The following is a 121,896-nucleotide window of genomic DNA, read 5'->3' as shown; positions in this document are numbered from 1 at the left end:
AAGGCGGACGGAGGAGGAGAGAAGAGGAGGCAGAGAGGGGAGTGAAGCGGAGGGAAAAGAGAGGCAGAGGGAGGAGGAGGAGAGAAGAGGAGGCAGAGACAGGGGAGTGAAGAGAGAGGCAGAGGGAGGAGGAGAGAAGAAGAGGCAGAGAGAGGGGAGGGAAAAGAGAGGCGGAGGGAGGAGGAGGCAGAGGGAGGGGACGAGAGGAGGAGGGAAGGGAGAGGAGGGGGAGGCAGAGGGAGGGGATAGGGGAGGGAAAAGGGAGGAGGAAGAGGGTGGAGGAGGCGAGAGAAGGAGGGAGGAGGAGGGGAGAGAAAAAGGGAGGGGAAAGGAGGGGGTGAGAAGGAGGGAGGAGAGAGGCGTGGCGGTGGTTGGCAGAGTCGTGTGTGTGCGGGGCTCGGGGCTGGTGCCGGCGGAGGCGGAGGCCTCGTCCGGTCCTGAGCGTCCCGGCCGTCCGGCCCGCCCTGCCCTGCCCTGCCCTGCCCGCCCCCGGCCGCCCCAAGGAGCCCCGGCCGAGCAGGGCGGACCCCGCCCGGGGGACCAGCAGCAGGAGGAGGAGGAGGAGGAGGCCGCCGCGGGACCGGGCTCGGGCGCGGCTCCCGGACTCGTCCTCCGGGGCAAGCCGGCGGCGGCGGCCCCGGCCCGTGCCCTCCCTCCCTCCCTCCGTCTGTCCGTCCGTCCCGGCTGCGCCATGGCGGCGGCAGCGGCGGCCCAACAACCCGGCGGCGGCAGCGGCGGCGGAGAGCTTGGCGGTTATCAGCAGGTGAGCGCCGGGCTCGGGAGGGCGGCCTGGGGCGGAGCGGGGCGGGGCGGCCTGGCCGGGTCCCGGGGGTCCCGGAGCCCCCGCAGCGGGCCGGGACGTCGCTCCGTCTGGGTCTCTGGGGTGGGGGGTGGGGGGTTGGTTTTGGGGAGGAGGGTGTCGCCGGAGTAAAGGGGAAGAGGCTAACCGCCCGGCTGATCCCATCGATTGATTGATTACTCATGGTTTCCAGCCCGGCTCGGGGCTTGCCCTTCTCCTGTCCTCCGCCTTCCCCGTCCCCCTTTCCTTTCTTCTTCCCTTTTCTCTCCCGTTCCCCCTTTCTCCTTCCCCTTCCCTTTCTCCTTCCCCTTCCCCGTTTCCTTTCTCCTTCCCCTTCCCCCCTTTTCTTTCCCCTTCCCCCCCTTTTCTTTCCCCTTCCCCCCCTTTTCTTTCCCCTTCTCCCCCTTTTCTTTCCCCTTCCCCCCTTTTCTTTCCCCTTCCCCCCTTTTCTTTCCCCTTCCCCCCCTTTTCTTTCCCCTTCCCCCCCTTTTCTTTCCCCTTCCCCCCCTTTTCTTTCCCCTTCCCCCCTTTTCTTTCCCCTTCCCCCCTTTTCTTTCCCCTTCCCCCCTTTTCTTTCCCCTTCCCCCCCTTTCCTTTCCCCTTCCCCCCCCTTTCCTTTCCTTTCTCTCCCCTTTCCCTTTCTTTCCCCTTTCCCTCTGTCCCCTTTCCTTCTTTCCTTTCCCTTTCCTCTTCCCGTCCCCTTCCCTCTTTCCCCTTTCCCTTCAATTTTCCTCTTCCGCTTCCTTTCCTCTTTCCCTTCCCTTCCCCTTCCCTTTTCCTTCATTCATTTCCCTTCCCTTTCCCTTTTCCTCCATTCATTTCCCTTCCCTTTCCCTTTTCCTCCATTCATTTCCCTTCCCTTTCCCTTTTCCTCCATTCATTTCCCTTCCCTTTCCCTTTTCCTCCATTCATTTCCCTTCCCTTTCCCTTTTCCTCCATTCATTTCCCTTCCCTTTCCCTTTTCCTCCATTCATTTCCCTTCCCTTTCCCTTTTCCTCCATTCATTTCCCTTCTCTTTCCCTTTTCCTCCATTCATTTCCCTTCCCTTTCCCTTTTCCTCCATTCATTTCCCTTCCCTTTCCCTTTTCCTCCATTCATTTCCCTTCCCTTTCCCTCTTTCCCCTTTTCTTTTCCATCCCCCCTTATCCCCTTTCCATTCCCATCCCCCCTTTATCTTCTTTCCCCCCTCCCCCTTCCTTTCCTCCCCTCCCCCGGGGACTTTGGCACTTTTCCGGGCATAGGCCAACCAAAACAGGGACGTGCCTGGAGGCCAGCGGGGTGCCAGTACAGCCCAACCGGGGATGTGCTCCTGGAAGTAGAGCAGCGTGGCTCAGTGGAAAGAGCCCGGGCTTTGGAGTTAGAGGTCATGGGTTCAAATCCCGGATCTGCCAATTGTCAGCCGTATGCCTTTGGGCAAGTCACTTAACTTCTCTGTGCCTTAGTTATCTCATCTGTAAAATGGGGATGAAGACTGTGAGCCCCCCCCCCCCCCCCCATGGGACAACCTGATCACCTTGTAAGCTCCCCAGCACTTAGAACGGTGCTTTCCACATAGTAAGTGCTTAATAAATGCCATCATTATTATTATTATTAAGTAGAGGGCCATCAGGGCACTTGAAGGGTAAGAAGAAACCCTTCCCCAGTGGACAGCCAGCCCAGGGCTTTGGAGGAAAGAAATGCACAAATGGGATGGTGGCAGCTTGGGATCATCACTTTCTGAAGCCAGTGGGTCAGTAATGACCTGATTCTTAAGGGTGGGTTGTGCCTTGTCTCCCCCCACCCCCCACCCCCCACACACTTTGCAGCAAACTTTGAAGGACCTGAAACTGTTTAGAATTTCCCACCCCAACAGATCTTAAACCGATGGTGTGTGGTCAAGTATACACTTAAGGGTTATTTCAGATGCTTGCCTAAATTTTTGTTCACAGCTCTTAATAGAAACCCGAATGATACTCTAAATAATGTTTATGTAGGCCCTCTAGCCACCCCAGTGCCTCATACATACACCTTGCAGTATAACGCCTTCATTTACTCTTAAAACAAATGAACGATTATGTCAAGGGTACAAATCAGGGATGTTTGTTTTAGTTGCCATCATCTGAATGTTGTCGCTTTCTCTATTCTATCATTTAGGCAACATGATCTATCTCAGGCTACTAGAAATTGGGATGCTGTCATTTTTTTTGTAGCGCTTGCTCAGTCACTTTAATTTGCAGCAAAGTGGTGTTGATAGAGGGCAGATCTCTGGCCTGGAAGTGAGTAGATTAAGATTCTGTTCCTGGCTCTGGCCCTCACTTCATTAGTGACTACTCCAAGGTCACATTGCTTTTCTGTACCTTAGTGCTTCCATAAAGTAGGGATTCATTCAGTCATATTTATTGAGCGCGTACTGTGTTCAGAGCACTGTACCAAGTACTTGGAGAGTACAATTCGGCAACAAATAGAGACGATTCCCTACCCAACAAGAATGTACCATTTGATTGACCCAGGATCCAAATCTGGGCAAGATCCGAAAAGAGCCCCAAATTTTTCGATTCATCGTTGGCTGCCCAGTCATGTAGAATTTGTGTATGGAAGCATCTGTGTATGAGGAGGTCAAAAGAGAAATGGGCAGGGATGCTTTTTGTCTTTATTTCCGAACAGATTGCTTCCAATTATCCGGGAACTGGAGAGAACATTTAACAGAGTGGCACACGACCTGCAGAGTGGTCTTGTGTAACAGATTTTGTAGACACCTTCCCTGCCCAGAAGGAGCTTACAGTCTATAGGATGGGAGATAGACATTAAATTACAGATATTGCCACAAGTTCTATGGGGCTGAGGGTGGGGTGATAAAAGGTACAAATCCAAGTGCAAGCATCTAGCAACTCATGTGTCTTACTTTCCTAAGAGCTTAGTACAGTCAGTCAGTTGTATTTAAGTGCTTACTGTGTGCAGTGCACTGTACTAAGCGCTTGGGAGAGCTTAGAATAACATAAGACACTGCACATAATAAGCGCTCAAGAAATACCTTCGTTTCAGTGCTTACACAGTGCTTTTGGCAAGCTGGGAGTCTTCCTCTTTTTTATTTATTAATTTTTTATGGTATTAAGTGCTTTCTATGTGCTAGGCACTGTACTAAGCGCTGGGATAGAGACAAGCTAATCAGGTTGGTCGCGGTCTATCTCCTATACAGGGTTCACAGTCTTCCTCCCCGTTTTACGGATTAGGTCATCGAGGCCCAGAGAAGTCAAGTGCCTTGCCCAAGGTCACACAGCAGACAAGCGGCAGAGATTCTAATCCCAATTAGAACCCAGGTCCTTCAGACTCCCAGGCCTGTGCTCTGTCTATTAGGCCACATTGCTTTGTTTCCCTTCCCTTCCTCAAAACAAAAGGGGATTGCCCGTGTATTAGAACCGTAGAAGAGCAGGCTGGGAGTTGGCTAGGGGAGTGTGTTGTGATTGAGACTCCTTTACTGCTCTTTGAGGACTGTGAGGCAGGGAGGAGGGTCTTACTAGATAATCATCAAAGCCCTTCTCTGGTTGCAACTTGGATTGGGGGGGATCGCTGCTGATTGACCCTCTACAATTGCCTCCCCTGCCCCCTTATTCAGGCAGTGTTGACTGACATGTTGGCAATTAGAAAATATATTTCTAGTTGGTGTGCTGTGAAGTGTCACGTTTTCCTGGGTAATTTTCTGAGCAAAGAGGTGGCACTCTAAGGCACAAATCGTCTCTGGCTGTCACCACCATTTGCCTCTGTAGTATTTACAACAAAGACTCATCTTTCTCTTTAACTTCCCTTAATCTAGTCTTCTCTATCCAAATAAACCCCGGTATGCACGTATTCACTAGCAAAGAGGATTTCACACACTCTTTGTAAAAGAGAGTGCCCCTAACCTGAATCTAGCAGCTTGTCTGGTTTACAAAGGCTATCAGACCACTACATCCCTGCATTACTGAATTCAAATTTTTTTTTCGCAGTAAGGCTGAGTGGGCTGCACAGGTTTGATTGGAACATGTGTTTGAAGGTGCCTTCATTAAAAAGAAATAAAAACAACCCAAAGCAAATTTCAAATTTATCTAGAACATGGTTATAGGACCTGAGAAGTATCAGGGATTTTAGGTTTTATAATTCAGTAGGAGAACTTTCATGAAGACTCTCAGAAAGGCAGCTTAACTTAATAGAGCACAAATACCTTAGGATCCAGCAATGGAGTTGGTTATTCCTGATACTCCCTCCCTCTTCAAATCCGCCATTCCTCAGCTCTTTCCATCTTTAAAGCACCTCTGGAATCCCACCTCATCCAGGAAATTTGGCCCAATTCAATTTTCATCTCCCCCATCCCTGAACCCACCCCATCATCCCAGGAGCCCCTTTGCCCTCCTGCCCCATCTTGTGGATTTGTCAGATTTGTCAGCTCCTTATGGATAGGGGTCATGTCTTCTGAATTTATTGTGCTCTCCAAAGTGCTTAGTGCTGTGCTCTGCCCACAGTAGGTGCTCAATCAGTTGCATTTACAGAGCGCTGTGCTAAGCAATTGGGAGAGTATAATGCAACAATGTAACAAACACATTCCCTGCCCAGGAGTTTACAATCTAGACCTTACTGTAAGTAAATAATATTACAGATGTGTGCATAATTGCTGTGGGGCTGGAAAGGGGGATGAATAAAGGGAGCAAGTCAAGGTGATGCAAAAGGGAGTAGAAGGAGAAAGGAGGGCTTATTCTGGGAAGGCTTCTTGGAGGAGATGTGCCTTCAAATAAGGCTTTGAAGGTGGGGAGAGTTGTTGTCTGTTGGATATGAAGAAGGAGGACAATCAAGACCAGAGACAGGACGTGGGCGAGAGGTTGGTGGCGAGATAGACGAGATCGAGGTACAGAGAGAAGGTTGGCATTAGGGGAGCACAGTGTGTGGTTGTAGTAGGAGAATAGCAGAGGGAGGTAGGAGGGGGCAAGGTGATTGAGTGCTTTAAAATAAACACCAATGACTGATTGTAGTTTGTCACCTGGCTGTCCTCTGATTCTATCCAAAGATATCCAGTTCCATGCCTTAGTTTCTTGTAAAATGTCAGTCTTTAAGGAATGTTGTGCAGATTAAAATAAAATTTCTAATTTTGAGTTGCGAGTTGTCTTGCCTCTTCGAGTTGCTTGGAAATATAGGTCTAAGTGCCCTGCACACACCTCAGTTTTATGGCCTGGGCCGACTTCAGTTTAGCCTGTCTGACAGCACAGGAAAGTTAGGGCTTTTCCCCTCCCTGGCCTTCCTCGGCTCCCCCCTCCCCCCAGTTTTTTTAAAAATGAGCTTCTGGCAGACCCAAGGGGTGTAATGGGTCCCTTTAAATCTCAGCTGTGACTGCTGGGCCGAGGGCACGACGAATTACTCACAGGCATGGGACCTGAATCCCAGCATGCACTATATGGGCCGCGGCACCATTTTAAGAACAAATCCTGCCCCTCCACAACCATCCTATCTACGCCTCACGTTCTTCCCGTCCGAGGTGAGCCCCCCCACCTCCGATCTACCTCTGAATCTTCAGGGTTCTGTCCGAGCCCGACCCACACCTGGCCGGGTTGTTTGGACTGGAGGGCAGGGGCCACCTGGGTTCGTGCAGTGTTTGGGAGCGAGGTGGGGTAATCCTTGGGTGGGGGGCAGGAATAGACACACATCACTGCATAGCACCGGCTTGAATGAGCGGCGTTGGCCTGGATCAGTTGAGCTCACTTTTGGGAGATTTTGGGATCTGACCAGCTGGACGTACTGACAGCGAGGTTTTTCCGTGGGTTATATTGTTACAGGCCCTAGTAATTGCACTTTATGAGTCTGTGAGGTTAGTCATCCCTTGAAAAATGGTACCTAAAGATTATTAGCTTGTTTTGTGCCTTGGCTCAGGGAATTGCCAGCTCTGCATAAAAATGCCCAGTGGATGCTCTTTGATACAGAAAGAGAACGAGGGAGTGGTGGAATTATTTTCTAACGTTTAAAATGATCTTACCCATGGGGACTTGTGCTGAGGTAACAACTAATCAACTGTGAATGCAGAAAGCTGGATTTTGGGTTAACAACAGTAGCCTCTTGGAAGCTGTGCTTTTGCAAGCACATTGCCTGGGCTACCCAAATTTCACCCAGGGAGTAGGCCATGTTCCACTTTTTTTTCCTCTTCAGTTTTTTATCTTCGTTAGGAGAAAAAGAAAACCTCATTCCCAGAGCGCTCTTGCTTTCCGCCTTAAATTTTCTTTCATTCGAGCTTTCCATTTTTAATACCACCTATTCGGTGTTTTCATAGCTGCGTATAATTGACCTAAGTTTTCTTACTCATTTTCCCTTTTGTACGAGCACAGAAGAGTAGTATGTTCATCCAAAAATGCCTAATGACCAATTAAAAAACACAAACACTAAGTTTCATGGTGCTGTACGCTATAGTGTAATCTACCTTTGACAAGACATTTTTGTAAAAGCAAGAATTTTAATGGCCATCTAATACTAGGAATTTTCCCCACCACAACCGCAGCTGGTTTGATCATCTAACTTGGTAAAAAATTCAGGGTTGTTTGGCAACCTTGCTGTCCTGGGCAGCTGCTACGCAGAACCGGGGGACTTACCTCATCTGTAAAATGGGAATTAAGTCCCATGAGCACATGGACTTTGTCCAACCTGATTAACTTGTATCTACCCCAGCGCCTAGTACAGGGCTTGGCACTTAGTAAGCGATTAATAATACCATAAAAAAGCATGGCAAGGAATATTCTGCTCTTATCAGTAGTGTTCCTAGTGCTGAATATGTAGGAAGATTAAAAAAAAAGAGGGAAAGAAACTCGAATCACATCACTGGTGGACTCACTTTGGGTGGGGGGTTATGAAAGGGAGGCTGCAGCCGCTGGCGACCAAAAAGATAACGAGCCCTGGGTCTGGGGCCCAGCTCTGGCTCCATCTCCGGGACTTTTTTTGCTTCCGGAGCTGAGTTCAGGTATGTCCCAGTTTACATCCAGCCCTGCTTCCTTGCTGCTTTTCCAGTCAGCATAGCTAGTGTCAACAATCCCAATCACTGAAACAAAAAATATTGAGTGGTTTTAGTGGCCTCTATAAGAAAACATTTACTAGCTGGTTAAAATGGTTCTTTACATAGATAAGGCTTTTCTTATCCCCCACCTCCATCACACCTATTAGTGTAGTCTTAATGGGGACTTGATTAGGTAAATTCCTTTTTATCGGTAGATGCATTGAAATAATACTCTTTGTGTGCTTAACACCAAACTTGTTTTAGGGTGTGCCTGAATAATAATAATAATAATGGCATTTATTAAGCACTTACTATGTGCAAAGCACTGTTCTAAACGCTGGGGAGGTTACAAGGTGATCAGGTTGTCCCACGGGGGGCTCACAGTCTTAATCCCCATTTTACAGATGAGGTAACTGAGGCACAGAGAAGTTAAGTGACTTGCCCAAAGTCACACAGCTGACAAGTGACGGAGCTGGGGTTTGAACCCATGACCTCCAACTCCAAAGCCTGGGCTCTTTCCACTGAGCCACACTGCTTCTCCAGTGTGGCTCTAGTCTGATGCTTGAATGTCAGTGGGTTTTTTTTGTTTATGTTTTTTGAGAGGACATATTGGAGGGTTTTTAACTTTTGCTACTTTGAAACAGTCCAACTGCCCTTTGTAGGTGCCTGGTCAGAGCCTTGCAATAAGTGTGGAATCAGGAAACTGTGTGGGCCTATTGCAGTGGATTTGTAGAAATCTTATTCTTTGGCATCCTGAGCTTTTGATTGATGGTTTTGTAAACTGTATTGAAGTGGAAACTTAAATTTTAGGGGCTTAAGTGAACTTCAAGTGCAAAAACAGGGGCCAACCCAGAATTTGTTTAAAGGGGTCTTAAAAGTAATATAAACATATGGGGATTTCGTCTTCTCAGTTGAAACACATTTAAGATAGTAAGAATATTGTGATTTCACATTCTCCTATTCATTTTGTTTGTTAGAGCCTTGGAAAATGCTGTTTATATGAAAAGGAACCCTTCTTCTAAGGCCAACAATAATTTGGTAAGAGTTTTAGGGCCTCCAGGAAACCATTAACAAATGGAAAAATTAAATTAGATTTTGTTTCAGTGCTTTTTTCCCCCCTCATTTTTAAACTTGGGCGGGGGGGCTGTCCTTTGATCTCTCCTATTGATTCTTATGCAGGCTCTGCCTTCTGTACTTGCCTTTCTGTGATTTCAGAAAACTCAGCTGGTTACTATAGCAACGGACCATGAGCAGTGCGATTTGAATAGGGTTATCTGCAGTCCAGCAGTTCCGTACATTGTTGGCAGGGGACTATTCAGCAGTTCTGTCCTCATACAGCTGAAGTTGCACTTGCCCAATATGGTATTTGAACGTACCCTGAAAATCAATTCCACCTGGTCATGTTTGTGTCAACAGGTATTAGGCATATCTGACCTTGTGGCCCTGCCCCTGCCCTGAGTGACCTAGCTGTGGTAGTGGTAACTCTGGCCTGCAAATTATCATTATATTGCTAGTTGTGTTGCAGTTATTCGGCCCCAGCAAATGATTATCTGAGGGGCAAGCAATCAAATTGCAGAGGCTCTGGATGGGAGGCAATCATTGGTCACTTGCGTTAGCATATCTAATTCATTCATTCAATTGTATTTAATGAGCACTTACTATGTGCAGAGCACTGTACTAAGCGCTTGGGAAGTACAACTTGGCAACATATAGAGACAGACCCTACCCAACAATGGGCTCACAGTCTAGAAGGGGGAGACAGACAACAAAACAAAACACGTGGACAGGTGTCAGGTCATCAGAATAAATAGAAGTAAAGCTAGGTGCACATCATTAACAAAATAAGTAGAATAGTAAATATGTACAAGTAAAATAGAGTAATAAATCTGTACAAACATATGTACAGGTGCTGTGGGGAGGGGAAGGAGGTGGGGAGGATGGGGAGGGGGAGAGGAAGGAGGGGGCTCAGTCTGGGAAGGCCTCCTGGAGGAGGTGAGCTCTCGGTAGGGCTTTGAAGGGAGGAAGAGAGCTAGCTTGGCGCATGTGCGGAGGGAGGGCAGTCTAGGCCAGGGGGAGGATGTGGGCCAGGGGTCGACGGCAGGACAGATGAGAACGAGGCACAGTGAGGAGGCTAGCAGCAGAGGAGCAGAGGGCGCGGGTTGGGCTGTAGAAGGAAAGAAGGGAGGTGAGGTAGGAGGGGTTGAGGTGATGGAGAGCCTTGAAGCTGAGAGTGAGGAGTTTTTGCCTGATGCGTAGGTTGACTGGTAGCCACTGGAGATTTTTGAGGAGGGGAGTAACATGCCCAGAGCGTAATTGAGGTGCAGGCAGGAAAAAAAAAAAAACCTTTATGGTCGAACCTGCCGGTTTCAAATAGGTTTAATAAGCACGGAGCCCCATTTGCCTGAAAACATCTTATATTAAGCCAGTAAAACACAAACGAGATTCTGGAGATGGTAATTGTTTAAATAGACTTTTCCCATAACCAGCATATATCATTGTGGGTTCATACTGATTATGTGTTCCTCCTGCCAAGGAGGCCTAATTGTTGCTTAGTTTGGCCCAGATGATTTCTGAGGTTTCAGTTTTTGCAAGTGGTGGCAAAGAAACATAAACGGGCCTTTAGAAATAGCTCCCTAAACAATGGGGTCCGTGTGGAAAGCGAAAATATTCTTATGGCGGCTCTAGGAACTTGGTGCCTTGGATTTGGCAATCTGGATTCAGGCAGAATGAAATGGGCTTTTCCCCATATTTGTGGTCTCTTCCTGGTATGTTCCCTTTAAAGTATGTAATTACTTTTCTAGCCGCTCTTCAGGACCCTCCCAAGTCGGGCAGTGGCGACTTAAAAATGAAAGGTGGCTGCTGTGAGAACCAGCTTTTCTGTCTCTACCCACCGCATACCTGCCTCCTGTTCCCCCGCCTTAGCCTTCTTACACGGCCTCGTAGGTAGGTGGTAAGTGATTTTGGTGGGTGGGGTGGGGGTTCCGCACCCCCCTCAATTAATCAGTCAATGGTATTTAATGAGCACATACCATGTGCAGAACACTATACTAAGCGCTTGGGGGAGTATGCTATCACAGAATTAGCCGAAACGTTCCCTGCCCATAATGCGCTTACAGTCTAGAGGGAGAGAATAATGCTACCTTAGCTTTCTGTAGCGCTGTAATTGCCAAAGCACTCTCCTGTTAATTATTTCATTTCAGCCTTCACAACAACCCTGTGAGGTAGGGAAAGGAGACAGGTATTATTATGCCCATTTTACAGATGGTGAAACGGAGATTCAGAGAAGTTGAGTGACTTACCCATGGTCACACGGCAGGTTAGTGGCACAGCTTAGACTTGAACCTAGGTCCTCCGGCTCCTAGACTGGCGCTCTGCTGCTTCCCCCATCTAGTTCAAGCAGGGCAGCAGGAAATAGTGGGGGAAGCGGGGGAGAGGGGCTTTTACCTTCTGAGGCAACTGTGGCTCTTTGGGGAATGCAAGCAGTCTGAGGACGTGCAGGCTTCTCCAGCCCCCTACGCTGCCCCATTCTCTGGGATTTGGGGTGGTGGGGGAGGATTTAATTACTGCTGATTCTGTGGGGCCTGAGTTCCCGATGGAGTCTGGTTGGGCCTCCTCGGGCCAAGGCGAGGGCCCCTGCTTCTGAAAGAGTTGGTGGCTGGGATGCCACCATTTGGCCCCGCAGGCACAAGAGGAGGCTCTTGTGGAGCAGTAGCCGAAGCTTACGGTGACGTTGGGGCCTGGTTGGGCTTGGCCCTTCTCCCCACTGGCCTAGTGGAAAGAACATGGGCCTGGGAGTTGGAGGACCTGGGTTCTAATGCGGGTCCTGCCCCTGGATTGCTGTATGGCCTTGGGCAAGTCACTTAAATTCCTGTGTCTCAGTTTCCTTATCTGTAAAATGGGGATTAAATCCTACTCCCTCCCGATTATTCAATCGCATTTATTGAGTGCTTACTGTGTTCAGAGCACTGATTAGACTGTGAGACTCATATGGGACAGGGACTGTGTCCGAAATGATTATCTTTTATCCACCCCAGTGCTTGACACATAGTAAGCACTTAACTAGTACCATAATTATTATTAAGATAGTTAATTATGGCATTTACTAAGCCCTTACTATGGGCCAGGCACTGTGCTGAGCTCTGCGGTGACTTTATCATTATTATTATTATTGTTACCAATATCATCATGCTATTTAAGTGCTTACTGTGTGCAAGTACTGTTCTAAGCATTGGGGGTGATACAAGCTAATCAGGCTGGACACAATCCCTGTCCCACATGGGGCTCACCATCCAAGTAAGAGGGAGAACAGACATTGAATCCCCATTTTACAGATAAGGAAACTGAGGCCCAGAGAAGTGAAGAGAGTTGCCAAGGCCACACAGCAGGAAAGTGGGGATTAGAACCCAGGTTCCTCTAACTCCCACCCCTTGCTCATTCCACAAGGCCACACTGCTTTCTTGTCCCACATGGGTCTCATCATCTTGGGGGAGGGGGGCAGACATAAACATGATAAACAAGTGAGATACTGGGAGCATTTAAAAATGCAAGAAATGAAAGATAAAGGGCAAAACTGGGAGGAAGCAGTACTGATGCTTCTCAGTCTTTGCTGCTGAGACTTCCCAGCTAAGGCTGGCCTCTCGTGGCCCATGGTGAAGGGCAGAAGTCACCTCTGGAGCTCTGTGCAAGGGTTGGGGGCGGTCCTAGCTACTTCTGGCTCCTTCTGGCACGTGTGTGTTGTGTGTGTGTGTGTGTGTGTGTGTGTGTTTGGGAAGGGAAGTGATGGATTCCCACAGCAACAGCGGGGAGGCTGTTTTGGCCAGGGGCAACCCCCCAAGCTCCTCAAAACTGCCCTTGAATCTTGGCTTGGAGGTTACTCCCAGGCAAGGCTCTAGCTAAGTGGGGCTGGCACTTCAGTTTTCCAGGACATAAGTAGGTGCTTTCTGGAGTGGGGTGGTGGGCCTGAAGGCCCCACCTTGGGGCCCGCTGGAGGGGAGGTCCCAGGGGAGCTGAACCCACCTCACCTTAAGGAACTCCACCTGAACGAGCTGCTGAGGGGAAGAGTCAGGGTCAGGAGTGGCATCATTTTCTGCGCTGTCGGCCGGCGACTCCTCAGGTTCTGGAGAGATATTCCCCTCCCTTCCTGAGTGGTAGGAAAATTGATGGAAGAAAACCTGCTGCAGACTCCTTCCAGAGCTGCCTCTACTTTGATAGGGAGCTCCAGAAACTTGTCGGATTTGGTAGTGCCCCGCATTTACTGGCACTCGCATTTACTAAGCGCTAGGGTAGAGACTAGATAATCAGGTTGGACCCAATCCATGTCCCACATGGGGCTCAGAATCTTAATCCTCATTTTTCAGATGAGGGGATTGAGGCCCAGGAAAGTGAAGCGATTTACCAAGGCCACACAGCAGACAAGTGGAGAGGCAGGAATTAGAAACCAGGTCCTTCTGACTGCCAGGTCCATGCTCTTTCCACTAGGCCATACTGCATCTTCAGGGGAATTTATTAGGTTTCAAATATGAAGACCAGTAGCTCCTGCACAAAATAGACATTTTTGGTTTGGGGATGTAATATAATGCAAGTATGCTTATTCTCTTCTATTTTCTGTCACTATTTTTTACCTACCAATAAGGGTGTCCTCGAGTGCTAGTGATGTATTATGGCATGCTAAAGGGAAGCCTTTTTTTTTTTTTTTTGAAATTCTCCATCAGTTAAAATCTACATTTTAAAACAAAATGTTTATTCTAGATTGGATCATGTGTAAAGGTGAATTTGAAAACATTAAGACAATTTCTGCAAAATGGATTCCTAGGCTGCTATTAAGAATTTTTATCTGTGCTGTGCTGCAGAAAAAGGACCGGGGCCTGCTGTTCTCAGGAAGTGATTTTTGACTTCCAAATAGCATTCACAAATATTGGAGAGCCTGAGGTCATCCCCGTAGGTTGTTGGAATTCAGTAATTTCTAGGCAAAAAGGTCGACAGCCATTTTACATGGTTGGGAATTTACAGATCTGATGAGGAATCTAAACATGCTAATCTCAATCCATCAGTGGTGTTTATTGAGAGCCCACTCAGTGTGAAGTACTGGGTTAAATGTTTGGGAAAGTTCAACTGAGGTGAGAGCTATTTTTAACCCTCAAGGAATCCTGAATTTTTTTTGTGGTATTTGTTAAGCATTTACTGTTTTCCAGGCACTGTACTAAGCGCTGGGTAGATGCAAACTAATCAGGTTGGACACAGTCTCTGACCCACATGGGGGCACAGTCTTAATTCCCATTTTACAGATGAGGTAATTGAGGCCCAGAGAAGGTAAGCATCTTGCCCAAGGTCACACAGCAGGCGAGTGGCAGGGCTGGGATTAGAACCTAGGTCCTTCTGAATCCCAGGCCCGGGCTCTTTCCAGGAGACCATGCTGCTTCTCCATCTAATCTAAAAGGCAGTTGGTGCCAGAACCCAGATTGAAAATCTTTAGGAATGGGATTTTGGTGCAACTCAGAAAGAAATGTAATCTTTAAACCAAAAATATTAAGTGAAATAGGTGGCATTGTTCTTTTAATCATCTAACTATAAAAATTCCCCATCTGGACAGTCCTATCAGATATAGGGAGCAGTTTGTGCTGGAAATTGAAAGACCTTCTGTGACAAAAGAAATGGAAATACCAGGAGGTGAGCAATTTTTTTTTTACCCATTCCATTTCTCTCTGCAGATTGTTCTGTAGAATTCTTCTTGTTTTTCTGAACCCCACCTTCCTCACCTCGAGCAGAAAATCTAGAAAATATGGGAGCAGATGTAGGCACCTTGAGGCAGAAAATGCCTACCTAGCACCATCACGATTATGTTCTGCAGAGCCAGACAGGGTGATTCATTCTTTTTACCACATCAGTTCTTTCTATTCGGTTCATGAACTTTACATTGAGTTTTAGTTGATAGGCTTATTTAAAGCAGTCATACGTTTAAGCAAAACTTGCATGATTTAGGAGAAATCTTAGTGTTTTTTTTTCCTTTTCAGTGGCATATATGGGGAAGCAGCATGGCTCAGTGGAAGGAGACAGGATTTGGAGTCAGAGGTCAGGGGTTCAAATACCAGCTCCTCCAATTGTCAGCTGTGTGACTTTGGGCAAATCACTTAACTTCCCTGGGCCTCAGTTACCTCATCTGTAAAATGGGGATTAAGATTGTGAGGCCCCCGTGGGACAACCTGATCACCTTGTTACTTCCCCAGCGTTTAGAACAGTGCTTGGCACATAGTAAGCGCTTAACAAATGCCATTATTATTACTAAGTGCTAATGGTAGATACAAGTTTATCAGGTTGGACATTGACTTTAAGATTAAAGTCTTAATCCCCACTTTATAGATGATGGAACTGAGGCACAGAGAAGTGAAGTGACTTCCCAAGGTCACACATCAGACAAGTGGCAAAGCCGGGATTAGAACCCAGGTCCTCTGACTTCTAGGGCCTGTGCTCTTTCCACTAGGCCATGCTGCTTCTCTGACGCTGTTTTTATAGGCATTACTTGACGCCAAGTGAGATCTGGGGTTTATAGAGTTCTGCTGGGGTGCAGGTTAGAAAAATTTAGTTATGATCTATTTTTAGTTCAGCATCTGAAATGATTTCAGTAGGCTAGTCTTGAATTGCCACCCGTATTTTTCTCCCCAGTTTTCCATCTCGGATATCATAAAATAAAATTCCCTCTTTGTTATTCTGGCTTTTTTTTCCAGCCTGTAAAGTTGAAGTTTGTTCTTGGGTCCTGTGAACCCTTTTTTCATCCTGCCATTATCTGCTGATCTCAAATGCTCGGCTAGCCTGGGAGTCCTTTTATCTGGCCCTAAGCCATCGGTTTAAAAAGGAACACCTGATATAAGATCCTACTCTGCAAGCCCTCTTGAAATGGTGTGCCTTTCTAGGATGTCTGTTTCTAATCATCAGTGTTCCAGTTTGCTCAGCTAGCAGCTTTAGTGACTTTGGAAAGTCAGGACTTTCTAGGAATCAGTTTTATTTTATTTTAAAATGGAGCTCAGTTTCTGCCTGTGGTGCCTTAACTTCTTTCTCCCTCCTATAATAATAATAGCATTTGTTAAGCCCTTACAATGTGCAAAGCACTGTTCTAAGTGCTGGGGGAGATACAAGGTGATCAGGTTGTCCCACGTGGGGCTCACAGTCTTAATCCCCATTTTACAGATGAGGTAACCGAGGCACAGAGAAGTTAAGCGACTTGCCCGAAGTCAGTTGACAAGTGGCAGAGCCGGATTAGAACCCATGACCTCTGACTCCCAAGCCTGTACTCTTTCCACTAAGCCCCACTGCTTCTCCTGTCATTTAGCTCCATTCTTGGGTCTGGGCAGAGATGGTCTTTGTCCTTTTCCTTGGGGATTTTGTGATTCCCAGGGCCAGGATCATCAAATGGGGAGTGCAACATCATGGAAGGCAGTGGGGAAGGGAACAGCACATGCATCACCAACAGAGTGGAAATCAAGGAAAAATTGTATTTCTGCAATGGTAGCAGAGGTGGGAAATGTTTTAGTGGGTGTGAGTGTGACTAGCCCCTGAATTATTTGACGCGGACAGTATTGTGGTTCTTAGAAACTCCTGAGACAGAACAAACCTCGTGTATGTCACCCCTACATTTTTCTTTTTGAGACAACAGTTTAAGAAGGGAGCATATATGATACTCAGAATTTAATTAGGAAAGCGCTGCCCTTCTGAAGCAAGGATGTCCATGACTTCAGGGGACTTGGTACAGACTCAAGGGACCGTCTCTATATGTTGCCAACTTGTACTTCCCAAGCGCTTAGTACAGTGCTCTGCACACAGTAAGCACTCAATAAATACGATTGAATGAATGAATGACTCATTGCAAAAAAAGTCTTCTGGTGATTCTGATTGTCAAAGGGACTGTATTTGTGTGAGCCAAAGGTGTCCTTTTTATAAGACCCCTGTTTTTTGGCTCGCCAAAGAGGAAAACTCAGGGGGTTCCCAAGAGACCTCCAGGAATTAATAATCTAACCAGGTATTGAGAATTCTCAATATCTTCTGCCTTCCCCTGCTGGCTCAGAAAGACTCCCTCACTCACTACTATGGCTCTGCCTCTGACAGAGTCTAGATGAGACCTGCCATCTTGCTTTTGTCAGAGGCAGAAGGCAGAATTAGGAGCTACTGAGGGTGAATGTAAGGGTGACCCCTGTGTTGGCAAATTCCTCTCACTCCCCTCACCCTCCTATGCCTCAGAAATCCTCTCATCCGGGAATGCTTCTCCCCAGGGTTTTTTTTCCCCCTGAATTTCCCTCACCTTAGATCCTCCCTTCCTGGGAATAGCCCTTCCTCTCCTCTCCCCTTTCACAGACCAGTGGGTGCTAGGACTGGAAGATGGAGGCATGGGAGAGAGAGGCTAACTCAGGCAAAGACTTGGGCAAATTGTGGGAAGAGGACAATGAAGTTTGTGCTGCTCACTTAGACCTACATACCCAAGGCCTCGCTAGCTCTCTCATGATATTGCCTCCCCTGGGAAGTCTCGCCTTCTCTGTCCCCCCAACTCATGGGAAAGGTGGAAGAGTCAGTCTGTTCCTCGCTCCCCAAAACACCTCCAGATGATGTGGATGCTTCCATCACTCATGATCACCCAGTTTGAAGCCTCTTTCACCCACCTCTGCCATTCGAGACTGTAAGCTCATTGTGGGCAGGGAATCTGTTTATTGTTATTGTACTCTCCCAAGTGCTTAGTATAGTGGTCTGCACACAGTAAGTGCTCAATAAGTATGATTGAATAAACAACAATTCACAGTTTCTGTTGTCTACCACCCCTTAGGACCCACAACTTTTTTGTTTTTTAAAATATGATGTTTATGAAGCACTTGCTGTATGCCAGTGACTTTTCTAAGGGATGGGTAGACACAAACTAAGGTTGGACACAGTTCATGCCCCACATGGAGCTCACAGTCTTAATTCCTGTTTTATAGATGAGGTAACTGAAGCACTGAGAAGTGAAGTGACTTACCAAGGTCACACAGCAGACGAATGGTTGGGGCTGGGATTAGAACCCAGGTCCTTCTCACTCCCACGTCCATGCTCTTTTCACTAGGCCACACTGCTCCCCACTGGGTTTCTGGATGAGCTCATCCCCTTTCTATTGCCAACTCCATTGCCTTCCCTGCTCCTCCATGTTCTTACATCTCAAATGGCTCTTAGCCCTGGATCAGCCAACAGCCTCCTTCCTGTGACGGAGCATTTCACAAATTAAACCAAAAAAAACCAGGTTGACTTCTGTGGCTATAAATTTACGTGTTCCTTTATCCTTTCATGTCATCAACCACACTGCTTTTTTCCCTCCTCATCACTCCCAGATCTATCTCACCAACCTTGACCCTCAACTTCTTTACATCCTCACCTTTTCTCCTGCCTCCAGGACATTGTCCAGAGATGTCTGTCAATCCAGCACATTAAACTCACTACGGCAAAAACTGAACTCCTGATTTTTCCTTCCTAAACCTACTCTTTGCTCCTCCCAAGATAACCTTCTTAACTACACTTCTCCCATGACTCGCCTGTCACTGGCCCATTGAGTATTCCTTTCTCCCACTCTGGAACTTCCTTGCCCCTGGCCACCTTCAAAGCCCTCCCAAGAAGCTGTTTTAGGTGGCCATGTCTAATGACCCTTTCTTCCTCCCCTTCACCACCAGCCTTCCTGGCCATGTCATCCTATTAATCAGTCAAAACAGTCATGTTAATATCTGCTTACTTCAGGTGGTAGTTTGCTTCTTTTTTTCAACTGATTGTATTTATTGAGTGCTTGCTGTGTGCAGAGCACTGTATTAAGGGCTTGGGAGAGTACAGTATAACAGAGTTAGTAGATACATTCCCTGCCCACGACAAACTTACAGTCTAGAGACTGTAAAAATTTAGGAGTTATATACGCTCTCTGTTGTTCCTGTTGTGGGTGTGCAATGTGGGTCTGCTTGCCTTTTCCATTGGACTGTATGCTCTTCAAGGGCAGGAACTGTCTTTGACTTATGTGCTTCCAAGGTCCTAGTACAGTGCTTTGCACACAGTTGGTGCAGAGGAGGAGGAGAAAAGAATAATCCTCCTTGACCTCTCAGCTGTCTTTGGCACTGTGGGCCACCTCCTTCTCCTGGAAACACTAGCTGACCTTGGCTTCACAGGCAGTGGTATCTCCTGTGTCTCTGCTTGTCTCTCTGGCTGCTCCGTCTCAGACTCTTTCACAGGCCCCCTCCCACCCTCCCATGCTCTGTGGGGGTCCCTCATGGCTCAGTGCTGGGTCTCCTTCTATTCTCCTCTGGCTTGGATCACCCTCCCTCCTCACATCCTGCCGATAATCACACTCTCCACCTCCAGCATATCTTCTCCAAGAGATCTTCCCTGACTAAGCACTGTTCTCCCACTCCCTTCTGCATTGCCCTTGCATTTAGATTTGCACCCTTTACTCACCCCTCCATTAGCCCCAGAGTAATAATAATAGTAATAATAATAATGATTATGGCATTTATTAAGTGCTTGCTATGTGCAAAGCACTGTTCTAAGCCCTGGGGAGGTTACAAGGTGATCAGGTTGTCCCACGGGGGGCTCACAGTCTTAATCCCCATTTTCCAGATGAGGTAACTGAGGCCCAGAGAAGTTAAGTGACTTGCCCAAAGTCACACAGCTGACAATTGGCAGAGCTGGAATTTGAACCCATGACCTCTGACTCCAAAGCCTGTGCTCTTTTCACTGAGCCATGCTGCTTCTCTAAATACAGTACTTATGTATCTGTAATTTATTTATATTCATGTCTGTCTTCCCCTCCAGATTGTAAGCTTGTTGTGGGTAGGGAACATTGTCCACCAACTCTAATATTGTACTCTCTCAATCACTTCAAAGATTGTTCTGCACACAAGTAAGCACTCAATAAGTGATTGAGTCTCCAGCAACACCCACTCCCTTGGAGAACTCATTTGTTCCCACACCTTCAACTACCATCTCTAGGCAATTTCCACATCTCCCAGTCCAGCCCTGACCTCTATCCCTCTCTGCAATCTGGTATTTCCCCCTGCCTTCAGGACATGTCTATTTGAATGTCCTGCCAACACCTCAAACTAAGCACATCCAAAGCAGAGCTCTTCATCTTTCTATCTAAACCCTGTCCTCTTCCAGATGCTACCATAACTGTAGACCACACCACTATCCTGCTTGTTTCACAAGCTTGTAACCTAGGCCTTATCCTTGACTCATCGCTGTCATTCAACCTGCATGTTCAGTCTACCAAATCCCATCGGTTGAAACTTCACAACATCTCTATCCATTCAAATTGATCCAAGCATATCCGACCTTGACTACTTATTCCTCACCTGACCTCCCTGTTTCTTGTCTCTCTCCATCTCCAGTCCAAATTTCATTCTGCTGCCTGGGTCATTTTTCTAAAAAGCTGCTCAGTCCTCATTTTGCCTCTCTTCAGAAGCTCCAGTGCTTGTTGCTTATGCATCACTGCATCCAACAGAAACTCCACAATCATTCAGGAGTATTTATTGAGTGCTTTACTGTAAGCTCGCTACGGGTAGGGAATGTGTCTGCTAATTCTATTGTATTGAACTCTCCCAAAAGCCTAGTACACTGTAAAGGCTCAATAAGTACGGTTGATTGATTGATTACTGTGTAGAGCAAGGCACCAAGTGCTTGGGAGAGTCCAATACAACCGAACAAGCAGACACATTCCCTGCCCATAATGAGCTTCCGGTCTAGTGACACTCAGTCAGCTCACCCCCATCCTACCTTATCTTGCCCATCTTCTACTACAACCCAACGTGCATACTGCCGCACTCTAACACCACCCTTCTCACTGTAACTCGATCTTGTCTGTCTCGCTGTCACCCCCTTTCCCACATCCTCCCTTTGGCCTGGAACTCTCTCCCCCTTCCTATCTGGCAGACCACCACTCTTCTTATCTTCAAAGCCTTATTAAAATCACTTCTTCAAGAGGTCTTCCCTGATTTTGCCCTCTGTTCTGAATAGCTAGGCACTTGGGTCTTTAATTCATGGGCATTTTGATTTTCACCCCACCCGCATTCAATGTTGGTTTTTTTTTTTCCAATCAGAGGTATTTATTGGATGCTTATTTTGTACAGAGCACAGTACTAAACAGCTTGGGAGACTACAGTACAACAGCATTTATGCACCTATATATCTGTAATTGATTTTAATGTCTGTCTCTGTAAGCTCTTGGTGGACAGGAATAATAATAATAATAGTATATGGTAAATGCTTACTATGTGCCAAGCGTTGTTCTAAGCACTGAAACAGCACTTAGAATCATGTCTATGTACTCGTATTATACTTTCCCAAGCACATAGTTCAGTATTCTGCACATAATAAGCTCTCATAAAAAACCATTGATTGTTAATGAATAGATGTGCATGCATAACTCACATAAACTCCTTCAGATCAGACATCTTGACACAGCTTCTTAAAATGGCAGCACTTGGGAAATATGTTCAATAGCAATTCAGAACATGAACCTGCACTTTACAAAGATGCTGAGAGAGCAATAAACCTGTCATTTTTTTTTAAAGACACAGTATTTTCAATTTTGTTTCCTTTGGGTAAAGGAGACACTAGGTTAGATGTTGATAAAACTTAGTACAACATTTAATTTTACCTAGATTGAACTGCTTTTTCAAAATTTGCATGTGAATAGCAATCTAGATGACTGAACATTTGACTAAGTGTTTAATTCAGGCAAGAAAACCCAAGACTTGAAGTCACATAAAGCATCACGCAAGATTTGTGTGTTGGTTAATTTTCTTTACTTTTAGAAAACACCCATGCCACCCATGCTATAATTCTATTTGTTCTGACTATTTTGACATGTTATGTTTTGTTATGTTTTGTTGTCTGTCTCTCTCTTCTAGACTGAGCTCGTTGTTGGGTAGGGATAGTCTCTGTATGTTACCGACTTGTACTTACCAAGCATTTAGTATAGTGCTCTGCACACAGTAAGCGCTCAATAAATATGATTAAATAAATCAATGAATCATAATTTTTAAGAACTCTCCCGAGAAGTATCCTATTTTGAGAACTCACCAGAAAGGTTTTGTTTTCCTCTGGGTGAAAACATGCATAGGCCCCTCAGGCATTGGCAGCCAGTCTAACTTTAATGCTCTTTGGATTCTTGATGGGACCCAGAAATGGTTTCTTCAACTAGTAGTATTTATTGAGCACTTACTGTGGTGCAGAACAATGTTCTCAGGGCTTGGGAGAGTACAGTGCAACAGTGTTGGTAAACATGTTACATATACACAAGAAACTAAGTGCCAGAGTCTCATGGCTAAGGCGACCAGAAGTCTTGTATTCAATGGGGTGGTCACGGTTTTTAAGTTCTGGCAGAATGGCTAAGGGCCTAAGGCAGGACTCTTTAAGGGCTCTTCTTTTGGGTGTTGGGAGATTGGGGAACAGAGCCTTCACTGGCTGTGTAGGGGAGGAACTCTTTTTTTTTTTTTTTTTTAATGGCATTTGTTAAGCGCTTTCTATGTGCCAGGCACTGTATGCACTGGGGTAGGTACAAGCTAATCATGTTGGACACAGTCCCTGTCCCACATGGGACTCACACTCTTAATCCCCATTTTACAGATGAGGTAACTGAGGCACAGAGAAGTAAAGTCACTTGCCTAAAGTCACACAGCAGACAAGCAGTGGAGCTGGGATTAGAATCCAGTTCCTTCTGACACCTGGGTCTGTGCTGTATGTGCTAGGCAATGTTCCTGCTCATGACATTTATCACTGTTATGGTTAAACCATCTCTTCTGTGCAGGGGGAGGGAGTTTCTGAGGCATTCAAACATTCATCATCTGGCTAGGTCAGAAACTGCCCAGCCCAAGCAGGACTGGGTGATCGTGACGTTGACTCTTATAACAACAATGATAATAATAATAATTGTGGTATTTGTTAAGCCCTTACTATATGCTAAACACTGTTCTAAGTACTGGGATGGATACAAGCAAATCAGGTTGGACACAGTCCCACATGGAGCTCACAATCTTTATCCCCTTTTTATAGAGGAGGTAATTGAGGCACCGAGAAGCGACTTGTCCAAGGTCGCACAGCAGACATGTGGCGGAGCAGGGATTAGAACCCAGTTCCTTCTGACTCCCAGGCCTGTGCTTTATCCATTAGATCATGCTGATTCTCTTGTGCTGCTCAGGAGGCAACAGTGGAAACTCTAGACTGTAAGCTCGTTATGGGCAGGGAACATGTCTGCTAATTCTGTTGTATTCTATTCTCCCAAGCTCTTAGTAAAATGCTAAAAAATACGATTGAATGAATCTGTAGGATTTAAGAAGAGAGGGAGATCCACTCCAGAGGTGGGATGTGGGCTAGGGGTCAGCAGTGAGATTCAGGCACAGTGAGAAGGTTAGCATTAGAGGAGCGAAGTTTGAGGGCTGGGTGGTGGTAGGAGAGTAGCAAAGTGAGGTAGAAGGGGGACAAGATGATTGAAAGCAGAGAAGCAGCGTGGCTTAGTGGAAAGAGCCCGGGCTTGGGAGTCAGAGGTCATGGGTTCTAATCCCAGCCCCGACATTTGTCTGCTGTGTGATTTTGGGCAAGTCATTTCACTTCTCTATGCCTCAGTTGCCTCATCTTTAAAATGGGGATGAAGACTGTGAGCCCAAAGTGGGACAACCTAGTAACCTTGTATCTATCCCAGCACTTAGAACAATGCTTGGCACATAGCACTTAACAAATACCATCATTATTATTATCATTATTACCAATGGTCAGGAGTTTTTGTTTGATGTGGAGGTGGTTGGGCAACCACTGGAGGTTTTGAGGAGTGGGGTGACATGTCCTGAATGTTTTTGTAGAAAAGTGATGTGTGGGCAGCAGAGTGAAGTATGGACTGGAGTGGGGAGAGACAGGAGGCTGGTTGGTCAGCAAGGAGGCTGATGCAGTAATCCAGGCAGGATAGGATGAGCAATTGTATTAACTTGGTAGCAGTTTGGATGGAGAGGAAAGGGCGGTTTTTAGCGATGTTGTGAAGGTGAGAAGACAGGATTTAGTGGTGGATTGATGGTCCACTCTCTTCCTCTTCCTCCCCGTCAATCTTCCCGCTCCACTTTCCTTCCCTGGCACTTTTTCTAGCACACTGTGACCAGAGGCTGCATGCCCAGGGCCATGAAGGAGGATGGTGGCAGAACTGTTTAGACTGTATCCTTGGGGCCAGTCTTAGGACAATGTGAATCGTTGTAGGACCTTGAAGTAAATCGGCCATTTATTGGCTTTGTAGTATAAAGATCTTCTATCGCCATAGGAAAATATCTATCAAGCGTAATTTACTTAAAAACTGCCCCAAAAGTATCACATTTCCAGAAAATGGATTTTTAGAACTGTAACGTACTGGTTATGAGAGAGAAACTTATAAGGGTGTTCAAATTTTGTACCAAAATTCCTTAACTGGTATTTTATTTAAGAGGAAAAAACAGCTCTAGCTATCAATAGTAATAATGATGATGACAGTGATTAAGCATTTACTAAGTGCCAAGCCCTGGGATAGATACAAGATAGAAGGGTCACAATCTCCGTGTCATGCAGGCCTCATAGTCTAAGAAATAGGGAGAGCATGTAGCGAATTATCAAGCAAACTTTTGTGGGAGAAGCAGAATTTAATATTGGTCTTGAATATTTGCAGTTTAGAGAATTAGCCTTTGCTGGAGTAGTATGTTCTACACAAACATCTACAATGCAGACACACTGACTTTGATCCTGACTGTGCTTCTCTAACTGCTGGTGGCTGCATTTCTGAACACCATGTCTGAAGCAATGTGGCCTAGTGGAGAGAGCATTGGCCTGGGAGTCAGAGGATCTGGGTTCTAATTCTGGCTCCACCAATTGTCCGCTGTGTGACCTTGGGCAAGTCACTTAACTCTTCCGGACTTTAGTTACTTTATTTGTAAAAGGGGGATTAAGACTGTGAGCCCAGTGTGAGGCATGGACTGGATCCAACCTGTTTTTCTTTGTATTTACCCCAGCACTTAATACAGTACCCGGCACACTGTAACTGCTTAACAAATACTATTAAAAAAAAATCCAAAGTAAAATGACTTTTTCTCCATCATTCCTCAGTAGTCATGGTCTCCTGGGGCCTTCTAAATAATTGCGATGGGAAATGGCTTCATTATGTGTAGAGTGTATACTGAGAGATCTGGCTTGTAAATGAAAATTCAGGGGCATTTTCAAGTAACTGCCTACGAAGTCAGTCCTCAGGATTAAAAATGGAAAATAACTCTTGAGAGCTCTGGTATTCATCCCAAGCCTCGCTTCAGTCAACATCAGTAGCCACTTAGGTGACAATATTTAGACAATTCTAATGTTGTAAGAATTTCCAGGGCCATCCGTGAAATTTCCGTTTTGAGTCCTGTCTGAGCGGTGCTGCCATGTTAGGCAGTTGCTTACTGCTCTCCTGAAGCTCTTGTTTTAGAGGTGAGCGTAAGCACCTGCAGTAAACATCTTTGACCTTCTTGTCCCTTTTTTTGTTTCCACCAAAATGTCAGCCTGTGCTTCCATGCCATAGTTATTTTGAAACCTTTTATTGCCTCCATTTTGTTTTTAGATGACTAGTTTATCAAGGTTCTGTTTGTAGTGGCATTTAAATATACCACTGGGGAAAAGAAAATTGACACTGCCAAGCTCAGGAGGGAAAGTCCCAAGAGCCTAGGGAGGTGGGAGCTCCTGTACCTTCCTTCTGCCTGTCAAAAAAAAGAAAGGTAAGCCAGGTGGTCTTCCTCCCTAGATGGCCTTCATGGGAGTGTAGTAGACACCCAGCTTTGCGATGTCACCGGACGTAGAGAAGCAGCATGGCCTAGTGGATACAGCATAGGCCTGGGAGTTAGAAGGACCTGGGTTCTAATCCCAGCTCTGCCACTTGTCTGCTGTGTGACCTTGGGCAAGTCATTTCATTTCCTCTGTTCCTCAGTTACCTCCTCTGTAAAATGGGGATTTTGCCTGGCATGTAGTAAGTGCTTAACAAGTATCATAAAAAAAAGGTCAGGCATGCAACGTATTGTAATGACATAATATGATTCACTTTGTGGAAACCCACTGATACCTAGAGAGCTTTCTTGGTGGTGTGGAGGGGGCTCCCATCCTCGCCCTCACTCCTGAGCCACGGTATCCCCCTCCCAGGCCCCTGTAAATTTAGGCGGACAGCAATGATGGCTGCTGAAAATTTTTTTTAAAAATACTGGTCACAAAAGTATCCAGTTCTGAATCTGTACCGGACAGGGCACAGACCAGCAGAAAACCAGACTGACCGGTATCAAACCGGAAGAATAGTCAGCCTATCCACTGATCCAGCTCTTTTCTCCTCCATTGATGCAATAAAGAGTATTTCCTAACTGGAGGCATTCAGTTCTCTACAGGGTCACTTATCAGCTTAGGTGCTGGAGCCTTGAGGATAATAGCAGGGTGGCCCATCTGTGCTTGTCTCAGGGCCCTCAGCCCTGAGCAGAACTGCTGGTGGCAAGCTGGTTCCCGGCTGGGGCGATTGGGAAGTTTCCTCTGTCCGGCCCTGGTGGATCTTAGTCCCATGGGACTGGGTTGAAATAGCTACAAATCAGATCTCGCTGAGTGGATTTTGGCAGCTCCCTGAAGCCTAGGCTCTCCATCTGTTTTGGCTGCGGAGTGCAGGTGAGGTTGAGGGGGAAGCTCTCTGGTGCTGTGTCTGGGTAGGGCATAGGCTCAGAAGAGAGCCTTGGCTGAGCTGGAAGGCCCCAGGGCCCGTGCCTGGTAGGCCCTGCTGTGGGGCAGTTGGGCAGCAGTTTCCTGGGTTTGCTGAAACTAAGCTCTCAATAGCCCAGGGTAATCATTAAGAATTGTGTTGTTTGTTAAGAGCATACTATGTGCTGTACTAAGTGTGGGGGTGGATACCAGCAACAAATCAGGCTGGACACAATCCCTGTCCTTTAAGGGGCTCACATTCTTAATCCCGGTTTTACAAATGAGACAGTTGAGGCCCAGAGAAGTGAAATGACTGGCCCAAGGTCACACAGCAGGTAAGTGGCGGTTGAGATTAGCACCCATAGCCTTCTGACTCCCAGGCTTGTGCTCTATCCACTATGCTGTGCTGCTTCCCAAAGTAGCTAGCCGTTTACCCACGCCACTGTGGTCCCTGAAAGACCACCCGAGAAGCCACTCTGATTAGGCCCGGGCTCGTTTCCGTCCAGAGGCTGTGATCCAGGGCCAGGGTGGTGGCCTGTGCTGGCTGAAGTGTGGTAGTGGGCAGTCTTCACCCTGAGTACGCCTTAGCAGGATAGGGAAGGAAAAGGGCATTGTAGAGCTCAGGCCCAAGGCTTCCAAGCAGAGGGCAGGGAGGTCGGCAAGGCCCCGAGGCTCTGGTCTCGCCTGGACCCTCCCACCTGAGCCAGGCCTGGACCTGCACTGGGCCCAAGGTGAAGTTGCTGTTGATCTCACAAAAAAAGGGAGGATTAGGGAAATGGTTCTAAGGCCTTGAGGTAAGTGGGTGACTACAACCCATTATTCCTTGCCGCCCGAAAAGACTGGCACTGTTATTATGACTGGCATCCTCTTCAATGCCATCATCATCAAAACACTCCTTCAGCTGAAATGTTGTAGCGGTACAGTTCCAAGGTGGGAGATTTGGAGGTTCAGGAGCCTGGGTGGGGAGGGGTGAGTAAAGGTTTTTCTTTTGGAAATGGGTGTTTCCCGGCTCTGGCAACCTCCTGCTTTTGTTCTGCTAGTCAGTAAAAAAAAGCAAGGGGTTTTCTGAAGAGGTTGGCATCTCTCTTCTGAAAAGAAATCTTTCCATTGTGGAGGTGTGAGATGATTAAATTTCACTTTCTAGAGGTTGCTAGGAGACAGGCAGCCTATCTCACTGCTAGACCAAGGTATGAAAACAAGACTTCTTTATTCTATGGTCATGTTTGCTTCTTAGAAGAATTTCCCCGCTGCCTCCTCAGTGCTTGAACGATGCAGAAGCGACTGATGTTTACTCTGATCAAAGCTGGAAAATATATGCAATTAAGTTTGGAAGTGTCTAATAAGATGGAACAAACGGGTTTATTGCTTGTTTCCACACCCGAAGGCAGCATTTCAGAACTCCCCTCCTCCCCCCACCCCGCCTTAAATAAACCTATGACCTCCACGACCTTGGGCTGGCACCTGAGAGATAATTAAGATGGACAGTAGAGGGAAGCTAAAAAGGCTAAAACCTGGCAGTGCCATGCTGGGAGGGAAACCGAGGCTTCCAAAGGATAAGCTCTCTACTTCTCAGAAGCTGTTGTTCTTTTATTTTTTAATAATGGTATTTTATTAAGCACTTACCAGGTGCCAGACACTGTTCTAAGCTCTGGGGAGGATACAAGAAAATTAGGTTGGACACAGTCCCTTTCCCATGTGGGACTCACAGTCTTAATCCCCATTTTACAGATGTGGTAACCGAGCCACGGAGAAGGTAAGTGACTTGCCCAGGGTCACACAGCAGACAAGGGGTGGATCTGAACCCCAGGCCTGGGCTCTTTGCACTAGGCCATGCTGCTTCCTTGTTGTTACTGAAAATCAGTAACTAAGTATTTAGAGGAAGCAGCATGGCCTAGCAAAAGAGCATGGGCCTGGGAGTCCAAGAACCTGGATCCTAAACTTGGCTCTGCCACTAACCTGCTGTGTAGCATTGAGCAAGACTTACCTGTGCCTCAGTTTCCTCCTCTGCAAAATGGAGATTCAATACATGTTCTCCCCCCTACTTAGACTGTGAGCCCCTTGTGGGACCTGATTATATTGTATCTGCCCCAATGTTTGGCATCTAGTAAGCACTTAGCAAATACTAGTATCATTATTATAATTATTGCTAGTAGTAGGAGTATTAGCATTATTATTGCTATGATTACAGTGCTCTGCACAGAGTGAGCTCTTAATAAATACCATTGATTAATTGGGACTATCTTAATTTTTGGTTTATAGGAGGAATATTGGCAGGCTGATGATTTTGTCCAAATCTGCCTCCAATATGGGAATTTTTCATCAACATTTGGAATCAGAAGCTTAACCTTGTAATTAGATTCTTTATTTACATCTAATTATGCTCTTTAGCAGGTGCCAAACACTGTGCTAAACTTTGGAGTAGATATAAGATTGGTAGGCTGGACACAATCTCTGTCCCTAAGATGGAGACAGAGGAAGCAGGTATTTTACCCCCATCTTACAGATGAGCAGACAGGGTCTGCAAGGTTAACGGATTTGCCTCTGGTCACAGACCTGATAATAGAACCCAGGTTTCCCAACTCCCAAACTTGCAGTCTCTCCACGAGGTCGTCCTGTCTCCCTGTCTGGTTTTGAAAGGCCTCGAACGGAAGGGAGAGAAGGTGGTTGTTAGTCGTTTACCCTGATCGATTAGCTGATTCCTAGTGACCCCTCTAGACTGTAAACTCATTGTGGGAGGGGAATGTGTCTGTCAGAATGTTTTGTGGTACTCTTCCAAGCGCTTAGTACAGTGCCCTGCACACAGTAAGCACTCAATAAATATGAACAATGGATTGACCTTGTTTCAGGCTCTCTTGGGCCCTCCACTATATTGGATTGTGACAGTGCTGTTTGGCAGGGATGTGGGTGTTCAGCAATGATCTCATCCTGGGTTTAAAAACAAAGACTCAGCTGAGGTTGGGAGAAAAGGAGGAGAAAAAGCATTGCAGGTCAGGGAACTAATCGAAGACTCGACTGTGGTGAGATATTTAGACAAATTCCCAGGTTATTTATCAGTATGGACCTGGAACCTGCTTGGGAAAAGCTCAGTTCCCTTGGCGAGGCTGTGGGGAAAGTGACTGCAGAAGGAGAATAACTGCTGGTTTGTCGCATGTATGCTAGCCAACTCCCTCAGTGAGAGCTGGCCCAGTTTGGCATGAATTGAGTCGAGATTACCAAATTTCCATTTCTTGTAGTTGCAGAACGAGGAGGAATCTGGCGAGGCGGAACAAGCGGTCAATGATGCGCCTCCACCATACAGCAGCATCTCGGCAGAGAGCGCTGGTAAAGAACCAGGAGGAGCTGCGGGGACTCGGTGGGGTGGGGAAGGGGGAGATGGGACAGTGGGGAGGTGGAGGTCTGCAGCCCTGTCTTGGTTGGGAGATCTTTGGCTATTGATTGGATATGTGTGAGTGATTTCTGTAGCCTTTTTCACAGCGGTTTTGGTCCAAGGGGTGGGGAAGCGCACAGTTCACGAATTGGAGTTGCAGTGACCCTGTTTTGGTTCAGCTTGAGCACGGTTCTCAAATTCTGTTCCCTGGGGGACTTGAGTGAATAATCCAAGGCAGAAATCCTAGAGCTTCGGAGCTGTGGCGTCCTCTTTGTGAGGTGGCTGCCCTGTATTGCTGGTTATCGTATTTTAGGCAGTTTCTGCACTTTCCACCAAGGCTCCTTTTTCCTTTGGGCATTTTTTAATAGTATTTGTTAGTCCATCGCAGTTATTGAGTGCTTACTATATGTAGAGCATTCTACTGAGCGTGAGCCAGACACTGTTCTAAGCTCTGGGGTAGAGCATGGCCGAGTGCATTGAGAACAGGCCTGGGAGTCAGAAGGACCTGGATCCTAATCCTGGTTCTGTCACTTGTCTGCTCTGTGACTTTGGGCAAGTCACTTCACTTCTCTTGGCTTGTTACCTCATCTGTAAAATGGGGATTAAAACTGTGCACCCTATGTGGGACAGAGACTGTGCCCAACCTGATTAGCCTGTATCTCCCCAGCACTTAGAAAAGCATTTTACACATAGTAAGCACTTGACAAATACCATCATCATCATTTTTTTTAACACGGGTATTTGTTAAGCACCAACTATGGCCCAAGCATTGACCTAATCACTGGGATAGATACAAGATACTCAAGGTGGATACAGTCCCTGCCCCACCTGGGGTTCACAGTTTAAGAGGAAGGGAGTAGGATTTAATCTCCATGTTACAGACAAGGAAGCTGGGGCATAGAGTAGTTTAGTGACTTATCCTAGGCTATAGCTAGGAACAACAGTTACTATCACAACATAATGCAGCGGATATCAAAAAAAAAAAGGAATACAAGAGGAAGTGGGAAAAGGACATCACATGCTCAAGTGGGAAAGGAGATGGCAATAAGTGGCCTGTTCCACAGAGAGGCCACTTCCTTTCCAAAGAGCAGAAATCCCAATTTGCACAAATAGAACATAAAGCCTTTTTATGGTATTTCTTAAGCGCTTACTACATGCCAGGCACTGTGCTAAGCACTGGGGTAGGTAATCAGGTTGGGCACAATTCATGTTCCAGGTGGGGCTCACAGTATTCTTCCCCATTTTGCAGACATGGAAACTGGGGCCCAGGGAATTTAAGTGACTTGTCCAAGGTCACACAGCAGGCAAATGACAGAGCCAGTATTAGAAAGCAGGCCCCTGCTCTTTTCACTAGGCCATGCTGCTTCACACTTTTCTGCTCTGTGACCTTGGGCAAGTCACTTCACTTTTCCATGCCTCAGTTACCCCATCTGTAAATCAGGAATGAATACTGTGAGCCCCACCTGGGACATGGACTGTGTTCAACCTGATAAACTTCTATCTACCCCAGCACTTAGTACAGTGCCTGGTACATAGTAAGTGCTTAACAAATGCCATTTTTTAAAAAAGCTTTATGTTAGTGCAAATTGGGATTTCTGCTCTCTGGAAAGGAAGTGGCCTCTCTGAGGAACAGGCCATCTATTGTCTCCTTTCCCACATGAGCACGTGATGTCCTTTTCCCACTTCCTCTTGTAGTGCTTATTTTGGGATTTGCCGCATTATGTTGTGGTAGTAATCATTCTTCCTAGCTTCGGCCTAGTTTAATTCTAGTACAGTAAAGCAACCCAGGTGTTGATGGCCTGCAGGAGTTAGGAGCTGCTGGCCTGTCCGGCACCCAGAGGTGGAAGAGCTGCAGTGGTGGGGGGGCAGTGCTGACTGAGAGAATAGCGAGGGGTTGGGCAAAACCCCCTCCTCCCTGAGACTCCCCCGGCCAGTACTGACTCTTTCTGGCCACCACTCCCCGGGAGGCTAACATCCTTCCCCATCTCCACTCTGTGCCTCCCCTCGACCAATGAGATTCCATTTCGACTTAGACCCGGTTACCTCTTTGACTAGATATTAGCGCAGGTATTTCACTCCCAGGATCCTTTGGACCTCTCACTGGTGGGCAGGGGACAGTTTCTGCCAAAAGCATTCCAACCTTGGGTCAGCATGGTGAATTGCTTTTTTTCTTTTTCACTTTCTGTGCAGCTTATTTCGACTACAAAGATGAGTCGGGGTTTCCAAAGCCCCCTTCCTATAACGTGGCCACAACCCTGCCTACTTACGACGAGGCTGAAAGAACTAAAGTCGAAGCCACCATCCCCTTGGTTCCAGGAAGGGTGAGTATCCTTCGTTTTCGGCCAGTCTGGGTCCTCAAGAGGTACTGGGTGGGGCTTATCTGCTTCTGCTGGTTGAGATTTTGGCGGCCAGGATTGCCCCGGTCCCCTGAAAGTTCAGTTCATGTTCAGGCAGGGCCGTTGAGGAGCCTCATGTCTCCGGTCTGGGGCTTCAGTAAGGAAAATAGTCCAGGTTGGAGGAAATGTGGAGATGAAATGACTTGACCAGCCTGTTCCCTACCTTCTCCATTCAACGGCACCATCTTCCTCAGCTCTTCTTTCGATTTGTTCAATCGAATTTATTGAGTGCTTACTGTGTGCAAAGCACTATACTAAGTGCTTGGGAGAGTACAATGAAACAACAAACAGACACATTCCTAATCACAATGAACTCTTGGAGTGGGTAGGACTCTTCAGAGGGATCTCTTCGGGTTTGCAAGAGGAAAACCTCCTGCCTAGGTGAAAAAGGTCCCCCCTTTCACTCAAGGTCCCCCCTTTCACTCGCCGCTTAGTAGCGGCTTGGTAGCCTGATTCCAGTGCCATTAACAGCAGCAGGGGAGACAAGTAGCACAGCCTATTCCAATTTACCCTGAGTGGCTGGGAAAGATGGGACTTCTGCCTGGGGAGGGAAGGGGAGAGACCACCTCCATGACCCATGACCACACACAACGTTCAGCTGTAGGGAAAGATCTCTGCTCTGCTAGGTCAAACCCGACTCCGGGGGGCAGCCCTTCCCTGAGACCTCCAGGCCAGTGGCGAGCTGGGGCCCAGGGAAGCCTGGAGCGCTGGAGTAGGCTCAGACTGGAGATTGGTGGGCCTCTGTTTTTTCGGTCCGGCTCGTTCATTGATTAAAATTCTCAGGGGAAGCTTGCCCTGTGAAGATTCAGGTCAAGATGACTTTTTTTTTTTCCTGATTCCCCACAAAACATGCCAGCCTCATGCATCAAGTGTTTTGTAGTGTCCAGTAGACAGATCTGTAGATAGACCTAATCATGTACACCCATGCCTGAGGAGTAGCAGACAGTGTAATAATAAAACCTTGGATTTTCTAACATTTTCATTTTCCAAAGCACTTTCTCATAGGTGATCTCATTTCTCCTCACAAAAGCCCTGGAAAGAGGGAAAATGGAGCAGGTTGGGGGCGGGGGGTGGCCGTCCTCCATTATTCTGTTGAGGAAACCGAGCCCCTTTTCTTGATATTTTTCTCTTTTTTTTGACTTGGGGCAGCAGCATAGCTGAGGGTAGAGTCAAGGACAGCCCTAGGCTCCCGGGAGAGGGCTGTCTGTTCACGAGTCTGGGCTCCCCATTGTGGATGAGGGCAAGCTCTCTGTCAATCATATTAAGTGTTTATTGTGGACTGAGCGCTTGGGAGAGTACAGTAAACAGACATTCCTTGCCCATTGTCAGAGAGGGGAGAGGTTGGTCTGGGAGTGAAGGACTATTCCAAGTCCACACAAAGGGCCTGAGTCCTTGTTGACAGTTAAAGGGAGAAGTTATGTGAGAAGCAGCATGGCCTAGTGGCAAGAGCGTGGGCTTGGAAGTCAGAGGATGTGGGTTCTAATCCCGGCTCTGCACTCATCTGCTCTGTGACCTTGGGCAAGTCACTTCACTTCTCTGGGCCTCAGTTACCTCATCTGTAAAATGGGGATTAAGACTGTGAGCCCCACGTGGGACAACGCATTATCTTGTATCTACCCCAGCACGCAGAACAGTACTTGTCACATAGTAAGCGCTTAACAAATATCATAATTATTAGTTATTATTATTACAAGCCCAGGCGTGATCATGGTTTCAGCCTGGTACTGGATCTCTCTAGACTGTAAACTCGTTGGGGCCAGGGATCATGTCTGTTTATTGTTGTATTGAACTCTTCCAAGCTCTTAGTGTAGTGCTCTGCACACAGTAAGCACTCAATAAGTACGATTGAATGAATGAATGAATCTCAGCTGCATTCTAGCATGTCATCTGGGTGCTCCTAGAACCCTGTGTGGAAGAAAAGTCACCTTGTCCAACTCAACCCACGCCTGGTTGCTGAGTCTCCCTCTAGGTCCAGACTGAAGCCCCTTTGGTCGGAACACATTCCCAAATCCCAACGTCATGTTCTAGTCCAAATGCGGAGTGTCAGACCAGGCTGACAGTACTCTTCCTGGGTCACTTATTCACCTCAATTTTTATATTTTTAAATGCCGCCCCCCCCCCCGCCCCCAATTCTAAAATGTTTGTGGGAACTGAATCCATTTTTTCTTAGCTACAACCTGTTCGAGAGGAAGGACCTCCCTGATTTTTCACCTCTTGGTACCACTGTAGAAGCCCTTTAGCAAGGTTCAGAAATGATGGGAACTTTTCTCGTAAGAACTGTTAGGTGAGCCAGGGAGGGGCATATCAAGGATTCTGGATTTCTTATATCTAGACCAGAAAGAACTTGTTTCACTTAAAGGCAGTCAGTAAGTAGTATTTATTGAATGCTTACTTGGCGTAGAGCACTGTACTAAGTGCTTGGGAGAGTAAATAGAAGTGCAACGGACAGCCCCACTGGGAAAAAAGTAGGGCCAAAACCAGCAAGGTTGCCAGTGACTACCTCAGCCTGGTAACTGCAGTGCTTTTGGGTCCCACATCAGCCTGTCTTGAGTTCAGGCGTGGCTTTCGTGCTGTTCATCTTCGAGATGTCTCTGTTTTCCCTAGGAGACATTCAATAGGGATTACCATAGTCTTTCTCTTTTTGCCTTAGGATGATGACTTTGTGGCCCGAGATGATTTTGATGATGCTGACCAGCTGCGGATAGGAAACGATGGGATTTTCATGTTAACTTTTTTCAGTAAGTACATTCTGGAATCCTAGGCCCTTGTTCCAAGCCACCCAGTCCACAGTTTTAGAAGACTGGGTTGTAGGGAAGCAGCGTGGCCTAGTGGATAGAGCACAGGCTTGGGAGTCAGAAGGAACCGGGTTCTAATCCTGGCCACACCACTTGTCTGCTGTGTGACCTTTGGCAAGCTACTTCACTTCTCTGTTGCCTGAGTTACCTCAGCTGTAAATTGGAGATTGAGTCTGAGCTCCATGTGGGGCATGGACTGTTTCTCACCTGATTAACTTGCATCTACCCCAGCGCTTAGTGCAGTGCCTGGCACATAGTAAGTGCTGAACAAATACATTTTTTTTTTTAAATAGAAGGCTTTTGGAGATATCTGTAGGGTACCTGTTTTATGAGGTGTTCAGAACACAAGTGTCATATAATCATTTTTCTCTTCATTCTCTCTCACTTCCTCTTCCTTATATATATGATGTCAGTATTTGTGGTGGGTGTTGAAGTTTGGTTGTGCTTCACATTCCCTGCGTGTGTTTGGTCACGCATGTGCTCCCTCAACTTTGCTTACAACTGACTGGCCTCTAGAGAGGAACTCTAAGCCTTTCCCCCTCTTGGCTTGTTTTACTAGAAGATCCTGGCCAATCTGGTACTTTTTCTCCCTTGGTTTCTTAATTAGTTTACTGATCTCTGCAGTGGTTCAAGACTTTTCTTGATCCAGAAAAAAAAAGCAACCTGTTTTACCTGCTTTTTTACTTGCTTTTTTTAGTTAGAAAATCCTGTAAACTAGAGGTTGGGAAATGCTGAGGTAATAATAATTATGGTATTTATTAAACACCTCCTATGTGTCAAGCACTGTATTGGGATAGATACAAGATAACCAGGGTGGACACAGTCTGTATCCCATTTGGGGTTGACTGTCTATTTAGGAGGGAGCAGGATTTAATCCCAATTTTACAGATGAGGACCCTAAGGCCCAGAGAAATTACACGTCTTGCCAAAGGTCACACACAGACAAGTGATGAAGTCAGAATTAGAATCCAGGGCTTCTGATTCCCAGGCCGGTGGTCTTGCCACTAGGCCACACTGTGGCTACCAACTTTATTGTATCGTACTCTCTCAAGCACTTAATACAGTAAATTCTCAATAAATAGCACTGATTGATTGATAAGGGCATAGTTGGGGAAGAACCATTGAGGTGGTAGATGGGGGTGGTAAATGGGGTGAGGGAAGATTAACCTGGAAAGAGGATAATCAATCAGGGTAGACCTCCTGGAGGAAATGTAATTTCAGAAGGGCTTTGAAGTTGGGGAAGAGCTGGAGTCTGCCATATATGAAAGGGGAGGGCAGTCTAGCCAGAAGAAGGTGACAGGCTAGAGGTCAGAGGTTGGAAGAGGCAGGAGCGAGGAATAAAGAGTGCAAACTAGGGTGGAGCAGATGCATAAGTAGTGGGGAGAGAACTGGAAATCTGTCTTGAGTTTCTGCTTGAATTAGAGAAAAAATATTGAAGATTTTTGAGGAGTGGGGAGGCAGGTGCCAAACAGGTGCCAAATTTAAAGGAAAATTATCCAGGCCTGCTGAGTGAGGTATGGACTAGAGAGGGGAGAAACTGGAGAAGCAGCGTGACCTAATGGAAAGAACACGGATCTGGGAGTCAGAGGACATGGGTTCTAAACCTAACTCTGTCAGCGGCCTGCTGTGGGACGTTAGGCAAGTCTCTTAACTTATCTCGCATCTCCTCCTGCCTTCAGGACATCTCCATCTGGATGTCTGCCGCCACCTAAAGCTCAACATGTCGAAGACTGAACTCCTTGTCTTCCCTCCCAAACCTTGCCCTCTCCCTGACTTTCCCATCTCTGTTGACGGCACTACCATCCTTCCCGTCTCACAAGCCCGCAACCTTGGTGTCATCCTCGACTCCGCTCTCTCATTCACTCCTCACATCCAAGCTGTCACCAAAACCTGCCGGTCTCAGCTCCGCAACATTGCCAAGATCCTCCCTTTCCTCTCCATCCATACCGCTACCCTGCTCATTCAAGCTCTCATCCTATCCCGTCTGGACTACTGCATCAGCCTTCTCTCTGATCTCCCATCCTCGTGTCTGTCCCCACTTCAATCCATACTTCGTGCTGCTGCCCGGATTATCTTTGTCCAGAAACACTCTGGGCATATTACTCCCCTCCTCAAAAATCTCCAGTGGCTGCCAATCAATCTGCGCATCAGGCAGAAACTCCTAACCCTGGGCTTCAAGGCTCTCCATCACCTCTCCCCCTCCTACCTCACCTCCCTTCTCTCCTTCTACAGCCCAGCCCACACCCTCCGCTCCTCCGCCGCTAATCTCCTCACCGTACCTCATTCTCGCCTGTCCCGCCATCGACCCCTGGTCCACGTCATCCCCCGGGCCTGGAATGCCCTCCCTCTGCCCATCCGCCAAGCTAGCTCTCTTCCTCCCTTCAAGGCCCTACTGAGAGCTCACCTCCTCCAGGAGGCCTTCCCAGACTGAGCCCCTTCCTTCCTCTCCCCCTCGTCCCCCTCTCTCTCCCCCCCCATCTTACCTCCTTCCCTTCCCCACAGCACCTATATATATGTATATATGTTTGTACATATTTATTACTCTATTTATTTATTTTACTTGTACATATCTATTCTATTTATTTTATTTTGTTAGTATGTTTGGTTTTGTTCTCTGTCTCCCCTTTTTAGACTGTGAGCCCACTGTTGGGTAGGGACTGTCTCTATATGTTGCCAATTTGTACTACCCAAGCGCTTAGTACAGTGCTCTGCACATAGTAAGTGCTCAATAAATACGATTGATGATGATGATGATCTGTGCCTCAGCTTCCTCACCTGTAAAATGGGGGATTCAGTAACTGTTCTCTCTCCCACTTAGACTGTGAGCTCCATGTGGGACAGGAATGACATTATCTGATCCGATTATCTTGTTTCCACTCCAGGGCTTAGTACAGTTCTTTGCCCATAGTAAGTGTCTAACAAATATCACATTAAGTGCTTACTTTCTGTCAAACACTGTTCAAAGTGCTGGGGTGGGTACAAGTTAATTAGATCAGACACAGTCCTTATTGTGCATGAGGCTCACAGTCTAAGTAGGAGGGGACACAGGTATTGAATCAGTTGAGGAAACTGAGGCACAGAAAAGTCCCAGGCATGTGCTCTTTCCACAGGGCCGTGCTGCTTCACAGCTGCTATTATTTCTGGAGACTGGCAGACCAGCAAGGAGGCTTCTAGGACAACTGTTTGGACAGGAGCGGTGTCTGTTTGGATCTGCCCTCCACGATGACTACACTGATGCCCAAACCAATTTCTTTATTCTCCCCATTACTGGAAGCCCACCTTCCATTCCTGTGCCTGGCCTGAGAAGGAGCATGGCCTAATGGAAAGAGCCCAGGCCTGGGAATCAGAGGACCTTGGTTCTAATCCTGGCTCCACTGCTTGTCTGCTGTGTAACCTTGGGCAAGTCAACTACTCTCTCTGTGCCTCAGTTCCCTCGTCTGCAAAATAGGGATTCAATCAATCAGTCAATCAGTACCCATTCTCTATCCTACTTAGACGGGTGAGCCCCGTGTGCGCTCTGTCTTGTATCTACCGCAGCACTTATTTCAAAAGTCTTGATCAGGAAGAACTCGTTTCACTTAAAGTGAAACAGGAGATAGTGAGGTCAGCCAGCAAGCTGATGCAACACAGCTCTGATAAGCACTTAGATTAGAGTGGTAACAGTTTGGGTGGAGAGGAAGGGGCAGAGGTTAGAGATTTTGCGAAGGTAGAACTGACTGGATTCAGTTATATATGGACCCCCCCTCAAAACCCTGCCAAAAAGCTTATTTACAAAGTCTATACAAGTATACGCACGTGCTTTTCTATGGGACACACTTTGCCAGAGAAGAAGGTGGGGTAATGGCTCTGACTTACCTCCACGCCAAGGGCCGTGACTGCTAATGGAGGCTTGGGTATTATACAAATTGAATATGTATGTGTCGGAAGAGAGATGAGTTGAGGAGAGTGGTGTTGTCTACAGTGATGAGAAAGTCGTGGGGAGGGCAAGGTTTGTGTGGGAAGATGAGAAATTCTGTTTTGGATGTGGTTAAGTGATGGAGAGTGGTAGTGGTTTTTGTTAAAGGCTTACTATGTTTCATGCAATATACTAAGTGTTAGGATAGATACAGCATGATCAGGTTGGACGCATCCCTGCCCCACATGGGGCTCATGTCCTAAAGAGGAGGGAAAATAAGAACTGAGTCCCCATTTTCCAGATGAGGGAACTGAGGCATAGAGAAGTTAAGTGACTTGCCTAAGGCCACACATGACAGAGTCAGGATTACAACCCAGGTGCCCTGACTCTTAGGCCTGTGCTCTTTCTTCTAGGCCACACAGCTTATTTTATTTTTTTATGGTATTAAGTGCTTACTATGTGCTAGCCACTGTATTAAGCGCAGGGTAGCTAATCAGGTCGGACACAGTCCCTATCCCACATGGGTCTCACAACCCTAATCCTCATTTTACAGATTAGCTAATTGAGGGCCAAAGAAGTTAAGGGACTTGCCCAAGATCACACAGCAGACAAGCGGCAGAACTGGAATGAAAACCCAGGTCCTTCTGACTCCCAGGCCTGTGGTCTATCTACTAGACCACACTGCTTCTCATTGGCAGGTATTGGCAGGACATCCAAATAGTGATGTCCTGAAGGCTGAAGGGAATGCTGGACTGCAGAGAAGGGGAGGGCAGGGCTGGAGAGTTAGATTTGGGAATCATCTGAGTAGAGATGGTAGTTAGTAGCCATGGGAGCGAATGCATTCTCCAAGGGTATTGATAGAGAATAAATGGTGTAGTGGATAGAGTACAGGCCTGGGAGTTAGAAGAACGTGGGTTCTAATCCCGACTCCACCACTTGTCTGCTGTATGACCTTGGGCAAGTCACTTCACTTCTCTCTGCCTCAGGTACCCATCTGTCAAATGGGGATTGAGACTGGGAACCCCATGGAGGACGGGGCCTGCGGCCAACCTGATAAATTTGTATGCACCCCAAGGCTTAGAACAGTGCTTGGCACAGTAAGCACTTAACAAGTACCCAATGCTTAGAACAGTGCATGGCACACAGTAAGCACTTTACAAGTAACATGATTATTATGGAAGGGGAGCCAGAACTGAGTCTTGAGGGACTTCCACAGTTAGCAGGGGAGAGGCAGAGGAGGACCCAGTGGAAGACACTGAGAAGAATGAGAACCACTCTTTTATGGACAGAGATTGGCAAATCCCTTAAAGATTGGCAGCCATAAGGCAGGCAGAGGGGACCAATTCAACTCTTTCCCAAGACCTTTACTTAAGCAAGCTGAAGTAGCAAAGACGGGGTGGGGCGGGGGAAGGAGCATGGTTGGACTTTCCTCTTGTTTGCCCCCCTCACCCCAAGCCTCCCCTCTTCTCCCGCTTCCCACATGGCAAAAGGAGTCATGTCACTTTCCCCACCTCCCCCAGGGCAAGCTTTGAGTCAGTCAGTGGTATCAATATTGAGTGCTTACTGAATGCAGGGCACTGTACTGAAGTAAGCTTGGGAAAGGATAATTCAGCAGAGTTGGTAGACTCATTCCCTGCCCACTAGGAGCTTATAGTCTTTGATTCCAAACTGTGCTTTAGAGAAGCTCCCGCACTTTCAGGTAATTAGACTTCTTAACACTTTTAAGTTTTCTTTCATGTGAGTCAGAATCATTATTTGTAACCCTGCTTTTGGGTCTCTATAGCACTTGCATACATGCAAACTGATTAATCAGTCATACTAAGTGATTACCACTTAAGCGCTTATTCACCTATTTCGGCCTAGTGAAAAGAGCACAGGCCTGAGAGTCAGAGGACATGGATTTTAATCCCGGCTCTGCCACACATCTGCTGTGACCTCGGGCAAGTCAGTTCACTTCTCTGTGCATCTGTTACCTCATGTGTAGAATGGGGATTTAAGACTGTGAGCCCCATAGGGGACAGGGACTGTGTCCCACCTGATTATGTTGTATCTACCCTAGTGCTTAGAACAGTGCTTGGCACATAGTCAGTGCTTAACAAATACCATAATTATTATTACTTGTGCAGTTTTCCTTCTTCCTCTTATCTGTAAGTCATTTTAGTGCCTGGTTCCCCTACTAATTTGTAAGCTCCTTGAGGGCAAGGGACCACATCTCTTAACTTTATTGTACTCTCTCAAATGCTTAATACATTGCTGTGCAAACAGTGGGTGCTCAATAAGTGTTACTGATTGATTGATAGGGGGCCTGGGGAGTAAAATAAGGAATTGGGCTCGATAGACATTGCAAACATAAAGTTGGACCTCACTTTATGATATCGTGTACTCGTGAATGTTACTGAAAGTTGGATGGCCTCCGTCTTGGGTCTTGAGGAGCAGCTGTTTGGCCGGTGCCACACCCAATTACGGTCTTCTCTTTGCCTTTCCAGTGGCGTTCCTCTTTAACTGGATCGGGTTTTTCCTGTCTTTCTGCCTGACCACCTCAGCTGCAGGTAGATATGGCGCCATTTCAGGGTTTGGCCTGTCTCTGATCAAGTGGATCCTGATCGTCAGGGTAAGTTACACAGGCCAAAAAAAAAAAAAAAAAGGTTGGGATATATCCCACTTCTTAACTCTTTTCCTTTTAGAGCTAAGCAGGTACCCAGACTGATGTATTTATCTTTCTCTTAAGACATCTGAGAATGACATTTGTAACTAATACTGGGCCAGAATTTGATACCTTCAGGTGAATGGCCTGCTCTTGCCACAGGCATGGAAATGAAATGGCTTCACTTCGGTGAATGATGTGTGTCATTGGGAGTGTTGGGCTTGATAACCATCTCAATCCCTGCCCTACATGGGACTCACAGTCCAAGGAGGAGGGATAACAGGTATCAAGTTCCCATTTTATGGATGAGGGAACTGTGGCCCAGAGCAGTTACGTGACTTGCCCCGGGTCCCCCATCAGGCAAGAGGCAGAGCCAGGTTTATAACCCAGGTCCTCTTACTCCCAAGTCTGTGCTCTTTCCACTACACTACATTGCTCAAGTAAAAAAAATTCAAAGTCACAGTGCCTGACACATAGAAGTGCTTAACAAGTACTGTAAAAAAATACTGTAGGCTGATGAACTGACTAAAATTACCAGTTATGGGAAAGTAACTTCTAAGAAATTTGGCATTCAGAGGACTTCAGTGGGTTTTCAGAGAAGCTGCCTAATGAAGGTGTATGCCAAGAAGCTAGCTACTCTGAAAAGTTGGAAGTTTCAGCAAAATCAAATTCTGTGCTCTGAAGCATGTAATAATAATAATACTGTTATTTGGTAAGTGCTTACTATATGCCAAGCACTGTACTAAGCACTGGGGTAGGTACAGGATAATCAGGTTGGGCACGGTCCATGTCCCATATGGGGTTCACATTTACTTTACTGAACAGTTTCCAAAACCTATATATTTGGCAAAATTTCATTAAAACTAGACCCAATAATTTAAAATAAGCTATAAAATCTCTTCCTAAAATAAATGCTTTAAACCTGTAACCCCTTTAATATATAGGGGAAACATTTCAAGTAATCTTTTAAGAACTACTTCTGGGTTTTGAAAAAGTTTAGGCATTATCTTATGGAAATGGAGTATTTTCGAGATTAATTTAGAAACGAAAGAATTCATGAAGTTGTTACCTGCATTGTCATCACAATATTACGGAGTATGGTGATTACTTTTCTGTTAAAAAAAAAAAAAAAACAACACAAAAAAACCAAACCAGTCAGATTAATGTGCAAGTACTGGGCAGTTAATTTTTTCTGGTCAGTCCTATGGCTGTATATAATAATGTGGTCAGTCTCAGAATATTTATATGTACACACTGACAATTAATTCGTGATTGCCAATCCTGGTAGCAAATCCCACTTTCAGACTGTGGTTTTGAATCTCATTAACACCCTTGCATTCATGTGTGGAATTTAATCTGTAATATGAAACTGCTTTAAAACCACTTTTATGTGTGTGTGTGTCTATTTTTAGTTTTCCACCTATTTCCCGGGTTACTTTGATGGGCAGTACTGGCTCTGGTGGGTTTTCCTCGTATTAGGTAAGTGCTCATGAAGGGGAAATCAAGGCAAAAGCATTGCCGGGGGGTTCGTTTTCAAACAGAATCAGGGATGAAAGTGAAAAATGTGTTTTTTAACATGTACAGGCCAAGGATCACATATGTAATGCCAGGCATGTGGCTTGACTGGTGATGTCATGGGGCCACGCCCTCCTTTTCTCCTCTCCCTTCCGCAGGAAACCCTCCTGCTGTCCCCTCCCCAGAATACACCCCCCCCCCCCCCAGACCTTCTCCCCCAATCAGTCATATTTATTGAGTGCTTACTGTGTGCAGAGCACTGTACTAAGCACTTGGGAGAGTATAATATAATAGTAAACAGACCCATTTCCTGCCCACAATGAGTTTACAGTCCAAAGGGGGACACAGACATTAATATAAATTGCACATATGTCCATAAGGGCTGTGGGGCTGGGAAGGGAGAATGAATAAATGGAACAAGTCAGGGTGACACAGAGGGTGTGGGAAATGAAGAAAGGAGGGCTTAGTCAGAGAAGGTCTCTTGGAGGAGCTGTGCCTTCAGTAAGGTTTTGCTTATTGAAAACTTTACCCCAGCTCTCATCCCAAGCACTCAGGGCCTGCAGCGGGCGGGAAGGAGAAGGGAACAAGTAGGCTACTGTCTCCTCCTTCACCTTGGAAACAGCACAGTCTTGAGATTCGGGGCCAGGGTGGAAAGTGGAAGTCGGGACCTGATTGACTGGCTGGGTGGCTGGCAAGGGGACTCCTGGGGGCTTGCCCTACTGCCTCCACAAATCCCTCATTAATGCCCATCTTCACCTTGGGGTGATGTTCCCCGCTCAGAGCCATATCGGGCTCGCTGCAGGAGCAGACGGGGCTGTTGGCCCACGGCTTCCTTGGCCAGCGCAGAGGCTAGTGCAGCTGTGGCAAAGCTGGCACCTGGGGGCTTGCCCTGCCCCCCAAGGAAGTCCTTCATTGGTTCCCTCTCCCCATCTCGGTGCCCCCTGCTCAGAGCCATGCTGGGTTCTCTGAGGGAGTGGACAAGGTGGCCCAACACCTCTTTGGCCAGCGCCAAGTGTAGTGCAGCTGTGGCAAAGCAAGGCTCAGGCTTCCCAATCCTTCTGACTGGAATGCCCCTTCTGGTACTTTTTTTTTTTTTCTCCACTAGAACCCAGTGCCAGTGAGTTGCAGTTTCCTTTCCCCACTGAGTAGGATGTTTCCTATGAGCCATGGGGGCACTCCGAGAATGCCATTACCCACAGTTCAGGGTTTGGGACTGAAGGAAGGCCTTGGGCTTGCAGTCTAAACCAGAGAATGTTTGGCCCCATGTCTTCCCAGCCCCTGGGGCAGTACTTCTCCTGTGACTAGGTGAATTGGATTTCAATATTCTGAATAGTAGTGCTCAGGGCAAGTCCTTGTTCCGAGAAGTTCTGTGCCAGGAAATTGTGCGCCTTGGGCGGACTCAGTAATGATCCTTGCTCTGTTTTTTGTGAGGGTTTGGTTTTTTTAAATGTGCCCGGGACTGTACTAAGCGCTGGGATAATTATAAACTAATCAGGTTGGACACAGTCCCTGCCCCATGTAGGATTCACAGTCTTAATCCCCGTTTTACAGATGAGGTAACTGGGGGACAGAGAAGTGAAGTGAGTTGCCCTTGGTCATACAGCTGGCATGTGGTGGAGCCGGGATTAAAATCCAGATCCATCTGACTTCCAAGCCCATGCTCCATCCACTAGGCCACGCTGCTTCTCTCTGTTGCTAGCCAGCAGAGGGAGGGCTGGGTTGAGTGCAGTGGAGAGCGTTTCATTAGAGAATGTCGTGGCCCTGTCAAATAGCTCACCAAGAATCTGTGAGAGCAGAAGCAAAATTATCCAAGTGTTTCAAACTACCCTCGGGCTGGCTGGGAGGGATTGAACCAGCTCATGGCGCTCTAGCAATGGACACATGCCACTAGGAGAATCTCCTCATTTTGTTGGTAGAACGTGTCTGCCAATTTTGTAGCACTCTCCTAAGTTCTTAGTACTTAGTGTTCTGCACACGGTTAGCGCTGAATGGAGAAGCAGCATAGAGAAGTGGATAGAGCCCAAGCCTGGGAGTCAGAAGGTCATGGGTTCTCATCCTGGATCTGCCACTTGTCTGCTGTGTGGCCTTGGGCAAGTCACTTCACTTCTCTGGGCCTCAGTTACCTCATCTGTAATGAGGGGATTGAGACTGCGAGCCTCACGTGGGACAGGGACTGTGTCCAACCCGATATGCTCTGTCCACCCCAGTGCTTAGTATTCATTCATTCAGTCAGTCGTATTTATTAAGCGCTTACTGTGTGCAGAGCACTGTACTAAGCGCTTGGGAAGTACAAATCGACAACAATGCCTGGCACATAGTAAGCGCTAACAAATACCACAATTATTAATTATTATAAAAGCGATTGATTTTTTTTTTTTCTTTAACCACTGACACCCACTGTGTGCAAAGGTAAAAACTTTCTCGACTCTCCTGGCACAAGAGCTGCCCCTGTGGCTTTTTCCAGCAATGGGGGCATGAGTCAGTTTTGTAGATTTTGTGGCTCCTCACTGGCTTATAAATAAATTAAAGAAAAACAGATAAATTATGATATTAAGGGCCTACTATGTGCCAAGCATTGTTCTATGTTCTGGGTAGATACAAGATAATCAGATCGGATAACCATCATATGGGGCTCACAGTCTAAATAAGAGGGAGAACGAGTATTGAACCCCTATTGTACATATTTGAAAACCGAGGCACGGAGTAGTTACATGACTTAGGTTTCACAACAGGCAACCAGCAGAGCAGGGATTAGAACCCAGGTCCTGCGACTACCAGCCCTGTACACTTTCCACTAGGCCATGCTGCTTTCATTATGTTATTGAACTGAATTAGGGTCAGATTTATATAGCACAGAATTTGTCTTGTTTATAAGAGGACACCTCGGAAATTCTTGTTAATTATCCAAGTTCTAGTGTGGATTTCAGTGTTTTTGTTGAAAAGGGTGAAGGGGTATGCCACCTGCTGGACATTATTAGTGTTGCACAGATCAAAATAGCGGGCAAACTATTTTCTGCTGATTGACGATATGTTCCTACCAAAAAAGATATGTAGTATACTTTTATCAGTATTATTAATTTTGAAAATTTAAAATTTCTTAAAATTTGGACAGTGACAATTGGTAGGATTTGGGGTGTGAATCTGTTCTAGTGTGAATCTTCACACCCTCAGTCTTCCTATTCTGTGGGGTGGTGGATGTCAGAGATAAGTGTAAATTCCAAAGCTTTTGGCTTAAAAGTTGGCTCTTTACTTGGTTTGTATATTGGAGCTTCAGGTGGAAAGGCCTTTTGAAATATAGCATGTATAAAAAAGAATGTATATCTTTCAGCCTATATGTTCAGCCTTCTCAATCACAGTTAAGGCTCTTAGGTCATCACAAAAATGAACATATTGGGGTTTAAATTTGTGATACGTAGCAGCCATAATAAATAGATTACAGCCATAATGACCCTCTGCTTTTTTTTTTAATCAGGCTTTCTCCTGTTTCTCAGAGGATTTATCAATTATGCAAAGGTTCGGAAGATGCCAGACACCTTTTCAACCCTTCCCAGGACCAGAGTTCTCTTTATATACTAAAGGTATCTTTCTTCTTAGCCACCTTTACCGACCCTCCTGGGGCAGACTGTTTTGTAGTTCTGGGTCCAGGACATGGCTGCCCTGAGGCATTCTACTGGGTGCTTACTGTGTTTGGGGGAAACAAAACGCACATCTAGAAATGAGTCATTCCTTGGGACTTTGGAGAGAAGCAACGTGGTCTAGTTGATAGAGCCTGGGTCTGGGAGTCAGAAGGACCTGGGTTTTAGTCCTGGCTCCCCCACTTAATAATAATTATAATGATAGCATTTACTAAGCGCTTACTATGTGCAAAGCACTGTTCTAAGTGCTGGGGAGGTTACAGGGTGATCAGGTTGTCCCACATGGGGCTCACAGTCTTCATCCCCATTTTCCAGATGATGTAACTGAGGCCCAGAGAAGTGAAGTGACTTGCTCAAAGTCACACAGCTGACAGTTGGCAGAGCACCTATCTGCTTTGTGACCTCGGGCAACTCACTTCACTTCTCTGGGCCTCAGTTCCATCGTCTGTAAAGTGGAGATTAGAACTGTGAGCCCCATGTGGGACATGGACTGTGCCCAACCTGATTAATTTGTATCTACCCCAGCGTTTAGTACAGTGTCTGGCACATAGTAAACACTTAACAAATACAATTGAAAAAAAATGAAAAAGACCTTCAACCAAACAGGTGGTGATGATGATCATAACTGTGATATGTAAGCGCTTACTGGACTAAGTGCTTGGGTAGTTACAAGGTAATCTGTTTGGACCCAGTCCCTGTCCCTCAAGGGGCTCACAGTCTAGGAGGGAAAACAAGTAGTGAGTCCCCATTTTACAGATGAGGAAACTAAGGCCCAGATTAAGTGATTTGACCATGGTCCCTCAACAGGCAAGTGGGACAGCTGGGATTAGAACTCGGAACCCCTGACTCCCCAACCCGTGCTCTATTCACTAGGCCATGTTGCTTCTAACTTTGGGAGCCCAGAAGCAGTGCATTTCCTAGCATGGCCAACCCAGGCCAAGACAGTGTCAAGGAGATTTCCCTTCTCCCAGTTCTCTGAGGAGAATCCCCACCAATCTGACCTCTCTTCCTGGTCTATTCTTTAGTGGGGAGCCTTGGGCAGAGATGTTTTAAACTCCTCGAGGGCAGAGGTCACATCTGACTGGAAAAGCTTGTGTTCTCCCAAGCATTTAGTACAGTGCTATGCACACAGTAGGTGCTCAGTAAATCCTATTGTTGGATATGGAGCAGAAAGGACAGGTGGATGCCTACTTTCCCGTGCTGTGTTGGACCTCGATCTCAGCCCTAAGGAAGAGGGGGTGAATCCAGAGACAACTGGAGGGAGGAGACCAGTAATAGGAGGAGAAATAAAATGATTAGTTTAATGATACTGGTGTGACCTTGGGCAAGTCTCTTATATGTCTCTGTGCATCAAGTCACTCCTCTGTCAAATGAAGATAAAAACGGTGAGCCCCATGTGGGACATGGACTGTGTCCAACCTGGTTATTTTGTATCTACCCCAGCATTTAGTACAGCACCTGATGTATAGTAACTTTTTAACAAATACCATGAAAAAAAAAACAAAAACCAAAGGAAAGGCTGCCGTTTTTTCTGTCTGATGGCCCATGGAAGAGAGTTCTAGCCCTGGACCTGCCAACTGATTGCTTTCATAAAATTGACAGGGTACTGGGGGTTGTTGGGAGGAAACCTCAAAACAGACATTTAGGTGGGCGCCACAGGTGGGCCCAGATCTCCCTCCCACTTGGGCTGGCCAGGGAAGACAAAGTTGAATCACTGAGTCAGCCTCTGGAACTCTGTTGCCTGGACAGGACTTGTGTGGTCCTGAGGGGCAAGAGACTTTGGGGCGTCACTTGACTTCCTTGTGCCTCTGTGGAAACTGGGGATTAAGACTGTGAACCCCCATGAGGGACAGGGACTGTGTCCAACCTGATTACCTTATATCTACCCCAGCCCTTAGACCAGTGCTTGGCATATAGTAAATGCTTATTTTATTGTTATTATTATAATTATTATTATTACATCCAGTCCTGGCCTCGTTGGGGTCAGAGGAGACAGGAGGGAGGAGGAGAAGAAGGAGGCCTCCTTCCTTTTGCCACTTTTACTCCCCCTTTCCTTCCTCTTTCTCCTTTCCTTCTGATCCTCCCTCTTGTGCATCCCACCCCCACGCTTAAGAAAATCTAGTGCCCCGAGCTCACAGCATCCCAGTTGCACCCCTGATCCTGGGTCCTCATCCTCTTTACCTTTCTTCCCCTTCATTGGATTGAAGGGAAGTTTATTTCTCCAAGTTAATGCTGGGTTGAGTTCAATGTGCCATATTAAAGTCAAAAAGCCACTGAAATTTCTGTCAAAATACGATGCCAACAAAGAGGGGACCAAGGTGTTGCCATTGTAGTGGGTGTGCTCTCTGATTTCAAGCCATCAAAGCCAAACCCTCTACATATTTTAGGCCGGCCCGTCCCAGAGGTATTGTTGCATTTCCAGAACACGTTGTAGGTCATTCCCCACCCCTTACTCCCTGTCCCAAAAGGGCCAGGGTATTTTACCTCTTCCCTTGCCCCACATTTATTCAATCATATTTACTGAGCGCTTACTGTGTGCAGAGCACTGTAGTAAGCGCTTGGGAACTACAAGTTGGCAACATATAGAGACGGTTCCTACCCAACAACGGGCTCACAGTCTAGAAGACCAAAAGGCCAGGATCCTGTCGGGATTTTAATAATGATGGTATTTGTTAAACGCGTACTGTGTGTCAAGCACTGTTCTAAGCACTGGGTGGGTACAAGCTAATCAAGTTGGACACAGTCCCTGTCCCACGTGGGGTTCACAGTCTTAATCACCATTTTACAGATGAGGTAACTGAGGCTTAGAGAAGTGAAGTGACTTGCTTAAAGTCACACAGCAGACAAGTGGCGGAGCCATAATTAGAACCCAGGTCCTTCTGACTCCGAGGCCCATGCTCCAAGCTCACTGTCCCTCAAGGCTACAGTGCCCGGGCTCCTCTGAATGGACATAGTCTGTCAGTTGGTTGTATTTATTGAGCGCTTTCAGTGTGCAGAGCACTGTACTAAGCAGATGGGATAGTACAACAGTAAGCAGATATGTTCCCTGCCCACATCGCGCTTACGTTGGCTTCAGGAGGCTCAGTGGTGGAATCCACCCTCGGGCAACCTGTCTGGTTGACCCTAGTGGATCTTTAGCACTCACCCGACTCTGACGTGAGAATCGAGTGTTGCCAACTCGAGGGAGACAAAGCAGGAAGATGTGAGCCCCAGAGTGGAGTTGTGAAGTGGCTCTCTGGACTGTGTCTACACTCCTGCAAACAAGAATGTTTTGACAGTAGTACTTATTTCATCACTTTCCATGTAGTAATGGAAACTGACAAAACACGAACCTATTTGTACTGTGATGGCAGAGATTGAAAATTCTGGGGCTGCATTGCCAAATTCAAATTTGGCATCCATCCGCCAGTTATTTGTTTCATTTATCTTCTTCCTCCTGCACCTTGTATCATGGCTCAGCTTCCTCTGTGTCACCGAGTTCCTGGCTTCTGTTGGTCCTTCTGTGTTCTTTTTTTTTTTTTTATACTTCTGGCCACGCCTTTCCTCTTTAGAAACAAAAGTAGCCTCGTCCCATTAACTCCATCTGAGAGGTTTCGAAACCCGGCTCTATTCGATTGCTTTCGTCAGAGCCTTCTTTTCAAAATACCTTTTTAAGTCTCCGAAAGCTATGAAAAATGCTGACCCTTGAGGAAAGGAAACCATCAGTTTCTCCAGCAAGCCCTGAGATCTCATCCCATTCAAGTTCCGGTATCTGTTTCTGGCATGTCTGACCAAGTGGTCCAAAGAGGAGCTTTACTGAAAGGGCTTCTTGTAGCCTTTCCTGCAGAGCAAAGGCTTGAGAAACAAGGCCTCATCCTTGTATCAGAGGAACCTCCTACTGGATGAGTGTTGTACCATGTCTTTGGGGTCCATTAAGAGCCAGGCCAAAATTGTTGCCCAAAAAGTAGAGAGTTGTAATTTCCCTCAATTTGGAGATGTTCCATTGTCATATGGGGAGCAAAAGATTATAAAATATCTGGGTGTATTTTCTGGAAAAACCTAAAGGATCTTTGGAGACTGTGTTGAATAATGATTGTGTTTATGAAGTGCTTTCAAGGTGCTGAGCACACCGTGCTAAGCACTGGGGAAATAATAATAATGATGCTATTTGCTAAGTGCTTAGTAAGTACTGTACTAAGCACTGTCCCTATCCCAAGTGGGACTCACAATCTCAATCCCCATTTTACAAATGAGGTAACTGAGGCACAGGGAAGTGAAGTGATTTAACCCAAGGTCACACAGCAGACCTGTGGCAGAGTCAGAATTAGAACCCATGACCTTCCAATTAATACTATCTTTAGTCTCAGGAGACAAGTTGTTCTTTCAAATTCCTAGCTAGCAATTGTCCCTTCCCTTCTTGCCCCTCCTTTTTAATGAATTTTCAACCAAGCCATGCCTCATATAAATGAGAAATAAAGACTAGTAAACCAAACCATCATCTCTTGTACCTAACTTGTACCTTAATCTTCCCAAATTCTTTGTTTCGTCTACTTGGTGTTCAGTTACCCGAAACAGTTGCGGAAGTTTGGTGTGGGCCATCTGGGGTGCATTGTAATGTCAACCCACTAGTACTTTAATTTTTTGGTGCAAGTTGTCCTCTTTTTTTATGGTATTTATTAAGCGCTTACTTTGTGCCAGTAACTATACTAATCACTGGGGTAGATACAAGCTAATCACTTGTCCCACATGGATCTCACAGTCTCCATCCCCATTTTACAGATGAGGTATCTCAGGCACAGAAAAGTGAAGTGACTTGCCCATGGTTACACAGCAGACATGTGGCGGAGCTGGGATTAGAACCCAGGTCATTCTGACTCCCAGCCTGTGCTCTGCCTGCTAGGCCATGCTGCTTGGGGACTATGAGCCCGTTGTTGGGTAGGGACCGTCTCTATATGTTGCCGATTTGTACTTCCCAAGCGCTTAGTACAGTGCTCTGCACACAGTAAGTGCTCAACAAATATGATTGAATGGATGACTGGACTAAGGCCCATCGTTGTTTATAGTGGGAGACTCCCATCGGTATCGGCATTATCGTGGTTGGAAATCTTCCTTTCCTCCAGATCAGCATGGTCATGCAAGTGGCATGAAAAATTGGGAGAAGGCAGGGCCGCCTAGAAGAAGGAGCTTGGCAGTGGGAGTCAGGAGATCAGAGTTAGCCAGTCAGTCCTATTTGAGTGCTTACTGTGTGCAGAGCACTGTACTAAGCACTTAGGAGAATACTGTACTGCAGTTTAGACATATTTCCTGCCCATGATGAGCTACAGTCTAGAATTGTTGTTGGGCTTCTTTGTCTGCTTTGTGGCCTTGGGCAAGTCACTTTTTATAGTATCTGTTAAGCACTTACTATGTTCCAGTCACTGTACTAACCACTAGGGTAGATACCAGCTTGAGGGACACAGTCCCTTCCCACATGGGACTCACATTCTTAACCCATGTTTTATGGATGAGGTAACTGAGGAATAGAGAAGTTAATTGATTTTCCCAAGGTCATACTGCAGACAAGTGGCAGAGCCAGGATTAGAATCCAGGTCTTCTGACTCCCAGGCCTGTGCTCTTTCCACTAGGCCACATTTAGCTTCTGTGTGCCTCGGTTTCCTCATCTGTAAAATGGGGAATAGATATGTGCCTCTCGTGCAAGTGGACATGATTCTTGTCTCAGTGTAGTTATTTTAATTGACCAAGAGCTTCCTGCTGACCTTGGCACATAGTAAGTGCCTAATACCATCATTAACACTTTTAGTCATTTGGTAAATGTTCTGTTTATTGTGTTTTGGGTCTAAAGAAAGACTCTACCTTCCTCAGGGAGCTTGGGAGCAGACAAATTTTTCCCTTTCTGCTTGTCACAATTGTGGAAGCTTGGTTAAATGTCGAGTAAGATGTCTGATGTGAAGGAGTCGACTGGTGTGACATCAGTATTGTTCTATAGCTCTGCTGCCATGCATTTCATCAGTCTCCAAACATCCTGCATTCTTTTGTGGACTACATCCTTAAACTGAGCCAAAATAACAATCTAACTATAGTTTCAATATTCAATATCCTTCTCTGACAGATGTTTTCTGGCAAATGCCTTCCTGCCTTTACGAATTCCCCCCAAGAAGCAACAGGACACGGGCAGGAAGTGAATCAAGATTCCGAACCCAGAAGAACAAATAATCACCTGCTTTAAAAAAAAAAAAAAAAAAAGGAAGTACTGTTGAAGAAGAACATTTCTCTCTCCCTATCTCGCTCTCTCTCCCTCCCTCTCTCTCTCTCTCTCTCTCTCTCTCCCTCTCTCTCTCTCTCTCTATTGGTGTACCATTTTAATAGTTACTGCAGAAATCTGTAATCATTAAATCATTAGTGGCTAATGTTTGAGGAAGCTATCTCGCAATTCAGTCTGTGATGTACTAATGCCTTATACAATATATTGTTTGTAGTCATTTAAATGGCATGAGCAGAGCCCCTGTTAGTCAGTAGGGGGCGGGCTTGCTTTATTCATTCTCCATCTTTCAGTGAACTGGGGATTCCATATTTGAGTGTAAGATATGTTTCAATGCTGGCCATTTGGAAGGGGTGTTCTCAAAAGTTGGAAAAACTTCGGTTACAACTGCGTTTCTGCACAGGAGATGTATTTGCCGTTGAAAATAAATCTCTAAATCTAGTCCATTGTGCTGCGTCTACACCTAGAAGCAGAATCAATGCAAAAATCCACAAGGTAAAGTCAGGCACGATGGTTCTTACTCGGAAGGAAGCACGAAAGTGGTTGTTTTTGAGAGTTATTACTGTAAAGTTTGCAGTGTTTTAACTTCTGTACTGCCTACTTTGGAATTTCATAAGCATTTTCACTGTGTGCAGGGGTGGCATCAATGACAGATCACAAAATTACTGTCACTCTTTCGATCTCTCTCTCAAAACCGTTTCTGTTGTGCTGGTCTTTTGGCAAAAAAGGGGAATTGGTTTTGGGACTTTTGAGGTGATCGCTAACAAAACTGAACCGCAGTAGTTGGTTTTCTAAGGTGTTTGCAGATGATCCCTTACAGAACTGAACTATTCACCTTTATAATGTGTTAGCAGGAACTCTAAGATGCGGTTACAAGTATAGACTGATGTACACTTTTGTGCTTTCTGCCAAGTGGTAATTCACCTTGAAGTTTTACTATGTTAAAACTGTAAATATAGCAGAACGTGAATAAATGTCACTTATGGTAGCAGTTTTTTTCTGTAGATTAGTGTTTAATTGAGAATTCACACTTTCTTGGTTGTAGTGACTGAAGACTAAAATTGCCAGCCTGTGTGTATTACTCGGAAAAAAGATTCAGGAATTGTAAAACGTAGACTTTGGATGGCAAAACTCTCTTTAAAAACCTTCATTTTTCTTGATTTTTAGTGTTGTCTCTTCCACGTCTCTCCAGACGTTCCATTTTGGGTTGTATAGGAACAGTGGCTTTAACTGTCCAGAGTGAGAATTTCAAATCTAAAGGCAATAGTTTGTATGTTTTTGGTTGGTAATATTTGGAAATATTTTTTTTTCCTTGTGAGTTGTGTGTGTGTGCGTGCACGCACACACACACCAGGGAGAATGATGCGAATGATCTTTCAGGACAGAATAGAGGCCCCTAAAATCCCATTTGCTCAAACATGGCTGACCAGTCTCTTGTTTATTTTTTGGGACCTTGGGCCTTGTTTGGCTTTGGGGATCGGAAGAAATGGAATAGTTGGCATTCCTTCTCCTCTCCATTTGGGGGGCTCACACACTTTGGTCAAACAGAAACCCACATTGGACAGACTTGAAGAACACTTATTCTGGGTCCCGGTTTCACTCTTCTGAAGAAAAGAAAGAAAAACAGAAACCTGGTGTTCTCTGACCTTTTTACAAATTGGAACTGGTTTTTCAAAAAGGTCCCTTGCTTGGAATTAAATCAATCAGTGACATCTGAGTGCTCAGTCAGTCAATTTTTGAACACATACTGTATGTGTAGAGCATTGTACTAAGCGCTTGGGGAAAGTTTTCAGTGTTAGTTGACGTGAACCTTGTCTACAAGGAGCTTACAGTCTAGAGGACTCTGTCGGCCCACTGCACAGATTTGATACTCTCTCTGCATTTCCTCCCAGCAAGTTCTCTTCTGTTGTACTTTCCCAAGTGCTTACTACAGTGCTCTGTACATCATGAGTGCTCAATAGAGAAGCAGCATGGTCTAGTGGATAGAGCTCGGGCCTGGGAGTCAGAAGGACATGGGTTCTAATCCCGGCTCTGCCACTTACCTGCTGTGTTACCTTGGGCAAGTCTATATTGCCTCAGTTACCTCATCTTCAAAGTGGGAATTGAGACTCTGAGCCCCCTGGGGGACAGGGACCATGTTCAACCCGATTTGCTTATATCCACCTCAGTGTTTAAGTGCAGTGCCTGGCACAAGGTAAGCACTTAGCAAATACCATAAAAAAAACCCAACACCATTGTGTTATGCCATCTAAATACTTATTCGATCAATCAATCAATGGTAGTTATTGAGTGCTTACTATGTGCAGAGCACTGAACTAGGCACTTGGGAGAGTACAATACAGTAGTATTAGCAGACACATTCCCTGGCCATAACGAATTTACCGACTTGAGATGAGCTTACAGTCTGCAAGCAAGAGTACTGTCTGGAGACTTGATTTCTTTCATGTGAAGATTGCAGATCAGCTTCGGGGATTGACTTCATGTGAAATAAGGTATTTTTGACAAGCGAAACTGAGTCCCATGAATGAACTTCATTCATTCAAACGTATTGTGCATTTACCATGTGCAGAGCACTATACTAAACACTTGGGAGAGTACAATAGAACAATAAACAGACATTCCATGCCCTCAACAGCTTATGGTCCAGAGGTTGACTCAAGTCAGCAAATCAGTTGGTGGCAGAATTGGACTTCTCATTAACAGACAGATCTCTGGAATGGAGACCGGTGGAGCCAGACTCCCCCAGAGGGGTGGGCTGTCCCTGAGTTATCATTTAGTTATCTGCGGGTCATTGGGCTAAACGTTGCCCCCAGACTGGCAAAGGCTGCCCCCTTGGGGCACGGTGGAAGTTTTGTTTTAAAGGAAATGACCTTCCCTCACAGCCCTCTTTGAGCCTCTCTGAGGCCCTGTGTCTGTGACCTTTAGGCATTTGCTAGTCATTCCACCCTCAACCCCGCAGCTCTTATGACTTGTCTTCTGCTGTCGAGTTGTCTCCGACCCATAGGAACGCCATGGACACGTCTCTCCCAAAGTGCCCCATCTGCAATCATTCTGGTGGTACATCTATAGAGTTTTCTTGGTCAAAATCCAGAAGTGGTTTACCATTGCCTCCTTCCGTGCAGTAAACTTGAGTCTCTATCAGCGACTCTCTCCCAGCACAGGTAAATTTTGTCTTGCAGCAGATTACCTTCCATTCGCTAGCCATTGCCCAAGCTAGGAATGGAATGGATATCAATCAATCAATCAATCGTATTGAGCACTTACTGTGTGCAGAGCACTGTACTAAGCGCTTGGGAAGTACAAGTTGGCAGCATATAGAGATGGTCCCTACCCAACAGTGGTCTCACAGTCTAGAAGGGGGAGACAGAGAACAAAACAAAACATATTAACAAAATAAATAGAATAGATATGTACAAGTAAAATAGAGTAATAAATACATACAAAAATATATACATATATACAGGTGCTGTGGGGAAGGGAAGGAGGTAAGGCGGGGGGATGGAGAGTGGGAGGAGGGGGAGAGGAAGGAGGGAGCTCAGTCTGGGAAGGCCTCCTGAAAGAGGTGAGCTCTCAGTAGGGCCTTGAGGGGAGGAAGAGAGCTAACTTGGCAGATGTGGGGAGGGAGGGCATTCCAGGCCAGGGGGAAGAGGTGGGCCAGGGATCGACGGCGGAACAGGCAAGAACGAGGCACGGTGAGGAGATTAGCGGCAGAGGAGTGGAGGGTACGGGCTGGGCTGTAGAAGGAGAGAAGGGAGGTGAGGATATCCCTCCGCTTGACTCTCCCTCCTGTAGTTGAGACTGGTAGAGTATTGGAAACTCTCCAAGTGCAACCCTGAGAAGGGATCTCTTATGTACATATTTTTAAATTCTGTATCATATCTGTTGGGAACATGTCTGCCAACTGTGTTACATTGTAGAAGCAGCATGGTGAAGTGGATAGACCTGGGAGACAGAAGGTCATGGGTTCTGATCCCTACTCCGCCACTTATTATAATAATAATGATGGCATTTAGTAAGCGCTTACTATGTGCAAAGCACTGTTCTAAGCGCTGGGGAGGTTACAAGGTGATCAGGTTGTCCCACAGAGGGCTCACAGTTTTAATCCCCATTTTACAGATGAGGGAACTGAGGCCCAGTGAAGTGACTTGCCCAAAGTCACTCAGCTGACAATTGGCAGAGCTGGGATTTGAACTCTGACTCCAAAGCCCGGGCTCTTTCTGGTGAGCCACGCTGCCTCAGAACTTATCTGCTGGGTGACCTTGGGCAAGTCACTTCACTTCTCTGGGCCTCAGTTCCCTCATCTGTAAAATGGGGATTAAGACTGTGAGCCCCATGTGGGGCAGGGACTGTGTTGTCTGATTCGATTTGCTTGTGTCCACCCCAGTGCTTAGTACTGTAAGCGCTCAACAAATGCCATTATTATTATTATTATTATTACATTATACACTCTGAAGTGAAGTTTAGTGATCTGCACACAATACTGCTTAATCAGTACTGCTGGTGGGATAGACCAACTTGCTTATACTTAATCCTCTACATTCTCTTCCTCCCGAGTTAGGACCCTTCCCTGGCGGGGACACCCCCTTCCATTGCAAAGCTTGCTAGGGAACTGGAGAGGAAAAGAGGAAAGGCAGGACTTGTGGGGAAGTATGAATGTGCTTATTGCCAATATGTTTCTGAGGCAGAAGCAGCTTGGAGTAGTGGATAGAGCACCGGCCTTAAAGTCAGAAAGACATGGGTGCTAATCCTGGCTCCACCTCTTGGGCAAGTCACTTCACTTGGTGCCTCAGTTACTTCATCTGTAAAATGAGCATTGAGACTGTGAGCCCCATGCAGGATAGAAACTGTGTCCAATCTGATTTGCTTGTGTTCACCCCAGCACTTAGTACAGTGCCTGTTATATAGTAAGCGCTTAACAAATACTATTGTTAGGCATATCCTGCACCACCTTGGATCTTTATGAATTCTTTCAGTATCTGGACACTTAATATCCACATTCCCAGTTGAGGGGATTTCTCTCAGCATACCAGTGCTTGAAATTCTCCTTTCTCTTTTGTCTACGATACTCAGAGGTATGTGTCTTTCTCTGTGTGCATGTGCAGGATGTTAAATCTCCAATGTGCCATTTATCACCGAACATTTTAATTCCTCTGACCCCTCAGTTATGCGCAGAATTTGCTGCTCAGGGAATGGAGTGGGGAGTGTATTTGCAATAAGTGTCCTGTTTAGTTTGATTCTGTTTCTAGACTCCGTCCTTATCAGCAATGCCCTAAGAGGTGATTTGCCTCCTCCCATTTACTGACCTATTGACACTTTAGCAAGAATAAAACCTTTCAGGTTTCTGAGGTATGTGAATCAAACTGAAAGGCCTAGGAATGCAGGTGACCGGTAGTGTTTTTTCTAAAGGGCCCAGGGCACATTGGACTTAGGTACCATTGCTGTGCTGTCTAGTTGACACTCGATCAGACCTTTGTTGGGAGAATTTTCCCAGCTTTAACTTCTCTAGGCCAGACCACGACCTCCTCTACCCCTGAGAGTCCCCTAAAGTGGCACATTTTATTATTACCACTACTCCAAGCTGCTTCTGCCTCAGAAACATATTGGCAATAAGCACATTCATACCTCCCCACAAGTCCTGCCTTTCTTCTTTTCCTCTCCAGTTCCCTAGCAAGCTTTGCAACGGAAGGGGGTGTCCCTCCCCGGGAAGGGTCCTAATTTGGGAGGAAGAGAATGCAGAGGGGTAGGTTGGTCTATCCCACCAGAAGTACTGATTAAGCAGTATTGTGTGCAGGTCACTAAACTTCACTTCAGAGTGTATAATGTAATAATAATGCAGGTGTTTGGTCTGTTGGTTTATGATGCCTGCAGTCCCTGGTAGTGATTTAAGGGGCTCAGGAACAAAAAATGGAAAGAGTAAGTGATTTGCTTTGAATTTCACAGTGTGAAATTCAAGAGAAGCAGTATGGTCTAATGGAAAGAGCACAGCCAAGGGAGTCAGGACCTGGGTTCTAATACCAGCTTTGTCGGGAGAGTACAATACAATAACAGATTCTCTGCCCACAACGAGCTTACAGTCTAGACATCAATACAAAATAAATAAATGACAGATATGTACATAAGTGCCTTGGGAAGGGGGACGCAGAAGGGAGTGGGAGAAGAGCAAAGAGAAGGCTTAGTCTGGGAAGACCTCTTGGGGGAGATGTGCCTTCAATAAGGCTTTGAATGGGAGGAGAGTAATCTCCTGTCCGTTATGAAGAGGGAAAGTGTTCCAGGCCAGAGGCAGGATGTGGACTAGCGGTCTGTGGCGAGATGGTTGAGACTGAAGCAAAGTGAGAAGGTTAGCACTGGAGGAGCGAAGTGTGTGGGCTGGGTTAGTGCTTGTTAGGTGCTTATTATGTGCCAAGCACTATTCTAAGCACTGAGATAGATTTAAGTCAGTAAGGTCACACATAGTCCCTGTCCCACATGGGGCTCTCAATCTTGAGTAGGGGGGAGTAGGATTTAATCCCCATTTTACAGATGGGGTAACTGAAGCCCAGAGAATACTAATAACAATAATAGTGGTATCTTTAAGTGCTTACTATGTGCCAGGCACTGTTGGGAAGCAGCATGGCTCAGTGGAAAGAGCACGGGCTTTGGAGTCAGGTTGTGGGTTCGAATTCCAGCTCAGCCATTGGTCAGCTGTGTGACGAGGCAAATCACTTAAATTCTCTGTGCCTCAGTTATCTCATCTGTAAAATGGAGATTAAGACTGTGAGCCCCACGTGGGACAACTTGATCACCTTGTATCTACCCCAGTGCTTAGAACAGTGCTTGGCACATAGTAAGTGCTTAACAAATACCATCATTATTATTACTAAGTACTGGGATAGATAGAAGATAACCAGGTTGGACGCAGTCCCTGTCCCACACAGGGCTTGCAGTCTTAATCCCGACTTTACAGATGAGGGAAGTGAAAAGACTTGCCCACGGTCACACAGCAGTCATGTGGCAGAGTCTGAGATTCGAACCCAGGTCCTCTGGATCCCATGCCCAGACAGACTCATTTTACTAGGCCACTTTGCTTCTTGGGTGGCGAAGACGTTTATTTGGATGAGCTTTTAGCTAGAAGCTGGCCATCTGGACCATCGCTCCAATCTGACAGAACATTTCAGTTGCTGCTTTTGGCAGAGACTTGAATGAGATGACTTAGGCTTTTCTCACCGATTTCAAGGATTTGAGCCTCTTCCTGGACTCTGTTGGAAGTTTGTATTTTAATCCGGCCCATTGTGAAAGCTATTTCCTGCCACTAAACCACCCTTGTCAGCAAAAATGTTCATCAACCTCTCCCCACCCCCTACCCTGGTGCCATGGTGATGGATGCTACTGAAGACGGTGACCATCAGTGGCTGGACGAAAGAACAAAAATGGTATTTAAGCACTTACTATGTACCAGTCACTGTACTAAGTGCTGGGGTAGTTAGAAGCTAATCAGGTTGGACACAGTCCCTGTCCTAAGTAGGGCTCACAGTCTGAATTATTATGTGCCAAGTACTGTACTAAGCCCTGGGGTAGATACAAGCCAATCAGCTAATGTGGGTCCATGTTCCAAATGGGGCCCGCTGTCTTAATCCCAGCTTTACAGATGAGGGGAGTGAGGCACAGAGAAGTGAAGAGACTTCCCCACAATAATAATAATAATAATGGCATTTATTAAGCACTATGTGCAAAGCACTGTTCTAAGCACTGGGGAGGTTCCAAGGTGATCAGGTTGTCCCACAGAGGGCTCACAGTCTTCACCCCCATTTTATAGATGAGGGAACTGAGGCCCAGTGAAGTGACTTGCCCAAAGTCAGGCAGCTGACAAGTGGCAGAAGTGGGATTTGAACCCATGACCTCTGACTCCAAAGCCCGTGCTCTTTCCACTGAGCCATGCTGCTTCTCTTCAGTCACACATTAGACAAGTAGCAGAGCTAGTGTTAAAACCCCAGGTCCTTCGGGCTCCCAGGCCCGTGCTCTATTCTCTAGGCCACATAGCTTCTCAAGTACGGGGGCTGTAGAATTCTTACACGTCAGCTGTCTGCTCCCGCGTAGGCTGTGCTGGCTTTTGTCCTGGGTCTGATCCGTGGCTATGTGGATACTGGTGTCAGAAACAAGACAACAGATAGATTTTAAAAGGGGCTACTTGCCTATTTATTTGCAGCTTCAAATCCCCTTTCTTGAATGCTGATCAGAGTCAACATCAAGAATTTAAACTCCCTTTATCAATCAATCAATCAAGCACTCGTACTTATTGAGCGCTTACTGTGTGCAGTGCTCTGTACTAAGCACTTGGGAAGTACAAGTTGGCAACATATAGAGACAATCCCTACCCAACAGTGGGCTCACAGTCTAGAAGGGGGAGACAGAGAACAAAACCAAACATATTAACAAAATAAAATAAATAGAATAGATATGTACAAGTAAAATAAATAGAGTAATAAATGTGTACAAACAAATATACATATATACAGGTACTGTGGGGAAGGGAAGGAGGTAAGATGGGATGGAGAGGGGACGAGGGGGAGAGGAAGGAAGGGGCTCAGTCTGGGAAGGCCTCCTGGAGGGGGTGAGCTCTCAGTAGGGCCTTGAAGGGAGGAGGAGAGCTAGCTTGGCGGATGGGCAGAGGGAGGGCATTCCAGGCCAGGGGGATGACGTGGGCCAGGGGTCGGCGGCGGGACAGGCGAGAACGAGGCACGGTGAGGAGATTAGCGGCAGAGGAGCGGAGGGTGCAGGCTGGGCTGTAGAAGGAGAGAAGGGAGGTGAGGTAGGAGGGGGCAAGGTGATGGAGAGCCTTGAAGCCGAGGGTGAGGAGTTTCTGCCTGATGCACAGATTGATTGCTAGCCACTGGAGATTTTTGAGGAGGGGAGTAACATGCCCAGAGCATTTCTGGACAAAGACAATCAGAGAAGCCAATTTTTGATTTTTGAATGTGGGGGCGAAAAGTAGGGAGGGGAATTTAAAGGGGTAGTGAGGATTGGGAGGTCTAAACAGGCCAGAAAAGGCCAACATTTTGGGGCTTTTTAGCCCAGATTGGAAGCTGCCGAGAAAAGCCATGTAACGTGTCAATTAATCCAGAGCCCTATACTAAGGACTTGGGAGAGTACATTACAATAGACTTGGTAGATGTGATCCCTTCTCAGAGGGAGCCTACTGGGGAGAGACGGACGTTAAAATAAATTTTAAGGTGACCAGTTAAAATAGCTGGTGTCCATCACCCACGACACCTCAATGGGCAGCGCTGCCTTATTAATGAAAATTTGTTTAGTGGACCTACCGTCTTATTCAGTGAAATAGAAGAAATCAGCATGGCCTAGTGGATAGAGCATGAGCCTGGGAGTCAGAGGACCTGGGTTCCAATCCTAGCTCTGCTGCTCATCTGCTGTGTGACTTTTGGCAAGTTACTTAACTTCTCTGTGCCTGTTACCTCATCTGTAAAATGGGTATTAAAGTTGTGAACCCCGTGTGGGATGTGGGCAGTGTCCAACCTGATGATCTTGTATCTAGTCCAGCGCTTAGTGCTTAGTACAGTGCCTGGAACATAGTGAATGCTTAACAACTACAGTAAAAAAGAAAAAGAAAGAAAGACCTTTAGCTTGTCTGTGTCTTAGATCTGTTTAATGGGGGTAATAATTCCTGACTCTCCCCATCTCACAGGGAGGATAAAATGAGGTCATTGTTGGGAAAATATTTTGGACACATACAAATGTTCCAAAAATACAAGGTGGTATGATTTAAAAAAATCCCTCCATTTTCCTCATTTTTTCTTTAAATATGATGGTTCTGAAAAGATGTTGGATAATGTTAAAGGATCATCATCATCATCAATCGTATTTATTGAGCGCTTACTATGTGCAGAGCACTGTACTAAGCACTTGGGAAGTACAAATTGGCAACATATAGAGACAGTCCCTACCCAACAGAGGGCTCACAGTCTAAAAGGGGGAGACGGAGAACAAAACCAAACATACTAACAAAATAAAATAAATAGAATAGATATGTACAAGTAAGATAAATAAATAAATCAATAGAGTAATAAATATGTACAAACATATATCCATATATACAGGTGCTGTGGGGAAGGGAAGGAGGTAAGATGGGGGGGGATGGAGAGGGGGACGAGGGGGAGAGGATGGCAAAAGTGGATTTTGTTTTCAACCTAAGAGGTTCCTCGTCCTCTCATTCCCAACCTCCACTTCAAAGATTAAGATGTTGACTGGGTTGCAAGTCTTTGATTTGCCTCAATGTACGATTTAATCTCTCAGGACGACTGTTTTCCGGACATATGCAAACCGAAGTAATACCACTTTTGTTGGGAAGTTGAGCCTTCTCCATCTTGGAGCAGGGATTTTCAGGACTGTATTGTGAGATGGGCCAGGCCTGAGAGGAGTGTTTCCTTATTATTAGGTGGCGATTTGTTCCGACTGACTCATGCAGGGACAAAGATGGACAAAGCGAAGAGCTTCGCAACAGTTAAGACTTCTGTTCTCCTTTCCTGATCTGCTTTCTGTCAGAATCTTTGGAGACAGATGTCTGTGGAAGTGGCCTCTGGGGGCTGGAGGGAGGGGGGAGTGTTCCTCAGCTACGTTCCAAAGGAGCAGGTGAGGGAGGATGGTGGCCTTGGATTCGAGGTTGAGAAATCCCATTTATCCACAGCTTCCCCTGGGTTGTTGGGCCCCTCAACTGGGGAAGTGAGCGTGGGCAGTTGTTGGACAGTTCTCCAGCAGTTCTGGCCAGAGATGACTCCATTTAAGTGTGTGTGTGTGTGTGTGTGTGTGTGTGTGTGTGTGTGTGTGAGATGGGGCGATTGGGGAGGGGGCACTCTTGATCTTTGAAGAATGACCCAAACAACCATCACAAGCTACGCTGAAAAGTTTTCAACAGGCTGATTAAGCAGGCACCTGTATGAGAATGCTGGTTCCCATGTATGCCCATTTTTTTAACAGTATTTGTTAAGCATTTACTGTGTGTCAGGCAGTGTACTAAGCGCTGGGGTAGATAAAAGCTAGTTCTCCCACTCCCTTATGCGTCGCCCTGACGGACTCCATTTATTTGTCCCCCTCCCAGCTCCACAGCACTTCTGTACATGTCTGTAATTTTATTTATTTATATGAATGTCCGTCTCCCCCTCTAGACTGTAGGCTCATTATGGGTGGAAAATTTGACTGTTGTATTGTCTCAAAAACTTAGTATAATGCCCTGCACACAGTAAGCTCTCAATAAATATGATCGACTGTTGGACAAATTCCCTGTCCCACTTGGGGCTCACCGTCTTAATCTCCATTTTACAGATGAGGTAACTGAGGTATAGAGAAGTTGTTAATGGTATTTGCTATGTGCCAGGCACTGTACTAAGCGCTGGGGTAGGTACAAGCTAATCAGGTTGAACACAGTCCCTGTCCTGCATGAGGTGCCCAGTCTTAGTTCCCATTTTATAGATGAGATAGCTAAGGCCCAGGAAAGTTAAGTGACTTGCCCAAGGTCACACAGCTGACAAGTAGCAGAGCCAAGATTAGAATCCAATGGTTTTGAATTGTCCAATCCCAAATCCTGTAATGTTTCTAGTAACCATCTCCTTGAGCAATTCACTGTTTCATTGAATTCTCAGTGGGAACAAGTACAAGAGAGGACATTTTGTTTACCCACAGATTCTGGTCTCTTACCACTCTCCACCCCTCCATGTTTTCTGTTTTTTATGGTATACTTTAAGCACTTTCTATGTGCCAGGCACTGTACTAAGTGCTGGGGTACATGGGGATTTAGACTGTGTGGGACAGGGGCTGTGTCCAACCTGATTACCTTGCATCTACCACAACACTTAGAACAGTGCTTGGCACATAGTAAGTGCTTAACAAATACCATAGTTATAATTATAATTATTATTATTATTATTATTACTATTATATAAGGTTGTCATGTCCCGTATGAGGCGTACAGTCTTGATTCTCATTGCACAAGTGAGGGAACTGAGGCACAGAGACATGAAGTGACTTGCTCAAGTTCACACAGAAGACAAGTGGCAGAGCTGGGATTAGAACCCAGGTCTTACTGACCGCCAGGCCCGTGCTGTATCCAGTAGACCACACTGCTTCTCTCCATGTTGTCACAGAAGGGGAAAACTCAAAAATTATCTTTCTCTGCTCCACTCTAGTGACCTAGGAACATAAAACTGAAGCACTCCAGCTGTGGGGTATGGAGGAAACCTGATGCTTGGTTGCTGCTGCTCAAACCTGCCTCTCCATTCTTCTCCACATCAAGCCTTTTAGAAGCAGGGTGGTCTATTGAGTAGAGGATGGACCTGGGCATCAGAAGTATCTGGGTTCAAATCCCGGCTCTGCCATTTTTCTGCTGTGTGACCTTGGGAAAGACTCTTAACTTCTCCGTGCCTCAATTTACCCCATCTGTAAAATGGGGATTAAGACAGGGACAGTGTCCAACTTGATTAGCTTGTATCTACACCAGTCTGACACTTAAATCAATCAATTGAATTTATTGAGCACTTAATGTGTGTAGGGCACTGTACTTAACCCTTGGGAGAGAACAGCACAACAATATAACAGATACATTCGCTGCCCATAATGAGCTTACAGTCTAGAAGGAAAGACAGACAAATAAATTACGGACATGTATATAAGTGCTGTGGGACTGGGGCAGAGGGAGAATCAAGGGAGCAAGTCAGGGTGATGCAGAAGGGACTGAGAGAAGAGGAAATGAGGGCTTAGGGGAGGCCTCTTGGAGGAGATGTGCCTTCAACAAGACTTTGAAGGGGGTAGGGGAGGGGAGTCATTGTCGGATATGAAAAGGGAGGCCATTTCAGGCCAGAGGCAGGATGTGAGCAAGTGGTCCATGGTGAAATAGATGAGATTAAGGTACAGTGAATAGGTTGGCATTAGAGGAGCAAAATGTGGACTGGGTTACTGTAGTAGGAGAATAGCCAGGTGAGGTTGAGGGGACAAAGTGATTGAATGCTTTAAAGCCGATGGTGAGGAGTTTGATGTGTGCTCCAGCGCTTAAAACAGTGCTTTGCACATAGTAAGTGCTTAAATACCATTATCATTATTATTATTATTATTATTATTATTATTATTATTATTACGTGGAGGTGGATGGGCAAACACTGGAGGTTCCTGAGGAGTGGGGATACATGGTCTGAACATTTTTGTAGAAAAGTGAACTGGGCAGCAGTTAAGTATGGACTTGAGTGGGAAGAAACAAGGGGAAGGGAGGTCAGCAAGGAGGCTGATGCAGTAGTCAAGGCGGGATAGGATAAGTGCTTGGATTAATGTGGTAGCAGTTTGGCTGGAGAGGAAAGGATGGATCTTAGTGATGTCGTGGAGGTTGAACCAGCAGGATTTAGTGATAGATTGAATATGTGGGTTGGATGAGAGAGAAGTCAAGGATCATCATCATCATCAATCGTATTTATTGAGCGCTTACTATTTGCAGAGCACTGTACTAAGCGCTTGGGAAGTACAAATTGGCAACATATAGAGACAGTCCCTACCCAACAGAGGGCTCACAGTCTAAAAGGGGGAGACAGAGACCAAACATACTAACAAAATAAAATAAATAGAATAGATATGTACAAATAAATTAAATAAATAAATAGAGTAAAAAAATATGTACAAACATATATACATATATACAGGTGCTGTGGGGAAGGGAGGGAGGTAAGATGGGGGGATGGAGAGGGGGACGAGGGGGAGAGGAAGGAAGGGGCTCAGTCTGGGAAGGCCTCCTGTAGGAGGTGAGCTCTCAGCAGGGCCTTGAAGGGAGGAAGAGAGCTAGCTTGGCGGATGGGCAGAGGGAGGGCATTCCAGGCCCGGGGGATGACGTGGGCTGGGGGGTCGACGGCAGGACAGGCGAGAGCGAGGTACGGTGAGGAGATCAGCGGTGGAGGAGCGGAGGGTGCGGACTGGGCTGTAGAAGGATAATGTCAAGGTTATGGTTTTGTGAGACAGAAGGCTTAGTACAGTGCTCTGCACACAGTAAGCGTTCAATAAATACGATTGATGATGGTGCCATCTACGCTGATGGGAAAGTCAGGGGAATGATAGGGTTTGGGTGGGAAGATAAGGAGTTCTGTTTTGACATGTTAAGTTTGAGGTGACGACGGGATACCCAAGGAGAGATGTCTTGACAGCAGAAGGAAATGTGAGACTGTGGAGAAGGAGAGAGATCAGGCCTGGAGATGTAGGTTTGGGTATCATTCACATAGATGTGGTAGTTGAACCCATGTGAGTGAATGAGTTCTCCAAGGAAGTCGTGTAGTTGGAGAATAGAAGGGGACCCAGAACTGAACCTCGAAAGACACCCACAGTTAGGGAGTGGGAGGCAGAGGAGGAGCCCTCAAAAAAGACAGAGAATTAGTGGCCAGGAGAGGACGTTGTCGGTGAAGCTGAGGTTGGATAGCGTTTCCAGGATTAGGGAGTGGAGAACAGTTTCGAAGGCAGCCCAGAGGTCGAGGAGGATTAAGATGGAGTAGAGGCCTTTAGATTTGGCAAGAAGGAGATCATTTGTGACCTTTGAGAGGGTGGTTTCTGTGGCGTGAAGACGATGGAAGCCAGGTTGAGACAGTGGGTATAGACAACTTGCTGAAGGAGTTTGGAGAGGAATGGTAGGAGGGAGATGGGGTGATAATGGAGAGAATTGTGGGGTCAAGGGAGGAGTATTTTTAGGATAGAGGAGATATGGGCATGTTTGAAAACATTGAAGAAGAAGCCATTGGAGAGCAAACAGTTGAAGATGTTGGTTAGGATAGGAAGAAGGGAGGGGCAAGTGTTTTGATAAGGTGCGAAGGGCTGGGGTCAGATGCACAGGATCTGCAGGATCTGGATTTTGAGAGAAGGCAGGAGATCTCTTGAGATACTGCTGGGAAAGTTGGAAAAGTTGAAGGAGAGACAGGAGGAGGAGGGTGGGGGAGATTTTAGGGAAATCATGCCTTATAGTTTCAATTTTCTCAATAAAATAGGTGTCCAAAATAGGTGGGGGGTAGGGAGTTTGAGGAGGGAATTAAACATCAGGAGCAACTGGTGAGGGTGATAGGCATGGGTGTCAAAAAGGATGGAGAAATAATTTTGCCGGGCAGAGGACAGAGTAAGAGTTAAAGCACACAAGGATAGACTTGAAGTGGATGAGGTCAGCATGATATCTAGATTTCTGCTAGCAGTTCTCTGTAGCTCATGCACAAGAGCGAAGGAAACAGACTGTGGAGGTGAGAAGCAGCATGGCTCAATGGAAAGAGCACGGGCTTTGGAGTCAGGGGCCATGGGTTCAAATCCCTGCTCCTCCAATTGTCAGCTGTGTGACTTTGGGCAAGTCACTTAACTTCTCTGTGCCTCAGTTCCCTCATCTGTAAAATGGGGATTAAGACTGTGAGCCCCCCTTGGGACAACCTGATCATCTTGTAACCTCCCCAGCACTTAGAACAGTGCTTTGCACGTAGTAAATGCTTAATAAATGCCATTATTATTATTATTATCCGGGACTGAGGGTTAGTGGTACAAGATCAATGAAGGGATAGGGGAGTGAGTGAGTTGAGTTCAGTAAAGGAAGTGGGGTTGAGAGCATCCGTTTGGTCATCAAGGGAAGGTAGTTTGGGTAGGGAGGCTAAATGGGGTTGATGAGTTGAGAAAATCAGAACAAGCACAGATTTGTGGAGTGAAGGTGAGTGAGAGAGACTGCAGGTGAGGAGGTTGTGGTCAGGGGGATTTCAGAGTTGGTGAGAGCGGAGATTGCACAGTGGCTTGAGTTGATGAGATTGAGTGTGTATCCAAGTTGGTGAGTGGGTGAGGTGGGGTGGAGCAGGAGGTCAGCGGAGTTGAGGAGTAATAGAAAGCAGGCTGTGGAAGGTTCATCAGGAACATCTATTTGAATACTCAAGTCCCCAAGGATCAATGTAGGGATGGAGAATGAGAGAAGGAATGTGAGTAAGGGATCAAAATGGCTCAAAAAGTTGGAGGCGGGACGTGGAGGGCAGTAGATGGCCGTTACTAAAATTTGGATTGGGTGGTAGAGGCGGATGATATGGGCTTTGAAGGAAGGGAAAGAAAGAGGTGGGGGAGGAGGAATGGTGCTAAAGTGGCATTGGGGTGGGAGGAGGAAGCCAACACCTTCTTTCCCAGTGAATCTTTAATCAATCTATCACTGGTATTTGAGTGCTCCTTTGTGCAGAGCATGGTACTAAGCACTTGGGAGAGTACAAACAGCAGAGTTGGTAGTCCTGTTCCTTGCCCACAAGGAGCTTATGGTCTCTTGTTAGAAACATGAAGCTGCTTGACACTTGCCTCGCTCTTCAGCTAATGCACCCAACCCCAGGAACACCGGGGGCTTGGACCGACCATTCCAGGGGTTTTAATTACAGGAACATCAGGCATTCCAGGAGCACAGCTGGGACTCGAACCTCTGTTTGTCAGAGGGACCACCCCAGGAGGTCGGGGTGTTTTACGATCGCTCACGTGTCATGGGTGATATACTGGCCCTTCCTGCTTTCGTTCAGATGTCCCACGCGTCTCTCGAGGTTATGAAAAATGTTTTATATTTCCACTTGCTGTGCTGGAATCAGCAGATATTCTGGAATATCTGACTCGGACAAAGGGCACTGTGGAATTGAATTCGTATTTCATCAAGACAGCCTGTTTTAGGAGAAAAACACAAAATAATTATCCCCGCTGCTCTAAGGTCAGTGTTCGGCTAGTCTCCTCTGGAAATCCCGAGATTCCCGGTGATGGAACAGAAGATGGAATCAATCCATCAGTTGTATTTATTAAGTGCTTACTGTGTGCAGAGCACTGTACGAGGCACTTGGGAGAGTACAATGTAACAATATGAGACACCGTCCCTGCCCACAATGAGGTTACAGTCTGAAACCTGTTTGAACTGAGGGTGTGAGAGCTGATCTTCTCACAGCAAAGCAGCTTAGTTTCACCCCTAAGTTGGAGGGCCTTGTAGTCAGAAGGACCTGGGTTCTAATCCTGCTCTGTCACTTGTCTGCTTTGTGACCTTGGAGAAGTCTCTGGACTTCAGTTACCTCATCTGTAAAATGGGGATTAAGACGGTGAGCCCCATTTGGGACATGGGCCCAACTTAGCTGATTGGCTTGTATCTACCCCAGTGCTTAGTACAGTACCTGGCACATAGGTGCTTAAAAATACCATAAAATAAAAATTAAAAAAAGAGACAATCACTTTCTCTTTAAGACAGTATTCTCCTTAGAGTTGGGGTTGGTCTAGCCATGTTGCAAGATCTTTGAGGGCAGAGATTGTGTCTACCAGTTCTATCGTATTGTACTCTCCCAAGTGCTCAGTACAATGCTCTGCACATGGTAAGCACTCAATAAATACTATTGATTGGTTGATCGGTTGGTTCCTTTAGACCAGGAAAGAGCCTTAGGTAAACTCTGGGGGCTGTTCCAGCACAAAGGTTTTGTTGCAGACTGGGAAAATGCTAAGTTCCTGTTCTAGGAAACAGACTCCCAGATGCTCTCCCAGGTGTTAAGGACAGTGCTCTGAACACAATAAGTGTTCAGTGAATACCATTGATAGTAAGCCCCTAACAAATGCCACCATTATTGTTTCCAGATCGTTAGAGAGCTTTACTCTTGAAATTCCCCACCTAAGGAGGACAAAAGTGGGTTTTTAGCTTTTGATGAAGCAGCATCCATCCCCTGCTCTATGTAGAGTTAACCAGGAGACCATTGCTGAGTAATGTTCCCTAAGTAAGCCAGTAAGGTGGTGCAGCCTGCCACCGTTTCGGAAACTGTTGCTTCCACACCCACGCTTCTGCCACCCAGGGTGGGAGCCCGACGGGAGGCTGGGAGGAGATGAATGAGATGAGGCAGACACCCCTGGAAACAAAATCTGGTCAGAAGGAGAAGCAGCATGGCCTGGAGGAAAGAGCCCCAGCCTGGGAGTGGGGGATTTGGGTTCTAATCCTAGCTCTGCTGTTTACCAGCTGTGTACTTGGGCAAGTCTTTTAAGGACCTCAATTTGCTCACCTATAAAATGGGGCTTTAATACCTGTTCTCCCTCCTATTTAAACTGTGAACCCCATGTAGGATGGACTGTGTCCAACCTGATTATCTTGTCTCTACCCCAATGGTTAATACAGTACTTGACACACGGTAAATGCTTCACAAATACTTCAACTATTATTATTGTTATTAGGAACAGCAGGTCCTCTAGTTTCTGTGAATAGTTCTTTCTGATCTTGAGCTCCCCAGACAGGCTGCTGCTGACTGCAGACTACAATCTCTCCAATTCCGGAATCTTCCCCTCCACCAAACTAAATAATAATAACTGGTATTTGTTAAGTGCTTACTATGTGCCAGGTATTGTACTAGGTGCTGGGGTAGATACATCCAGAACCAGAGGACACTGTGGGGGATTAACCATGTTTATCAAAAAGACTTGAATGTGCTTATGGAGACTTTTGGAATACAGTTAAGTAGCCTTGGGTAAGTCACTTCACTTCTCTGTGCCTCAGTTCCCTCATCTGTAAAATGGGAATTAAGACTGTGAGCCCCATGTGGGGTAGGGTGATGATCTTGCTTGCATTCAATTGTATATATACTTAGAACAGTGCTCTGCACCTAGTAAGCACTTAATAAATGCCAGTATTATTTATTGGCTGCTTACCTTGTGCAAAGCATTGCACTAAGCGCTTGCATCTACTCCAGCAGTTAGTACAGTGTCTGGCACATAGTAAGTGCTTAACAAATGCCTTTTAAAAAAAAACCCAACAACTGTCCCTTCCCCCACACCTCCATTACCCCCCCCCCCAAAAAAAAAACAACCCACTTGCTACTAGGAGCATATTGGCCCTCTCAAGTGTCACCTGATCTTTTGGAGGGTGAGACCTGGATCCGGGCTGAACCCATCTAAGAGGTCTTCTGTTCCCAGCTGTCAGGACCGGCCCTGCCACCCATCCCCAAGTTGCTGTTCCTGAGCAGAGAAATCTGCTGACATTGTTTTTTATGGCACTTGTTAAGCATTTACTATGTGCCAAGCACTGTTCTAAGTACTAGAGTGGATACAAGTTAGGTTGCACACAACTCGTATCCCACATGGGGCTTACAGTCTAGGAAGGAGTAGGATTGAATCCCTATTTTACAGATGTGGTCACTGAGGCACAGAGAAGTTAAGTGACTTACCCAAGGTCAAACAGCAGATGTGTGGCAAGTCAGGATTAGAACCCAGGTGTTTCTGACTCCCAGGGCCATGCACTTTCCACTTTCCACTCTGCTTCTCATACCCATAAAGTCCCTCTTTGATGTTTTTTTTTTATTATTTAACAGTGCTGTAGATGCTTGGACTGGATTTTATAGCATGGCCCGTATAATTTATTAGAGGGAAAGATCAACAAATGTGTTTTGCAGAAAATATGCACTATGAGCCAACACCAGTAGCAATAAAATTAGTATTTTTCTTAACTAGATGGTAGGCCATTTAAACAGCTAATTTATTAGTGACCAGGCCATAAAATCCTGGAAAATACAGCAGAGGTCAGAAGTTTATCCAAGCCAGCCAGAGGGAAGACACCAACGTGCTCTCTATACCTTGTTCTCATCTACCCCACCACCAACCCGTTGCCCGCACTCTCCGTTGGGCCTGGAACTCCCTCACAACCTCCAAAATTCTCCTAAAATCACATCGTCTCTAAGAGGCCTTCCATGTCTAAGCCCTTATTTTCCCTATCCACCCTCCCCTTCGTGTTGACTATGTACCTGGCTATAGACCCTTTAAGTATTTTAATACCCCAGCCCCACAGCACTTATGTAAATATCCTTATACTCTACTATCTCCCCTCTCCGTAATTTATTTTCATGTGTGTCTCCCACTGTAGACTGTGGGCGGGGTTTGCATCTGCTCACTCCACTGTATCGTACTTTCCCATGTGCTCTGTACCATTGACTGAGTGGATGGATGGTGCATCTCAAAGGAAATTGACTGCTCTCCTGCTACTGCCCCATCTCCAGTCATCCCAGGGATGGACACACACAATCAATCAATGGTATTTACTGAGCATTTACTGTGTGCAGAGCACTGTACTGAGCTCTTGGGAAAGTACAATACAACAGAGTTTGTAGACCCATTCCCTGCCCACAATGAGCTTACAGTCTACAGACAATCCGTCATCAGTATTTTCTGGGCACTGGACTAAGCCCTTGATCAGTTCAGTTGAGTAGGTTGATGTGACACCAACCTTGAAGAGTTTACAATCTAGCGGGGGAGACAACCTAAAATAAACTATAGGTATTGGAAACAACAGAGGTTCAAGACCTGTACTTGAACTGGAGGGAGAGAGAAGTCACTTCTAGACTTCTGGAATGAGCCAGAAGTCGGTGGGTGGGGAGAGGAGATGAGATGAGAGAATAATCAATTGTTTCATGGTGTTTATTGAATGCTCACTGTGTGCAGAGCACTGTACTGAGCTCTTCAGCGAGTACAATACAACAGAGTTGGTAGACCCATTCCTTGCTCACAGCAAGCTTACGATCTACAGTTAGGCCATCATTGGTATTTATTGAACAGTGGACTGAGCGCTTGGAAGAGTTCAGTTGAGCGGGTAGATGTGATCCTAGCCCTCAAGGACAGTCTAGTCAGGGTTTCCCTCTCAATTACAGGTAAGGAAAGCAACAGAGTTTGAAAGCAGCTGAGTTTGAAATAATGATGGTGTTGGTTAAGCGCTTACTACATGCCAAGTACTGTTCTAAGCGCTAAGATAGGTTATCAGGTTGTCCCATGTGGGGCTCCCAGTCTTAATCCCCATTTTACAAGTGAGGTAACTGAAGCCCAGAGAAGTGAAATGAATTGCCCAAGGTCACACAGCAGACAAGTGGTGGGGCCGGGATTATAACCCATATCCTTTGACTCCCAAGCCCGTGGTCTTGCCACAAGGCCATGCTTCTTTGTGGGCACTGGGGTGAATCCTGTCTAGAGCATAAGCTCATTGTGGGCAGGGAATGTGTCGGTTCCTTGTTGTACTCTCCCAAGCACTTAGTACAGTGCTCTGCCCACAGTAAGTGCTCAATAAATATGACTCATTGAACGAGATGAGAGAATAATGAGCAAAGGCCTCCACTCCTCCCTTGCCTGGTGACGGTGCTCTCCTCACGAGGCGCCTTGCTGGTTTTTCATTTTCTGAACATTCCACTGTTGCAAGGGGCCTGAAGAAAACAAAAAGCCCTCATGTGATCCAGCCTCTTGAAGGTAATTGTCTTGACAATCCCTGCTTGGGGATCCGGTTTCCCTGTCAATATGCCTCCTGGCTTTCAGTAAGCTCTGCACTTACTCATCCTTCATTCACAGGAGGGGAAGCTGTTATTAGGCTAGCATTACTTCAGGCTCAGCTTGCCAACACTCTTCTGCCCCTCCCTACCCCGCTTCCGCCCCTCCTGCCGCTACTCTTCACCCCTTTGATTTCCACCTCTTCCCTTTTATTAATGATGATGGTGTTAATTAAGCACTTCCTCTGCGCCAATTGGTGTGTTGAGCCCCGTTGAGCCCCTGGAGAGTTGAGATACAAGATAGATGGGAGACAGTCCCTGTCCCACGGCTTGGAGAAGGAAGGAGAACAGGTATTTTAACCCCATTTTGCTGATGAGGAAATAGGCCCAGAGAAGTTAAGGGACGTGCCCAGGATCACTCAGCGTGCTACTCTCCGAAGCAGCAGCTTAGCCTAGAGGAAAGAGCGTGGGCCTGGGAGTCAGAGGATTCTGGCCCTGCCACTTGTTTTCTGGGTGACCTTAGGAATGTCACTTCATTTCTCTGTGCCTCTGTCTTCCTAGCTGTAAAACGGGGTTTATGACTATGAGCCCCATGTGGGACACAGATTGTGTCCCACCTGATTATCTTGTATCTACGTGATCAACTGTATTTATTGAGCTCTTACTGTACGCAGGATGCTGTATTAAGTGCTTGGGAGAGTACAGTATTACAGAATCGATGGGCATGTTCCCAGCCCACAGTGAGCAGTGCTTAGTACAATACCGGGCAATGGGCACTAAACAAAAAAAATAAGTGACAGAGCTGGCCAGGAGGACTAATAATAATAATAATAATAATGGCATTTATTAAGCAATTACTATGTGCAAAGCACTGCTGTAAGCGCTGGGGAGGTTACAAGGTGATCAGGTTGTCCCACGGGGGGCTCACAGTCTTCATTCCCATTTTACAGATGAGGCAACTGAGGCACAGAGAAGTGAAGTGACTTGCCCAAAGTCACACAGCTGACAAGTGGTGGAGCCGGGATTTGAACCCATGACCTCTGACTCCCAAGCCCGTGCTCTTTCCACTGCGCCATGCTGCTTCTAATCAGTTTGGACATGGTGCGTATCCCACATACGGCTCACAGTTTTAATCCCCATTTTGCAGATGAGATAAATGATTTGCCCAAGGTCACAGAGCAGACATGAGACCAAGCAGAATGGCCTAGGGAAAGAATATGGGCCTGCAAGTCAGAAGACCTGGGTTCTAATCCCAGTTCTGCTACTCGTCTGCTGCATGACCTTGGACAAGTCACTTTACTTCTCTGTGCCTCGGTTCCCTCATCTATAAAACGGGGGTTAAGACTGTAAGCCCCCTTTGGAACAGGGACTGAGTCCAACCTGATTGCCTTGTATCTATCCCAGCACTTAGGACAACGTTCGATACATAGCAAGCACTTAAGCAGCAATGTGGCTCAGGAGAAGTAGCGTGGCTCAGTGGAAAGAGCCAGGGCTTTGGAGTCAGAGGTCATGGGTTCAAATCCTGGCTCCGCCACTTGTCAGCTGTGTGACTCTGGGCAAGTCACTTCACTTCTCTGCGCCTCAGTTCCCTCATCGGTAAAATGGGGATGAAGACTGTGAGCCCCCCGTGGGACAACCTGATCACCTTGTAACCTCCCCAGCGCTTAGAACAGTGCTTTGCACATAGTAAGTGCTTAATAAATGCCATTATTATTATTGTTAATAAATGCCATTATTATTGTCTGCCTGTGATTGAGGAGCGGAAAAGCAACGAGGCTCAGTGGAAAGAACATTGCCCTGGGAGTCAGGGGACCTGGGTTCTAATCCCCGCTTTGCCACATTTCCACTGTGTGACCTTGGGCAAATAACTTCTCTGTGACCCAGTTACCCGCTCTGTAAAACGGGAATTAAATCATATACCTCACTACTTAAACTGTGAGCCCCATGTGGGACAGTGACACTGTCCAACCTGATTAACTTGTATCTACCCCAGTGCTTAGAACAGTGCTTGGTTCAAAGTAAGTGCTTAGCAAGTACGATAATAATAATACTAACAATGATTGTCCTGCCTCTGATCCATCATTCGGGCCTCTCTCTACTAGCCCATGTTATTACTGCATTAAGGAGGCGGCCTTGCAACTCGGAAATCCGTCCTCTGGGAGAAACGCAAACAGGGTGCGGAGGACACCCCGCCCCCATAATTCAAGAAGGGCCTTCCCCACCCCTGGCCGGATGGGCCAGGGAAGCGGAGGCTGCGGCCTCAGTCGGAAGCGGAGAAGGCCAGGGACACATGGGAAATTTCAAACTTCCCACTGCTGTCGTTGGGTAAACTCAAGTGACTGGTGAATGCTGGGGATAAACACAGGCTCAGATAAGGCGCTGAATCAGTGGGCCCTCGGTGCCGCCAGCTCTATTTAAACACTGATAGATGCCTGAGCAAACAAAGGCCCTTTTGTACTGGGAACATCCCCAGTTCCCATCTTCCTCTGGCAGGCGGCACAGTCAAAGGGTTGGGGCAGGCAAGCTGCCCCGGATTTCAGTACCGTGCCTGCCGGGGGCACTGATTAGACCGGCCAGCCTTGCGCCTCACCCCCACTGGACCGACTGTAGGCACATTGTCCCGTTCTCTCATTCAGTTGTATTTATTGAGCACTTACTGTGCAGAACACTGTATTATTCATTCATTCAATCGTATTTATTGAGTGCTTACTGTGTGCAGAGCACTGGACTAAGCGCTTGGGAAGTACAAATTGGCCACATATAGAGACAGTCCCTACCCAGCAACAGGCTCACAATCTAGGAGGTGGAGACAGACAACAAAACAAAACATGTGGACAGGTGTCAAGTCAGGTAGGTGCAAGCTAATCAGGTTGGAAACAGTCCCTGTCCCATGGGGTGCTCACAGTCTTAATCCCCATTTTACAGATAAATTAACTGAGACTCGGAGAAGTGAAGTGACTTGCCCAAGGTCATACGGCTGAAAGGTGGCGGAACTGGGATTAGAACACAGGTCCCGTTTCCCAGGCCCGTACTCTTTCCACTAGGCTATGCTGCTTCAGCGCTCAGCACACCAAATACTGTTGATTGACCGAGGGCCTCCAAGATCTCTTCCCGCACCCAGGTCCCTGACACATGATGACTGGGACCAGTTTGTAACCCGTAAACTTGATTAGATGATAATGATTTTTAATTATGATGGTATTTATTAAGCACTTTGTGCAAAGCACTGTTCTAAGCACTGGGGTAGGTACAAAGTAATCAGGTTGGATACAATCCCCGTCCCTCATTCATTCAATCGTATTGAGTGCTTACTATGTGCAGAGCACTGTCCTAAGTGCTTGGGAAGTACAAGTTGGATGGAGTTCACGGTCTTAATCTCCATTTTACAGATGAGGAAATTGAGGCACAGAGAAGTGAAGTGACTCATCCAAGGTCACACAGCACACAAGTGGTGGAACTAGGGATTAGAACCCACCTCCTCTGATTCCCAAGCCCATGTTCTTGCCACTAGACATGAGGCTCCTCGAGTGCTGTTACTCTTAACATGTGCTCCCAAGCACAAAGTACAGTGCTGTGCACACAGCAGATCTCAATCGAACAGTGCTTTGCACATAGTAAGCGTTTAACAAATACTATTATTATTATTATTACAAATGAATGACAGTTCTTACTTGACCCCAGCCTGATTTCCATCAGACCATGGGCCTGTGAGTTGGTCAGTCAGCCATATTTATTGAGCGCTTACTGTGTGCAGAGCACTGTACTAAGTGCTTGGGAAAATACAACACAATAATAAACATATTTCCAGCGCTTAACACATACCATTATTATTATTATTATTATTATTCACTGCCCTCAATGAGCTAGTCCTGACTCATCTGTTATGACTGATCATTGTGGAAAAAAAAAAATTGCCTCTTTCTGGGGCTGTGGGTAGAAACTATCTTCAGCTGTGGGGGTGGGGGTGGGGGTGGGGGGCAGTTTACCCAGCTGTACTAGGTGGTACCAGGGAGATACCTCAGCAGAGGCTGAAACCTACCAGATCTTCATTGTTTATATATGTACATATTTATAATTCTATTTATTTATATTAATGATGTGTATATATCTATGATTCTATTTATATTTGTGCTATTGATGTCTGTTTACTTGTTTTGATGCCTGTCTCCACCCTTTTAGATTGTAAGCCCATTGTGGGCAGGGATTGTCTCTATTTGTTCCTGAATTGTACTTTCCAAGCGCTTAGCACAGTGCTCTGCGCATAGTAAGATTGAATGAATGAATCCTAGACTCACCTGGATTCTGGTCTGGGCCTTTCCATCCCCCTTCCCATATGTCTGTTGGAGAGGACGGTGGTGTCCATGGTCTGTCAATCGGTGATATTTATTGAGTGCTTACTCTGTGCTGTACTAAGCACTCAGGAGAGTGCAATACAACCAGTGTTGGGAGATATGTTCCCTGTCCTCAACAAGCTTTACAAACTAGAGCTGGAGGCAGAAGTCTTTGTGCTTCCTGGGACTACAAGTCTCAGCAACTCCTGGGGAGAAAACCACAAGCCCATGTGGTCTTGCCCCTACCTGCAAGTGAGGTTGTGGACAGGGAATGTGCCTGTTATATTGTTATATTGTACTTTCCCAAGCGCTTAGTACAGTGCTCTGCACATGGTAAGTGCTCAATAAATACGATTGAATGAATGAATGAAGTGGGTCAGGAGGCCCTCTCTTCCCGCTACCACCTCCCCAGAGGAACGCTCCCTGTTTGGAGGATTTCTGTAGACTGCCTTTCTGTATACATTTTCATTGACATTATTGAGCTACGTTTCATCACCTGTGTTAACTACTGTTTCCCAATCAATCAGTCAGCCAGTCCATCAATGGTATTTATTGAGTGCTTACTGTGTGCAATGCACTGTATTAACTGCTTGGGAGGGAACAACACAACAGACACATTCCCTGCCCTCTATGAGCTCAGAGATGGGTTGAGCATCGTTGGGGCGAGGGGTGCAGAGGGGGAGCCTGAAATACTTCAGGGCCACCTGACTTTAAACCCACCTTCCTGGCTTCCACTCTGCCTGCTAGGGGCTGTGTCTCCAGGTTTAAGGATGGAGGAAGAAGATGCTAGTGAGGATGTTTGGAGCTCAGTTCCTGTAATATACTGCACATCTGAGGCCCACTAAGCAGTCTGGTGGCGGGGGGCAGGCAATGATGAAAAGTAAATAAATAATGGCTCTTTGTGGTTTCCCCCAGGTGCCCCTGGCGACTGGGTGATGCTGCGATCACCCTTTTTCTCTGTTGCTCCTGGAGCCCCGTTCTATGTGGTCTTCAGAGGGCTTGGTGCTTCTGGAGTGGAGATCTTACCCCTCCTTGCTCTGCTGGAGCAGGGCTTGCTTTTCTCTTCTTTATCAACAAATGCTCCTGTGACAGTGAAGATTCCTGTTCCCAGCCGGGTTGGAAGCCAGAGCAGAACCGGCAGCCATCGGAAATGGTAACCCCCAAGTCCCGGAGCTAGGGGGCTCTGGACACACATAGTAGTGGAGGTAAGGTGACTCGGGAAATTAGTTCCACCTCTCCGCCCCACTAACCTGGGAAGGTGTAGGTGGTGTTAGGCTGGTACTCATTCAATCATACACAATTGCATTTATTGAGCGCTTACTGTGTGCAAAGCACTGTACTAAGTGCTTGGGAGAGTACAATATAACAGTAAACAGACACATTCTCTTTCCACAAAGAGCTTACTGGGTACCTATTCAACCACATTAATGGAGAGAGACTCTCTAAGCCAAGGATCTGTCAATCAATCAGTGGTATTTACTGAGCGCTTACCATGTGCAGAGCACGGTACTAAGCTCTTGGAAGAGCCCAGTACAACAGAGTTGGCAGACACCTTCCCTGCCCACAAAGGGCTTACAGTCTAGGGGGAACCCCTGGCTGACATATTTCCAGAAGCGACACTGGCTTTTCCTGCAAAAGGACCCGCCTCTAGACCGTAGCCTTGTTGTGGGCAGGGAACATGTCCGCTAACTCTGTTGCATTGGACACTCTTAGGTTCTAAGTATAGTGCTCTGCACACACTAAGCACCCAATAAATACCATTCATTGACTGATTGGCCAGGAAACAATTCTTGCTCTGCCTGGCTGAGGGAAAGGTCTTTCATAATAATATTAATGATGGTATTTGTTAAGCGCTTACTAAGTGCTGAGCACTGTTCTAAGCAGTGGGGTAGATTCAAGGTAATCAGGTTGTCCCAAGTGAGGCTCATAGTTTTAATCCCCATTTTGCAGATGAGGTAACTGAGGCCCAGAGAAGTGAAGTGACTTGCCCAAAGTCACACAGCTGACAAGTGGCAGAGCTGGGATTAGAACCCACGACATCTGACTCCCAAGCCTGTGCTCTTTCCATTAAGCCATGCTGCTCCTTCCTTTAGCTCAGCAGGGCGGAGGAGCAATCAATAAATTAATGATATTTTTTGAGCACACATCGATTATTTTGAAATGTGGTGTTGGAGAAGGCTTTTTCAAATACCATGGACTGCTCGAAAATCCAACAAATGGATTTTGGAGCAAATTAAAGCAAAGTGGTTTTTGGAAGGCCAAATGATTTGACTTACATTAGCATATTTTGGACACATAATCAGGGGGACTAATTCTCTGGAGAAGACACTAATGCTAGGAAAAGTCCAGGAAAAGTGTGGAAGAGGCAGACCGACAGCTAGATGGATAGAGACCATAACAATGATAATGGAAGAACCGTTAGAATCAATCAATCAATCAATCAATCGTATTTATTGAGCGCTTACTATGTGCAGAGCACTGTACTAAGCGCTTGGGAAGTACAAATTGGCATCACAATTAGAAAGGTTGCAGATTATGGCAGAGGACAGGACGTTCTGGTGAAAGTATATCGAGGGAGTCAATATGAATTGGAAATGACTCGACGGCACATAATAATAATAATAATAGCAAGAATACAGTGTGTGCAGAGTACTGGGCTAAGTGCTTGGGAGAGTACAATACAATTGAGTTGGTAGATAGGATCCATTCATTCATTTATTCATTCAATCATATTTATTGAGCCCTACTGTGTACAGAGTACTGCACTAAGCACTTGGGAAAGTACAATATCCCTGGCCACAAGGAGCTTATAATCTAGTGTGGAGGGAGGAGGAGCCTGGGTCTACTTGAGCAAAGCATCTGGATGCTTGGGGTGTGAAAGTGATCTAGGCACCTTAGCTTCCCCAGAAAAAACACTTGAATTAATCAAATTATCAATGATACTGAGTGCTTGCTATATATAGAGCACTGAACTGAGGTCTTGGGAGAGAACAATACCAAAGAATTCCTAGGCACTATGCCTGTCCTCAAGGCCTAGTGGATAGAGCATGGGCCTAGGAGTCAGAAGGACATGAGTTTTAATCCTGGCTCTATCACTTGTCTGCTGTGTGACCTGGGACAAGTCACTTAACTTTTCTGTGCCTCAGGTACTTCATCTTTAAAAAGGGGGACTAAGACTATAAGCTCTATGTGGGACAGGGACTGTGACCAATCTGATTAACTTGGATCTACCTCAGACCTTAGTACAGTGCCTGGCACATAGTAAGTGCTTAATCACTACCATGAAAAGTGGGATTTATGGTTTAGTAGGGTAAACAGATGTTTAAGTAGATTACAGGGTGGGGAAAAGCTTCAGATTTAAAGATATTTTCCTATATGCTACTGGGAGTGTGGTGCAGGAAGAATAAGCACCCAAATGCTTAACTGGAAATGTTGAACAACCACAGTAATAATAGCAATGATAATAATAATAATAGCTGTCATAATTGTGGTATTTGTTAAACACTTATTATGTGCCAAGCACTGTACTCAGCGCTGGGTACATACCATAAAATCAGGTTGGACATAGCCCCAGTCCCACATGGGGCTCGCAGTCTGAGTAGGTGGGAAAACAGGTATTGAATTCCCATTTTACAGCTGAGGAAATTGAGGCATAGAGAAGTCGAGTGATTTGCCCAAGGCTAAACAGCAGACAAGTGGCAGATCAGGGATTAGAACCCAGGTCCTTCTGACTCTCAGGCCCATGCTTCATCCACTATCAATCAATCAATCGTATTTATTGAGTGCTTACTGTGTGCAGAGCACTGTACTAAGCGCTTGGCTATCAATCGTATTTATTGAGTGCTTACTATGTGCAGAACACTGCACTTGTCTGCTGTGTGAACCTGGGCAAGTCACTTGACTGTTCTGTGCCTGTTACCTCATTTTACCTTAAATGGGGATTTAAGACTGTGAGCCCGATGTGGGACATAAACTGGGTCCAACCTGATTGTATTCTATCTATCCCAGTGGTTAGAACAGTGCCTAACAAATAGTAAGTGCTTAACGAATACTATTAAAAAATAAGACATCATGGGAGATGGGCAGGGCAGGCGGGGATGATTAGCCAGAGCTGGGGGCCCCTGCTTGCTGCTCTTATTGAGTGAATTCTCTTGGGACATAGAGCCTCAGTTAGGAATCCATTAAAGTGCTTAGAACAGTGCTCAGTCAATATGACTGATTGATTCTGCCCATTCTCCCGTTTATCTGTCCAAGGAGGGAGGTGGGATAATCTTGGAGATTAGTCATCCCCATTTCAGAGGGGAGAGAAGTGTGAGGGGTCAGGGGGAGGCTTAGGCCCAAGTCTGGCCTTTCCCCCAGTAGGGACTGGATAGTGGTTGAGAGCCTTTTTTTTTACCTCAGAGGTTCACTAGAGTCAAAGGGTTTCAGCCAGTCTTCAGCTAGGGACCCCTCCAAAAGCTGTCACAGCTGTTTATGGAATGGGTTGGGGGGAAGACACCAGGGCAGAGCCAGCTCTTCTGCAGACTAACTTAGCTTATTATTTATTTTTTAGAGGCCAGGGGCCATGGTAACCCTTGACCCTTCAGTCTGGCCTGGGAAATCCCCCTGACCAGACTGGTTTTGAATACAAAGGGCAAGTATCCTATCCCACTTTCACTTCCCTTAGTCACTGTCTGGGCAGTACTCAGGGGCCCAGAGCATATAAGATCCAGCCTCCTTCCCCTCTCTCCCCCTCCCTTTCTCTCCCTCCCACCCAGAGCTTACTCTGCAGCCAGAGGCACACCTAGAGAAAGGTCAGACAAAAGTTTAGGGGCAGGGGTCCCAATGGAGTTGGCACAAATGAGGCCTTGGGGGCAAATGAGCCACAGCAGCAGTAAACCTCTAGACTGTAAGCTCACTGTGGGCAGGGAATGTATCTGTTATATTGTACTCTCCCAAGTTTGGTGTGTTCTCAATACAGTAGTGCTCAATAAATATGATTGATCGGTTGATAGCAGTGGCGGAGGCAGCAAGCAGAGGCAGCAGTGATGATGGAAGTGGCAGTGATAATAGCAGTGGCAGCAGTGGTGACAGTAGTGGCAATGATGATAATAATAGAAATTATGGCATTTGTTAAGTGCTTACTGTGTGCCAGCCACTGTACTAAGCACTGGGGTGGAAACGAGCAAATTGGGGCTCACAGTCTTAATCCCCATTTTACAGATGAGGTAACTGAGGCCCAGAGAAGAGAAGTGACTAGCCCAAAATCGCACAGCAGACAAGTAGTGGAGCCGGGATTGGAATCCATGACCTTCTGACTCCTAGGCCCATGCTCTATCCACTAAGCCATGGTAGCAGTGGTGGCTGTGACAGGGGCAGTGGAGTTACAGCGGTGGCCCCATCTCCACTGCTCCCCCATCTCCTGTCCAGTGAGCCTTGAGGAAGCCCCGAGGGCTCCTCGGGTTTTCTGCCCCTAGAGCTGAGAATAGTTGTATCCACACTGCCGCAGGGAAAGAAGGACCTGAACCAGGACCAGAAAACGAAAAGGCCTCAACTTCCACCACTTAAATGAGTTCGTGTGTTTGGGAGGCTGTGGGTGCTTTGGTCTGTGTATGGACAAGCAAACCCACAGCCCCAGTTACCCTGTGCCCCTCTCCCCAAAACGTATTGTCCCAGTAGCCCTCTGACTCTCTCCCCCAAATTCATTGTCCCAACCACCCTGTGCCCCTCTCTCACAAACCCATTGTCCCAGCCATGCTGTGGCCCTCTCCCCGAAACTCATTGCACCAGACATACCTCGTGCCTTCCCTCTCCTTCCCCTCAGCTACCTCTGCACCAGCTGCTTTCCAACAGGGCTTTGTCTGAAATAATGTCTAGTCCCTAGACTCACCATGAGCACAGTACTCACTGAACCCCTTTTCCCTGACTGTATTTTCCCCAAGCTCCTAGGCGGGGTGGACAGAGGGGTTCAGGCTGGACTGAGTGGTAGATTTCTGCCAGAGCCTCAGAGCAGAGCCAAATCATGATGCAGACAAGCTGCGCTCAAACTGTCCATACAGCTTACACACCAACCCACAAAAATCCACAGAACTCCAGGAGGGATCTCGAGAGGTCATCTGGTCCAGTCTTCTGTCTCCAGGAGGATCTGCCCTTACCCTAACCCTGGAGGTAATCATAACTTCTTGAAGATACAGGGTGAGTGAGAGACAGCAAGAGTACGTGTGTGTGTGTGTGTGTGTGTGTGTGTGTGTGTATGTTTATGTGTGCACACGTGTGTGTTTTCATTAAAATGGTTTCCTCTCCTACAATCCCTTTCACAGGTGTTGGAAAGAAGGATTTCTCTTTGCCCCTCGCTCCCACCCCCCCACCTACCTACCTCCTCCTAGCAATAAAGACCCCGTAAGGAGCTGGAATAAAGAGCGGATTGGCGGGATGGTGTCTGCTCTCTGCGGGCAAGAGGCAGGCTGCTTTCATAAACTGGCCGGGAGCTGGTCTGGCCAACCGGGTGATGAAGTTAATCACTTCCTGATGGGAACATTGGAACAAGTAGCTGAGAGCGGAGGCGGTGTGTGTGCTGGGGGGAGGGGGGTGGTGGGTGGGAGAGGCAGAAGGCCACTGGCCTTTGGGGACTGGGATCCACGCCGGGTTGGGGGGAAGCTGGGAAAGGCGGAGGACGGGCACCGCTGGGCTTTCTGCTTGGAAGGCTGAGCTGCCAAGGGTTGGGTTGGTCATCTAGGCCGTTGCCTCCCACAGGACTCCCAGAATGCTCTGGCCCTGCCGGAAGAGCCCCACAGTTGCAGGAGGGGACAGCACCTCCTCGTGTCCCATTTCTGTGGGACACAGTGTCCCAGGACTTTCCAGCAGGCGGAGGCCGGATGGGTGAGAAGAAAAGGGGGCCAAGGGTCAGGATGGCAGTCCACCCACTTAGGGTGTATTCCATATTGTGCCCCACTTCACCTACACTCTCAGCCATTCATCTCTGAAGTTGACCGAATTAGGATCAGGACCCTGAGGGAAGCCCTCCTTCCCTGCTCCCCTCTGTCTCTTGAAATGGGACTCTGGTTGCAACCTAGAAAACTAGTTATGAAGTCATAACTAATCCACTAATTCTGTTGTACTCTCCCAAGCGCTTAGTATAGTGCTCTGCACAGTGCTGACTCTGGAGACATGATTCCCCTCCATGCTGCCCTCCACCTTCAACTCCCCACGTCATCCTGTGGAGCTCCTGGGAATTATGAGGCCTTCACAATGGGATGGGGTCAAGTCCAAGGAAAAGGTGGAAGTGGCTGGAAACAGTGTTGAATGAGGACAGGCCTGAAAGCCAGAGAACATCTCTACTGCCCATCTGCTGTGTGACCTTGGGCCAGTCATTAAACTTTTCTGTGCCTCGGTTTTCTCATCTGTAAAATGGGGATTCATTTTACAGTGCTTAGTATAGTTTTTGGCCCATAGTGCTTGACAGATACCACAATCATTATTCAATCAATGGTATTTTTTGAGCACTTACTGTGTACCAAGCGCTTGGGGGAGTATACTATAGCAGAGTTGGTAGACTCATTCCCTGCCCACAATGAGTTTATAGTTTAGAGGGATTATTATCATTAATATCTCAGTTTCTGTCCCTACAGAGAGAGCCTTTTGGACAGGGCTTCTCCAGGCCTCTGGCTGGAGGAGGAGGAGGAAGTGGAAAAGGAGGAAGAGGGGAGGCTGGGTATCCATTCTGTCAGGGAATGTCTTCTCAGTGGACAGATAGAGAACTGGGAGGACAAAGTTATTCACCGACCAACCCATTCTAGAGGGCTATCTAAGGTCTTTTCCCAGTTCTCTACCTGAGCGGGGCCGGTCTCCCTGAGCAGGGCCGGTCACCCTGCCATCCTCCTCTGTCTGTCTGTCTGTCTTCCTTCCCTTCTAGCTGTCCAAACCCTGGCTGCGTCTCAGAGAGGACTTCCTGCTGGCCCGTCACAAGATTTAACAGCTGCCCTCTGCTCTGAAGTTGAAAACTCGAGCCAATGTGCAGGTCTTGGGCTGGCTTTCCTAATTAAGAGTCGCCACCACTGGCTTCCATCCCCGGGCTAAGCCGGAGAGCGTGTGTGAACAGCTCTTTATCTTCATTTCCTGTTTCATATTTAATTCGGCATTTTTTCCAATCTCTGGATGCAGAACACATGTCAGGTCGTGCCCACAGTCTGTTAGCAATCATTCTGTTCTTTCCTGGTCCAGTCTGCTCTGGTCTAGCATGGCCAGAGGCCTGGGGTCAGAGCTGTGGATTCACATCCCTTTTGGCTCCTCCCCAGCTCGGGGGCATTTGCCAATGTCTTACCGTTATGTCTAGGGGACCCAGAATTCAGATTCAGGGACTCGGGGTCCCCTCCTGCAGCATGGCTTCATTTGCTTGCCACTTGGGAGGAAAGCCCAGGTTGGGGAGGGGAGGGGTGTTCCCCCAAATGCAAGAGGGTTCTGCGTCCCCCTCATGAGCTGGACAGAATGGGGTTGAAATAAGAGCAGGTTAACTTCTCTGTGCCTCAGTTACCTCGTCCGTAAAATGGAGATTGACAGTTTTCCCCATGTGGGATAGGGACTGTGTCTGATTACCTTGTATCTACCCCAGCACTTAGAACAGTGCTCGGCACCTAGTAAGCTCGTAACATATACCATAATAAGTATTATTAGTACCAGTAGTAGTCCAACCCAATGACTGAGTGACTCCCCCTCTGGCTCCTAAGCTCTTTGAGGGCAGAGACAATGTCTACCAACTCTGTTGTGCTGGACTCTCCCAAGTGCTTAGAACAGTGCTCTGCATACAGGCAACATTCAGTAAATACCCTTGATTGATGGATTGATTGATTACCCCCATGCCTCCTCTTTTTGAACAAGTCTGGGATAGACTCTCCCAAGTGCTTAGTGCAGTGCTCTGTCCACAGAAAGAGCTCAATAAATACAATCAACTGACTGACCGACTGACAGAGGAGGAGGCCAAAGTGGCCAGGTGTGGGATCTAGCTCCTATGCTGAGCCCTCTGGCCCCCGAATCTGCCTTTCTTTCCAACGCGTTACCACCAACCTTGTCCCAACCCACAGTCCACAGTTGGTTCCCTTTATGCTTTGAGGGTGTAAGGGGTCCAACGTTTCCACTTTCCTCAAAGACATGTTTTTCTCAGAGTCGCAGGCCTCAAAACAAAACCCGCACTTGATTAGAGGGCTGAGAATTTACCCTTCTCAACAGAAGGGAGTCTTCCGCCACAAAAACTGGAGTGTTTCTAAGAGAAACTAAGGCCTTGGGAGTGAGGTTCAATCAATCAATCAGTGGTATTTACTGAGTGCTATGTGCAGGGCACTGTACTAAGTGTTTAGGAAAGTACAATACAACCACATTAGCACATGATACAGGCAAAGAAACTGAAGTGTGGAAAAGTGACTTGCCCAAGGTCACACAGTAAGCAATGTCTGTCTCTCCTGCTCTAGAGTGTAAGCTCATTGTGGGCAGGGAGCATTTCTACCAATTCTGTTGTATTGGACTCTCCCAACCACTTAGTACAGCGTTCTGCACATTGTAAGAATTCAATAAATACCACTGATGATGATAATGAGGAAAGTAGAGTAACTGGGATTAAAACCCAGGTCCCCTGACTTCCAGATCCATGCTCTTTCCACTAGGCCACACTGCTTCCACTGGGTGAGAAGGAGTTTTAATGGTGAGAATAGCACAAAAAGTTTATTACCAGTTCTAGATTATCTGGGCCTTGTTCCAGATTTCCTTAGATGCATCGGGCACCCACTTTTATTTGTTTGTTTTAATGCCATATGTCGAGGAGTTACTATGAATCTAAGTTCTAAGCACTATTCTAAGTCCTAGGGTAGGTACAAATTAATCAGGGCGGAAACAGTCCTATCCCACATGGGCTCACAGTTAAGTAGGAGGGAGAACAGGTATTGAATCCCCATTTTTCAGATCAGGGAACTGAGGCCCAGAAAAGTTAAGTGACTTGCCCAAGGCCACACAGCAGGCAAGTGGCAGTACTGAGATCAGAACCCAGGTCTTCTGATTCCCAGGCCTGTGCTTTTTCCACTAAGCCACACTGCCATTGCAGGAGAAACCATCGCGATCAGTGGTTATAGCTTGACGTGGGGCTCAGATGGTGAGCAAGAGGAGAGTGCCCCACCAAGAGCGCCACCCAGGCCACATTCCCCAGCTTTGAATAATTCAGCACTTAGTACAGTGCCCGGCACATACTAAGCACTTAAATACCATATTTAAAAAAAAAATCCACTACAAAGTGCTGTCCCTTTCATCCCCTTCTACTCTTATCTTCTGTTTGTTTCCGAATTCACAGGAAGGCCCCTCAACTCCACCTCAGCCAGTGCCCCTTTAGACCAAAGGCTAGGTTTTCCCTCCTCCAAGATCGGTGGGACGTTGGAGGGTTAAAAAACGACCAGCCCCTCCATGTGTGTTTAAAAAACAAGGCCGACTTTGGAGCCTCCTGGCTCCAGCCCGGCTCCATCCTGCTGTTAATGGAGGACAGAGAATCACTTACAGCTTCCTCTTCACCCCATAACAAACAGCATGCACTCTCCCTCAGGCCTTTCTGCCTCCCACCCAGCCCCCAGTGGCGGCAGCGGCTGGCAAAAACCGGCTGTGTCAGATACAGGCAAGTCTGGCGTGGGCCATCTCGGCCTGGATAAACGGCTCCAGGCACCCCCGCTCTGGTTCAGCCCACAGCCGGGAGTTCCAGACCCAGCTCCTCGGCCCGTATATTACTTCCGCACAGTGTATATTTTACTGTCCCCTTCCCCGATAAGGCGTTAATCATGTTAACGCGTGAGCTGGGCTGGCCTGCTCTGCCTCTGTCTCGATTTATATGGCCAACAAGCACAATCTGGGGTGAGGGGTGGGTATTTTCTGTTTGTTTTGGTTTGTTTTAATGGTACTTGTAAAGCGCTTACTATGTGCCAGGAACTGTACTAAATGTTAGGGTGATACAAGATAATTAGGTTGGACCCAGTCCCCATCCCACATAGGGCTCACAATCTAAGTCAGAAGGAAGATAATTTAATCCCCATTTTCCAGGTATGGTAACCGAGGCAAAGAGAAGTGAAATGACTTGGCCAAGGCCAGGTGGCAGAGAAGAGGTGGAGGCAGGATTTGAACCCAGGGCCTCTGACTTCCAGGTCCATGCTGTATCCACCAGGCCATGTTGTGGTTTTCTGGGATGCTGTCTGGGCTAAGTGATGTTGATTTGGGCTGACTGGTTTGGAGGAGTGTCAGTACTTCATCTCCAGTGGTGTGTGGGGGTGGAGGTCTACTTACTGTATTGTACTCTGCCAAGTGCTTAGTACAGTGCTGTGCACAGAGGAAGTGCTCAATAAAAACCCTTGATTGATTGGTGGTGGAGCTAAGAGCAGAGTGTATTAACAGTACTTATTCAGTGCCTAGTATGTGCACAGTAGAGTACTAAGCACTAAGAAAGAATACCCAGAAGGGAATTAGAGGTTCCCTTTTGGCTCCCAAGAGGCTCAGAACTTAAGTATAAAGTTGGGAGGAAAGGTTTGCACACACACAGAAGGAGAGCCGAAACAATAACACAAAAACAATAAAAGAGGCAGGGTTAATGAGAAACCCAAGACCAGTAGGGTATTGTGGCTTGGGTACTAGTGGTATTAGCAGGAATATTTATTGAACACCTGCTGGGTGCAGAGCAATGTATTGGGTGCTGGAAAAGGATTTACAGGTTGGAATTAGACATGGTCCTGGGTCCTCGTGGCTCAGTCCAACAGTCCAAGCTGCAGCCACAACCTCATCTGTCCCACCGTTCTAAGATTTGAGAAGTCTTCAGGCTGTCTATTCAAGTTCCACCATCTCCTTCATGCTCTCTATCCAAGTTCTACCATCTTGTACTAATCCATTCCCTTCAACACAGACCTCTCTGCCCCTCACTCCCCTCCCTTGGTCAGCTAGAGTCACCAAGGCCCAGTTCTGAATCACCTCCCCAGTGCACTCACTCTACTCAGAAAATGCCCCCGGGAAGCCTTTCTAATCTCCACATTTTACATCTCTCCAACTGCCACTTCAATACTTCCATGCCACCTAAGCACTTCAGTCCTCTCAATCTCCTGTAGCCTTTATCTTCCATACCCTGTTATTTAAGCACTAACTCTTGCACTTAGCCCCTTTTCCTTCTTACCTTTTTTTTTAAAATGGTATTTGTTAAGTGGCTACTATGTATCAAGCACCATTCTAAGCCCTGGGGTAGATACAAATTAATCAGATTGGACATAGTCCCTGTCCCACATTGAGGCTCGTAATCTAATTAGAAGGAAGATCAGGCATTGACTTGGATCTCCATTTTACAGATGAGGAAACTGAGGCATGGAGCAGTTAAGTAGGCTTTAAGCTATAAACTCCATGTGGGCTGGAAACACGCCTACCAACTCTGTTATACTGTACTCTCCCAAACAGTACACTACTCTGCATGCAGTAAGTATTCGATAAATATGACTGTGACCTGTCCAAGGTCACACGGCAGGCAAGTGGCGGAACTGAGATTAGGTCCCTGGTTCTCTGATTCCCAGGTCTGTGCTCTCTCCTCTAGGCCTCTTCTTCCTGTCAGTGATTTTAGTACCTGACTCCCCAGCTACAGTCCAAACTCTTAAAACAGTGCTGTGTGCATAGTAAGTGCTTAACAAATGCCATCACCATCATCAAACTCCTTGAGGGCAGGGATCATTCCTATTAACTCTCTTGTACTCTCTCAAGCGGGGACTACAGTGCTTTACTCAGGAGTGCTCAATAAATACAGTTGATTGATTGAGAACTACTTTATATAAGGCTATGGTAGTAGCTCTGTAGAACAAAGAGGTAAAGATCCCAGCTCCATTCATTCTCCTTCCAGTCAGAGAATGTCCAGCGGGAAACTGCTTGTGGACAGAGAATATGTTTACCCACTCCCTTGCAATGTACTCTCCCAAGAGCTTAGTACAGTGCTCTACACATAGTAAGTGCTCAATAAATACCATTGACTGATTCTTTAATGCTATTTCTTAAGTACTTACTCTGTGTCTAGCACTATTCTGAGCACTGGGGTAGATACAAGTTTATCAGGTTGGTCACAGTCCCTATCCCATATGAGGCTTGCAGTCTAAATTGGAGGGAGGAGAATTTAATCCCCATTTTACATCATCATCATCATCAATCGTATTTATTGAGCGCTTACTGTGTGCAGAGCACTGTACTATGCGCTTGGGAAGTACAAGTTGGCAACATATAGAGACAGTCCCTACCCAACAGTGGGCTCACAGTCTAAAAGACAGATGAGATAACAGAGGCCTAGAGAAGTTAAATGACTTGCCCAAGGTCACACAGCAAGCAATTGGCAGAGCTTGAATTAAAACCCAGGTTCTCTGACTTCTGGGCCCATGCTCTTTCCACTAGGCCACGCTGTGTATGTGTATGGACTGAAAATCGCCTGCTATTTATTTGCACAGCCTGAAACAGTTATGACTCTCTAAATCTACCTGTATACATAGATTCTCCTCTCCTGAAGAACCTCCAGTGGTTGCCCATCTAACTCCACATCAAACAGAAACTCCTCACCATTGGCTTTAAAACACTCAATCATCTTGTACCTCCTAGCTCACCTCACTATTCTCTTACTACAACCCAATCCTTATATTTTGCTCCTCTAATGCCAACCTTCTCACTGTACCTCGATATCGTCTATGTCACCACCGACCTCTTGCCCACAACCTTCCTCTGGCCTGGAACATCCCCCCTCCTCGTTTCTGACAGACAATTATTCTCCCCCGCTTCAAAGCCTTATTGAAGGCACATCTCCTCCAAGAAGTCTTCCCTGACTAACCCTCCTTTTCCCTCCTGCTACTCCATTCTATGTCACCCTGACTTGCTCCCTTTATTCATCCTCCCTCCCAGCCCTACAACACTTATGTATGTATCTGTAATTGATATATTTATATTACTGTCTGTCTCCCCCTCTAGACTGTAAGCTCGTTGTTGGCAGGCAATGTGCCTGTTATATTGTACTCTCCCAAGGGCCTAGTAGAGTGCTCTGCATATATAAATGTGGCTGACTGACTACATATATTCACTCCAGAAATGATGTGACCTTCTGGGTAACCCTGGGAAGTCACCTGACCCTTATTCTGCCCCCAAATCTAGGCAGAGAATTGTAGAATTTTCCAGCACCAGGTGACTACCAGGCAAATTAATATTGTAAGCGGGCTGTGCGATTCTTGAAGGAGATGTACTGTACTGCGGAAGTACCGAGGGATATGTTTATTTAGTTCACTCTGTTCCATCAGGAAGCAATATAATTATTTAATGAAAAGCAGCAACTGTTTTAGCTTCAGGTTCTGCACTCATGGCTTTTGGGCGGATGAAAATGACTCCAAAACGGAAAGACATTTGCAGGAATCGCTCTCTTCGTTCAATCTTTAAAGATCATCGGAGGCTGGCTGGGCGGGCACGGAGCCTGGGGCTCGTGGTCTGAATTGGGTCAGAGGAGTTCAAAAGGCTGACCTACCCATGAGATGGGTGGGAGGTGGAAGAGAAAATGTGTTTTTTTTTTCTCAGTGGTGTCCAGCGGGCTCAGCCTACCAGCTCCTGGGGGTAGTTCCGTGAGTGCTGGGGCTCTGAGGAAGTTCCTAGGAGGATGGACAGTTAGACCTGCAGGGTGGGGGCGGGGGAACCTGCAGAGGGGGCGGCTGTTGCCAGACATACGCAGGCAGGAGCGAGGGATGGGGACTTGCTGGACATAATCATCATCATCATAATAATAATGGTATTTGTTAAGCACTTACTAGGTGCCAAACACTGTTCTAAGTGCTGGGGTCGATACAAGGTAATCAGGTTGTCCCATGTGGGGCTCACAGTCATAATCCCCATTTTACAGATGAGGCAACTGAGGCCCAGAGAAGTTAAGTGACTTGCCCAAAGTCACACAGCTGACAAATGGCGGAGCCGGGATTAGAACCGCTGCTTCCCATCTAAGCCATGCTGCTTCCCATATGCAGGCAGGAGTGAGGGATGTAGACTAAGCGAGAGAAGAGCACGGGCCTGGGAGTCAGAAGGACCTGGATTCTAATCCTGTCTCTGCCACTTGTTTGCTGTGTGACCTTGGGCAAGTCACTTCACTTCTCTATGCCTTGTATACCACATCTGCAAGACTGTGAGCCCCATGTGGGACACGGACTGTGTCTTCATGGGCAGGGAATGTGTCTGTTTATTGTTATATGCTTCCAAGAGCTTAGTACAGTGCTCTGTACACAGTGAGCGCTCAATAAATATAACTGACTGACTAAATGAATAAAAGTCAGGAACAACAGGTCGGGTAGAGGAAACATCACTGGAGAAAGGGAGTAGAGGGATCAGGGGCAGGGAGCATTCCAAATGGGGCTGGGGAAGGTGAGGCAGGCCACAAATCAGAGGAAGAAAGATGGGATTTAGGATCCTTTCAGCCCTACTTGGAAAGGCAGGTCCAGTCAGCCTGGCTCAGGGGCCTGGGTGAGAGAGGCTGGAGTCTGGGCCGGAAAGATGAGAGAGTTAAACAGTGACTTGGCCCACCCTCACGGCTGGAAACTGATGGGGAGGCAGGGAGGGCACACTCCATAACCCCCACGGAGTTGGCTGCCCTGGAGCTCAATGACTTCTGCGGGATGGAATGGGAGACTACAGACTGAGCCCCCTTTTTCCTGTCCTCCTCCCCTTTCCATCATCCCCCCCTCCCCACCTCCTTCCCCTCCTCACAGTACTTGTATATATTTGTACATATTTATTACTCTATTTACTTGTACATATTTACTACTCTATTTTATTAATGATGTGCATATAGCTATAATTCTATTTATTCTGATGGTTTTGACACCTGTCTATATGTTTTGTTTTGTTGTCTGTCTCCCCCTTCTAGACTGTGAGCCCGTTGTTGGGAAGCGGCCGTCTCTATATCTTGCCAACTTGTACTTCCCAAGTGCTTAGTACAGTGCTCTGCACACAGTAAGCGCTCAACAAATACGATTGAATGAATGAATGAGAGGTACGAGAAGCTCTTCCAAAGAGGAAGACTGGGATCAGTCTACCATATTTACTGAGTGCATCACAAGTCATTGCACCATCTCTAACCTCACCAATTCTGAAATCTACTTTCTCCCTCCTGGCCCAATCATTTGCAATTGATCTTTGTCTGCCAATTAATCCCCTGGAAGTCAGGGATGCATGTTTTGCTTCTGGTGAGCTCTGCCAAGATGCTAGTACTGGGCTTGGTTCTCAGTGTGGGGTCAATAAAAACAAATGACTGATTGATTTGTAGATGGATGGAGATGTTTTGCAGCCTGTCCTCCTCTGGTGGGGAGTTAAGGCCTGTCTTGCAAGGGTGACAGATGTTCCTGAGGGTCTGTGAAGGGAGAGATGGTCTTCCAAGGCCCTTCAGACTGGAAGTAAGTTGTGTGTCTGTCTTCCAGCCCTTCAGCCTGGAAGTAGGTTGTATGTTCCCCCGTGGCCCTTCAGACAGGCAGTGGGTTGTGTCCCCTCCCACACGGCTCTTCAGACAGACAGCAAGTTGTGTCTCCTCCCCCAGCCCTTCAGACAGACAGTAGATTGTGTGTGCCCCCACCCCCCACCTTTACCCTCCCCTACAGCCCTTCAGATTGGAAGTAGGTTGTGTGTTCCCCCACTGCCCTTCAGACAGGCAGTAAGTTGTGCGTCCCCGCCACGGCCCTTCAGACTGGCAGTAAGTCAGGTTTGCAGTTTGAGAAAGCCAGGAGCCTTCAGTCAATCACCTCTGAGGCTTGGCCTGCTGGCTCTGTGGCTTTCCAGCCTACTGAGGGAGCTGGGGAAGAGGAAGAAAAAGAAGGAGGATAGGAGGAGGAAGAGGAGGAGGAGGAGAAGCTGGAGGAGGAGGGCAACAAGCTAAGCTGGAGCCTGAAAGAGACTCCAGCTGCAGCCGTAGCTCGTCCAAGGAAAAAAGACCCCGTGGGTTGGTGGGTGGGTGCCAGTGCCCAGCAGATTTATATGTCTGCGATCTGAGACCTGCTGTGGGAGAAGCATTACCGGGAAAAGCAAGCCACAAAGGGGATAAGTTTACTGTCTACACAAGTCATAAATCCACCTGAGGGGGACCCAGCGGGGCTGGAGAGACCCCGTAAGAGAAGTCAGCCAGAATGGCTCTTTGGCTGGCAAATGGGCATTCTGTGGTCTTGCTGCCTCTGTGGCCATCATCAGTCTTATCCCCTCATCCCCTCATCTCTGTTGGCATGAGGAGGTCCAGCCAGGATGGACGCTGATGCTGACCTGTTGGCTTGGGGTTCAGTGAGGTGGATGTGGATGGGTAGGAGTGACTCCATGATTGACAACAGGACCAGAGGCCTGAGTTTGTAACAGAGTAGTTTTCCCCATCCTCCAAGACGAACAATAGTACCAACACCTTGAATTGGTTTAGGGGCCCTCATTTTCCCAAACCACTTTCACACCATGATTTAGTAATAATAATAATGGTATTTGTTAAGCACTTACTATATGCCAAGCACTGTTCTAAGTTCTGGGGTAAATACAAGATAATCAGGTTGGACACAGTCCTTGTCCCACATAGGACCTACAGTCTTAATCCCCATTTTACAGCTGAGGTAACTAAATCACAAAGAAGTTAAGTGACACACCCAAGGTTGCACAGCAGACAAATGGTGGAGCGAGGATTATAACCCAGCTCCTTCTGACTCCCAGACCCATGCACTAACCATTGGACCATGTTGCTTGTCAGTGCAGTGCTCAGTGCTTAGAATAGGGCTCTGAACACAGAAGCGCTCAACAAATATCACTGATTGATTAATATGACTGATCTTTTATCCTCACAGCATCCTCCTGAAGGAGGGAGAGGCAGGTGTAATAATAGCAGAAATAATAATTGTGGTATTTGTTAAGCACTTACTGTGTGCCAGGCACTGGACTAAGCACTGAGGTGGATACAAGCAGTCAGGTTAGACACAGTCCCTGTCCCACGTGGGGCTCACACTCTCAATCCCCATTTTACAGATGTGGTAACTAAGGCACAGAGAAGTAAAGTGACTTCCCCAAGGTGATATAGCAGACAAGTGGCAGATCCAGTATTAGAACCCATGACCTTATAACATCTAGGCCTGTGCTCTATTGACTATGCCATGCTGTTATGAATTATCCCCGTTTCACAGATGAAAAAACCAAGGCCCAGAGAGGTAAAATGACTCACCCAAGGTCACATAGGCAGGCCAGTGACTGACTCAGGATTAAAACCTGGGTCTCTCCACTTGTGCTCTTTCCACAGTTCCCGGGATAGATACCAGGCTGGTTGTTTCCCCCCCCCTGCTCTGGGGTGTCTGGGTCCAGAGCTTGAACCCCAGGGGTCATCCACCCACCCCTTCTTCTGGAATCATGGTGATGGTTGGCATGATGCTGGGAGGAGGGGCCCCGAGGGAGAGGCCCATTGCTGATGGAACTTCTTGGAGGTTGGTCATGGTGCATCTTGGTCTGCTTCTGGCTGTCTGCAGGAGCCAACCCTCCATGGGAGGAACCGTCCCTGGGCTGAGGTCTTGGGTCAGCCTGCCCTCAGCATGACACCCCCCTCCTCTGCCCCGGCCCACTGTGGTGATGCTCAGTCACTTGGTCCTACAGCGGTACCCCAGCATCAAGCCCCCCACCCATGGAAGGAGAGAGATCCTCTAAACTGTAGGCTCACTGTGGGTCAGGGAATGTGTCTGTTTATTGTTATATCGTACTCTCCCAAGTGCTTAGTCCAGTGCTCTGCATACAGTACGTGCTCAATAAATATGATTGAAGGAATCCTGACCAACGCTACATTGTGGGCCAAACTGAACCACATTGTCGGCCCCCGCCCCAGCTGCTGCCTCAGTTTCCTTTTCATGGTTGAGGACCAGGGCTCTTGCTTGGGTTGGGGTGGGGTGGGCAGTAGAATGATAATATAATAATGATGGTATTTGTTAAGCGCTTACTATGTGAAAACCACTGTTCTAAGCGCTGGGGAGGTTACAAGGTGATCAGGTTGTCCAGCGGGGGGCTCACAGTTTTTAATCCCCATTTTACAGATGAGGTAACTGAGGCACAGAGAAGTTAAGTGACTTGCCCAAACTCACACAGCTGACAGTTGGCAGAGCCGGGATTTGAACCCGTGACCTCTGACTCCAAAGCCCAGGCTCTTTCTACTGAGCCACGCTGCTTTTCCAACTGCCTGTGCTCTACCTGCTGCTGAGCACCCCTCCCCAGCCATGTAGGCTTAGGCCTGCTGCAATGCCCACTTTAGAAGGTCAACGGGACCATAGGAATCAGTCAGATTGGGTCTGGGGAGGACTGTTTGGGACCTGAGGCTAGCATGAGCCAAGCTTACCTGCTGCACTATGCCACCTGGCTTCAGAGAACTGGGAGTTGAGAGAAGTGGTGTGACCTAGTGTATAGAGCACAGACCTGGGAGTCAGGAGGACCTGGGTTCTAATCCCGGCTCTGCCATGTGTCTGCTGTGTGACCTAGGACATATCACTTCATTTCTCTGGGCCTCAGTTATCTCATTTGTAAAATGGGGATTGAGACAATGAGCCCCATGTGGGACATGGACCATGTCCAACTTGATTAGCTTGCATCTTCCCCAGTTCTGTAAAATGCCTGGTACATAGTAAGCTCTCAACAAATACCATTAAAAGAGAGAGAGAGAGGGAGAGAGAGAGAGAGGCGGGGGGGGGGCGGGGAGAGGGAGGCCCGGGTGCTAGTCCCAACTCTGCTGCTGATTAATTAATTAATGATGGCATTTGTTAACCATTTACTATGTGCCAAGCACTGTTCTAAGTGCTGGGGGGAGGATACAAGGTAATTATGTTGTCCCACATGGGGCTCACAGTCTTAATCTCCATTTTACAGATGAGGTAACTGAGGCACAGAGAAGTGAAGTGACTTGCCCAAAGTCACACAGCTGACAAGTGGCGGAGCCGGGATTAGAACCCATGACCTCTGACTCCCAAGCGCGGGCTCTTTCCACTGAGCCACGCTGATCTGTTTGACGTTAGGAAATTCAGTTAGCCTCTCTGAGATTCAGTTTCCTCACCTGTAAAATGGGGAGAGGGTACCTGCTCTCAGATGGTGAGCCCCATTTGGTATAGGGATCATCCTGCTTCCACTCCAGAGCTTAACCTAGTGCTTGGCCCAGACTAAGGCCCCAGTAAATGCCTTTAGCAAAAAAAAAGCATTTCCGAGTCGGAAGCACCCTGGGCTGTAGGATGCGGTTGAGTGAGAAGAGGATGGCAGGACTTCCTCCGGCCCAGGTCGGGAGGCCGTGCACCAGCCTGGCTCGGCAGTTCTCTGGGGGCGGGATGTTCGTGGAACCAACTCAGGTGCCAGCTGTTGGCCCGCCGCAGGGGTGAGCAAGGGTGGAGCTGCCGCCGCCGCCGCCACCACTGCCGGTAGTCGGGCGTCTGGGCCCGCCTGGACACGGTGGGGCTGCTGTTCCGATCCTAATCGTGCTCCCTGGAGCCTCTCCCTTGAGCCAAAGGCGGGAGCAACCAAAATAATGAACTCCTGTTCTGGGAACCTCAGTGCTGGCTGAAGCAGGACGGGGAGGAGATAAGAGCCCCGGTTTCACAACCGAATCTAAACAGCGTTTTCAAAGTCCTTCCGCTTTCCACAACCCCCGGGGGCCTGAGCCACCCGCTCTCCGGCCTCTTGCCAGTGGCAGCCGCTACTGCTGGAAGAGAGGTGGAGGTGGTGGGGAGGGGTTGGAGGGGAGCAGGGGTGACCCAGGCAGGCTCTGCTCCTGGGTGGGGAGCCTTGGAAGGACCCCGTTTGCCCTCTGGGACTGTCCCAGTTTGAGGGTGGTGGTGGACTGTGGGCAGGGAGGGTGGGCAGGGGGCAATGTGTATTCTCCCCTACAGGCTGGGTCAGGGGCCTAGGCCTGTTCATCAGTACAGGTGAGTCACTGCAGCCTTCCTTTCACAGTTGAGCTTTGGCAGCAGCCCGTGTGAGATGTTGCACCCTTTGGCTAATGCTCTATTTTCTCTCTCTCATTAGGCCTAACTTCCCCTCCAATTGCCATATGCCTTAGGCTCCAGGCTCCTGTGGAGCCCACCCCCACCGTGGTGCCATTTCCCAGATTCTCAGTCACAGTCCTCCTTGGTTGATGGGGCTGGCTTGGCCCCAATGCATCCTGGGATAATTGTGGTTTTTGTTAAGTGCTTACTATGTGCCAGGCACTGAACTAAGCACTGGGACTGATATAAGCAAGTTAGGTTGGAAACAGCCCCTGTCCCATGTGGGGCTCACAGTCTCAGTTTCCATTTCACAGATAAAGTAACTGAGGCACAGAGAAGTGAAGTGACTTGCCCAAGGTCACATGGCAGACAAGTGGCAGAGTTGGGATTAGAACCCATGACCTTCTGACTCCCAGGCCTGTGCTCTATCCACTATGCCAGGCTGCTTCTCAGCATTTTCAGAGTTCTGCTTCCCACAACCCCATGGGATTGTGGGTTGTGTGATGTTCCCAAGAGCGGAGAAAGCAGGGTTCAGGACCCACCTCCCATTTGGGTCTCTGTCTGGCCAAACTATTGCCCCTTCTTGACTATTCAATCAATCAACTAATGGTACTTCTTGAGCACTTACTGTGTTCAGAGCAGTACACTAAGCGATTGGGGGAGTACGACATAACAGTTACATTAATTGGAATGCTCACAAGAGCACTATGGGTGGGGATGATGGACTGTTCAGACCAGAGGAGGTGTGGATAAGTAGTCAACTTCCTGGGCCTCAGGGAGGTTTGGCTGTGGGAGTCCGTTAGGCCTGGGGCCGGGTTGGAGGACAGTGGGTGGTCTTAGTTCCCTGCTCTCCTGGGCTGTTCTGATCCAGCAGCTTTGGGGAAGGACAGCTGGACCCGGAGCTGTTGGGGACCTGAATGGTTGGGAGCGGGAAGGGGGCTGGAGCTCTGATGGTCGTGGGTGAAGGAGACGGGGTAGAGCTAGACCACATCCTGCCTCTGTCCTGGAACCCTCCGACAGAATCTCCCCACCTTCAGAGCCTTATTGAAGGCACATCTCCTCCAAAAGGCCTTCCCTGACTAAGCCCTCCTTTCCTCTTCTCCCACTCCCTACTGTGCCACTCTGTCTTGCTTCCTTCATTCATCCCCCCTCCAAGCCCCTCAGCACTTCATTCATTCATTCAATTGTATTTATTGCATGCTTACGGTGTGCAGAGCACTGTACTAAGTGCTTGGGAAGTACAAGTCGGCAACATATAGAGACGGTCCCTACCCAACAATGGGCTCACAGTCTAGAAGGGGGAGACAGTCCTTATCTGTAATTTATTTATTTCTATTAATATCTGTCTCCCCCTCTAGACTGTAAGTTCTTCGTGGGCAGTGAATATGTCTGCTTACTCTTCTATCGTCCTCTCCCAGGCACTTAGTACAGTGGTCTGCACACAGTAAGCGCTCAATAAATACGATTGAATGAATAAAAGGGCACCAGGGCTGCAGTTTGGAGGAGTCGGCTGGGACCAGACAGGGGGGATGTCAGAGGAGATTCAGAAACAACCCACCCCCCATCCTCACCCTGCTCCTCAGCCGTGTGTCCCGCTGCATGTCCCAAGGTCCCCCGTGCTCCACCAGTGAGGGAATGGCCTCAGGGAAGGTCCAGTGTCCACCCCACACTGGCCCGTAGTGCACCATTTATGAGCCTCTCACATTCTTCCCAGATGAGCTGGTATTTATTTTCCTGCACAGCTTATATAACCGTAAGAGGATCCCGGTGCTGCCAAACGGCTCTGTGGTTTGGACGGGACTCCTGGTGGTTGCTTCTGGGAGCTAAATACCATAATGGATGAGCTCATGTGCTCATTTTCTCTGGAAGCCAGCCTGCATTGTCCGTCTGGCAGGCCCTCCTCCCCGTACCCTGCTCCCCTCACCCGACCCACTCACTGGGCTCCCAGACGGACCTGCCATTCTGGTCAGCAACTAACCGGGTGGACTGGGCAGCCACAGGAGACCGGGACGACAACCTCTGGGTTTTCTTTTGTTCTGTTTTTACTGTATTTGTTCAAGGTTTACTATGTGCTGGGCACTGTATTAAGCGCTGAGGCAGATATAAGCTAATCAGATTGGACACGATCCATGTCCCGCGTGGATATCACGGTCTTAATCACCATTTTACAGATGAGGTAAATGAGGCCCAGAGGAGTGATGTGATTCGCCCAGGGTCACACGGCAGACAAGTGGTGGAGCCAGAATTAGAACCCGGGTCCTCTGACTGCCGAGCCCTTGCTTTTCCACTAGGCTATGTTCCCTCCCTTTTCGATCTGCCTAGTCAATCAATCAGTCAATCAATCATGATTCTCCACCACCTACAGAGTGGTGGAGTGCAGGGCAGTGCAGACCACTGCATTAAGCACTTGGGAGAGTACACCAAAAAGCAGACACAACTTTCTTGTCCTTACAGAGATCACAATCTAACGGGGGACAAAGACAGTCAAAGGTTATTTATTCATAGTGAGAACAGGAAGAACAAGGACTAGATCAGGATGAAATAGCTGCAGAACTAACGGAATAATCATATGGGCAAAAGTACTGAGGAGGGGCCGAAAGTACCTAAGGACTCAGGGTGGTTCTTGGACTGACTGACTTGGGGTGGAAGGAATTAGTCTAGGAAGGGTTCTTTGAGGAGGTAGGATTTCCCAAAGGTTGAAATTAATGAGGGCACAAACCCCAAATCAATCATACTTACTGAGTGCTTATGGTGTGCAGAGCTCCATACTAAATGCTTGGGAGAATTCAATATAACAGTATAACAGAATTGGTAGACATGTCCCCTGACCACAATGAGTTTACAGTCTAGAGGAGGAGACAGACATTAATATAAATAAATGTTATGGGCTGTTGGAGGGTTGAATAATGGGCACAAATCAGAGTGATGTGGAAGGGAATTGGAGAAGAGAGTGGGAGAAGAATTCTAGAGTGATCCATCAGTCCAGAGGAGGTGCTAGAGTGGAATGGAGTCGCATGAGAGGAACCTGGTGGGCTTTCTGGAGGAGGTGGGTGGACTTTTTAGTCATTTTAAAAGAGAGAAGGGAATTACAGGCTGGGGCAATTGTGTATGCTAGGTCCAGAGGTAGGAGAGTTTTGCGGGGAGGGCTAAGGAGGGAAGGGGGGGGCAATAGGAGTATGGAGGAGCATAGCAGAGTCACCTGAGGAGAAGCTTTAATTCTGCATAAATGGCCAATGGGAGTTGTTGCTGCACTCCTATACTCCTATTGTGCTTACCCTGGAATCAATCAACCAATGATATTTATGGGGCACATGTTGAGTGCAGAGCACTGTACTAAGCACTTGGGAGAGTACAATACAATAGAGTTTAGTAGGCACGATCCCAGCCATTGAGGAGCTTATGGTCAAGCAGGGGAGACAGACAATAAAATAAATTACATATAGGGGAGGCAACCTAGTGTAAGGAATCCCAGCCATTGAGGAGCTTATGGTCAAGCAGGGGAGACAGACAATAAAATAAATTACAGATAGGGGAGGCAACCTAGTGTAAGGACATGGACATCACTGCTGGGTGGGGTGAGAATCATAGATGTTGCTGAAGGGAGGGAGGATAGAGTAGGGAAATGGCTGTAGACTCATCATGGGTGGAGAACTCATCCACCAACTCTATTATATTGTCCTCTCTCAAGTGCTCAATAATAATAATAGTATTTGTTAATGTGTGTCAGGCACTGTACTACGCACTGGGGCGATACAAGCAAATGGGTTGGACACAGTCCCTGTCCCACGAGGTCTATCCACTAGGCCACACTCCTTCTCTTTCTTTTCTCTTCTTTTTCTGCATCTTTTTCCCTGTCCATCTGGAGCTGCTGAGGCCCCTCCCAGGGCTTTCCAGCCAGTTCCTGCTCCTTCCCCATTTCCCCTCCGGAAGGGGAGCAGGGGAGTAATCACTACCAGACCCTGAGCCCCAGGTGTGGCTTAGCAAAGGCTTAGCCTTTCCAGTTAAAGGAGCCGCTCTTCCTTTCCCGTGGGGTTGCCCGTCTTGACAGCCCTGGCTCCTCACACCCAGCCACCAGTCCCAAATACCCTTCAATCAATCAACGGCACTTATTGAGCGCTTTCTGTTTCCTGAGCACTGTAATGGTACTTGTTAAGCATGAGAAGCAGTGTGGCTTAGTGGAAAGAGCCTGGGCTTGGGAGTCAGAGATCATGGGTTCTAATCCTGACTCTGCCACTTGTCTGCTGTGTGACTTCGGGCAAGTCACTTGACTTCTCTGTGTCTCAGTTACCTCACCTGTAAAATGGGGATAAAGACTGTGATCCCCACGTGGGACAACTTGATCACCTTATATCTACCCCAGCACTGAGAACAGTGCTTGGCACATAGTAAGCACTTAACAAATGCCATCACTATTATTATTACTAACCACTTACTATGCACCAAGCACTGGGGTAGATACAAGATAATCGGGTTGGACACAGTTTTTGTACCACATGGGGCTCACGGTATTAACCTTCTATATCTATAATTCAATTTATTTATATTGATGCCTGTCTACTTGTTTTGTTATCTGTCTCCCCCCTTTTCATTCATTCATTCAATTGTATTTATTGAGTGCTTTCTGTGTACAGAGCACTGTACTCAGCGCTTGCGGAGTACAAGTTGGCAACATATAGAGATGGTCCCTACCCAACAGCGGGCTCACAGTCTAGAAGGGGGAGACAGACAACAAAACAAAACATATTAACAAAATAAAATAAATAGAATAGTAAATATGTACAAGTAAAATAGAGTAATAAATATGTACAAATATATATACAGGTGCTGTGGGGAGGGGAAGGAGGTAAGGTGGGGGGATGGGTAGGGGGAAGAGGGAGAGAGGAAGGAGGGGGCTCAGTCTGGTAAGGCCTCCTGGAGGAGGTGAGCTCTCATTAGGGCTTTGAAGGGAGGAAGAGACCTAGCTTGGCGGTGTGGAGGGAGGGCATTCCAGGACAGGGGAGGGATGTGGGCCGGGGGTTGACAGTGGGACAGGCGAGAATGAGGCACAGTGAGGAGGTTAGTGGCAGAGGAGCGGACGGTGCGGGCTGGGCTGTAGAAGGAGAGAAGGGAGGTAAAGTAGGAGGGGGCGAGGTGATGGAGAGCCTTGAAGCCGAGTGTGAGAAGTTTTTGCCTAATGCAAAAACTTTCAGACTCCCCTTCTAGACTGTGAGCCTGTTGTTGGGTAGGGATTTTCTCTGTTGCTGAATTATACTTTCCAAGCTCTTAGTACAGTGCTCTGCACAAAGTAAGTGCTCAGTAAATACGATTGAATGAATGAATGAATGAATGAATCCATCCCCATTTTACAGATGAGGGAACTGAGGCCCAGAGAAGTGAAGTGACTTGCCCAAGATCACATAGCAGACAAGTGGCAGAGCTGGGGATTAGAATACAGGTCCTTCTGACTTTTTTTTTTAATGGCATTTATTAAGCGCTTACTATGTGCAAAGCACTGTTCTAAGTGCTGGAGAACTGTTCTAAACTTCCAGGTCCTGCTTCTCTGTACTAAGTGCTTGGGAGAGTACTATAAAACAGAGTTATTAACACGTTCCCCTGCCCATAATGAGTTTACAGTCTAAAAACTGACTTTTTTGGTTTTTTTAATGGTATTTGGAGTGAGTCCAAGGGGAGTAGAGCCGGTGGGAGAGAGGCCAGCTCCAATTAACCTGCTTTCAGGTCAGCAGCAGGTGTGGCCCAAGGGAGGAAGGGGTTGGAGGGGAGGAGGGAGCCGATTCATCACCCAAACCCCTGGGAGAAAGGAAGGTTTACAGCTCCCAACTTCCTGAGTCCGCAGGAACAATCTCAGTCCTCCGGAAACAATGGCACCACAGGGAATGAAGGGGCAACAGTTTCACCTCCTCCTTAACCCTTTCCTGGCTACTCACAGGAAATGGAAGTGCTAGTCCAAGGGGAAGCAGCATTCATTCATTCAGTCGTATTTATTGAGCGCTTTCTATGTACACAGCACTGTACCAAGCACTTGGGAAGTACAAGTTGGCAACATATAGAGACGGTCCCTACCCAACAACGGGCTCACAGTCTAGAAGGGGGAGACAGACAACAAAACAAAACATGGAGACAGGTGTCAAAATCGTCAGAACAAATAGAATTATAACTATATGCACATCATTAACAAAATAAATAGAATAGTAAATATGTACAAGTAAAATAGAGTTATAAATCTGTACAAATATATACAAGTGCTGTGGGGAGGGGAAAGGGGTAGGGCTGGGGGGGGGATGGGGAGGAGGAGAGGAAAAAGGAGGCTCAGTCTGGGAAGGCCTCCTGGAGGAGGTGAGCTCTCAGTAAGGCTTTGAAGGGAGGGAGAGAGCTACTTTGGTAGCTATGTGGAGGGAGGTCATTCCAGCATGGCCTAGCGGATAGAACAGGAGCCTGGGAGTCAGAAGGACCTGGCTTCTACTCTGGGCTCCACTACCTGTCTGCTGTGTGGTCTTGGCAAAGTCACTTCACTTCTCTGCACCTCAATGATCTCATCTGTAGAATGGGGATTCAGACTGTAACCAATGTGATTATCTTGTATATACCCCAGTGCTTAGAACAGTCGTTGACACATAGTACGTGCTTGACAAATACCATCGTTATTATAAAGGGAGTCAGAGGTCACAGGAAGCAAGGTTGCCAGCTGGCTGTCAATTCACAAGGCCAAAGTGCGGTGGTGGGAAGAGGCGGAAAGGGGAAACCTAACCATATCACAAGCTTTCTAACCACTGGTAAATTCAACTGACAGCCTGAACAATAGGTAAAAATCTGGTCTGTCCGTCAAGCCCATAAAAATTATTCGATATCCAGAAATCCCGCAACAGTCACCAGCTCTAATGTGCCGCTTCCCAGGTATTTTAAGGATGGTGGGCAACCCCAAGGGGAGGCATAGCCAAACGTCAGGCTGCTGGCTAGGGGACTCCCGGGCGGGGGCACTGTGATGCTGAAAGGGTTACTCTAACCTGTCCCAAGCAAACCTGCACCTTCAGCTACAAAGTTGAGAGGCAATTATGGCTGTTTATTTGTTGGAGCTGCAATACTTCTATTAAGCAATCACCCTGTTTATGTCCACACTAATTGAAGTAAATTGCTTTCTGCAATCAAATTGGGAAGTTCCCTTTCCGATCAAGATGCGACTGGGACTCCAGCCCTGATTTCCAGGATTTAGTCTGCTTTCCATCTTGCCTTTTAATTAATTGCCTACCTTCTGCTGATTCCTCTAAAACCTGAACTTCCTTTTGTGTTAAGATGGTGCGGTTGATTTTTGGATTACCCTTTGGGGTAGGGTGATTTTTCTTCTCTCACCTCAGCCCCTTCTTTTTGTCTCCCTCCCCAAGCCCCCCACCCCCCCAAGAAAACATTATTTTCTCAAAACGCTCTATTTTTTGTGGTATTTGTTATGGACTTACTTTGTCCCAGACACTATACTAAGCACTGGGGTAGGCACAAGCTAATCGGGTTGGGCACAGCACCTTTCCCGCATGGGGCTCACAGTCTTACTCCCCAGAGAAGTTAAATGACCCTACTGAGGTCACACAGCAGACAAATGGCAGAGCCGGGATTAGCACCCAGGTCCTCTGACTCCCAGGCCTGAGCTCGTTCCACTAAGCCATGCCGCGTCTTCTATAGCACAGGTCAGGAGGACGTTACTGTTCCTGAAGAACCTCATGCTAAGGAAAACTCATGTTGTAGAACGTACAAGCACATTAATTATTAATGTTTTGTGGGCAAGGAATTTGTCTCCCAGCTCTGTTGTAGTGTACTCTCCTAAGTGCTTAGTACACTGCTCTGCACACAGTAAGCTATCAATAAATATGACTGATTGAGAATGATGCCACCACATTAGACATTCAGAACAAAAGTCAGTTCATTGGATTCCCCTCTTTGTTCTGGAAGTGCTTCCTGTCATTCATTCATTCAATCATATTTATTGAGTGCTTACTTTGTGTAGAGTACTGTACTAAGCACTTGGGAGAGTCCAATATAACAATGAACAGACATATTCCCTGCCTACAATGAACTTACAGTCTAGAGGGGCTCTGACTCCACCTTGGGGAGAGGAAACACCCCTGCCTCTGGGAATCAGAGCTCAGGTCCCTTCCTCCAATCCCCAGCCAGGATTAGATGATCTCCTGGAGTTCCATCCAGGCAGACAACCAGCAAATACGAGAAAAGAAATTCTCATCCATTTTTTTTTAATGGTATTTGTTAAACGCTTACTGTGTGCCAAGCACTGTATTAAGTGCTGGGGTGGATGCAAGTTAATCAGGTTGAGCCTTGTCCCTTCTAGACTGTGAGCCTGTTGTTGGGTAGACATTATCTCTGTTGTTGTTTCCAAGCGCTTAATACAGTGCTCTGTGCGCATTAAGTGCTCAATAAATACGATTAAATGAATGACTCGCAGTCTCAATCCTTGTTTTACAGATGAGGTAACTCTAAACTTATGTGACTAGCCCAAGATAATATAGCTGACAAGTGGAGGAGCCAGGATTAGAACCCAGTTCACGTTTGCAATCTCTGCCACTTGCCCACCTGGATGGAACTGGCTGGGGGTAGGGGCTAACCAGATGTTAGGAATCTGGGGGTGGGGTGTGAAGGGAAGCAGTACTGTTCTTAGGGAAATCAATACTCAGAGAACACATCTACCAACTCTATTATACTGTACCCTTCCAAGCGCTTAGTACAGTGTTCTGCATACAGTAAGCTCTTAGTAAGTACCGTTGATTGATTGATTGACTGAGTCTCATCTAGGACAATGGGCCCATGAACCTCAGAGCTGGAGGGAAATGCTAGAGGCCAATCTGATCCAGCACCCCCCTTCCATCTTCAATTTTCTTCTGAATATTTGTGAAAGGTTTCATTCATTCGTTCAATCAATCATATTTATTGAGCACTTATTGTGTGCAAAGCATTGTCCTAAGCCCTTGGGAGAATACAATATAAAAACAGACAGACACATTCCTGCCCACAAGGAGTTCACATTCTAGAGGGGAAGATGGACATTAATATAAATAAATAAATTACAGCTATGTACAAATAAGGTCAGAAAGGTCTGCTATATGCAGAGCCCATCCAGGTTTGGAAGACAATTTCTCTAGGTGCTGTTTTAGGTTGTTTTTTTTTAAAAAAAAACAGTATTTGTTAAGCACTTACTATGTACCAGGCACTGTACTAAGTGCTGGGGTAGATATAAAATTAGGTTGGACATGGTCCCTGTACCACGAAGGGCTCACAGTCTTAATACCCATTTTATAGATGAGGAAACCGAGGCACAGAGAAGTTAAGTGATTTGCACAGCGAACAAGTGGTGGAGCCATGATTAGAACTCAGGTCCTTCTGACTCCCAGGCCCTTGCACTATCCACTAGGCCATGCTGCTTTTCAAGGGTTGCACCTTGGTAAATCTTGGCTGCATGATTCTCTCCCAGAGGTCTTTTGAAAAGAGGAATGGAAACCGTGACCCAGGAGACAATGACCCAGCATCTTCTGCCAAGCATTCCTGCGGCCATGGTCAGAGCCAGAACCTACTACTCTATTTATTTTGTTAATGATGTGCATATAGCTTTAATTCTATTTGTTCTGACGATTTTGACTCCTGTTTACATGCTTTGTTTTGTTGTCTGTCTCCCTCTTCTAGACTGTGAGCCCGTTGTTGGGTAGGGACCATCTCTATATGTTGCCAACTTGTACTTCCCAAGTGCTTAGTACAGTTCTCTGCACACAGTAAGCGCTCAATAAATGATTGAATGAATGACCACTGATCTGCCAACTTCCTGAAGGTGCTTCCTCTCATCCTTCTCTTTCTACCTTCTAGGCTCCCACATGCCTTCAGATCATTTGAAAAAAAAGAATGTTGGCCATGAATGGGTCTTCAGCAGGTCTGGGATCAGCTATTTCCAAGAACAAGAAGGGGAATTACAAGAACCGAGGAATCTTTTGCTCTCCAGCCAGATGACAGCCATCAGGTGAGGTGTGAACCCTCAGCAGAAAGCACACAAAAGCACACATATTGTACTCTCCCAAGCACTTAATAAAGTGCTCTTCACATAGTAAGCACTCAATAAACATGATTGAATGAATGAATGAATAAACCAGGGGGCGACAAACTGAACTCAGGAAATAGTGATCATATTTGTCAAGTGCTTACTATGTGCCAAACACTGTACTAAGCTCTGGGGGAGATACAAGATAATCACACTGGGCACAGTCCCTGTCCCTCCCCAGATTTTCAGTCTAAGTAGGAGGAAGAACAGGTATTGAATTCTCCTTTCCTAGATGAGACTGAGGCACAGAGAAAGTAAGTGCCTTTTTTTTAAGGTATTTGTTGAGCATTTACTATGTGCCAGCACTGTTCTAAGTGCTGAGGTAGAGACAAGATAATCAGTTTAGACACATTCCCTGTCCCACATAATAATAATAATAATAATAACAATGATGGTATTTGTTAAGCGCTTACTATGTGCAAAGCACTGTTCTAAGCGCTGAGGGGGAAATAAGATGATCAGGTTGTCCCACGTGGGGCTCACAGTCTTAATCCCCATTTTACAGATGAGGTAACTGAAGCACAGAGAAGTGAAGCGACTTGCCCGAGGTCACACAGCAGGCAAGTGGAAATGATTTTTGACTAGAACCTTGCAATGGTTGCTCAAATATCTCCCAGAAGGAGTCATTGGGGATGACCAAAACACCAAATTTTTGTGTCTCAGTGAAGTAGGGTTGTGTTCCCTGTTGGCAGTGGAGTAAAGCCGGGAGGCGTAGAGGGCACGGTTGTGTTCAATTTATTCTATGCAGCCATGCCGGAAGATGCAGCAAAATGCAGATGTTAAGAATAACGTTTCACAATTGGTTTTGACACCTGTCTACATGTTTTGTTTTGTTGTCTGTCTCCCCCTTCTAGAGTGTGAGCCCATCGTTGGGTAGGGACTGTCTCTATATGTTGCTGACTTGTACTTCCTAAGTGCTTAGTACAGTGCTCTGCACACAGTAAGCGCTCAATAAATATGAGTGAAAGAATGAACAATCTGGGAAACTCTTTCAACTCAACAGACTTCAGGCACCAGCCAAAGTCCTAGAGACAGTCACTCAGGAACTGCTGCATGTGCCCTAGAGGCACAAATCTAAAACACCAATCAGTTAATCAATCGATAGTGTTTATTGTGCAGATACTTTGTGCAGAGTACTGTACTAAGTGCTTGGGAGAGTACATTACAACGGAATTAGCAGACACATTCCCTGCCCATGTTGAGCTTACAGTCTAGAGGGGGAGACCAATGTTACTATGAATTAAGTAAAATAAGTAATTTATAATACATAATTTAAAAATATGTAAATATATGTTTCACCTAACCAGCCAGCCAATCCTGGGGACAATCCACCTACACACTCATTCACCCAAAGCTCCGGAAAGCTCAGAGGGACTCGTAAATGTTGGGGCAACATGGAGCTTGTGGGAGGTCTATGAGCTGCCAATGGTGGGCTTTCATTGACCCAAGAGACTCTGGGTCACAAGAGAATCCTCTGCTTCCTCTCCTCTTGGTTCAAAAAATATCAGCAATGGCAAAAAGAACCCGGGTCATTTTTTTTAATGGTATTCATTAAACATTTACTATGTGCCAGGCACTGTACTAAGCACTGGGGTAGATACAAGCTAATCAAGTTGGACACAGTCCTTGTCCCACATGGGGCTCACAGTCTTAATGCCCATTTTACAGATTAGGTTAACTGAAGCTCAGAGAAGTAAAACAACCTGCCCAAAGTCACACAGCAGACAAGCAGTGGAGCTGGGATTAGAACCCAGGTCCTTCTGGCTCCCAAGTCTGTGCTATATTAGGCCATGATGCTTCTCAATTCATGGAGAGCTTGGGGGTTACATGAACCATCTTATCCATTGTGTTGAATTCATTCATTCAATCATCATCATCATCAATCGTATTTATTGAGCGCTTACTGTGTGCAGAGCACTGTACTAAGCGCTTGGGAAGTACAAATTGGCAACATATAGAGACAGTCCCTACCCAACAGTGGGTATTTATTAAGTGCTTACTTAATAAGCATTCAGAGGACTGCACTAAGCACTTGGGAAAGTATAATACAACAATAAACAGTGGCATTCCCTGCCCACAATGAGCTCAGAGTTTAGATGACTGAGGGGCTACCACCCTGGTTAGAAGGAAAGACAGCCCATCCCTCTAGACTCGTTATGAGCAGGGTACATGTCTGCTAATTTTGTTGTATTGTACTCTCCTAAGCTTTTAGTACAGTGTTCTGCACATAGTAATCGTTCAACAAATACCATTGATTGGTAGTTGATCCCTGACTAGAAGACTGTATCCTGGGGACCCCACCATTTTACCGTTCCCCCAGTCAACCGAACGATGGCATTTATAGAGCACTTTCCATGCCCAGAGCACTACTCTAAACACTAGAGAGAGCACAGTCCAACAGAGTTGGTAGACACGTTCCCTGACCACAGTGAGCTTGCACTGTAGAGACTGTAAACTCTAAGTGCTCTATTTCTGTTATTGGAGATGGAATCCAGGGCTGGATGGGCTATTGGCCAGACCTAATCATGGCGCTGCTTCTGGGGCTGAAGGTCTCCTTGGAGACTCGGTGAGAATCCTTCATCAGGGATTTTTTTCCAATAGCTCAATCTCCCGCCCCAGTTGCCGGGCTGTTTTGTGAAACAACCCTTCTCGAGGACCCCAGGAATCTGAACCATATGGTGTGTTTGTTTTGCCTTCTGCCGTTTCCTCCAGACTCCCCTCCTTTGGCTCATTGTTGCAATTACAGCTTCTAAGTATAAACTCGAAGCTGTAGCTCCACTAGCTTTGTGGTGAGCCCGTGGACAAATGGGAAATAAACAGCCCAGAGAATTTTTGGCTTCGGAGCTGATTGGCACGATGGTGCTGCTGGACCAGGGGACGATAGAAGAATTTGATGGAGGAGCTGTGACTCTTAGACTCTGAACCGCTAGAAGCCCGAAGCTCTGCTTTTTAAGCCTAGAGATTTTATTTTATCCCTGTCCTTGTCTTTCATGTTGATTTTATGTTCTTATTGTTTTTTTTTTCTTGTTTTGTGTCCATTGCAAGCTCCTCTTTATTCTTAGACTGTGAGTCCCTTGAGGGCCAGGATCCTTGTCTAATTCTTACCTGTGCATTCTTTCCCAGCGCTTAGTAGAGTCCTTTCACCCAGAAAGGGCTCTACCTTGTAACCTCCCCCGCACTTAGAACAGTGCTTTGAACATAGTAAGCGCTTAATAAATGCCATCATTATATAAGTTCAGTTACTTCTACTAATAATTGTGGTATTTGTTAAGCATTTACTATGTGCCGGGCACTGTACTGAGCACTGGGGTGGATACAAGATAATCAGGATGGACACAGCCCCTGTCCCACGTGGGGCTCACAGTCTCAATCCCCACTTTACAGAAGAGGTAACTGCTACTACTATTACTAAAAGATTCATTTTGGGGAGTTTCTCCTCCAAAGAAGATTGTCTCGAGTGGACTAGGCCAGTAGAGAGAATATTTCCTCTCAAGCAGATGGAATTGCCGATCCAGAGTAAGGAAAATCTGAAATGAAGACCCTCCTCACCACAATGGAAGACTCTGGCCTTCCCTTTGCCTCTGTTTCCTAACCAGAGGAACACTCAGTGGGGAATGATGGGGGGGGGGGGGGCGGTGAAAAGAGGGGGAGATGCCGGAAGGGGTTGTTTGGGATTCGCAAACTTGTCTCTCAGGATGTCAACAGATCTGTGAATTTTGGTATGAAGCCATCAGGGCCTCTGGAAAAGCAGTCAGGACTTTAAGTCTGCTAGCTGGGGGGGGAGGCTGTCCAGGCCTTGCTCTTCCTCCTCCGGCCCGGAGGCGGCGTGATGCTGGGCTTTGGCATGAGAGCTGCAGAGGCCCCTGTCCCCCTCTCCTGGCAGTTCCCATCTCAGCTGCCATGGGTCATGACTCCACAGGGGGGACTGAGGGACCAGAATTCCACCTCAAGCAGCACCTGGTGACTGCAAGACTGACTTCCCCTAATAGTGATAGTTGTGGAATTTAAGTGCTTACTGTATGCCAAGCACTGGACTAAGCCCGGGGATAGATACAAGATACGAGAAGCAGCATGGCCCAGAGGATAGAGGATAGGCCTGGGAGTCAGAATGTCCTGGGTTCTAATCCTGCCTCTTCCACTTGTCTGCTGTGTGAACTTGGAAAACTCACTTAATTTCTCTGAGCCTCAGTTGCCTCATCTGTTAAATGGGGATTAGGATGATAAGCCCCATGTGGGACAGGGACTCTGTCCCATCTGATTGACTTGTATCTACCCCAATGCTTAGTACAGTGCCTGGCACATAGTAAGCATTTAACAAATACCACAATTATTATTCTTAATAAGACAATTAGATTGAACACAGTTCCTGTCCCACAAGGGGCTCACAGTCTAAGGGGGATGGAAAACAGGTATGAAATTCCCATTTTACAGATGAGGAAACTGAGGCAGAGAGAAGTTGAGGACACCCAGGACACCCAGAAGTTGAGGACACCCAAGGACACCCAGAGGAGCTAGGATTAGAACCTGGGTCTTCTGACTCCCAGACCCCTGCTCTTTTTACTAGGCCACATGACTAACCCTTCCCTCTACTGAGGAGACATGATTTCTCTATCACTCTCTGATTCTCTCTGCCCTTCTCTGCCTGTCTGCCTGTCTCTCTCTCTCCCAGCCACCCCCAGAACAAAGTTCCTCCCTGCTCTGTGACTCTCTCTGGTCAGGAGGCAGCACTGAGGAACTCTGCCCCGGGAAGACCTGTGTCCTTGTCCCTGTCCCAGGAGCCTCCAGCTGAGCCCATTCATTTCTTCTGAAGCTCATCCATTCATTCAGTTATATGCATTGAGCCCTTAAAGTGTGCAGGGCACTGTACTAAGCGCTTGGGGGAGTACATACAATATTACAATAAGCAGACACATTCCCTGCCCACAATGAGATTACAGTCTCCAGTGGGGCTTCTAACTCTGCTGCCCTCCAAGTCCGCGTCCTGGCCTCTGCTCACCCTGGCCCCACCCTGTCACTCCAAGGACTCGCTGCCCAACCCAGAGACCCCTGGGGCTGAAAGGCTCAGCTCAGGAGGGAAGATGAGGGGACAGAATCTCCCATTCATGGACTCCTGGAGCAGCCGGCCAGGCCTGGGGCATCTCAGAAATGCCATGTGGCCCAGCCCTTGAGCCCCTCAGACTCCCAAAACACCTTGTTCCTATCCACCTCATAGAAAATGGGTCCCCAGAATCTGACTGGGCTCTCTCGATGGACTCTGACAGGTCATGAGGCAAGGAAGTGTTTCTCCTGGGGAAGCTAAGATGGCCACTCCTGGAGGCCATGGCAGGCACAAGGGGTTCAGTGATAGGTTTGCTTCCTGAGGACTGAGGTGACCCAGGGCAGTCTGGTCCCAGCACTGATGGCCTTTGGCCACAGCCCAGGAGAGTTGGATGTCAAGTGTTTCTGGTTGATCTCTCAGCCCTGGTCACAGCCTGGGCCTTGGTGCCAAGGTCAGGTCCCTTGTGACCTCTGCTGCCTCTGCTGTGGCTCCAGCTGGGGCCACTGCCCTGGTATCCATACCCCTCAACTTGCCCTGTGGCTCTCCCCTCTTGGATACCAAGGGTGATGGATAAAGAGCTCAAACCTTGGGCAAGTGGCAGCACTGCAGCTGGGCCTAATCATTAGCGTCAGCACTGTCTGGGCCCTTGTGGGCTGGGCCCTCTACCCTGGGCTTTTGGGCTGCCACAAGAAGGAAAAGGCACTCTCTCTGACTTCAGTAGCTTACAGTCTAATGGGAAGAAAAAAGGCCCACCCAGATACTCTGCCTGCAATCAATCCAATGATGTTATTTACTGAGCATCAAGCAGGGGCAGAGTACTGAACTAAAAACTTGGGAGAGTATAACAGTCCTTTAGACTGTAAGATCACTCTAAGCAGGGAATGTATCTGTTATATTGTTATACTCTCCCAAGCGCTCAGTACAATGCTCCATACCCAGTAAGTGTTCAGAAAATACGACTGACTGACCGACCGACTGACTATAACAACAAAGACACAGGCCTTCCCAGAGGGTGCTTGCAGTCTAATGGGGGAAGATAAGCAGACATAAATTGCCCAACGTTTGGCAGGTAAAGCAATGAGAGAATAGAGTCAACAGTTTCCTAATTGACCAGCTAGATGACAGGTCCCCCTCTCAGGACTGCACCTGGAGAGTTTCCAGTACTCTACCAGTTTCGGCTACAGGAGGGAGAGTCAAGTAGAGGCCTACCCATTCCATTACTAGCTTGAGCAGTGGCTAGCGAGTGAAAGGCAATCTGCTACAAGTCAAAACTCACCCATGCTGAGCAGCAGAGGCATGGGAAAGAGTCAAGGGAGAAGACTAGAGTTTACTTAGCAGAAGGCGGTAATGGTAAACCACTTCTGTATTTTTACCAAGAAAACTCTACGGATACACTACCACAACGATTGCGGATGGAGAGCGGGGCGTTCTGGGAGAGATGTGTCTGTGGTGTCGCTAAGGGTCGGAAATGACTCAACGGCAAAAGACAAGATGGTAGTTGAATAATTAGATATTCCTGAGGGCTCAGTTGGCCGAAGGGGTAACATAACCAGGAAGGTGAGGGATTGGTTAGTGATCTGTGCATTTCCCCAGTCCCTCCTTCTTCTCCAATTGGCTGGGGGAAGGAAGCCGAAACCAAGCTAGGCCATTTGGCAGGGGGCACAGGATGACAGACGACTGTAGGTCCCTGGGGTGGCAAACAACCCTCTCCGCTCCCACTGCTGAGGCTCCAAGAAGCTCGCCGCACCAAGACAGCGGGGCCTGGGATGTGCTGGCCATCATTACTGGACTGACGTCCCGCAGACCACACGTCCCCACAAGGGACTCAACCGGGGCCAGCCAGCGTAGGAGTTCCTCTATTTTGAAATATGAATTTTGGAAAAAGTTTCTGTCTTATTTATTACCGTTAACATCTGCTTATTTGCCTCCGCTTTGATGAAAGAAGATTAATATTTTCAGGATTTCATTCTCCTAGGGGAAGACGCCCCCTCCACACCCAGCAGGCTAGAAATGTGGTCTCCCCCTGCCCCCGGCTGGTTGAGATTTAGCCAGCCATGGCCTGGAGGAAGGAGCCCGGAGAGGAGATGTCTGAGTCTCAAGTTTAAACGTGAACCAATCCGGTCTTCCCATGACCCTCTTTCCTCCTATGTATATCTGGGATAAGAAAATAAAAAATACTGATAATAATAATTGTGGCCTGGGTTAAGTGCTGACTCTGTGCTGAGCACTTTGTCAGCTGGGGAGTGCTGCGGGAAACACGAACAGACAGATCAGATGTCATTCCTGTTTCACTTGGGGCTCCCAGACTAATGGGGGAGAGATCATAAGACTCTGAGAAGAGCCATTTCTGGCTCTGGACAATGGCCCATCCAGCCCAGGCTCTGACAGCGATGACAGCATCTTCCAGGGATCAGTAAGATGGCTGCCATTCCTCCTGGACGCCCATCCCAATGTTTAGGGAAGGACTGTCTATCAGTAAATGCTATTTATTGAGTGCTTAGTGCTTGCGAGACCACAATACAATAGAGTTTGAAGACACAATTCCTATCTCAAGGAGCTTACCATCTGACATCTTTACCTTTCCCTCTACATCCTTAAATTTCCCTGGACTAAATCATGACATACTACTTCTCCACAGAGTCACCCAACCCTTCTTGAATCTGTTGATATTCCCAGTTGTACAACTTCCTGTGGAAAGAGATTAATCTTCTGAGGGAAGAAATGCTTCCGTTTTTGGATCTTAAACTCATCCTCTCTATGAGTCAATGGGGACACCCTCATCCTAGTTTGTGGGATTTGGCGAGCAACAATTCCAGTTCCCCTCCCATCCCATGACTTTGTCAACATCAAACGCTTAGTCCAGTGCTCTGCACAGAGTGAGTGCTCCATAAATGCTACTGCTTAATTTTTTGTGTGTGTATTCTTTGTTAAATGCTTACTATGTGTTGGGCACTGTATTAAGCACTGGATAGATACAAGCTAATCAGGTTGGACACAGTCCATGTCACACAGAGGCTCACATCCTTAATCCCCATTTTACAAATGAGGAACGGAGGCCCAGAGAAGTAAAGTGACTTGCCTCAGGTCACACAGCAGGCAAACGACAGAGCCAAGACCAGGTCCTTCTGACTCCCAGGCCCATGCTCTGTCCATTAGGTCATGCTATCTCTCATGATTCAAGTCCACTCTCAGCCTTCATCATCCCAAAGGGAAGAAGCAGTTTGCCAAGTAGAAAGGGTGTGAAGCTGGGAGGCAGAAAGCCTGAGTCCCTAGTCTTGGTTCTCCCACTAGTCTCCTGGTTGACTTTGGGCAAATCACATACCCACTCCCGGCCTCAGTTTCCTTATCCATCAGTGGGGATGATGGGGAGGGTTACCTGCCCTCCCTCTTAGATTGCGAGCCTATATGGATTAAGGACTGAGTCTGATCTGATTATCCAGTATCTAGTCCAGCAATTAGAACATGTTAAGCATTTAATAAAATATTATTATTATTATTGTTATTTTCCCTCTAACACCCCCTCATCATCTTAGTTGTCTTTCTCTATTCTTCTTCCAGTTATATTACGTTTTCATAAAATAATGCACTCAAAACTGCCTGGAAATGACCCCCAATAACAAGGTAGGGAGATTTTGTTTTGTTGTCTGCCTCCCCCTTCTAGACTGTGAGCCTATTGTTGGGTAGGGACTGTCTCTATATGTTGCCAATTTCTACTTCCCAAGCGCTTAGTACAGTGTTGTGCACACAGTAAGTGCTCAATAAATACGACTGAATGAATGAATGAATATGGTAATTCAGGCACAGGCAGACCATTTTTTTTTACTGCGGCAAAACTTGGCCCTTTTTAAAAAATATTTTGTTTTCTACCCTTTTCCTGATCTTCACTGGTCCAGAAGGAGGGCAATCTAAGGTGTTTTGGAATTCTTGGAAGATGGGTGCACAAGATAATTGAAGACCTACCAAAGCCCCTGGTTATTTAAAAAATAAACAAACACACAAACAACCCCCCAACCACAAAAATACCTCCAACCCAATAAAGAAACAAAATAAGCCCCAAGTTACAATAGGCACAAGTGTGAATCTGCATCTGGTTTGCATTGTGTATGCTATCATAGTTGGCCATTTATAAAGTAGAATGAACTCCTTTGCCCAGTAGTAAGGGCACGAGGTATGGGAAAGACTATTTGGAGTTTTCGAACCAACTGTTGCCATTTTGCTAGAAACGAGAGGGGCAGGAGCCTGCTGCCTGTAGGCAATGTCAGCATTGGCAGGAGCCAGCTCTGCTTGCCACCCTAAAATCTCTTCCTTCCGCCACTGCCCAGGCGTGGGGTGGGGGTGGGGAGAACAACACCACTGCAGCTGTTGTCCTTGCCATCCCATCTCCTCTCTCTTGGGGGAAACCTGGGCCTCCCCAGGCCAAATGCCCCAGAGCATGGGAGGGTTGGGGGAAAGGAGGCTCACCTTCTGGAGAACTGTCCTGGTGTGGGGTAGCTGAAGAGGAGGAGTGACTGACCAGATGCCAATGACATGGGCTCAGAGCTCACTGAAGTGTTGGGTAGGGGGACCCCGATTGGCCTACCCTGCTGAACCTCCCGGCATTGGGCAGCCTCCCTTCCCCCCACCAGCTGGCTTCTGCGCCTACTGCCCAGTGGCAGAGAAGCGGCCTGTACTCCCAGTGCCCCTTGCAGCCCCAGTGGGTATCACCCAGCAGCTGAGCCACTGAGTCTCTGGACGTGGGCCAGACTGAGGGCAAGGCCTTCGCTTACCTGGGGGACAGTCAGGGGTGGGCGGGGGGCTGGGGGCTGGGGAGAAAGCCCGTTGCTAGTGCAGATCCTTTCCAGGCCAAGGAGGGAGGCTTTTAATTGGTTTGGCCAAAGCCAGAAGGATCAGACATTGAGCTGGAACGGCCCAGGAATGTCCTGGTGTTTCTTTTTCCAAGTCGAGAAGCGGAAGTCGTGACAGCTTTGGGATTTGTGGAAATTCCTCCCCGCATTGTTCCTAGCAAAAGGAAGTGGTTTAAGGTTGAGCTCTTGCTTTCTGCCTCTGCCAGCGGGACCGAGTTCCCCTACCAAACTGGTTTGCCTCGTCTTCCCCGCTCCGCCCCCACTCCCCCTCCTGCCCCAGGAGGTGCGGGGGGGGGGGGGGGGACTGGTGAGGGGCCACAGTGGGGAGGGGGGAGACGGCCCTGCCACCCCTCTCGGCTGAGCTGAGGGGGCCAAAGGAGGAGAGCCCAGTGGCCTGTTCTTCGTTGCCACGAAGAGACTCCTTTCGTTCCACCCTTGGAGCTGATGGCTGGAGGCCGAGACAAATAAACGGAAACATTTTTCCCGGCCTGCTGGTATTTCTTTCTGGCAGGCTGACGGTGCAATCAGATTAGAGAAATAGGTTACGTTTTTCAGGCTGCTCTCAGCCCGGGTCGGGGCTTCTCTGCCTTCTTCGTGGCCCCTAGGAAGTACAGCCTCCCCCTTTCTGCCCCTCTGAGTGGCTGGCTTTGTTTTGTTTTTATTAACAGTATTTATTAAGGGTTTATCATGTGCCAAGCATTGCACTTAGAGCTGGAGTAGACACAACTTAAGCAGATAGGACACACTCCCTGTCCCACCTGGGGCTCTCAAACTAAAGGGAGGGGTGAACAAGTTTCAATTGCCATTTAACAGGTGAGAAAACTGAGCCACAGAAATCAAGTGACTTTGCTTTCAGGCCTGAGTTTTCTGTGGGCATCTCAGCCACCAGCTAGACCTGCTAGGAGGCAGGAAGTGACCCAGGCAGGTCTGGGGTCCCGGAAGGCCTCAGCATCCTCTCCAGAGACACGCTCCGGATCCTGGCCAGTCAGGGACCCAACCTGCGTCCTGCCAAGGAAACCGTGTCCAGAAAAATCCCCATTTTGGCACTGTGGCCTCCTGTCATGAGCCTCACTCTTCCTCTCTGCTCCCTAGCCATCTGGGCCAAGGAACAAAGGGACAGAGAAGGCAGTGTGAGCCACTTCGGTCAGCTGAGAGAAGCCCAAGGGTGTGATGATGGGGTCAGGGAGATGCTATGGAATGACAGCTGCAAGGCGCTCCCTTCCCCCTGACTACCAATAACAATGAAATGTGGTATTTGTTAAGTGCTTACTATGCTGATTATTGAGAAGCAGCATGGTTAGTGGATAGAGCACCAGCCTGGAAGTCAGAAGATCATGGGGTCTAATCCCGGCTCTATCACTTGTCTGCTGTGTTACCTTGGGCAAGTCACCTCATTTCTCTGGGCCTCAGTTTCCTCATCTGTAAAACGGAAATTAAGACTGTGAGTCCCATGTGGTTTAGGGACTGTGCCCAACCTAATTTGTTTGTACCCATCCCAGCACTTCGTATGGTGCCTGGCACATAGTAAGCGCTTAACAAATTCCACAATTATTATTATTATGTGACACACTGTACCATGCACTGGGGTAAGATAATCAGATCAGACTAGTTCTTATTCTCACAGCCTCACAGCTCTCCCTCTAGACTGTAAACTCCTGATTTGGACTGTAAGTTAGTTGTGGCCAAGGAATGTGTCCATTTATTGTCATAGTGTACTCTCCCAAATGCTTAGTACAGTGCTTTGTACACAGAAAGTGCTCATACAGATTACTCTATTTGACTTGTACATATTTACTATTCTATTTATTTTGTTAATTATGTGCGTATAGCTATAATTCTATTTGTTCTGACGATTTTGACACCTGTCTACATGTTTTGTTTTTGTTGTCTGTCTCCCCCTTCTAGACTGTGAGCCCTTTGTTGGGTAGGGCCCATCTCTGTAGGTTGCTGACTTGTACTTCCCAAGCTCTTAGTACACTGCACACAGTAAGCACTCAATAAATATGATTGAATGAATGAATGATTGACTGACTGACAGCGTATGGGAGAGGGAGAAAAGGTAGTAATAATAATTATTATTATGGTACTTTTTAAGCACTTACTGTGTGCCAAGCACTGTTCAAAGCACTGGAGTAGTTACAAGTAAATCACGTTGGGCACAGTCCTTGTCCCACATAGGGCTCCCAGTCTTAATCCCCATTTTTACGATGAGGTAACTGAGGCCCAGAGAAGTAAAGTGACTGGCCTAAGGTCACATAGCAGACATGTGGTGGTGCTGGGATTAGAACCCCAGGTTCATTCATTCAATCATATTTATTGAGCACTTACTGTGTGCACAGCAATGTACTTAGCACTTGAAAAGTACCTTCTGATTCCCAGGCCCTTGCTCTATCCACTTAGCCACTCCTCTTGAATCC

The 121,896-nt window shown here is 47.0% G+C and overlaps 1 protein-coding gene and 1 non-coding gene across 2 annotated transcripts; both read left to right on the top strand.

The window, feature by feature from the left end:
- The first annotated feature begins 354 nt into the window (after positions 1-354).
- On the top strand, positions 355-53,944 carry NDFIP1 (Nedd4 family interacting protein 1). Its single transcript, XM_038772787.1, has 8 exons — positions 355-763; positions 29,705-29,792; positions 32,029-32,159; positions 34,885-34,972; positions 41,411-41,535; positions 42,981-43,047; positions 46,556-46,661; positions 52,807-53,944. Exons 1-7 carry the CDS (start codon positions 692-694, stop codon positions 46,657-46,659), a joined length of 675 nt encoding a protein of 224 aa, XP_038628715.1. The 5' UTR covers positions 355-691; the 3' UTR covers positions 46,660-46,661; positions 52,807-53,944.
- Positions 53,945-115,763: 61,819 nt separating this feature from the next.
- On the top strand, positions 115,764-115,901 carry LOC119920296. Its single transcript, XR_005448052.1, has one exon. It is a non-coding gene; the product is annotated as a small nucleolar RNA SNORA7 (small nucleolar RNA).
- The last annotated feature ends 5,995 nt before the right edge of the window (positions 115,902-121,896 follow it).

The sequence above is a fragment of the Tachyglossus aculeatus genome, chromosome X1 (genome assembly GCF_015852505.1).
Source record: "Tachyglossus aculeatus isolate mTacAcu1 chromosome X1, mTacAcu1.pri, whole genome shotgun sequence".
NCBI classification, from domain to species: domain Eukaryota; kingdom Metazoa; phylum Chordata; class Mammalia; order Monotremata; family Tachyglossidae; genus Tachyglossus; species Tachyglossus aculeatus.
This window is presented reverse-complemented; position numbering and strand designations above follow the sequence as displayed.

Coding starts and splice junctions, on each gene's coding strand:
- NDFIP1 (XM_038772787.1), top strand. CDS start 692: ATGGCGGCGGCAGCGGCGGCCCAACAACCCGGCGGCGGCAGCGGCGGC. Junction 29,793..32,028: donor CATCTCGGCAGAGAGCGCTG/GTAAAGAACCAG, acceptor CTTTCTGTGCAG/CTTATTTCGACTACAAAGAT. Junction 41,536..42,980: donor AGTGGATCCTGATCGTCAGG/GTAAGTTACACA, acceptor GTCTATTTTTAG/TTTTCCACCTATTTCCCGGG.